At 37.0% G+C, this 144179-nt stretch overlaps 6 protein-coding genes, 1 long non-coding RNA gene and 2 pseudogenes across 9 annotated transcripts; 2 read left to right on the forward strand and 7 right to left on the reverse strand.

Annotated features, from left to right (window-relative positions):
* Positions 1 to 741: 741 nt before the first annotated feature.
* Positions 742 to 3651, reverse strand: LOC128216668 (uncharacterized). Its single transcript, XR_008258109.1, has 3 exons — positions 3632 to 3651; positions 2771 to 2882; positions 742 to 818 (listed from the first exon to the last, which is right to left on the reverse strand). It is a non-coding gene; the product is annotated as an uncharacterized LOC128216668 (long non-coding RNA).
* Positions 3652 to 12443: 8792 nt separating this feature from the next.
* LOC128218389 (uncharacterized) lies at positions 12444 to 28114 on the reverse strand. Of its 2 annotated transcripts, XM_052926048.1 has the most exons (8): positions 27993 to 28114; positions 23306 to 23346; positions 22402 to 22502; positions 21306 to 21420; positions 15851 to 15950; positions 15209 to 15286; positions 13807 to 13960; positions 12445 to 13083 (listed from the first exon to the last, which is right to left on the reverse strand). In XM_052926048.1, exons 2-8 carry the CDS (start codon positions 23310 to 23312, stop codon positions 12943 to 12945), a joined length of 696 nt encoding a protein of 231 aa, XP_052782008.1. In that variant the 5' UTR covers positions 23313 to 23346; positions 27993 to 28114; the 3' UTR covers positions 12445 to 12942. The 2 variants fall into 2 exon arrangements, with proteins under 2 accessions (XP_052782009.1, XP_052782008.1); XM_052926049.1 differs by lacking the exon at positions 27993 to 28114 and having other exon boundaries at positions 12444 to 13083; positions 23306 to 23489.
* A 9270-nt stretch (positions 28115 to 37384) lies between these two features.
* Positions 37385 to 42302, reverse strand: LOC128216244 (uncharacterized). Its single transcript, XM_052922814.1, has 4 exons — positions 41723 to 42302; positions 39107 to 39206; positions 38544 to 38613; positions 37385 to 37504 (listed from the first exon to the last, which is right to left on the reverse strand). Exons 1-4 carry the CDS (start codon positions 42300 to 42302, stop codon positions 37385 to 37387), a joined length of 870 nt encoding a protein of 289 aa, XP_052778774.1.
* Positions 42303 to 44428: 2126 nt separating this feature from the next.
* LOC128217751 (threonine synthase-like 1) lies at positions 44429 to 66061 on the reverse strand. Its single transcript, XM_052925115.1, has 12 exons — positions 65801 to 66061; positions 60973 to 61113; positions 57602 to 57740; positions 55521 to 55582; positions 53333 to 53925; positions 51211 to 51281; positions 49105 to 49218; positions 48501 to 48606; positions 48019 to 48184; positions 47459 to 47710; positions 47149 to 47239; positions 44429 to 45236 (listed from the first exon to the last, which is right to left on the reverse strand). The coding sequence occupies exons 1-12, from the start codon at positions 65951 to 65953 to the stop codon at positions 44908 to 44910; spliced, it is 2217 nt and encodes a 738-aa protein (XP_052781075.1). The 5' UTR covers positions 65954 to 66061; the 3' UTR covers positions 44429 to 44907.
* Positions 66062 to 66117: 56 nt separating this feature from the next.
* Positions 66118 to 71567, forward strand: LOC128217839 (WD repeat-containing protein WRAP73-like). The gene is made up of 5 exons (XM_052925246.1): positions 66118 to 66236; positions 67007 to 67127; positions 67713 to 67885; positions 69016 to 69159; positions 69603 to 71567. Exons 2-5 carry the CDS (start codon positions 67008 to 67010, stop codon positions 70525 to 70527), a joined length of 1362 nt encoding a protein of 453 aa, XP_052781206.1. The 5' UTR covers positions 66118 to 66236; position 67007; the 3' UTR covers positions 70528 to 71567.
* Positions 71568 to 73420: 1853 nt separating this feature from the next.
* Positions 73421 to 78091, forward strand: LOC128218205 (E3 SUMO-protein ligase NSE2-like). Its single transcript, XM_052925804.1, has 5 exons — positions 73421 to 73601; positions 74078 to 74175; positions 74711 to 74846; positions 76088 to 76265; positions 77201 to 78091. The coding sequence occupies exons 1-5, from the start codon at positions 73481 to 73483 to the stop codon at positions 77304 to 77306; spliced, it is 639 nt and encodes a 212-aa protein (XP_052781764.1). The 5' UTR covers positions 73421 to 73480; the 3' UTR covers positions 77307 to 78091.
* Positions 78092 to 82849: 4758 nt separating this feature from the next.
* Positions 82850 to 86729, reverse strand: LOC128218470 (uncharacterized; annotated as a pseudogene).
* A 13828-nt stretch (positions 86730 to 100557) lies between these two features.
* Positions 100558 to 103901, reverse strand: LOC128215824 (uncharacterized; annotated as a pseudogene).
* Positions 103902 to 133416: 29515 nt separating this feature from the next.
* LOC128218218 (tripartite motif-containing protein 66-like) lies at positions 133417 to 137817 on the reverse strand. Of its 2 annotated transcripts, none has more exons than XM_052925828.1 (2): positions 137452 to 137817; positions 133417 to 134830 (listed from the first exon to the last, which is right to left on the reverse strand). In XM_052925828.1, exon 2 carries the CDS (start codon positions 134122 to 134124, stop codon positions 133450 to 133452), a length of 675 nt encoding a protein of 224 aa, XP_052781788.1. In that variant the 5' UTR covers positions 134125 to 134830; positions 137452 to 137817; the 3' UTR covers positions 133417 to 133449. The 2 variants fall into 2 exon arrangements, with proteins under 2 accessions (XP_052781788.1, XP_052781787.1); XM_052925827.1 differs by having other exon boundaries at positions 134153 to 134830.
* Between the last annotated feature and the right edge of the window lie 6362 nt (positions 137818 to 144179).

The raw sequence follows: 144179 nt of genomic DNA on the forward strand, positions 1-144179 counted from the left end.
GAAACAACAACTCCTATTTTCGTGCATGCATTATCATTTTCACACAATGTCCGGACATCTTGTCAGTGGAGTGCCGATCCATTTATTCTCAGACGTGCACAAGTCGTCCATGGTTGTTGTCAAATGCCTTAGCCAATAATAAGTCAACAGTTTTCGCTGTACTCGTGCCCTAAGGATACGCCAGAAATACATGTACCAGACTAAGGATTCCACTATCAAACCCGCATTTTATATTGATTTTGTAGAACAGATTACGTCAAGAATATATTATAAGGCCTAAAAGAAATTTGTTCGTATAGGGTAGCATTCCCAAAATTACTAGGAAGGGAAGGTGGGAATCTCTTTTTTTTCCAAATATACCTATATTTAAGTTCATTTTTTTGCGAATGTGCTATTTCTTGCAAATGACACTCATATATTGTTGGTGTTATGGAGCTTTTTTCTATCAAAAATGTATAACAGTTTATATTTAAAAACAAGTGTTATGGTGGGAATACCGGTTTTTTTTTTGTGGTTTTTTTTAAATACTAGGGTCGGCGGCTTTTATTAGGTAGGGTCGGGTTACCCGAAACATTTTGTTTGGCCTAATGCAAAGTTTAATACTTATACATGTATCTAAATTTTCTTGAATACAGGTTTTCAGCCAACACTGAAAATGTTTGGGTACCGGACAGTGGACTTATCCAATATTTCCCTTTGACAAACAGACAACGACATTGTTTTCGTATATTTTGTTTATTTGTAGCCGTATCGTAGAGCATGCTCCAACATGCACTTTATTACAGGTAACTTATTTCATTTCCAAGCCGCACCTGTTCCTGAAAATACAGTATCAAAGGCTATACAGACATTGAAAGCAAAAACTCATGGTACATGTATGGTTGTTATACAAAGCTCTTCCTCCATATAAGTGGTCAACCAAGTTGACAGTTTACATTGCCTCAATTAAACGTAGTTGGAACAACTGACAAAATTAACATTGTAAAACCCGGAACCAAAGCTTTTGATTTTACGATAAACACTTGTAAATGTGCCTTCTCTCACTATTTTTGCAGTGAAGCCAATATACCACCGTCCAAATTGCTTCAGCAAGTCCTCGTGTTTGTTTGATAAACTGATAGCCAAGGCTCCTCCTGTGTTATGTTCAGCTTTACCATGCATCAGAGGAAGAGGACAGGGTGGTGGGGGTGGGGGGGGATGGAGGTGTTTATCGATCCAATTGGAAAAAGTACACACATTATCAAGCATCCTACGTTATTTTTTTATTTGAAAGGGTCCATCGTCTCAATACCAAAGGACAAGACAGCCGCCACTTAATGCAGTTGTCGAAATGAACACAAGTGTGCAAGCACAGCACAAGCAAAATGTTTTCTGGGTTTGTTCAAAATCTGTAAAGCAGAGTTCATTAAAAGCATGATGCCAAGCGTGAGTGTAAGAATTCGGGCTGGTTCATCCAAAACTCAAATTTCGATGATTTTAATAATGAGCCGCGATATTTAATACACGTCTGAATCCCTGATCACAAACACAGTGATTTGATGGGAAAAAACTTTGGTGTCATTTGACCTGTACAAAATTAAGTAACATTTAACCTAAAAAAAAAATTCTTCAGATTTATCAAAGGGGTCAGTCCTACCAACTATCTAGCATAAAATAACTATGAATTACTGCAGTTTAACAATGTCAGAAATCTCGAATAGGCAGGAGTTAATTCCCATCAAATCACTGTGATCACAAAAGCGCCGCGGAGCAACCGGCAACGCTCGTCTTTTTTTTCCTTCTCTGTTGAACTAATGAATATTAAAGCTAGAGTTATTGGCTTTGCTGTGCATGCACATATTGATTCTGAATCTGACAGCATGTGTACTTAGTTGTATTTTAATATCTTGTATGCTTTTTAGCTATGCCCAAAGATATATAATAGACTTGTGCACGAAAAAGACATCGACTGCGACACCAAAATATTGACAAAAACCTGGACTGTGTACCAGCTTCCACAAGAACCCTGAGGTCGGACACACCATCCACACCGCATACACGTTGGGAAAAGGACTAGCACTATACCATTCGGAACTCCTCGGCCATTTTCCATCGAAAATAACCTCGGATGTATGCCGGTACATTATTGGAAGTAGTTCGACTTTTTGGATAATAGTGTTAATTAATTGTAGTGTTTTAACGTGTATTTTGTATATCTACTTTTAAATTGATTGCCAGTGAAGTGTATTATTACATTAATAATTAAGATTCCCATGAGTAAAGGCATTTAATTTAAAGTTGCACTCTCACAGATTGAACGTTTTGACAACTTTTTAATTTTTGGTCTTGGAACAAACCAATTTTTGCGGAAATCCATGGAAACCAGTGATATAAAACTGCTGACAAAAAAATAGATCGCACATTCTTATATTTAAGTTAAAAAAATGATGTTTTATGCATCTTTCTTAAACCGTTAATAACGGTTTAGGCCATAAAACTTTAATTTTCGAACGGAAATATGAAAATGTACGATCTGATTTTTATCAGCAATCTTATATCATTAATTTGCAGACATTTACACAAAAATTTGCTCTTTCCAAGACAAAAAATAAAAAAGTTGTAAAAATGGTAAATCTGTGAGAGTGCAGCTTTAACTGCTAAATTGAAATTATCTACCTGCAGCGTAGTTCAATGTAAAAAATTCTGACATTGTTTACCGTCGATATACATCCGAGGTTGTTTTCGATGGAAAATGGCCGAGGAGTTCCGAATAGCATTTGACGACACCTACCCCCCTGCTGAAGTCGATATCCCCCATGGATCCATACCGACGTTGTCGACCAGCAAGCCTCTCATGATCGAGCTTGTGTAGGTAATATATGTCACCACATGACTCTAAAATACTGAAAAATGAAACAATAAATGATATTTTTGCCGAACATGTAACAGTGTGTGTATACCACGTGATAAATTACGTCATATATGCTACGTCGGAAGGCAATATTTTGCTTTAAATAAAGACTTTAATCAAAGATGTCTTTTGTTTTACTACACCATTTTAAATTAAACGAAGGGCAGTCTATGTCGCTTAAAGAGCCCCGCCTACGTTTTATTACCGAAGTTTGATAAGGTGATTAGTTTCATCAAACACTTCGACAAACCTGTTTCCAAAATATTGTTCTGACAGTGCTCCATCAGACGGCCGTGTTGTGAAAAGGTTTCTCGAAGTGTCTGAAGAACTTAAACTTTCGATCAAACTCTGGTAAAAGACTAAATGCGGGGCTCCGTAAGAGGCGTAGAATGCGCTATGTTTCATCTAAAATGGTGGAGAAATAGTGAAGTTATTTCCGTTTTTCGTCTTCATTCAAAGGAAAATATTGCCTTCCGACGTAGCATTTATGACGCAGTTTAACACGTGGTATCCTGTGTAAGCATATATACGAAATCTATAAACAAATGGTGGTGGTGGTGGTGGAATTGTTATTATCATTATTATCATTATTATTATTATTATTATTTTATTATTATTATTATTATTATTATTATTATTATTACTACTATTATTGTTGTTGTTGTTGTTGTTGTTGTTGTTTTAGTGAAATCACAGCAACAGTTAAAATTTGTTTAATTTCAGTGAAAAAAAAACACCTACTAGGGCGACTGGGCGGCATTTTCATCCACTTTTACTTCCAGACATGGTCGACACAGGGCTGGCACGACGGACTGCTGTCCACCGCCAAACTGCGCATGCATGAGGGAACCAGATCTAAAATAGATGGGAACCAAGCTGAGAAAAAAATCTGAGTCGTATGAAAATGTACTCGTAAATCTATTGATTGGTAATTTAAAGCATAAATACTTTGAATTCACGTTTAATTAAGTATTTTTTTCATTGGTGATGTCATATACATCCATAACTGAAAGTAAGAAAAAAGACAAGTTCCAGTAAAATGATTTCCTATGTTCAAACAGACATGAGTTCAGACTCAACATGCTCAAGTCAAGACTCAAAACTAAAAATCTTCATTTATTGTAACTTTCCTTGAAGGAAATCACCGATGGTAAACTTTGCTGAATATATTACCATTTGAATGTTTAACTATTATTGACACATGTTTATGTTAAACAAATAGATTAAAGGTGATTGTTTGGTCCTTCGTGATTTTATGGGTTTGAATCTAGACTCAGACTTGAGACTGTTCGTTATCATGGGCTCTGGACACAACAGAGAACGATGCTTGCGACCACGAGCCCCGATAGAATAACCAGCACAAAGATCGTCAGAATGATAGGCAAGTTCTCGACGTCCTCTGCAGGGCCGGGTCTTTGCCCCAGTATCACGAAGATACTCAAGTCAAAACTCAATCTCAATCTCAACTCTTTTTATCAAATTACAGAATCATATGATTCAAAGTTTTAAATGTTTTACCCTTTTTAAAATCGCATTCTCTCATTCATTATGTTGATAAAAAAATTGGTCAATATTTTATAGAAAAAAAATTAAAAGCAAAATTTGTACTTGAGTCCTATTTATTATTTTTGAGTTTTACTCAAGTACATTTTGTAATGTAGAAATAATGGTTTAAGAATAGAGAGCAATAATGTTAATCAACATAATGCATGTGAAAATGTACTTTCAAAAACAGTAAAACATTAGTAATTTTTAATAATGTCATATTGTAATGTGGAAATGAGTTGAGATTGAGATTGAGACTTGACTTATGTATTTTCGTGATATTGGGGCCAGGAGTTGACGTAAGAGAGGGCGTAACTAAGGGAAACAACCAATTGACATTCGCCCCTGCCTCAGAACCAAGATTTAAACTAATGTTGTCGTTAGTTTTTTTTATATACTTTGTAGACTTGGAACTATTGCTAGTCTGAAATGGTGCATTTTGGGAGTGGTTTATTACTTTTTTCTCCTATATTGAAATAAGAAGTAAACATGGGCGAGTTAAGGGGGGGGAGGGGGTAGCCGGATACGCGCCGCCCGCTGAAACCGCTAGTGCTCTGTCATCCGTACATAAAATTAGAGGAAATATTTAAAACTTTATACCTGCAGACCTGAATGCAACAGAGAACGATACTGACAACCATGAGCGCCACGAGGATGAGCAGCACGACGATCGCGAGGATAAACGGCACATGCTCCACGGTCTGAGACATACTGAAACAGGTAAACAACCATCATGAAGCAGTAGCAGCAACCTCAACGACAGCAACAACAACATACCACGAGGGCTATCGGAATTAGTAGCAGTGTGGTCGCAACATTTGATAGATGGCACGTTCTTCACTTTCCCGTCCTAAAACATGAAAATGAGCAGCAGCAGCAGCATCAGTGGCAGGAACAACAACAACAACAACAAAAACATCCACAACAAAAGAACAACAATGGCATACAGCAACAATGGTAACGGCAACAGCAACATCATCATCAGCAGCAGCAACAACAGAAGCAACAGCAGCAATAACATCAGCATCATCATCAGCAGCAGCAGCAACAACAGAAGCAACAGCAGCAATAACATCAGCATCATCATCAGCAGCAGCAGCAACAACAGAAGCAACAGCAGCAATAACATCAGCATCATCATCAGCAGCAGCAGCAACAACAGAAGCAACAGCAGCAATAACATCAGTATCATCATCATCAGCAGCAGCAACAACAGAAGCAACAGCAGCAATAACATCAGCATCATCATCAGCAGCAGCAGCAACAACAGAAGCAACAGCAGCAATAACATCAGTATCATCATCATCAGCAGCAGCAACAACAGAAGCAACAGCAGCAATAACATCAGCATCATCATCAGCAGCAGCAGCAACAACAGAAGCAACAGCAGCAATAACATCAGTATCATCATCATCATCATCAGCAACAGCAACAACAGAAGCAACAGCAGCAATAACATCAGCAGCATCATCATCAGCAGCAACAACAGAAGCAACATCAGCATCATCATCAGCAGCAACAACAGAAGCAACAGCAGCAATAACATCAGCATCATCAGCAGCAGCAACAACAGAAGCAACAGCAGCAATAACATCAGCATCATCAGTAGCAGCAACAACAGAAGCAACAGCAGCAATAACATCAGCATCATCAGCAGCAGCAACAACAGAAGCAACAGCAGCAATAACATCAGCATCATCAGCAGCAGCAACAACAGAAGCAACAGCAGCAATAACATCAGCATCATCATCAGCAGCAGCAGCAACAACAGAAGCAACAGCAGCAATAACATCAGCATCATCATCAGCAGCAACAACAGAAGCAACAGCAGCAATAACATCAGCATCATCAGCAGCAGCAACAACAGAAGCAACAGCAGCAATAACATCAGCATCATCATCAGCAGCAACAGCAACAACAGAAGCAACAGCAGCAATAACATCAGCATCATCATCAGCAGCAACAACAGAAGCAACAGCAGCATCAGCATCATCAGCAGCAGCAACAACAGAAGCAACAGCAGCAATAACATCAGCATCATCAGCAGCAGCAACAACAGAAGCAACAGCAGCAATAACATCAGCATCATCAGCAGCAGCAACAACAGAAGCAACAGCAGCAATAACATCAGCATCATCAGCAGCAGCAACAACAGAAGCAACAGCAGCAATAACATCAGCATCATCATCAGCAGCAGCAGCAACAACAGAAGCAACAGAAGCAACAGCAGCAATAACAATACCGGCAGCAAAAATAACATAATAGCATGTACTTTTAACATAGGCTTCAATTTCATTAATCAACTTTTTAGGAAGGACAAGATCTTTGTTTTGCTTCTTCATTTACTTCAATTGATGCATTTTAAATAGGTCTACACGTGGTGCATGAATTTCCTTCGCTGCCCAAATGACATGAAATAAGATTCGGAGACATTTAAAAAACACATACTGTATCAAAGAGACACTATAGTAGCATTTAATTAGAATTGTATATCAACATCAATCATATGTATGTCATAAATTAATAAATAAAGTAATTACCTGAACCAAGGAACTTTCTTCCAATGGGAAAACCAAATATGCGATGACGTAATGTTATTGACGTCATATGTGGAGGTATGATTTATTCATTATACCCGCAACCGGCAACACTGTAACTTGGGGCTTAAACCGCATACCGCATGTAATCCATTTTTACTTGTAAGCAGGCTTGGGCTCATGCAAAGACCTGGCACCAATATCACGAAAATACTTTTAAAAGTCAAATCACAATCGAGTGATTCTCAGTCTCAACTCATTTTTTCTTGGGGCCAGCCGGTATCAATATCACGAAAATACTTAAGTTTTTTCTCATACTCAAGTTCAGCTCATTTTTCCCCATTTTCAAAATAACTCACGTATATTCTCTTAAAAAATATGCATTATGTTGACATATCCGTAATACGTTAATTAATATTTCTAGAGCACAAAATGTAATTGACTCAAAAGTAATAAATTATATTGTATTATAAGCACATTTTTTGTTGTAGAAATGTTTTTCCATAAACATAACTTTGAGAGAATGGACTTTAAAAGGTAAACATATACACTTAATTATTTAAAGCTGCACTCTCACAGATTTACCGTTTTGACAACTTTTTTTGTGTCTTTTTTTGTCTTGGATTTAACCAATTTGTGCGTGAATTCATATCAACCAAGGAGTGAGATAAGACTGCTGACAAAAGTTCAGATTGCAGATTTTCATATTTCCATTCGAAAATTAATGTTAAATGGCTAAAAGCGTTACTATATCAGTTTAAAAAAATGCATAAAACATCCTTTTTTTAAACTTAAATATGAAAATCTGCGATCTGTTGTTTTTTTTGTCAACAGTCTTATATCACTAGTTTCTATGCATTTTCGCATAAAGTTGTTAAAACGTTCAATCTGTGAGAGTGCAGCTTTAAATCGTTGTATGCAATTCTGTGGTACAATGAGTTGAGATTGACTCAAGTTTTTTTGTGATATTGTGGCAATGTGTTTATCACTTGAGCACAGTCATTCGATTTCACTTTGTAATGTTTAAGTTACGATTTTTTAGAAAACAACCCACATCTTCAGCCAATGAACTTGCAGATTTGCAATCATTAAGTACTTTTAACTCTTAATCATAACGAATTTCAACTTTCGCGGGTGTTTAAGTCCGCCCACTGCCACTCATCCGATACCCTGCGTCAGATTTTTCGTTGACAATGTGTCGGCCAATGAGGTAGTATTGTGACCTGAAGTAATTTCTTAATGATTAAGAAGGGCTCGTTCCCTACGCTCATTCCACCCATTCTTAATCATTAAGAATTTGCTTCATGACATCTAACTATTACATACGTATGAATTATATGACCGTGTTACGATTGGCTCGCGTATAGTGATTCTTGTTTTAGTCTCTTATAATACTTTTAGAATTGCCACGAACATTTATGAACTAATTCATGATTATTTATGTATCTATATTGTATAATGTATGTGCATGAACGAGGCTCTAATAAACTTTGAAACTGTCACAGTTGTAGCTAGCTTGTGTCCTCCTTTAGAATATTTTAATTAACCACATTTAACCATTCAAAGATTATACTAAATATTTAAGGAAGGCCATCCATCAATAGTAAGCGCATTTTAGATATTAACATCGAGATTATTTCCACGTTTAATTTATATTGATATAATTGATATCATTTTTGCATGGATTTGATTTTTGAATTACACGATTTTGACGCCACTGTTAAATGATATAATATATTAAAGGGAGTTATAGCACAAATTGTTTCTTTAATAACATAAGGCCTTTGTCAAAAAATTCTCTTGGTGAAGACTATTTACAATGAACATAATGTTGCTTTAAAGCTGCACTTTCATAGATTGATCGTTTTGACAACTTTTTTTTCAGTTTTTGTCTTTGAATGCGCCAGATTTTGCCTAAATGTCTGGAAACCAGTCATTTAAGACTGCTGACAAAAGAGCAGATCGCAATTTATCATATTTAAGTTCGAAAATTGATGTCTTATGGCTATAAGCGTTTCTAACGCTTTAAGAAAAATTAGGTTTTCGGCAGTTTTACCAAATATTAGAAATTTGTTCTATTGTGAGTTATCTAATAGGACTGAATTGAAGGTATTGATCATATACCTGGATGGCAAAAAATCAGCCGATTCTGAGACAACTTTTTTAAAAAGTGTCAAAAACTTACAATCTGTGAGAGTACAGCTTTAATGTGAAACCCTACCAGTAGCATTTTTTTGTATTAAATTAATATTAATTATTCATGGTATTATATAAAGAAGACTACTACTTTACCTTAAGAATGCATGATTTAAGGTAAACCATCCATCATTAATACTGTTAATGGATGGTTTACCTTAAATCATGCATTCTTAAGGTAAAATAGTAGTTTTCTTTATATAATATCATGATTACACGGAAAACTCAGCGAAACCTTAGCAGCAAATAAGCTCCATGGCTTTCATTGGCTTTTCTAGTTTATTACACACTGAAGTCGAGTTACCAACTATAGTTATACGGGGTGAAAGTCGAGTTACCAACTATAGTTATACGGGGTGAAAGTCGAGTTACCAACTATAGTTATACGGGATGAAAGTCGAGTTACCAACTATAGTTATACGGGGTGAAAGTCGAGTTACCAACTATAGTTATACGGGGTGAAAGTCGAGTTACCAACTATAGTTATACGGGGTGAAAGTCGAGTTACCAACTATAGTTATACGGGGTGAAAGTCGAGTTACCAACTATAGTTATACGGGGTGAAAGTCGAGTTATTAACTATAGTGTTACGGGGTGAAAGTCGAGTTACCAACTATAGTTATACGGGGTGAAAGTCGAGTTACCAACTATAGTTATACGGGGTGAAAGTCGAGTTACCAACAATAGTTATACGGGGTGAAAGTCGAGTTACTAACTATAGTTATACGGGGTGAAAGTCGAGTTACCAACTATAGTTATACGGGGTGAAAGTCGAGTTACCAACAATAGTTATACGGGGTGAAAGTCGAGTTACCAACTATAGTTATACGGGGTGAAAGTCGAGTTACCAACTATAGTTATACGGGGTGAAAGTCGAGTTATTAACTATAGTTTTACGGGGTGAAAGTCGAGTTACCAACTATAGTTATACGGGGTGAAAGTCGAGTTATTAACTATAGTTTTACGGGGTGAAAGTCGAGTTACCAACTATAGTTATACGGGGTGAAAGTCGAGTTACCAACTATAGTTATACGGGGTGAAAGTCGAGTTATTAACTATAGTTATACGGGGTGAAAGTCGAGTTACCAACTATAGTTATACGGGTTACCAACTATAGTTATACGGGGTGAAAGTCGAGTTACCAACAATAGTTATACGGGGTGAAAGTCAAGTTACTAACTATAGTTATACGGGGTGAAAGTCGAGTTACTAACTATAGTTATACGGGGTGAAAGTCGAGTTACCAACTATAGTTATACGGGGTGAAAGTCGAGTTACCAACTATAGTTATACGGGGTGAAAGTCGAGTTACCAACTATAGTTATACGGGGTGAAAGTCGAGTTATTAACTATAGTTTTACGGGGTGAAAGTCGAGTTACCAACTATAGTTATACGGGGTGAAAGTCGAGTTATTAACTATAGTTTTACGGGGTGAAAGTCGAGTTACCAACTATAGTTATACGGGGTGAAAGTCGAGTTACCAACTATAGTTTTACGGGGTGAAAGTCGAGTTACCAACTATAGTTTTACGGGGTGAAAGTCGAGTTACCAACTATAGTTATACGGGGTGAAAGTCGAGTTACCAACTATAGTTATACGGGGTGAAAGTCGAGTTACCAACAATAGTTATACGGGGTGAAAGTCAAGTTACTAACTATAGTTATACGGGGTGAAAGTCGAGTTACTAACTATAGTTATACGGGGTGAAAGTCGAGTTACTAACTATAGTTTTACGGGGTGAAAGTCGAGTTACCAACTATAGTTTTACGGGGTGAAAGTCGAGTTACTAACTATAGTTATACGGGGTGAAAGTCGAGTTACTAACTATAGTTATACGGGGTGAAAGTCGAGTTACTAACTATAGTTATACGGGGTGAAAGTCGAGTTACCAACTATAGTTATACGGGGTGAAAGTCGAGTTACCAACTATAGTTATACGAGGTGAAAGTCGAGTTACCAACTATAGTTATACGGGGTGAAAGTCGAGTTACCAACTATAGTTATACGGGGTGAAAGTCGAGTTACCAACTATAGTTATACGGGGTGAAAGTCGAGTTACCAACTATAGTTATACGGGGTGAAAGTCGAGTTACCAACTATAGTTATACGGGGTGAAAGTCGAGTTACCAACTATAGTTATACGGGGTGAAAGTCGAGTTACCAACTATAGATATACGGGGTGAAAGTGTTATTGTGGTATTGGTGTCCGCCTCTCATCCAAGAGTTCCTGGGTTCGATCCCCATAAGGGGACCTTTCTCATAGCCTCTCAAAAAGGACACAGTACTGGTTTCTGCCCAGGAAACGGACTCGAGAGTGCTTCTATACGCTAACAGTTTCCCTCACACTCGAGCTCAAATTAATTAGTATATACTAACTAAAGTTTCTAGTTTTTAGTTCAGAAACGCGTCTAGTATTTTAAATCAGTAAACTATCCTGCTCTACATGTTTCCATCAGATACTAATATATATGTTCAAATACTTAAAAAGTTATATTCAAAAAATAAGTAGGTGCTCTGTGAAGTTTGATTGAATTCCCGTTATCAGGTACACTATCATGGCAGCAATATCAAGTTTTGTTCGACATTAGCCTCAAAATGTTACATTGCCCTTTGACATCCTGACCTCAAAATCGATGTTCATTACCCACCTGTCTACCAAGTTTTAGGTTAATGGGCCGAAGTATTCTGCAGTTGTCGACAAAAAAAACATATTTAAGTTTAAGGTCACCACGACGTTGACATTACATAACCAACCAGCTTACCAAGTTTGACGTTCCTGGACCGAAGCGTTCTTCAATCATTAATCGTTTTTTTTTTCAGCTCAAGGTCACCGATACTTTGACCTCTGACCTAAATATTTCAAAATCAAAAGGGGTCATCTACTGAAAATGTACAACCTGCCTACCAAGTTTGACGTTCATGAGCCGAAGTTATTTTCAGTTATTGACCGGAAACCGCAGAGACGGATTTACTTATTGACAGTTTGTCTGATTAACAGACGGTCCGATAACTATATGCCGCCCTTCGGTGGAATAAAAATGTTCAGTTAAGGGTATTAAATTGAAGTCAAGTTTTTCTGTGGCCCTATCGGTGGAGAATTTGTTATTAAACAGGTACTAATTTTGATGCTAATTATTTCATGTATGTGTAAAGTAAATACTCCATAAAAACTAGATAAAACCTCGTCCTACTACATATATGGTATTTACACATTAGGTTCATTTATGTGAATGGGCTTCAGTTAAGTAAAATATCACATTCATTGTTGTTGAAAGCAAAACATCACATACATAGTTTTAAGCAAAATATCACATGCATCATTGTTTATTGTTTAAAGCAAAATATCACATTCACGATTTTTAAAAGCAAAATATCACGTTAATGATTGTTTTTAGCAAAATATCACATGCATGATTGTTTAAAGCAAAATATCACATTCATGATTGCTCAAATATCACATTTATGTTATGTACTACCTAAAAAAGTTCCAGACTATTGTTGATATTTAAAAAGGAATTTTAGTGCGGTTCTTAGCATAGCACCCCATTTAACATTTGTTGAAGTTAAAGTTCTTAGTTGATTATGCTTAAGGCGGTCCTGACGGTCTACGATCGTATTTCGTGCTGATGTTGATTACCCTAATGGTTTGTGTGTGATTTTCAGGCTAGCCCCTCCCCGACAGGCCTGTCGCAGTTCGTTTAAAAAGTTAAGTGAATGTTGTTTGATCAAAAGTTCATGTCGTTGTCGTACGACGGCCCAAGATGGTTTCCATCCTATTTCGTGCTGGTGTTGATATTTCTGACCGGATTTGCATGCGGTTTCCATGCTTGTACCTCCTTTGCAGGCACACCACGCTTCTCGTACATAACATCGCTCACTGCGTTAACAAACGTCTGGCGTGGAGAAGAATGCGTCTGAAAAACAAGACATTAAGAGTTCGGGCGTGAACAAAGTAATACCGAAAATGAATATTTTCGAGTAAAAGTGACCTCAAGATACTTTTACTGCTGCTTGTAAATTAAAGGGAACATTTAAGTAGTTCATGCATTGAATGATCTTGGCTTTAAGTCCACCCAAGTCCGCCTGACTATCGACTTCCCATATGAAACGAAACCGACTGCAGTTATCACCGATATGCATGTATAGCTGGACGTATCAAAATGTACAAAAACTAATGAGGTGGACTCATACCCCACCCACCCACACCCCACCCCCAAAAAATAAATAATAAAAAACATAACATTGGTTTTACATTGGCGGACCAGTATCTAAGCTTTAATATAAGCCCATACGGGCGAATATCTTTGAAGTTCCGAACAGTTTCTATTTGAAAACGCTTTTGGGGCGATACAAATTAACAAATCGTTGCAAACGTAAAATATTTGACGATGTGTTCACATTGTTAAATATAAGCAAGTACAGCTGAAACAATTCTCATTTATCTTGTTAGAAACTTCCAGAGAAGTAGCAATCAATTCATTCATAAAAAGATAACTCTCAATGGAACAAATCTCAATTGTTTAATTCCCCCCCCCCCACACACACACACCCAACCACACACACGTGTGATACCAAGAAGAATTAATTGAAAGAGACACATTTAGACTTTGCATGTTTAACCATTCCATAATAGGTACCTCGGAGGTTACGTCCACGGCGACTTTACTGGAGTGTTTGCCCTTGTGCGGATAGTAACACCGGTAACCATAATCATCGACATGGTACCGCCGGCCGTCCTCGTCATACTCGAAACGACGGGGAAACGTATTGCAGCGCCGCTGTGGCTGGTAGCTGTTATATAAGAGGAGAACATGCGTATTTGGAGTATAAAATAATTATGTCATGTGAAACATATCATTAGAATAGCATTTGAAACAAGTATAGTGTATGTGGAGCATATGATAAGAAGTGTATGTGAAACAAGTGATCAGTTGTGTATGTGAACCATTTGATAAGAAGTGTATGTGAAACAAGTGATCAGTTGTGTATGTGAACCATTTGATAAGAAGTGTATGTGAAACAAGTGATCAGTTGTGTATGTGGAGCATATGATAAGAAGTGTATGTGAAACAAGTGATCAGTTGTGTATGTGAACCATTTGATAAGAAGTGTATGTGAAACAAGTGATCAGTTGTGTATGTGAACCATTTGATAAGAAGTGTATGTGAAACAAGTGATCAGTTGTGTATGTGAACCATTTGAAAAGAAGTGTATGTGAAACAAGTGATCAGTTGTGTATGTGAACCATTTGATAAGAAGTGTATGTGAAACAAGTGATCAGTTGTGTATGTGAACCATTTGATAAGAAGTGTATGTGGAACAAGTGATCAGTTGTGTATGTGAACCATTTGATAAGAAGTGTATGTGAAACAAGTGATCAGTTGTGTATGTGAACCATTTGATAAGAAGTGTATGTGAAACAAGTGATCAGTTGTGTATGTGAACCATATGATAAGTAGTGTATGTGAAACATTTCATAATACTGTATAAAAAACATACGGTAAGTAGTGTACAAAACATATGATAATATAATATGATAAGAAGTGTATGCGAAACATATGATAAGAAGCGTAAGTGAAACATATGATAAGAAGTATATGTGAAACATATGATAAGAAGTATATGTGAAACATTTGATAAGTAGTGTATGTGAACATATGATATGTAGTGTATGTGAAACACATTATAAGTAGTGTTAGTGAAACATATGATAAGAATTGTATGTGAAACACATTGTAAGTAGTGTAAGTGAAAAATATTATATGTAGTGTATGTGAAACATATTATAAGAAGTATATGTGAAACATATGATAAGAATTGTATGTGAACACACATTATAAGAAGTGTATGTGAAGTAGTGAGATTCAAATTAATGTCTGAAACATAACGCTTGATGAACGAAGTCTACCTTGCGTCCCACCTTTTTCAGTTTTCAGCAACCGACTATCTGATATGGGGATGTCAAATCATTAAACGTCAAACTTTTTCTACCTTAACCTAGTTAATGTAAAAATGTACGGGCTCTACCAAGCATCTCACCTTTTCCGGCGACTGCAACAACAACACGGCGATCCCGAGGGTTCCATCTCTCCGAACATTGCGCCCTTCCCGTAACAACTAAAACATTGTAAAATAGTCATTGGTTTAATGATTGTATTAACGGCAACAAAACTACATACACACGCTTAAACACGCCCAACACCCGCACGTGCATGCGCATGTACACGCGCACTCGTGGTTGTTGGTTAAAGGCCACGAGGGCAATGTTCGAATTAGCTTGTCTTTATTTTATAAACACTGGTACCAAAGGTTTCTTTAAAAGAAACGAACTCGAGCATGATTTCAGATGTCTTTACATTGGTCAGAAAATGAGTATGCTGATGTGTAAAGTGTGGAACATCTACATTACCGAATTGCCAATTAGAACAACTACAATATTAAATAGCCAATCGGAACACCTCGGCCATTATCAAACAAATATATCTACCCCGAAACTTGTCGGAGATGGCCGAGTGGTCACGATTGCCGAATAGAGAGCGGAAATTGAATTCTATAAAACAATTACAGACCCAATGCACAACAGACGTCTTAGTTACGCCTCCTCTAACGTCATCTCCTTGAACCGCCCTTGCTACACTTTGCGGCAAAGATTTAAAATAAGTCTCTAACTAAAATACTGACCCCATGCACTGTAGACACCATACAAGGATACACGTGAGCAGCAGCAGCATCACCAGTCCGCACACCCCGGCGAACATGTAGAACAACCAGTTGGGAATGTCTGAAGAAAAAGTACAATACACCCGCTAATTTGTCGTGAATGGAAAACCAGCATCCTCGGCACCCCAGCGTATTCGTAACCTATATTGGATATGAATACGCTGGGGTGCCGAGGATGAAAATCAGCGGCCGTATTCATAAAATTTCTTAAGTCATTTCCTAACTTAAGTCGATTTCTTAAAATGTTCATAGTCAAATAAAAGTAATGTAAACTTTTTTTAACATTTAAGTGTGTTTTTTTTTAATAAGGTCAATGGAAAATTCTTTAGTTTCCTCTCCATAAGACTAAAGAGATACTAAAATTAGGAAGTGACTCAAGTTCCTTAAGAAGTTTAATGGATACTGCCCAAGGTTTTGTGAAAAGTATCAGTATTTCTTGTGAAATCAATTTAGCTTCTGTTGTAGATTTGGTTTGAAGTATTTCCAGGTCAAAAAAAGAATTTGGATAATATTCTATATTTCTAAAGGAAATCCGCCTTGATCCACGCCACGCTTAATCGCTTCATTCTCATTCATCAGGGGTTCGATAATGATATTTAAACTTTGGTACGCATAGCATCATCACTCTGTTGAACGAGAATGAATCGCCTAGACTTGGATTTTTGCGACCTAACAGGCATAAAGATATGAATTTGCTCCCTCGCTTGCTAAAAACTGGTCCAAGACAGTCGGCACATTTTAATGAATCTTATATATATATATATATATATATTACTACTAAAAACGGCTCGCTCTCTTCGCTCTTCTTAATTATTTAGATATATCTATAACTGAATCATTGCTTGTGCGTAACATTTACTGAGCATTGTAAATAACATATTTATCCACTTATTTATGACTCCTATGCAAGTTTCCATCACAGGAATTTGACTCAGTGTTTGGTCATAAATGATATATTAAAGTCATTATATGACAAAATACTGACAAAAAACAATTTCGGACAAAGACCTGGTCACTAATACTATATATTACGCATATAATGACTTTAATATATCATTTATGACCAAACACTGAGTCAAATTCCTGTGGTTTCCATAATGGAAGTAAATAAATGGTTCCATTTCAAATCTTCTATTAAATCGAGGTATATTACGGAATTTTGAATACCATTCAGAAAAAGCATATTACGAATTTCCAAATAACCGAGTGACGTACGTTCACCAAATATTTATAATCGAAATATTTGATATGGCCTTTGTTTTTGGCCTTTTGTTTCATTAATATTGAAGTCAATTTAAAAACACTAACGATACACAATACAGCTTTTTGGTAACGTGGTTTGGTAGTGGTTTTAAACAAAATCATCATTTTCATCATCATCATCATCATCATCATCATCATCATCATCATCATCATCATCTCATCATCATCATCATCATCATCATCATCATCATCATCATCATCATCATCATCATCTTATCATCATCATCATTCATCATCATCATCATCATCATCATCATCATCATCTCATCATCATCATCATCATCATCATCATCATCATCATCATCATCATCATCATCATCATCATCATCGTAATCATCATCATCATCATCATCATCATCATCATCATCATCATCATCATCATCATCATCATCATCATCATCGTCACCTTGGTTTGACGTAATTGTGGTTGTGGTGATTATGTCTATGGTGGCGCTACTGAGAGTGCTGGTGGTGGTGGTGGTGGTGGTGGTGCTGCTGCTGATGTAGATGATGATTATGTTGCTGAGAACGAAGCTGATGCTGAATGGTGTTGTTGTTGTAGTAAATGTGGTTTTATTACATCAACCGCTTGTCATGACTATTGTTTTTTTTAAATAGCGTGTTAAGTAACTTATCAACCGAGTGTTACTGATGAAATATCAAAATTCGCTGAGTGCAACGAGTTGCGGTATTCATTATCATAATTCATGCCGAGTTTTGGCATCGTCGGCAACCCCGGTACTTGATTCCGTTTACAATTCTGTACTCAATGGAGCAAACACTCGGAACTCCTCGGCCATTTTCTATCAAAAACAACCTCTGATGTATGCCAGTACATTAGTAGAAGTAGTTCGTAAAATTTGAAATAATAGTATTAATGAATTGTAGTGTTTTAAAGTACATTTTGTATTACTGAGTAAAGCTGCACTCTCACAGATTGAACGTTTTGACTGCTTTTTATTTATTTTTGTCTTTGAACGAACCAATCCATGCGAAAATGCATGCAAACCAGTCATATAAGACTGCTGACAAAAAAACAGATCGCAATTTTTCATGTTCAAAAATTGATGTTTTATGCTTTTTTTAAACCGATAGTAACGCCTTTAGCCATAAAACATATTTTTTTTGAACGGAAATATGAAAATCTGAGAACTCATATTTTGTCAACATTATAATATTATTCGTTTGCAGATACGAGTATTTACGCAAAAATTTGCTCGATCCAAGACAAAAAAATAAAAAAAGTTGTCAAAGCGGTAAATCTGTGAGAGTGCAGCTTTAAATTGACTGTCAGTGAAGTGTACTATTGCATAAATTATCTAAATTCACAAGAGTAAATGTCATTAAGTTTAACTGCTAAGTTGAAATTACTACGCGATCTACTTAATCGTAGCGTAGTTAAATGTTAAGATTTCTGACATTGTAAACCGTTCATATACATTCGAGGTTGTTTTGATGGAAAATGGCCGAGTTGTTTCGAATGTAGAGCAAAGCGGGGTATCCGATGTTTAGTTTTAGTAACCTCTAACAAACTGCGTCGCTACCAAAATACGGCGTTACAGAGATCAATATGGGTCAGATTTCAGGTCTCGCCTGTTTTACATTTACATTACAATGTATACAGGGGCGTTCCTGGATCATTTTCATTTGTACGCCAATATAATTGAGTGGGCCGTGAAAATGTGACGGTCATTGTGGGTGTTCTCCAAATGTAATATGGAGTGAGAGCAGGACCGTCATCCCCTCCCGTGTATTTTTTTAGAATACAATAATGATATAACCGTTTTCAGCATTATGAATGTCAACATGTAGCATAAATTTCAATAAATTTTGAGCAGTAAAATGTTCGCAAATTCAACTCATAAGACTTTTTTTTTTATTCCGTATGCTTTAGAGATTCATGCACTTTCATAACTTTTCTATATAACTTCAAACATTCATCACTGATTTGTACGCCCGAGCGTCCTGGCGTATGGCTAGGTACGCCCCTGTAAGTATATGAATGCCAATAGGATGAAATCACACTTAACTATCCTACTTATAAATCAAATCGGTCTTCTTATTTTAAACAGTAATAAAAACACGCGGTCTACTTCAGGTGTCAGAATTAGAACAATTAGAACAATATGTCACCTGTTGACATATTAAAGGGACTAGACACCAGATAATACATTTGCAAGAAAAAAACAACAGAAACTTGTCAAAAACTTACAGAAAATTGATATCGTTGTGTTACGCGTTGAACCTTATGTACTTATGTATCACATCGCTTACGACACATGTGTATTTTTCAATACGAAATTTACTGGGTTTGCCTACCACGTAAATACACATGTACCAGTAAATTTAAAAAATAGCCTCGGTATATGCATCTGTACTAATCACGTGACTTCCACATGCTTAGTATACACACTATAAACTGGGAAACCATTTTGCGCTATTTTTAAAAGGGTAAACTCAGATGAAACAGAGACAAATTTTCATTTTGATTATAACGTAAAGGAATCGGCCCCATACTGGCTGGTATTGACATTTATAGGCTTGTTTTGATGAAATACTGTGTTTGCCGGTTTTGGGATCTCTGGTGTCTAGTCCCCTTAAATCAATGTTTCAGCCTTTACCTGTATATATGCTCTGTTACAAATCAGGGCCCTTTTACACTAAATTAAAAAAACAACAACAACACATCAGTGGTCATGGAAGTGCGGACAAGTGTAATAGCTGTATCTTCACTTTTTAAAGAATAATCCCAAAAGTTACTTTCATCACAAGATATATGCAAACACCCGAAAATACGGGTCTTTAAAATGCAAAAGTATTAGTGTTCACTCTTATATCTCCGCCAACAGGATTGCTGGACGGATTCCAATTAAATCGTTTAGAGAACGTCCGACGAAAACGATCGTAAAAAGTCCGTTTAGTCATTATTTTGTATTATTGTGTAGATAGTACAGCGAATTGTGCATTCTTGTCGACTATAATATAGACATTTTGCGCGAAATATTCAGTTTTTTTTTAGTTTTTAGTTTTTTTTTGTGTCCATATCAATCAACAACAACAAACTATTACATACTGGCACATGTTTGCTGCACTAAGAACGTAATCGGTTTGGGAACAGTGGTTGCGGCATTTGTTTGACACGTTTACCTCTTCAATGATCGCCGTTATGAGAGCAGTATCGTGAAGGTGCACACAGTTGGTGGTGTGTAAGATAATTTATACTCGCACTCGAGCCTTGCCCATAAGGTGAGTGCTCCGATAAGATTGTTAGTCATTTTATGTTTTTGGAGCATAGTGCACAGACAGAATGTAACCCTGGTTAAAGCTACCCTGGTTCTTTAACGTGCACTAGTGTAAAGCACAGTTACTCGGGACCCCCATTTAACGTCCCACGATTGATATTTGTTTAGTGTTGCGGGGGGGGGGGCGAACCTGCGATCCTTAGATTGCCAGTCAAGCGTGTAACCACTAGACCACGGATCCGCCACACGCTTGAAATGACATTGCCGCTTTAATCAGAAACAGCGACAGTTTTAATGCCATTTTACACAGACTACTGCCGTTGGTGTAAGTACATCACATTGTTTTATAGTTGATAAGTTGATAGTTATGATTGTTTTGTCAGGATAAGCACAACAAAAATAAGTTCCATTTGAACAGTGCAACACACATTTGAACTTGACCCTGTTATGGTATCTTTTATTCATCAATCAAATGCTAAATCACATATTAGGCAGAGCCCCAACTTGCAAATATGTCAAAAATTAGCATTTGTACTGCACTCTCCTGCTATTCTAACAATTTTTGTTAAGGAGGAATGTCTGCCATTTATAATAAGTCAACAAAGACAATTTTAAAGTATAAGAAAATGAATTATCATAAAATAGACAAATTAATACTTCTAAACTACAAAACCTCCTAATGAGATGGATTTTCTATGCAAGAGAGTCTTTTTTTAATTTGGCGGCCATCTTGGCGGCCATCTTGGATTTTGGCCTTACGCAAGAGATATTTTTTGGCCGACAACACTTTTCGTAAATGGTAGACATCCTCCTACATAATCAGTAACACAGATTTTGTATAGCAGGCCGGACACTTTTTTCTGAGAAACTGGTGCCTGGGGCCCTGCCTATATGTTCTGTAGACAACTTACCATCATGGTTTTCAGTGATATAGTTGTACAGGTTGTTGTAGTCTTGGAGGGTGCAGGATGGAAGAGTCGTACCCCATACGCCGTTTAAACATTCTATGTAGGATTCTCCGGACATCTGAGAAATAAATATGAAGGTCAAATAAAGGTCAAGGTTGAACAAGAGGCGTTGACCTTTTAGATATTAGTTTGCCAATGGAAAATGAAAGAAAAGAATTAGTGGGTGTGTGTATATACATGTGTTTGTGTTTTTTTTTTATATATAGCATGATATTGTGAACTGATAATTGTTTAATTCTGATTATTTAACTTGATGTTTGTATGTATGACAACTGACTATGAAATATCACATACGCGTTTTATTGCTTGTGTATACATGGGCGTATGGCCTTATGTATTTGAATTAAACTCCCCCTTACTCCTTCGACATGAATGATTTACATACATCGTGTTTGTGAATGACAAAACGTCGGGGGAAATTTACTGAAGAGCTGTAAATCTTTTTTATATGTCTGATAACATAGAAGTTTATAAAATTATCAACCACACATAAAACGAAAGTGCAGATTCCTTTGTTTTGCTTTTGTGCCCATAAGCCGGATGCTCGATGAACTAACCTAGGTCTGCTAAGTAAAAAGGATAGTAAATTAGTCAGATCAATGCACTATCCCGCTATTTTCTTTTCAGTTTTAACTTATTTATTACAAGTTATAATAACTTTATAATCAACACTCCCGTTTGCATGATGTTACGCGAGTGTGGTCTTATGTGTTGTGGGGGAAATCGGAGTACCCGGCCCCAATTTCTCGAAACCTCTTAGACTTAACGGGCTCAAATTGCTTGTTTCAAATAGCCAAAATACATGCTAAGCTTAGCTTTGAATCTGTTCTAAGGGAATTAAGAAATTTCGAGAAATTTGGACCCGCAAGAGACCTACTTGTCCGGCATGGTGACCACAAACCAAGCTCACATGCGCCCAGGCCGGTAATCGAACCCGGGTCGCCTTGACGGTGAGAAGCTTTTTAACACACATTATCCACCTGTAGTTGTTTTGTACATGCAGAGAAGACGTTATGGGTGGAACACCTTAATAACTTACCACATATCCGCTATTGCACTGGTAGACGGCGTACGATGCATTCGCATACGGCTCGGACGTAATGATGACGCCGCCTGAGATTGACGTCGGCGTACCGCACGCTAGAAACGGAGAAAACTATTATAATGTTCATACAATTATACTCATGTATAATAATAATAATTATGTTTTAATAGAACGTACTCATCTTTTTTTATGCAACAATTATATTTTACTTATTTAATTATCTATGCTTATTCAAGTTACTGAAAAACTTGACGGTCGTTGTACATATATATAATAAATAAACTAAATAATGAATGAATTAATTAATTAATGGACGAACGAACGAGCGAACGAAAGAACGAACGAATGAACGAAAGAACGATTTAATTAATTCATCGAAAGAAGGAATAGATAAACAAATGAATTTAAGTATTGATAAATGGCATTTAATTAAAATAAATACATAAAATATGAATTTGTCAATAAATAAAATAAATAAAAACAACAACACACATTCAGAATACGCGGAATATTGATAACATTTTGAATAATGAATGAATTAATGAATGAATGAACGGACGGACGAACGAACGAACGAACGAACGAACGAACGAACGAACGACGAACGAAGGAACGAACGAATTAATTAATTCATTCATTCAGTTAATTATTGAATGAATGAAAGAATTAGTTAATGAATTAATGAATTAATTAATGAGTTAATGAATTAATGAGTTAATGAATTATGGAATACTAATTAATGAATCAATGGTGTAAATATTTAAAACCAGCGAAGGAAGATATCAATGAACGAACAATCGATCAACAGTGAATGACGAAATTTAAATAGTTATAATAATTTGATTTAAATTATAATAAAAACTGATATTTAATTTTATATAAAGTTGAAATAACTTACATCCCATTTTGAGAAACCTTTTTGTCTCCTGTCAGAAATCACTGAAACACCAAAACAAATGAAGTAATATTTTAAGTTACTTATACCACTATTGATGCACTATTTCCAACATTTATATCGTAATATCCTTATCAAATCGGACGTCAACTGATCTCTTCAGCCTTATTAACAGAAGCAAAATCAATGTTAACAATAAGGGTACATATGAATCGCGTGATAATTTTAAAAATGTTTAATCAAATCTCATGCGTGCCCTTTAAAGTGGAATATTGACATTATCATTCCCACAATTGATAAACCTTGGAAAACGTTTTCAAGTGCATTTTGTGTATATTTGATTTCGCACTCATTATCTGATTAAACTGCAATTATAAAATATTAGAATCTGTTTAAATATATGTTTTATTCTTGAAATTTATGAAGACTTTTATATCAATTGGTGCTAATAGATATTGATTCAGGGACGGATCCATGAATTGACACTAGAGGGGGGCGCAAACCGAGGGCGCAACCATTTGTCATACGTACCTCCACCGAAAGAGAAGTTGATATGGTTTAAAATGTTGACAGGCAGTTTTCGGGGTACCCGCCCCCCTGATAGTTTAAACAATACAAGTCCGAAATGGTGCATTTTGAGCGTATTTTATTACCTTTTTGTTCGACATTGATACAAAAGTAACTTGGACAATTTTAGCGCGGGGGGGGGGAGCCGGTGTGTCCCCCCTAGATCCCCTAATGGATTTAATTGAAGAGTGTCATTTTCAAGTTATATTCAAATTCTCACGTGCGTACTTGTTTTTAGAAGTCATTTAAGAGGACATTTCTAAAAAAGCTCAGACTGCAATAATTTAATACATTTTTTAATCTAGTTTTTTTTCCTTGTTTTGTCCGTTCTGTTCTGTTCCCATATATTAAGGTATATTCTTTTCGTTTATGTGTGTTTTTTGTTTCGTTCTGTTTTCTGTTTTGTTTTATTGTTTTGTTCTATTGTTTTGTTCTATTGTTTTGTTCTGTTGTTTTGTTATATTGTTTTGTTCTATTGTTTTGTTCTGTTTTTTACTGCTCTGCTGCATCTGTTTTGTTTGAGTTGTTCTGTTCTGTTCCGTTTCTCTCTGTTCCGTATGTTCTGTTTCAGTGTTTAATTCCGTTCTTTACTGTTCTGTTTTATCTGTTTTCTATTGTTCTGTTCTGTTCTGCTATGTTCAGTTCTGTTCTGAGGCAATGCATGTATGGTCATTTGTGTGGTCATATGGTTATTTCAGCATTTCCAGTCAAATACGACTTTTCATCAATCGTTTTCTTCGTGTAAATATTTCTATGTAACTGTGACAACGACGAACTGTATATGTTCAAGTCAACAATCAATCTCCTGTTCTGTTCTAAACATATAGACATTCCTTTGATGGAATATGGTATAAATACGTAGAGGTGTTTGAGACTCCTAAATAGCCACATTTGTGAAATTGGGCGTCATATTCTATTCAATAGCCAATTCAGTTCAAAATTCAATTCAATTCAATTGAACTATGGTCAACTACAAATCGTACATAATATCATCCTTCGCACTGAGTGACAATATGTCAAAATGCGATGTTAATTGTACACTTATTTGTGAAAAGTTTTGACAAACGTATAAAATAAATTATGCCCATTTCTCAAAATAGAAAAATCCTACAAAAATGTTTAACTACGTTATAAGGTTTTTTTCCAAGCGCCATTTGTTAAAATATATTTTGCTTGGCCATGAGGTAATAATCATTTTTTTCTCTCAGACAGGGAGAAAAAAAACTGTATGTACTTCAGTTCCTACCAATATTTTATAAAACCACAGACATTTAATTACTGTCTATACGCAATACACATAATAAAGCACATCTTGAAACCTTGGGCGGCTAATGTTTGATTTACAATTATTAGTGCAAACTAAATCTTAATTTGGGGGAACATAAATATGAAGCGCCATAAAATATGGATAAAAGCGAAAAGGCAAAAACATCTTCGAGTATCAATTCATCATGTGAACAGTTCATTCTGTTTTAAGACAGTTAAATCTAACAGGAGCTTTGCGTGATTTTTGCACGTCTGTATAACAAGGGTATATTGTTTCCTTATTCAAGAACATATTAAAAGTTGAATTTTAGTCCTAACTAACCAAATAAAATTGAAAACTGATTCTAGACTCAAAGATAAATTTCAGTCCCACATAACCAAGTTAATTCGTTGGCTTATTCTAGAATTAAAAGTGAATTTCAGTCCCACATAACCAAGTTAAATCGTTGACTGATCCTAGAATTAAAGTAGAATTTCAGTCCCACATAACCAAGTTAAATCGTCGACTGATTTTAGAATGAAAGTAGAATTTCAGTTCAACAAAACCAAGTTAAATCGTTGACTGATCCTAGAATTAAAGTAGAATTTCAGTCCCACATAACCAAGTTAAATCGTCGACTGATTTTAGAATGAAAGTAGAATTTCAGTCCAACAAAACCAAGTAAAATCGTTGACTGATCCTAGAATTAAAGTTGAATTTCAGTCCCACATAACCAAGTTAAATCGTTGACTGATCCTAGAATTAAAGTTGAATTTCAGTCCCACATAACCAAGTTAAATCGTTGACTGATCATAGAATTAAAGTAGAATTCCAGTCCCACATAACCAAGTTAAATCGTCGACTGATTTTAGAATGAAAGTAGAATTTCAGTCCAACAAAACTAAGTTAAATCGTTGACTGATCCTATAATTAAAGTAGAATTTCAGTCCCACATAACCAAGTTAAATCATCGACTGATTTAAGAATGAAAGTAGAATTTCAGTCCAACAAAACCAAGTTAAATCGTTGACTGATCCTAGAATTAAAGTAGAATTCCAGTCCCACATAACCAAGTTAAATCGTCGACTGATTTTAGAATGAAAGTAGAATTTCAGTCCAACAAAACCAAGTTAAATCTTTGACTGATCCTAGAATTAAAGTAGAATTTCAGTCCCACATAACCAAGTTAAATCGTCGACTGATTTAGAATTTCAGTCCAACAAAACCAAGTTAAATCGTTGACTGATCCTAGAATTAAAGTAGAATTTCAGTCCAACATAACCAAGTTAAATCGTTGACTGATCCTAGAATTAAAGTAGAATTTCAATCCAACATAACCAAGTTAAATCGTTGACTGATCCTAGAATTAAAATAGAATTTCAGTCCAACATAACCAAGTTAAATCGTTGACTGATCCTAGAATTAAAGTAGAATTTCAGTCCCACAAAACCAAGTTAAATCGTTGACTGATTTTAGAATTAAAGTAGAATTTCAGACCCGCATAACCAAGTTAAATCGTTGACTGATCCTAGAATTAAAGTAGAATTTCAGTCCCACATAACCAAGTTAAATCGTTGACTGATCCTAGAATTAAAGTAGAATTTCAGTCCCGCATAACCAAGTTAAATCGTCGACTGATTTTAGAATGAAAGTAGAATTTCAGTCCAACAAAACCAAGTTAAATCGTTGACTGATCCTAGAATTAAAGTAGAATTTCAGTCCCACATAACCAAGTTAAATCGTTGACTGATCCTAGAATTAAAATAGAATTTCAGTCCAACAAAACCAAGTTAAATCGTTGACTGATCCTAGAATTAAAGTTGAATTTCAGTCCCACATAACCAAGTTAAATCGTTGACTGATTTTAGAATGAAAGTAGAATTTCAGTCCAACAAAATCAAGTTAAATCGTTGACTGATCCTAGAATAAAAGTAGAATTTCAGTCCCACATAACCAAGTTAAATCGTTGACTGATTTTAGAATTAAAGTAGAATTTCAGTCCCACATAACCAAGTTAAATCGTTGGCTTATTCTAGAATTAAAAGTGAATTGCAATCCCGCATAACCAAGTTAAATCTTTGACCGATCCTAGAATGAAAGTTGAATTTCAGCCCCTTACAACCAAGTTAAATCGTTGACTGATCCTAGAATGAAAGTTGAATTTCAGTCCCACAGAGGGACCATTAGGGAGTAGTTATTGTCTTTAGGAATTCGAAAGATTAATTGTATTTATCCCCATAAGCCTGAAATTGACGCTCTTGTTGACTGTACTTTTGATAACGGCACTGATTAATTTTTGTGCCCCATTTCTGTCGTTTTAAGTACACTTAGTACGTGTGAAGATGACGTATAAAACTGCGTTAAATGCTTGAAAGTACATACATGTATATTACACATGAAAATGGCCAGAAATTATTAATACACAAACTATAAGATAAGAGCCGATTTTGTAATCTATCTTTGTCAATTTGAGGTGAAAATATATATTATATTAATTATATATATAAATATATAACATATATTAAAAAGTACATACATGTTTATTACACATATAAAATAACTAGAAATGATAAATACACCAACCATAAGATACTAACCGATTTTGAATTTTTTTATCATCAGTACGTCTAAAAATGACGTATAAAACTGCATTAAATGCTTAAAATTACATACATGTATATTACACATGAGAAATAACCAGCAATGATAAATACACGAACTATACAATTGTTACTGATTTTGAAATAAATTTCTATCGATTTGAAGTGAAAAATTATGTTATCATTACGTATTAAAATGACGAATAATACTGCATTAAAAGCCTAAAAGTGCGTATATTACACATGGAAAATGATCGGAAATGATTAATACACTTACAGAAAGATAAGTTATCCGATTTGTCGTTCTGATTATCAAACTAAAATCTTTGATTTTAAGTGACCTGATCTGAGATTGTCAAAGTTTCATTTGAACAATTTTAGGAAGGATCAAGTTATGACATTTTGTAAAAATCTTTTCCGATTAGTTATCGCCAATAACGGAACACAGGTAATCTTTTTAATAACACCACTCAAAAAAGTCACATTTTATGAGACTAATATGTTAATTAAGTAGTTATGGAGTTATCAATCATGGTGTCGTATTACAAAAATGAACTATACTTTGAAAAGAAGATTGATTTGAATGTGTTTCATTATGGAATCAAAAAACAAACACCGCTCAACAGCGGTAAGAAGGAGGGATTGATTTAAAAAATAATCCCCCAACTAAAGCTATACTCTCACAGATTTACCATTTTTACAACTATTTTTATTTTTTTGTCTTGGAAAGAGCAAATCTTTGCGTAAATATCTGCAAACCAATGATATAAGATTGGTGACAAAAAAATCAGATCGTAGATTTTCCTAATTCCGTTCGAAAGTTAATGTTTTATGGCTAAAACTGCTACTAACGGTTTTAAAAAAAATCATCAAACATCCATTTATGAACATAAGTATAAAAATCTGCGATCTGATCTTTAAGGAGCAGTCTTTCATCACTGGTAAGCAGTTATTGACGCAAACTTTTTCTAATTCCAAGACAAAAAATGAATAAGTTGGAAAAACGGTATATATGTGAGAGTGCAGCTTCAAAAAATAATTCCCCAATTGAGTTTTGGCGTAAAAAAATAATATTGGTTCCGTTTACAAGACCGACCTTATATTTTCCTATCGGTCCGTCACTTTATTTGCGATTCGACATGCGGATTGTAAGATCCTAAAAAATGAATTCATTTGAGTCAACATGTATAATTTTGACCATTTATTATTATTATTATTATTATTATTATTATTATTATTATTATTATTATTATTGTTACTATTATTATTATTATTATTATTATTATTATTATTATTATTATTATTATTATTATTTCTACAATAGTGATATACCCTGATATAGATTCTGGAGATTGGTACAGATTCCTGGTTCTCAAAAAATTATGCTTACCAACCCCATTTTTTTAGATGTAAGGGAAAAAAAAGAATCTATTTTGGCATCATATCAGATTTTTAGGGATTATTTGTAAAACAAACACTATTAAAGGCATAAGGTGTCCGATGTACTCTAACGGGAACTATTGATGCATGGTGACCTCTTATTATTTTGGAAATCTATGTTTATATTATACTGATAAAACATTGCAAACACTGTTCTGTCCTCGAGAGATTGATGATTCAATCATTTCACTTCCGATTTCAGCTAAAATAAAAAGCTCAAATACAAACATACTTAACTTTTCAGCGAACTGTTACTGTGAGGGGGCATTGACTTCTATGTAAATGCATTTATGTCGTTACTTGAACGTGAAAGAAGAGGGGGTATTGGATTTAGACGAATGCACATTCGGATGTCGAAGAAGTAAATACCAAACCTGGGGCAGGAACATTATTTTGTAAAAGTCCCGTGGGTCGTATATGTTTTCATGAAGAAAAATATATGATTGTAAAACCCGGCCAGTCCTTTTCAGGAAAAAGGTTTTACCATCGAGTTCGTAACTAAAATCTTTCGTCGTGAATTATCCCCTGTGTGCGTGTATTTCATGGTGGCTTATTTCTGCCCTTTCTTGTCGAAAATGCAAAAACCCGCCACATGTTTGGGCGAAAATTTGCCAAGTGGCCGGGCGAAAGTGCGACAATGAGCCAAGAAACGCCACGAAAACTTGAAACCGCCCAAAGCAATCGTAACAACTCGGCCATCTCCGGCAAGCTTCAATATATCTTGATACTAGCCGAGGAGTTCCGATTGCGCCAAAAGAAGCAACCACATAATAAATATCACAGGCGCATAAAATAAACTCTACCATTAATCATAGACTTTAAAGGGACTAGACACCAGATGGCCCAAAAATCGGCAAATACAGTTTTTCCTAAAAAAAGCCTAGAAATCCAAATACGACCTAGTATGAGGCTGATGATACGCCACTCTCTCTCACTGTCTCCGCTGATTTTACCTGTTTAAAATAGCGCGTAATGTTTTCACAGTTTATAGTGAGTATATATTTAGCACGTGAAAGTCACCTTATAAGTACAGATACATATACCGACGCTACTGATATTTACGTGGTAGACAACCCAGTAAAATTCAATTTGGAAAAAATACTGCGAAAGTTATATGTATCGTAAGCGATGTGATAATTCAGTAAGCAAGATTCAATTCGTTGTACAGAACGATATTATTTTTTGCAAGTTTTTGACATTTTTTTTTCTTTCTTGCAAGTGCATCATGTGGCGTTGAGTCCCTTTAAAGCTAAATTCCATGTGTTTTATATATGTCTTAAGATTAGTTGTATTTGTACTGTTATCTTTGCACTTATAACTATTTAGCACAGTGATCAAACCACTGTATTCTTTTAAAGTACCCTTGCCTAACATTTGCCTAAACGTTTCTCTATGGAGAGTAGGGAGTGAACACTCTCACAGGTATCTATAGGCACGATGAAAGCTGTTGTTGTTGTGTTTTTTGTCTATCACTATATATAGAAATTGAATAATGATTCATGCATTTATTCATCTATTTATTATTTATTTGTATGTGTATGCGTATTGTGTATGTTGTGTAACGTGACGATGAGCTGTTTATATGCTTAAGTCAAAATAAATTTTCTGTTCTGTTCTGTTCTGTGCTAAAAAGTACCAAAAAATGTTAAAAAGCGATACTTTGGCGTTGTGGAATTTGTGGCCTCGTACGTGTGAATTGAAAACCCCAATTATAAAGGCTAATATGATTTTTATTGGCACACAAATCATATACCTATTTTGTTTTAATCATTACTGTCAAATGAGTTTAGCATAAAAATGCAGAAAAATGAATACGTTTCTTTAGTTCGTGTATCAGATATTGTGCCAGTTATGGTAATCAGTAATTTAAGATTTAATTTATGCATTGAAAAAAGTGTAAAACTGCAAATTAATGCAATTTATTTGCATACATGCGCAATATGAATTAAATGCTCGACATTATTTGATACCAATTTTGAACTAAATTTGTACAAGCTATTTAACGAAACGAGGCGATAAATGTAGATATTTGCTATACCAAATGTAACCCCATAGTTGAGATAATAATTTGATTTGACGAATTACAACAAATTACCTCATATCAATATATATTTTCTCCCCTTATTTGATTCCTTAATGAAGACAGCTTAACTATATCAATGATTGATAGTTTTTAAACAGGGGTTACCCTTTGTATGTTTTTTTGAAAAGTTCACGAGTTAATTGATTAATACGTCTGAATCGGTTATTTGGTCCTATTCGATTCCGAACTCTGAAGCGTTTTCTTCTTCTATTATAATAATTTAAATGGAATCGAAAAACAATGATTCAGCCGAAATCATTGTAATAAACGTTATTTGTGGCTTGAAACGTTAGCGGAATCGGAAATGTATACTTAAGTGTTCAGTGATCGAAATGATATTTTGTCCGATGGACTGGCATCATTTTTGTCGAGTCCGCATGGGGAGAGCGAGACATAGTTGTGACAATGGCAATAATATGTACGTACGTGCGTTCGTGCGACTGTGCGTCAGTGAGGTAGTGCGGAAAAGGGTCCGTCCTGACTGAATCTTGTCCTGGTTGTATCTTGACTATGCATGATATGATTTCCAGGAAATTTGACATGAATGTTAATCAAGATAAGGCGCCGTGTCGCTTACAAGTCCGAGGTCTAAAACTAAAAGGTCAAGGTAACATTTAGAGGTCATACATTGAAATGATCCTTGTCCTGGCTTTATCTTGATCATGGATTTTCAAAAAATACTTGCCATGAAGGTTCACCATAATGAGTTGTTTTTGATTCAAGCAAAAGTCCAAGGTTTGTATCTCTAAGGTCAAGGTCACCCATATAGGTCAAAGTTTACCTCACACTGAGGTAGTTAATGGTCGAGGTGGTGTAGTTGTTATGGTTGAGGTGGTGTATCGGTTGGTGTGGTTTTTAATGTTGAACTGGTGTATTAGTTGGTGTGGTTTTTAATGTTGATGGGGTGTATCGGTTGGTGTGGTTTTTAATGTTGAACTGGTGTATTAGTTGGTGTGGTTTTTAATGTTGATGGGGTGTATTGGTTGGTGTGGTTTTTATTGTTGAGGTGGTGTATTGGTTGGTTTAGTTGTTATGGGTGAGGTGGTGAATTGGGTGTTGTAGTTGTTATTGTTGAGGTGGTGTATTGGTTGGTTTAGTTGTTATGGGTGAGGTGGTTTATTGGTTGGTTTAGTTGTTATGGGTGAGGTGGTGTATTGGTTGGTTTAGTTGTTATGGGTGAGGTGGTGTATTGGTTGGTTTAGTTGTTATGGGTGAGGTGGTGTATTGGTTGGTTTAGTTGTTATGGTTGAGGTGGTGTATTGGTTGGTTTAGTTGTTATGGGTGAGGTGGTGTATTGGTTGGTTTAGTTGTTATGGGTGAGGTGGTGTATTGGTTGGTTTAGTTGTTATGGGTGAGGTGGTGAATTGGGTGTTGTAGTTGTTATTGTTGAGGTGGTTTATTGGTTGGTTTAGTTGTTATGGGTGAGGTGGTGTATTGGTTGGTTTAGTTGTTATGGGTGAGGTGGTGTATTGGTTGGTTCAGTTGTTATGGGTGAGGTGGTGTATTGGGTGTTGTAGTTGTTATTGTTGAGGTGGTTTATTGGTTGGTTTAGTTGTTATTGTTGAGGTGGTGTATTGGTTGGTTCAGTTGTTATGGGTGAGGTGGTGTATTGGGTGTTGTAGTTGTTATTGTTGAGGTGGTTTATTGGTTGGTGTGGATGTTATGATTAAGATGGTGTAGTGGTTACTATTCTGAAGAGGTGTAGTTGTTATTGTTAAGGTGGTGAAGAGGTTAATGTTTCGAGGTGGTATAGTAGATAAGGTTTTGTCGTGGTGTAGTGGTTTAGATAGCGATCGAGGGACCATCCGAACAGTTGCAGGTAGAAGCCCTTCCAGGAACACATTTTTAGTCACACTTGAAATGGTATTATTAGCAAAGCTGATAAATACTTAATGATCATCTCTTGGTATATTCAGATGTCATAATATGTTTGTAAATATATTAATAGCAATGTTGGTAAGTGGTCAAGATTATATTTTATCTACTGGCCCAGCTATAGTTTAAATCTACCGATTCACCTGATTAAAGTCAAAAACGTTTGACTGTTGATTTACCAGGCGACATGTCGAGCCCGCCGAAACAGCCTTTGACACAGACATATTTCAACCTTTGACCACTAAGGCTGACCGTGACATTTGAAGGACAGACATTGGTATAGTGCGAAACACGCAACCTAATCACGGTGAACCTTCATGACATTTTTTTTTTTTAAATCCTTTAATGTATGGTCAAGATACAGCACAGAAGAGGTTCAGTCCGGACGAACGGACTAACTTAGTTAGCCAAGCACGCAAGCGGGAGAACTTCAAACAAAGGACGTGTAGATCTACTGCAGTGGGAGAACTTCAACCAAAGGACGTGTAGATCTACTGCAGCGGAAGAACTTCAAACAAAGGACGTGTAGATCTACTGCAGCGGAAAGAACTTCAAACAAAGGACGTGTAGATCTACTGCAGCGGGAGAACTTCAAACAAAGGACGTGTAGATCTACTGCAGCGGGAGAACTTCAAACAAAGGACGTGTAGATCTACTGCAGCGGGAGAACTTCAAACAAAGGACGTGTAGATCTACTGCAGTGGGAGAACTTCAAACAAAGGACGTGTAGATCTACTGCAGTGGGAGAACTTCAAACAAAGGACGTGTAGATCTACTGCAGTGGGAGAACTTCAAACAAAGGACGTGTAGATCTACTGCAGCGGGAGAACTTCAAACAAAGGACGTGTAGATTTACTGCAGCGGGAGAACTTCAAACAAAGGACGTGAAGATCTACTGCAGCGGGAGAACTTCAAACAAAGGACGTGTAGATCTACTGCAGCGGGAGAACTTCAAACAAAGGACGTGAAGATCTACTGCAGCGGGAGAACTTTAAACAAAGGACGTGAAGATCTACTGCAGCGGGAGAACTTTAAACAAAACACGTGAAGATCTACTGCAGCGGGAGAACTTTAAACAAAACACGTGAAGATCTACTGCAGCGGGAGAACTTTAAACAAAGGACGTGAAGATCTACTGCAGCGGGAGAACTTTAAACAAAGGACGTGAAGATCTACTGCAGCGGGAGAACTTTAAACAAAGGACGTGAAGATCTACTGCAGCGGGAGAACTTTAAACAAAGGACGTGAAGATCTACTGCAGCGGGAGAACTTTAAACAAAGGACGTGTGGATCTACTGCAGCGGGAGAACTTTAAACAAAGGACGTGTGGATCTACTGGAGCGGGAGAACATTAAGCAAAGGACGTGTTGATCTACTGCAGCGGGAGAACTTTAAGCAAAGGACGTGTAGATCTACTGCAGCGGGAGAACTTTAAACAAAGGACGTGTTGATCTACTGCAACAAGAACAAATACCTAAACAAATTCCAAATGTTTGGATAATCAAAAACATAATAATTTAGACCTTTTTCCTAAATAAATTGCATTTCATATTATACAAAATTAAGCTCATTATACCATGAAAATAAGGTGTTATATGCTGTTGCTACACAAGTCTTAATATTTATAAAACAAGCGCATGAATATTTATCCGTTCAAAATGAAATTCACCGAGGAAAATCATGATCATTAATTTTCTCCCGCAACAAACTAAACCCATTTAAGCACGTTTATCAGTTACCGAAGTTAAAGCTGCACCCTCACAAATAACAGTATCGACTTTTATCTTTATATTTTTGTATCAGATTCAGCTGATCTTGGCATCAATGCATCAATTCAGCTTTATAAGATAACTCACTAAAGGACAGATCTCAATTATTTGGAAAATGCCGAAAAACTCATTATTTTCTTAAAGCGTAGGTAACCCTTCTGCCAAACGACATCAATTTTCAAACGTTCATATGAATAAAAACTGCGGTCTGATGTTTTGTCAGCAGACTTATATCACTGGTTTCAAGACATTAACGCAAAAATTGGTTTATTTCAAGACAAAAAATAAAAAGTGGTCAAAACGTTCAATCTGTGAGAGTGCAGCTTTAATAAAAGAAAACAATAACACTTGAAGGGGATAGACTGTTTTATGGAAAAAAATACAGCATTAACAAATACAATAAGGAAGTTCATTAAATGGAATTAAATTATTTCTACCCGAAACGGAAAGGTTAATGGCTAAACATATGAAATATCGAGATCAGGTACTCTGTATATAATTGAAATCAGTGGTCAACATTTTATTTTCGTCCAATGAGAAGGCAATATTTCTCACGTTTTTCAATACATTTATTTTAGTATTTCATCGGTCAGTCGTTATTGATTTATATGAGGTAAAGCGATAAATATCAGCAGTGGCTTGGACAACAGTTGTTAGTTTACACAATAAAATGTCGACCACTAAAACTACAACACAAGATAAATGAATATGCGATTGTGTCGTACATGATATCACCCTTTAACCAACCATTATTATGCCCCCCTTCGAAGAAGAAGGGTATATTGCTTTGCACAGGCATGTCGGTATGTCGGTCGGTCGGTCCGTCGGTAGACCAAAGCTTGTCCGAGTGATAACTCAACAATTCCTGGACGTATGGTCATCAAACTTCACATGAAGGTTGGGCCTGACCAGTAGATGACCCCTATTGATTTTGGGGGTCATCGGGTCAAAGGTCAAGGTCACAGTGACCTTTAATGGTAAAATAATTTTAAAGCTTGTCCGAGTGATAACTCAACAATGCCTGCACCCATGGCCCTCAAACTTGACATGGAGGTTGGGCCTGACCAGTAGATGACCCCTATTGTTTTGGGGGGTCATCAGGCCAAAGGTCAAAGTCACAGTGACCTTGAATGGTAAAAGGTCGTCCGAGTGATAACTTGACAATGCCTGCACCCATGGCCCTCAAACTTGACTTGGAGGTTGGGCCTGACCAGTAGCTGACCCCTGTTGTTTTTGGGGCTCATCGGGTCAAAGGTCAAGTTCACAGTGACCTTGAATGGTAAAAGGTTGTCCGAGTGATAATTCAACAATGCCGGCACCCATGGCCCTCATAATTGAATTGGAGGTTGGGCCTGACCAGTAGATGACCCCTATTGTTTTTGGGGGTCATCGGGCCAAAGGTCAAGGTCACAGTGACCTTGAATGGTAAAAGGTTGTCCGAGTCATAATTCGACAATGCCTGCACCCATGGCCCTCATAATTGAATTGGAGGTTGGGCCTTACCAGTAGAAGACCCCTATTGTCACAGTGACCTTGAAAGCGAACTCGACAATTCCTGGACCTATGGTCATCAAACTTGAAATGAAGGTTGGGCCTGCCCAGTAGATGACCCCTATCGACTTTGGGGGTCATGAGGCCAAGGTCAATGTCACAGTAACCTTTAACGCAAAAAAGTTAACAAATCTTCTCCCACTGATATCTCAACAATGCCTGAACCTATGATCATTAAACTTGACATGGATGTTAAGCCTGACCAGTAGATCACCCTTATTGATTTTAGGATTCATAGAGCCAAAGGTCAAGGTCACAGTGATCTTGAATGGTAAAAGGTTGTCCGAGTGATAACTCAACAATGCCTGAACCCATGGCCTTCAAACTTGACTTTGAGTTGCATCTGACTTGTAGATGATCCCTTTTGATTGAATGGGTCATTGGGTCAAAGGTCAAGGTCATAGTGACCTTGAACGAAAAAACTTGTCTCTGTGATAACTTGACAATGCCTGCATCCATGGCCCTCGAACTTGACATTTAGGTTTCTGGTGACCAGCTGATGACTCTGGATTTTGAGTTCATAGAGTCAAAGGTCATGGTCATAACACACTCTATCCTCACACTTTAATGGTCATAATTTTAAAACTGCCTTAACGGCAACAAATCAGCTGTCAGCTGTCATTTCGGTCCATGCATATTTCATTCAATTGTCCATATAATCCTGACAACATGGCGCTCAGGGGGGGCATAATGTTTGACAAACATCTCTTGTTAAGTGTTGTTTCTCAAAGGTTTTAGCTTGAATAAAGTTCAAACTGAACAAAAATATTCATATTTCCACAAAATCAGACTAAAAAAGACTTTTTTGTCTTGAAATAAAAATCACATTTACACATGAAATTACATAATTAATAATTGTTTAATTCTTTAGAAAGGTGATTATCAAATTGTTTGATAAATGAAAGTAAGCTCAAATCTGCCGGAAGTAGCTTTATGCTCGTGTTCCGGAAGTCACTGTGTGCTCGTGTTAATAGTGCGCACTTGGTTTGAGTGTGGCATCCACTTGTCTTTTGGTTTCACCGCTTTTTTCCGGTGTGTTTCCGGGGGCCGCGAGGACACGGGCGTCGGCGACTGCAAGTTAAAATGAATGATATCCGATCCATTCGCACGAATGCCAACAAAATACGCGAAGAAAAGAAAAGAAGTAGAACTTCAACATAAACGCTTAGTGAATACTATTTAAAAATGAAAAAGAACGGAATGAAATGTGTATTTTTTTACTGAGTCATACTGAAACATACAAGATAAGAAGAAATTTCGTCTTTCTCCAATTATGAAGAGCAAAACGCATTTACATTTAGTAACTACTTACTAGTATTAACTGTCTGAAATCCGAGTACACATTTACTTGTTTTCTGTTATTCTATACAGTTTGGGACCCTAAGTCACATTGCATAAACAGCTCCCATTAACCTTGTTTGGACTTGCATATTCGTACATTGCCCGACCTTTACCTTGGATTCTCATGTCCCATGTTTACCTCATTTTGATAACCATGTCCCATATTTGGTATAATATCCCATATTTACCATGTTTGGAACCTTATATCCCATATTTACCATGTTTGGAATATAATATCCCTTATATCCCATTTTTACCATGTTCGGAATCGAAATATAATATCCCATATTTGCCATGTTCGGAATCGGAATAAGATAACCAATATCTACCATGTTCGGAATATAATATCCCATATTTACCATGTTCGGAATCGGATTATAATATCCCATATCTACCATGTTCGGAATAGAATAACCCATATTTACTATGTTTGGAATATAAAAAAAACATATTTGCCATGTTCGGAGTCGAAATATAATAACCCATATTTACCCTGTTCGGAATCGAAATATAATAACCCATATTTACCATGTTCGGAATCGGAATATAATATCCCATATTTACCATGTTTGAAATATAAAATCCCATATTCACCAGGTATGGAGTTCCACATCGCATATTTACCTGGTTTTAAATATCATATTCATACCATGTTTGGACTTTGATATCGGATCTTGACCACATTTGGAGTCTCGTAATCCATATTTACCATGTTTGGACAATTCTATACCATTTTGCCCGTGTTTGGATTATCATTTCCTATACTTACCTCATAGTCATCAACGATGAATGATTCAGGCGTGTCCTGACGTCTCTGGCAACAAGGTCGCTTAAAACATCTGAAAATGTGCATTTTTATAACAAACATTTAGCAAAAATCCACATCGATTGGAAAATACTTTCAATAAAGTCTTGAAACATTATGGCATTACTATATTTGATTTTAAGGACATGTTACATAGGCGGATTCAGGATCCAGGAATTTATGTCATGATGTCACATAGGGGCATAATATTTTTACATTCGCCCCTTCCTCAGAACCGAAATTTAAATAGTTGAAAAAATTAAAATGTTGGGTGGGGGATTGGGGTTACTCCCCCCAAAATAAATCTTAACATTTTCTAGTCCAAAATGGTGCATTTTAAACGTATTTTGGTATTTTTTTTCTCCAATTTTGACATAAAAAAGTAAACTAAGATGATTTTAGGGGGTGCGCGTGCCGGGTGCGCCCCCCCCGTCCTGGATCCGCTGGATCCAATTTCACCTTGGAATTTATTGAAGTTTGATGTATAATGCTTTAAATCTAGATAAGCAACCGTCACACGGAAATACCCGAATGTTTTCGCGCAGAAGGCAAAAATGCAGGTCAGTAGTAGTAAACCCAGGAGACCAAATACGACACACAGCGCCACCATCAGCCAGAACGGCATAGCTGAAACAGACACAATAACCTCTATTAATTGCAATTTAATTCATTGGATCAGGAAGCTGTTAAGTTTATTTTGTTGTTTGAAAAAGTGAGGTTAAAATGGAGTATATGGATGGATTTTAAAAGAACAACCTTCCCCTTCTTGACACCTCCCCCCGCCTATTTTTCCCTGTCTGATATGAAAAATATTGTCAAATTATTTAAAACCTTTATAAAGCATGACACTAGATTTTTTATGAATATTTTGACACCTTCTAAACATAATATGATTCACAACACCGCTCCCTCCTCAACCCTCCTCCCCCTCATCCCCTCCAAAAAAATAAATAAAATAAATAAAAAATAAATAGTATACATATATTTCACTGTATTATCAGAAGTTCACCATTATGTTATTCATATAGTCACATCCCATTAGCTGGCCCCAATATCACGAAAATACTTAAGTCAAATCTCAAACTCAGTCTCAACCCATTTTATCGCATAGCATCCAAATTTATAAAAAAATCATATATAATTTTATATGTTTTTTTTTACAGTTTTATAAGCGCATTCAATCATAGAATATGCTGATAAAAGCCTTTGGTCGAATTCCAAGGGAAATATATTCTAAAGCCAAAAATGTATTTGAGTACAATTCTGTATTCTTTATGAAATACTTAGTATTTTTTTCTCTAGAAAAAGCTTTCTTTGAAATATTGACAAAATGTTTTGATCAACACATTCTATGAGAAAATACGTTTTCAAAAAGTTCAAAACAAACAAGATTTTGAAGAATATTATGCTTTTATATGGTAAAATGAGTTGAGACTGAGTTTACGAATTGACTTAAGTATTATCGTGATATTGGGGCCGGGTTTCATAACACTTCATGTCTAGTTGATATAATTCCTACACTTATGTAAGTGAATAGTTTCATTCATCGATCACCAATAACAATGTCCGTTTATATAGTACTCAAATTTTATAGTACTCAAATTTTATACTACTCAAATTTTATAGTACTCAAATTATATAGTACTCAAATTATATAGTACTCAAATTTTATAGTACTCAAATTATATAGTACTCAAATTTTATAGTACTCAAATTATATAGTACTCAAATTTTATAGTACTCAAATTATATAGTACTCAAATTTTATAGTACTCAAAAATATATAGTACTCAAATTTTATAGTACTCAAATTTAATAGTACTCAAATTTTATAGTACTCAAATTATATAGTACTCAAATTATATAGTACTCAAATTTTAAAGTACTCAAATTATATAGTACTCAAATTTTATAGTACTCAAATTATATAGTACTCAAATTATATAGTACTCAAATTTTATACTACTCAAACTTTGATAAGAATCGCCCGTTTTTGTTTCGTTTTAATTAAGTAAGTTTGTATATAGCTTTTTAGGTTAAACAATCATTATTAAACCAATTGCTACTAGTTGAGGTTTATTTTGTTACGGTTGAATATTGAAAATAGTATCAAAAAGACAAAAGAATTAACGTCAACAATCATAAACACATCCAAATACAATGCTTAAAAAGAAGTATTTTCAAGTGGTAAATACAATTTGGTGATTTTCTGGTATTTTGTTTTGTAACTCAGTAAATATTTCTATTGAATGGGCAATTGGGCATTGTATCAGTATTGATAGGCTAAACTATTAGCCTTTACAAATGTTGTTTTTTATTAATAGCTACGTGGTCACAAACAAAAAAACCCAGTTAAAATAAGCGCCAAAATATGTTTTTAACTTTACACAAATCATATGCAGTTTTGCTTTGATAATTAATTTCAAATGAGTTAAACACAATTCATGTACTGCATTAAAGATAATTGTTGTATTAACATATATATGCCCATTGCAATGGAAAATGAATATTGCGTGACTTTATAGCATGATTGCTTAAAAACAATGGTCACAATGGAGCGTAATCGAATAAAGTATCATAAACTAAAAGATTCCCGGTCAAGGCACATGTGAATTTGGTTAGTGGTCACCAAGGCGGACAAGTGGGTTTTCTCCGGGTACTCCGGTTTCCTCCACACTACACACTCTCGCGCAACATCGTGCCAACGAGAGTGACTTAGTCATCACAACTTTCTTCACAATCGTTGTAAAATGATACATTTTTAAACTAAACCAGTGTGTGTATACCACGTGATAAATTGTGTCATAAATCCTATGTCGGAAGGCAATATTTTGCTTCGAATGAAGACTTTAAACAAAGATAACTTTTTTATTTCTTCACCATTTTAAATGAAACGTATCGCAGTCTACGCCGCTTACGGAGCCATGCCTTTTGACATTTACCAGAATTTGATTGAGTGTTTAGTTTCTTAAAACACTTCGACAAACCTTTTCACAATACGACCGGCTGACGGAGCATTGTCAAAACATTATTTTGGAAACAGGTTTGTCGAAGTGTTTGATGATCATCTCATCAAACTCCGGTAATACAACGAAGGCGGGACTTTTTATTTTAAGCAAAACTGAAAGAAAAAACGAGCGTACCTTGAATAGGCTGGTTTATAGTCACTTTTGTATCAACCTTCGGCTTATTATCAATGGGAACGCATTGGGTCCCGTTGGTGTTCCAAGTTCCATTTGTCGAGCAGAGTACCTGTGCAGGGCCGCTCATAGAAAACCCACTGAAGCACGTGTAAACGACGCTACTTATATTCGCAAAGTAAGGGCCCTTAGAGATCACTGCGCCTCCGATTATGGTATGCGGCTCAGGGCACAATATTTGCATCGGTGCTGTCAAAATGCTGTAGCTAGCGACGGTGGTGCCGTTGCCAGCAACGGTGCTGTCATTGCCAGTAACGGTGGTGCCGTTGATATCAACAGTCGATAGTGATTCTGTTGATAACGTCGACTCGGTTGTCACCGCTGCAGTTTGCGATGTTGTCGATGTTTGTACTTCTGTCGTCTCAAATGTTGTGGCAGTGGTAACCGTTGTTGTACCTGGAATGTCTGTCGTTGATGTTACAGGTGTTGATGTTGTAGTAGTTGTTGTTGATGTCGCTGCTGCTACGACTAGGATCAAAGCCTTCACTAACAAGATCATCATCGCACGTACTGTGTTTTTCATCCTTAGTGTTTATGTGAATGTCTCTTTTGAAGGAAAACAATAACGATTATGTAATGTGGGAGTTTTATATGTATTTTTTTGCTTCAAGTTATTACAGTTAAATATAAATGGTTTTAGAATAAACGTCGTTAGGTAAATTTTAAAACCCTATACAATATACAGAATAAGTTTTATTACATAAAAAAGCGCATTGGTTTTTCAACGTTCCCTTTAACCAATGGTCCTCACTTTTTTGTCAAAATTTTGAACACAGTTCTTCAGTAAGACCTTAATAAATGGAAATGAAATGAATAGTAGTGGTCAGCGTTAAGGAATCTATGAATGAAAAAAAAAAACGTATTAAATTCCTTTGTCGAAGCAAGTAGCGTTTTTAGTGGAATTTTAACATCCAAACGAACCCTGTCAGCTCTAAAAACTCGAGCGCGTGTCAACACCCGAAGTTCAAGTGAGCAATTATGCTTCTGATTATTAGATATAAAAACTCACTAGGCTCCTCTCTAAATATTCGGATATCATTGTTTTTGCGCAATAATTAATAACACTTGATATTTCAACGACACACGATTTCAAGATACTTAACTTGAATGACGAACTAATCTTGAAAATTTATGGGAGTATTAACTTGATGACTTTGTTTTAATATACGACATGATTTTCATTAGAAGTCGCTCCTTTCGTAACAAATATTTGTTTCAAGTTTTTTTTTAAAACACAAAAATGCACCTCAAAAAAACTAGCAAAGATTAATGGTTTAAACGAATTTTTTATTTAAAGATCAATTAAAAAAAAGTAATAATCCCTATGATTGACAGATATAACGCTCCTTTAAAATACAGATCAAAGAAGATATACTTATAACTTATGCACAATATTTTAAAACACGTTTTTATTCTGTTTAACAAAACACAGACACCTTATTTCCGTAGACTGTATATAAAATCAACATTTCACAAAGTTATATACCATTCCAAAATAATAATAATAAAAAAAATCCTTAAAAAAAACCCTAAATATAAAAACACTTCCCAAATAATATTAAATTTTCTCACACCTAACATAACAAATTCAAGCGAACTCGGTCGTTCGGAATTCGGCCTTTTAACCCAAAAGCGCAGAAATCTCGTTTTAACCATGGATGTGGTTATCAAATATGTAGATGTCATAACATTAAGAATCCCCCGTACAATAGCATTCCGTGTTTGTATGCATTTGTTATCATTCTGTTAATAAAATCACAGAATATATTTTAATAATCACGAATCACCGAATCATCTACTTATCACCGCTTTAACAATACTTAGGAAAGGTGTTCGCGTCTTTTGACCCAAATCTCAAAAATAATTACAAATAATTTTCCCTCTTTCAGTTCTAATTCTCTTACCAAAACATTGATAACAACACGAATCCTGTGTTCTGTTCTTATTTATTAAAGCTGCACTCTCACAGGTTGAACGTTTTGACAACTTTTTTGTCTTGGAATAAGCCAATTTTTGTGAAAATCCATGAAAACCAGTTAAATAAGAGTGCTGATAAAAAAAAATAGATTGCAGATATTTATATTCAAGTTCAAAAATTGATGTTTTATGCTATTTTCTTAAACCGTTAGTAACGGTTTAGGCCATAAAACATTAATTTTCGAACGGAAATATGCAAATCTACGATTTGATTTTTTGTCAGCAATCTTATATCATTGGTTTGCAGATATTTACAGATATTAAACTATTTACGCAAATATTTCCTCTTTTCAAGACAAACAATAAAAAAGTTGTAAAAATGGTAAATCTGTGAGAGTGCAGCTTTAATAAGCTAAGACTATAGACATCGTTTTAGTCAAGTACCTTTTTGTTATCATGTTTAACTGATTTAGTTTAGCAAACAAAAAATAACATTGGCCTTAAATTATATACAAACCACACACACGCAATGTTACATGTATTTGCAAAATGTCACCAGGACTTTAACGAATTAAATCCCCACGTAATGCCTCAAGGTTGTTCGTAACTTGTGAAATATTGCCATCTCATTGGACAAAATAAAATGGTGACCACTTAACAGTGTTTGTGGATAGTTTACACAATATAATGTAAACCACTAAAAATAAAGGTTGTTAGTATCAAACCATTTATTTTCATAAGTACATACTAACAGTGTCATGGTCCCCGACTTATAGTAAGCGCGTTCGAATCCCGCTGTCCTTTAATAACAACCAGGGGCGGTTTTAGGATTTAGCGTTAAAGGGGGCGCACTTAGCACAACTAGAAAAGTACGCCCCCCTTTCTGATAAATACGAAAAATACATAGTTTTAATGGGTTTAATAGGGCTTGAAGAGGTTTCCGATGAAACATTTTGTCATTTAGATATGAAAAAAGACTTTCAGGGGCATTACTTTCGTATCATTTTTCTAATATTGACGAAAATAAAGATTTTTTTATATTTTAGAGGGGCGTGCGCCAGGTACGCCTCCGTGTATATCCATTATGACAACATCATTATTAACATCACCTGATGGGCCTTCAAATAAAAAAACACAAAACAAAACAACTTACAGGTTTGCTAAAATATTATTTGGCAGTGTTTTTCAACAATGATTGCAAATCCTCTAAACTATCCAATCACCTTCGACATTTTATGAACTTCGTTCACCATACTTGCAAAGCTATTGTCACAAGCGGTTTTGCCCTTTCCAGCTCCACTAGAAAGCGTTTGTAAAAGCGTCTGATGAATTCCTGGTTTTGGCGCCAAATTTCCAAGCGTCTGGATCATGTCGATCGGTGTTTCCGGTTTTGAGCTTCCGGTTTGGAAATCCAGGAATTGAAGCATATCATGAGCAAATTTGGCTGGATGGGCTGTAGAGACGATCAACATAGGTCTGTCTCCTTGGTAACGGTCTGCTACCGTCTTTGCAACAGCGGTATGGGGGTCCAATAGATACCCTGCAATAAGTGTATTGTTTGGTAAAAAAGGAAAACCAATGTATTCTTTTTTGTATTATTTAGGGTTTAGGCACCAGACAATAGACACCACGGCCAACCCAGGTCTGGTCGTATACCGGGGATAGTCGGTGAAATGGGCGGTGTTTTACCTGCCAGCTTGCCCCAAAGTACCGAGTGAATGCGGTGGTTTTGACTTCGCGCCAAAAATAGCGGGGAATGGGCCTTACCTAGGGTCCCTAGGGTGCGGAGGCATTTGGCGAGGATTTAACCAGCAGTTTGCCCCCACAAGTCGGGGATTTTAACCGGGATTGGCTGGACCGAAAGTCAAAGTCCGCTATTCCCCAGACCTGAGTGCGTGGTTACAATTGACTGGTGCATTATATTATAGATTGATATCGCAATGTCTTTTGTTTGCTGGGGAATTTGCATGGCAAAAAAATTTGCTCTCGTGAAAATTTTGAAATTGCCGAACAAAGAAAAATAAAAGTAGGTTTTATTGATCATTGTAATCATAAAAGGGAATTTGTTTTAAAAAGTAAACACTAGCATAAGCTTTAGCAGTAGAGAGTTTTATTAATTTTATAACTTCCTTGTTGCCACAGAAGGTGTACAAATAATTTTTTGTTTAAATAAAACAAATAATAAAAACAGTATATGACTTTTTGTGTTTTTTGCTGAAGTCCAAGGCAAATGTGTACAGAGGCTTATGGCCGAAGCGCACTAAAAATCCGGATATTTCATTAAGCAAACTGCAAGTATACAGCAGGTGGAAAAAGTTAATGCTGCTAATCCATATTCAGACTGGTCCGACCTTGTTCTTAAAACGAGGTGAATTTATGAAAGGAATAATGAACTCTAACACAAACTTATGTCTTAATTCTCGACCTTGTTATCTCTGTGTTTTTTTTTACCCGAGATGACCCATGTTCAAACTGGTCATAAATATCATATTGGAAAATGTTCTGACCGAGTTTCACGAAAGTTTGATAACAGTATTGAATTGATGAACGCTTTTATTTCTTGGTTTGACCTAGTGACCTAATTGTTTACCGGAGATGACCCATATTCACACTTGTTCTAAATATCATGCAAAGAATTATTCATTCTGAATTTCTTCAAGATTTGATGAACACTGACAAATTTGTGAAAGGATTAAGAAATTTAATACAAAGTTTTGCCTCAATACGAGTATTTGAAGTATAGACTTAGTTTTTGACCAGCGATGACCCATATTCACAATGGTCTTAAATATCATTCTGGCAAATATTCTAACCAAGCATACAATCGCCAATCTATACAGTAACCCACAATGTTTCGATACAAAATCCGGCTAATAAAATTAATCAAATTTTACGCTCACTCCGCTTATTCTTAATCATTTAGATATTACGTTATTTCACCTAACTATAATATATACGAACTGCTTCAAAGTACCATGGGTTTCACTTTGTTTGCCTAATATTATATATATATGAATAAATGAAATTATAAACTTTTTACTTAATGCGGCATATTATAGGTTGATGCCATACTAATCAAAAGAAAATTATTTTAATGCATTACTATGTTCAAATTATTTGAATTTAATTATAAAAAATGAGGTGTATACAGAAAAAATATACGTGATTTTTTGCGCGTTTTGAACTGGCGAATTTGTGAGGACATGTACCTATTAATTGAAAAAAAAAAACACATTCATAACGACTAAATAATTTTTATCTGTTCGTAAATTATGTTTTTTTTTCATCATTAAAGTCAAACTAGTTAAACTCAGTAATGCATTAAAATGTTAATTTAAAATTGAAAAAGAAAATATCAACTTACTTTGTTCCCTTTTTAAATGACAGCCGCAACATGGCATACTTGTAATTGACAAATTTGTCAGAAAAGAGCAACATGAAAATATATTTACCAGACGATTTCAATGTTTCACAAATGGCTTCCTGGCACTCGATTTCGGAGCTCCATCCGGCATGGAATGTATGCTGTAGCGTTGACATGACCTATAAGAATCAAGTGGGATACTAGCTTAATAAACAACATGTCATAATTTTTATGAAAAACAACAAACAATATTCAGTCATTTCACTTAAAGAAAGACCGTTTTTAAAGGTGGGGTTTCAAATCAAACTCACATTATTTTTTAACATTTTAAACAGTGTTTAAAAACCAGAGAGCTATTAATAAATCTGTATAAAAATATCAAACATTTCAAAATTCACCTCTTTGGGAACTTCGAAATATTTCTCATCTCTCAGGCGCTCAAAGGCGTCTTTTAGCATTGGTCCATTTCTCCCGGTCACGTGATAGATTAAACGCTCCAGATTGGACGAGACTAGAATATCGATGGCGGGAGATGTCGTCTGCTGCATTTGCCTGGTTTTGATGTCATAGCAACCGGACGACAGGAAATCGGTAATAACGTTGTTCGAATTTGACGCGCATATAAGTCGTTTGAAAGGGATTCCCATTTCCTAAACAAAAAAAACAAAGCAAATTTAAAAAAAGAAACGTTCACGTACAAAAACAAAGTAGTTTTCAACTTTTCATAGCAACAACATATTCCGAGTTATATTTAAATTACAAGCAGTTTTTCACATTGACCAATTGTCTTGTCAGTTGCCGATCGAACATTTCGTTGACAAATGAAAGGAATATATTTCGTAAATGAATAAAAAGACATGTTTGCATCATCCAATCATTTAAATGAAGAAAAAAACGCCAAACGACCTCAACAAGTTACCTTGGCGACTGGTGAACTGGCAACAATACATAATTATACCTTCGCATAATACGCTGCGAGAATGTTGCCGAAGTTTCCGGTTGGGACACAAAGGTCAATTTCGTCTCCAAGGGCAACGACCTTTTGTTTTACAAGGTCAAGGTATGAGGACACGTGATAAACAACTTGCGGTAGCAGACGACCCCAGCTGATGGAATTGGCGGCACTGTAAAACGATTGAATATGAAGACACAATTATAGTATGTACATCATCATCATCATCATCATCATCATCATCATCATCATCTTTATCATCATCATCAGCAGCAGCAGCAGCAGCAACCGCAGCAGCATCAGCAGCATCATCATCATCATTCCCACCACCAACACATCACCACCCCTACCACCACCATCATCACCATCATCATCATCATCATCATCATCATCATCATGACACCATCATCATCATCATCATCATCATCATCATCATCATCATCATCATCATCATCATCATCATCATCACCACCATGATCAAAACTCACCTCAACTTGATGTTGCGATTTTCAAGCAGATCAGATGCTAGCGATGAATCTTGAAATATTTGCTTCACCGCAGTTTGGCACATGTCGAAGTCAGCACCGCGTACGCCTAAAACGAAGAGAGGCGATTTGAGTTTGAGCTATCTAAACGGGTCATTTCATGTAAACTTGTAGATGAAACTGGATTTATTTTAGAGTTGGAATTTTTTAAAAGCCCTGTTCGAAATTCAGCTAGTTAATGTGCATTTTATTGATATGTAACAAAGGCAGCCATAATGACCTCCCTGATTCAAAACAGTGTCATATTTTCCATTTAGTATATTGTAAACTCTGATAAGCCTTAATCTGATCATATTGCATGTTACTGATTCCGTCACGTGGTTTTGTTTATATAGGATATATTAAGCACTGCCACGTGTCTTGTCACTCTTATAAGCAACCATCTGGTCATATTCATGATTCAGGTGCCATCACGTGGGTTTGTTTATATAGAATATATTTTCCACTGACACGTGCCATGTTCTATTGATAGGCAACATTTAGCTACGTTTGTTGCTGCTGCTGCCGTCACGTGGGTATTTATTTTGTACATGTATGGACTATTTACCGATTACACGTGTAGTGTCACTCTGATAAGCCACCATCTGGTCACGCTGTATGCTGCTAATACCGTCACGTGGGTAAAATACTAACACGCCAGGGCCGCCTTTTGAAGCATTAGCTGAAAAAATAAAACCTTGTTAGTCTTAAAATCTTATCTTATCGTAAGTAATAGCAAGTGCACCAACAACCCGAATAATTGAAATCCAATAAACGCGCTGCATCTTGTTTACTCTCGCCATCGGGTCAGACTAATTTTGCGGGCACTAAAATTGGTGGATGGGTGACGTAACTGCACTCACCATCTGGTCAGATTAATTTGGCGAGCACTAAGACTGGTGGGTGAGTGACATAACTGCCCTCGCCATCGGGTCAAACTAATTTGGCGAGCACTAAGACTGGTTGGTGAGTGACGTAACTGTCCTCGCCATCGGATCAGACTAATTTGGTGAGCACCAAGAATGGTGGGTAGGTGACGTAACTGCCCTCGCCATCGGGGCAAATTAATATGGCGGGCATCAAGACTGGTGGGTAAGTGACGTAACTGCCCCCGCCATCGGGTCTGACTTATTTAGTGAACACCAAGGATGGTGGTTAGACGTAACTGCCCTCGCCATCAGGTCAGACTTATTTGGTGAGCACCAAGAATGGTGGGTAGGTGATGTAACTGTCCTCGCCATCAGGTCAGACTAATTAGGCGAACACCAATAATGGTGGGTGCATGGGTTACTTAACTGCCCTCGCCATCGAATCAAACTAATTTGGCGAGCATCAAGAATGGTGGGTAAGTGACGTAACTGCCCTCGCCATCGGGTCAAACTAATTTGGCGAGCACCAAGAATGGTGGGTGGGTGACGTAACTGCCTTCGCCATCGGGTCAAAATAATTTGACGAGCACCAAGAATAGTGGGTAGGTGACGTTACTGCCCTCGCCATCGGGTCAAACTCATTTGGCGAGTACTAATCTTAGTGGGAAGGTGACGTAACTGCCCTCGCCATCGGGTCAAACTCATTTGGCGAGCTCCAAGAATTGTAGGCAGGTGACGTTACTGCCCTCGCCATCGTGTCAAGCTCATTTGGCAAGCACCAAGAATTGTAGGTAGGTGACGTATCTGTCCTCGCCATCGGGTCAAACTAATTTGGAGAGCACCAAGAATTGTGGGTGGGTGACGTAACTGTCCTCATCATCGGGTCAGACTAAATTGGCGAGCACCAAGAATGGTGGTAAGGTAACGTAACTGCCCTCGCCATCGGGTCAAACTAATTCGGCGAGCACCAAAAATTGTGGGTGGGTGACGTAACTGTACTCGCCATCGAGTCAGACTAATTTGGTAGCACCAAGAATGATGGGTGAGTGCCGTTACTGCCCTCGCCAGCGGGTCAGACTAATATGGTGAGCACCAAGACTGGTGGGTGGGTGACGTAACTGCCCTCGCCATCGGGTCAGACTTATTTGGCAAGCACCAAGACTGGTGGGTGGGTGACGTAACTGCCCTCGCCATCGGGTCAGACTTATTTAGCGAGCACCAAGACTGGTGGGTGAGTGACGTAACTGCCCTCGCCATCGGGTCAGACTTATTTGGCGAGCACCAAGAATGGTGGGTGGGTGACGTAACTGCCTTTGCCATCGAGTCAGACCAATTTGGCGAGCACCAAGAATGGTGGGTGGGTAGTTGACGTTACTGCCCTCGCCATCGAGTCAGATTAATTTGGCGAGCACCAAGATTGGTTAGTGGGTGACGTCACTGTTTTGTACCATTTTGTAAAGGACAACGTTCAATAACTAGCGTGCGGTATAAGCGAATAACGTTTTAATTAATCAACATGGAAGTAACTGAACGGTTAAGCTTAATCTACCATGTACCGTCCTGGTATGGGAGTTAATATATAGGCGAAAAATTAAGGCACGTGGTACAATGTCAGGTTTTCAGCTCGGCTGAAATAAGCAAATTTTTACACTTAAAATCTATAGAACACGTTAAAATGCAGCGCCACCGAAACCGAACTTATTCGACATAGGATGTTATTGATTTTTTTTAAGTATTTAGAGAAAATGTAAACTGTTATATATTCAACAGTTCATAAGATACACTGTACTTCAATCTACCGTTACCATTTGCACGTGTAAATCCGTCTAGAACAGCACCGCCCGTGTCACCAGACGTAGCAACCAGAATCAAATACCTGAAACAGAGGTTTCAATTATATATAACCTTCAACAGCTATTTAATTTGGGATCAACTACATATCGTACGAGAGGGTAGCGTGGTCTCGAGGAAGAGGTGTCCGCCTCTCAACCAAGGAGCAGCTGGTTCGATACCCATCTGGGCCCATATTCACTAAATATTTGAAACTCAGAATAAGAGATGCGAATTATTAAATTACATAAATTATCTGTTATGTTTTTTTGGCATAACATTTATAAATAAGTGTCGAACATGGTATTTGCAACATATATGGCCAGTTTTACCATATTTGCTCTTTAAAACAATTGTAAAATAAAATGGCCATTTTCAGTTTTTAGTCTCGGACTCAACTCGTTGGTGAAAACAGACCAGCACTCTATAAATATCTAGGCTGTCCGATTAGCGCAGTGGTTGGCGCACTCACATCTCACCAAGGCGATCCGGTTTCGATTCCCCGCCTGTGCGCATGTGAGTTGGGTTTCTGGTCACCAAGCCGGACAAGTGGATTAAACCCTCCAGGGAGTCCGGTTTCCCCCTCAACACAAGACCACACATTCGCGTAAAACCGTGCCAACGAGAATGATTGATTTAACATTTTAATAACTTGTTTCACAATCGTTGTAAAATAAATAAGTTTAAACAAAGTCTCCATAGCTTGTTTCTACCAGGAAAACGTAAGTTTGATTGATTGTGACAAAAACTTAAAGAATCGAGCTGAAGGAGTTTAGTCAGAGAATAATCTGATAGAGAAATGTACTAAGTACGAACGTCAGAAAAGTCCAAATGTCCATGATTTGAAAACCACCTAGTATGTGCCTTGGGCCTAAACAAATCTTTCGGTTCAGATAACCTTACCCTACCTACGAAGTAGGCGCTGACCCTACCGTTTGTTTAGTCAGTTGGTGATTTTTTTATATTTTGAAATGTGTGTTTTAAAATGCAGTTTAAAACCTTTAAAGCTTTATACGGAAGAGTAATTTACCACAATTCTTCAATGATGCCAATGACATTCTTTCATAAAGTCTAATAAAAAATAAAATAAGAAAAACCTACCTATCCTATCTGTTTTCATTTCTTTTTAAATGATTTAAACCCGAGCGAAACCATTTGTTTTTGGCCTTGGCTAAAAATATGGCACTCGAAATATTTGACCCCCTCAATGACAGGTTTTCTACTGGCCTGAACGTGTCATGAACGGAATTTACGGACGAAATAGAGAAAAAATCGCAAGAAAAGTAGGGCATACCCTGCATAGTTTTACTTTTGACACAAAACTAGTCATTAAGATGAAAGGTTGGTTTAATACGTTTAGTTTTAACAAAATCCCGCGTGTTTTCCGACAATACCCCGCGTGTTTTTCGCGATTTTTAAGATACAGGCCATGTACAGGGGACTTCAACATGTCAAGTTTGCCACAAAGATAACAGCGAAATTACGCCTATCAACGGCTACATTAAATATGCAATATAAACCTCTATATTCACCCAAGATAATAAATGTAATTCACATTTCATATGAAATTTGTATTATATTAGCACAAAAAAGCACGGAGTCTTGAAAGAATGATGCAGATCCCAACAGCTGCCCCTGGCTTACTTTAAATAGTTCCCTAATTGTCAATTAAATAAACCTAGTGGATTTTTAGCTTTATAATATATTGAAATATCGTCGACAAATCATGATTAATAGTTGTTTTGTGACAGCTCATACAATGTTGTATTTTTTTTATTTTCAGGGTCAAGACTGATTTTACCCAACTGAGGCCACAGGCAACTATTTAAATTAAGCCAGGGGCAGCTGTTTGGATCTACATCACACTTTCAAGTCTCTGTGCTAAAAGGCACGATGGTAGGCCTAGGGCTGTTTTGAGAAATAAAAATCATAAGGAGAGGTAGTATTGGAAAGATAAAAAAGCCGCAATGCAATTAATCAATCTCATATCAAAAGTGTCTATCTCTGACGTTCAAAGTCTTTCCTAATTTACAACTGGCAGAATAACATTTAAGACTTCGCACTGAAAGACGAATTGATATGATAAGTCATACATACTTCTCTTTTCTGTTCTGCTTTTCCAAAGCATTTAAAAACATTCTGGGCATCAACTGAAGCGCAAAGTCTTTGAACGACGCCGTAGGTCCGTGGAATAGTTCTTGAATGTACTGTCCCCTATTTCCGGAAAGCGTGCGCACCGGACACACGTCTGGGTGCTTAAATGCATTTCCGGTATAGGATGACGTCACTAGATGACGTAATAGTCTTGGGTCCATTTCATTACTTGAGATCCACATTTCAAGAATTCTTACAGCACGTTCTGTGTAATTTAAATCAACCAATCGCTCTTGCTGACCGGTGGTCAATTTTGGAATGCTTGCACGTGGAACAATCAAACCACCGTCACGTGCAAGACCTCGAAGTATGACGTCATCAAAATTTTCGCTCGCCATCGATTCGCCCCTTGTTGATTCATACCCCGCTGTCGAACTTCTTTCCATATGTGACATTATTTTATCAGCAACACTCTCTGGTGATTCGTTCCGTTCACAAATGATTCGTGTATCGTACCACTTCTCGTAAAACTGTTGACGAAACTTGAGGATTTCTTCCATTGAAGTTCCATCATTTTGTCCGACAATACGGTTGACCTTGAAGGAAAAAAGAACGTTTAACCAACGTTACTACATGTCAGGTAAAGTTTTGTCTTAAATGTTCAACAAGAGCGCCACGGCGCAAACTTCAACGCTCGTCTGTTGCACAGCGGTATTTGGACTGCAGTTTTGGCCAGTCGAGCTATCCCTAAATTGTGTATTGTTGTGCATCATATAGTAAAAGAACATATTTTTTTTTAAATTCTTAGACCAAGAGATCAACCTAGGGACCAAATCGCTCAAATCGGATAGTTGGGATGGCTCGACTGGCCAAAACTGCAGTCCATATACCAGGTTACTATGCTCTGTTGTTGTTTTAATTCGATAATAAGGAGCATAACTCTATAATTATTTCGGTCATCGGTTAAGTCAGAGTTATGGACCTTGCTATACATGTTCACATTGTCTTTGGCAACATATGTACCAAGTTTCATATGAATGTATTGAACGACGACACCAATTAAGGTTATAGCAATACGTAGTCTTTTTTTAATTTCAAAAAACGGACGAGCAAAATATCCAAATTAATGTAGATGTCTGCAGCAATGATATTAATAGTGTTTTACTTCTAAACCTCTGTGAAGCCAAGGGAGGTAAACGGTGATAATTCGTCCGTTTTAACACACTTTTATTGACATCCTTCAAAACCAAAAGATCCTAAAAGATTTACAGTGATCAACTATCGTCGCATAGAAATACCGTGTTTAATTTAAAAGAAAGGTGCAGCAAACACGGTATTTCTATGCGACGATAAAGGTGCAGCAAACACGGTATTTCTATGCGACGATAGTTGATCACTGTAAATCTTTTATCTTTCTTAAGAATCATCATTTTGATTATGTATTCATTCTTTTCGGTAAAATTAAAACAATTGTATTAATTGTGGTACATCCTTTTTGGGAGCAAGAGTTCATGTTTAAAGAAGGGCATCACTAACAAATGCTAACAGTCGTCTGTTTGTCGAAAATGGTCAATATAAATATCTCAGCTATAAATTGAGACAGAGTTATGCCCCTTACATCCATAAGGTTACACTGTACTGTTATCCATGTTTAGGCATATCTGGAATAGTTTTTAAGTTATGGTAAAAGGTTATGTTTTCCATGAGATTGCCGTCCACGACGATGACGTCAATACCACTGACACTGCATGTATGACCATTTAGCGAAAACATTTGATCATTTTTTTATGAAGAAATGTAAAATACGTCACAAACTCTGTGTATCTTTTAGTGATGGAGGTGTGCGTTGTTGACAAAATAGAAATGGTCAGTTTTGCGTCATTTTCATACATTTTACCATTTGTTGCCATTATTCCGAGCTCGTAAATCGACCTTAAATTGATCAAATAATCAATGTACCAAACTGTTTCGGTTTAAATTTAACTACGTAACGTATTAAACACTTAGGAAACACACGTTTGACGTCATACGTCCTAGGCGTTAAAGAGTATACGATATTCATTTAATCATTTGTTGTCAAAAATCCGAGCTCGTTATTGCTCGATCGTTTCAACTAATTAAGAAACCTACATACAACACAATTTCGATGTAGAATTCAGGTCATTTAAACACTATTAAAACAGTTTCTGACCTTCATACGTTCTAGTCGTTCGAGAATATCCGGCATGTGGACGTCAAGAAAGTACAGGTGACCTACAATGAGAAACGAAACAACTAAATTTATAATTTCTTACAAATACACACATGGAAGCGCTTTCATATACACATCTTTAGCAAGCAGTGCTCAAGCTAAACCTTAACAGCAGGATGGGGCACCCTGCTGCCCCTTTCTAGTAGCCTACTGCCTTTTTATTTCACCTTTCTGTGTCTTTTGTTTGACAGAGAAATAAGTATACAAACAATAAATATACATACTTTTGACACTAACGGATATTTGTTGAATTCAGTGTAAGATCGTATTTTATTTCACGAGTGGACACAGAAAAAATATGTTCACGTACATGTGTAAGTAAAAGCAGTTACAACGCATACAAAATAAGAATTGAACATTGGCCCTTGCAAGCGCACCATTAAGGCTTATTCAATGCATACCAAACTTGCCATTTCTGGCCTCGCACCCTGCCCTTTTCAAATCCTGGCTGTAGCACTAACAAGTAATGTCAACATGACACCATACCTTGAATTTATCCATAACTTGTGTGCTCGGTATGTATGTTTCGCGAAACATCCGCATATATTATTTTTAATTTACAATACGCTACTCTCAACCTCGAACAAGATTACTCGTCCAACAAGGGGGGGGGGGGGGGGGGTGAGGGGCATAACTAAATAAATATAAAACAACAACAACAGCAGATGTATGCGCCTGGCTTTATATGCGAATATTGTCAACATGGCAACATGTGTAACACGTTATATATGGATAGTTACACTCTCACAGATTTACCGTTTTGACAATTTTTTTGCGAAACTATCGTAACTAATGCCTTTAGCCATAAAACATTAATTTTCGAACGGAAATATGAAAATCTTCGATCTGATTTATTGTCGGCAGTCTTATATCACTGGTTTGCATATATTTACGCAGAAATTGCTCATTCCAAGACAAAAAAATAAAAAGGTTGTCAAACCGGTAAATCTGTGAGAGTGCAGCTTTAAAAGGTTTCCGAGTTATGGCCAAAGGTTAAGTTTTTGCACGATAAAAACGCCGACAAAAACGCCAACAATGACGCCGACAAAAACGCCAACAAAAACGCCGACAATGACGCCGACAACGACGCCAATAATGACACCGACAAAAACGCCAACAATGACGCCAAAAAAACGCCAACAATGACGCCGACAACGACGCCGACAAAAACGCCGACAACGACGCCGACAAAAACGCCGACAATGACGCCGACAAAAACGCCAACAATGACGCCGACAAAAACGCCAACAATGACGCCAACAATGATGCCGACAAAAACGCCGACACAAACGCCGATAACGACGCCGACAACGACACCGACAGCGTCGCCGACTTTGACAATACATCGACTTTATTTGTTTGTCAAACAGGCGAACTAAAAAATATAAAGCCCTTTAAAGCAGACACCAACGATCGTCTGCTTGTCTCAGTTGACACAAACAACAATCGGAACACCTCGGCCAGTATCCAACAGAATTGACTCTCGTCCTTTAGTCAAGGTTTTGCACGATGCCAAACATATAGAGGATAATTGTTGATGTTGTTTTCCAGTGAAAGATTGTAATATGTTTCACCTAGTGAGCACAAAAATATACAACCACGAGCCTTGAGTAAAATATTCACTTTTGGTGTTCACAAAGTGAAATATAATTATATCTTACACTGAAACAAACATGTTTGTTTTTTACTTTTTATAATATGCCTCAATTTGGATTAAAAGTCATTCAATTACACTTTTTCAAAAAACGCGCCAATTTGTATGAGGACATAATGTCATTTCGGAAATGACGTCGTTGTAATTGTGTACCAGCCTTGTGCGCGCTAACGTTTGATTTGGAACTGAGAGCGGGATAAAATTACAAAACAGTGAAAAATATCAATTTGATATTTTCACTGTTTCAAACAGTGAAATATCAATTTTATTTCACTGATAAATCTCTATCAACCACCGTAAGGCATATAATAAAACACCGAAGACACAAAGAATGCTATGAAATAAAGAATGACATAGAAACGCATACCCGATTTGGCGATATTTGACATTCCTCCATCGTGCATTGGGTTAGATCCGGTCAGAGATACAACGGATCCATAGACGCTCAAGGCTGCCAGGGCGTCCCCTTCCGCAGACACAAAACCGTCAGAACCAACCTCGTCTAGCTTAAATGGTAAATAGGGGCGCTCACAAAAAAATCAATTCATATTATAATTTTAAACGAAAGTTACAAGACTGTACCCCCCCCCCCCCACACACACACACACACCCCTGCGTACAGAATACTTGTGAATTTGCTATGATACTCGACGTATAACCGAATATTGGCTTTTTCCAAAGTTTCATCGTAGATCTACCGGCCCGAATTTCTAGAATATTCTTAAGCTTAACAGGCTTAAGTAGCTTATTTCAATTAGCCAAATTACTACCTTAAGTTGAACTTTGATAAAATGGAACATGATTTATTGTGATTAACATAAAGACAATTCCTATCTAAAGAATACAAACTTAAAAAAAAGTAAATATAACGCAAATTATTGAAAAACAAAAATAGTGAGCTTAGCTTAATCCTGTTATAAGGGACTGAAGAAGTTTCGAGTAATTGGGGCCCGAATATTGCCAAAGCTTCTGCGTACCGCATACCACCCTCTTGCGTACCGATTACGCCTTTAAACCAACTTGAAAACCGCATACCGAACTAGGGTGGCCTGTCAGCCTCAGCTATTTTACGTTGTTGGGTAAAAGGTTTTCTACAACCGTAACAATTGAACAAGACTTGCCACGGAATGCCACCAATCGTCTTTCGTTCTTGTTGTTTTTCAATCGAAATGGGGCATAGCTGGACCGTTTTAAGAGTTAGCTTTTGAATACTTGGTACATATGTACGAATAGTACTTGGAAACATACGTACTTAATTTCATTTGAAAACATTAAACGTTTTTTAAGTTATGGTTAAATATATAACGACCACAAGCCATAAATGCTTCTCTTTTTTAAAATAAAAGCAGACGAGATAAAAACTTAAAAGGCAACCATGGGCCTTTTGTTTAGAACTATGTTAAAGTTTAAACCATTGTTGACGTCATTATTGTCATTCTTGTTAACTTTCAAATCTTTACTGCTGTGGAAGTTTAATCGATACTTTTGTAATCTGTAGTATTTCTTTCAATATTTGAGGCAATAGATTCAGCTGTACTTTTTTAATATATTAGCACATCATAATATTTAAGCACTTTTGAACGTATATTGCTTTATGAAAAGAGTGCTATATAAATGAGGTATAATAATAATTAAAAAAAAATCATTAAATATTTCACGTTTAAAAGTTAGCAACGATGTCATTGATCACGTTGTTTTCTTTAGCAATATTCTGAACACTCGGCGCGATTTTCACCTTGTTAACTTATGCAATGTTCTGAACACTCGGCGCGATTATCACCTTGTTAACTTAAGCAATGTTCTGAACACTCGGCGCGATTTTCACCTTGTTAACTTAAGCAATGTTCTGAACACTCGGCGCGATTTTCACGTTGTTAACTTAAGCAATGTTCTGAACACTCGGCGCGATTTTCACGTTGTTAACTTAAGCAATGTTCTGAACACTCGGTGCGATTTTCACGTTGTTAACTTAAGCAATGTTCTGAACACTCGGCCCGATTTTCACGTTGTTAACTTATGCAATGTTCTGAACACTCGGCCCGATTTTCACGTTGTTAACTTATGCAATGTTCTGAACACTCGGCCCGATTTTCACGTTGTTAACTTATGCAATGTTCTGAACACTCGGCCCGATTTTCACGTTGTTAACTTATGCAATGTTCTGAACACTCGGCGCGATTTTCACGTTGTTAACTTATGCAATGTTCCGAACACTCGGCGCGATTTTCACGTTGTTAACTTATGCAATGTTCCGAACACTCGGCGCGATTTTCACGTTGTTAACTTATGCAATGTTCTGAACACTCGGCCCGATTTTCACGTTGTTAACTTATGCAATGTTCCGAACACTCGGCCCGATTTTCACCTTGTTAACTTATGCAATGTTCCGAACACTCGGCGCGATTTTCACCTTGTTAATTTATGCAATGTTCCGAACACTCGGCGCGATTTTCACCTTGTTAACTTAAGCAATGTTCCGAACACTCGGCGCGATTTTCACCTTGTTAACTTAAGCAATGTTCCGAACACTCGGCGCGATTTTCACCTTGTTAACTTATGCAATGTTCCGAACACTCGGAGCGATTTTCACCTTGTTAATTTATGCAATGTTCTGAACACTCGGCGCGATTTTCACCTTGTTAACTTATGCAATGTTCTGACCACTCGGCGCGATTTTCATGTTGTTAACTTATGCAATGTTCTGAACACTCGGCGCGATTTTCACCTTGTTAACTTATGCAATGTTCCGAACACTCGGCGCGATTTTCACCTTGTTAACTTATGCAATGTTCCGAACACTCGGCGCGATTTTCACGTTGTCTACTTATGCAATGTTCCGAACACTCGGCGCGATTCCCACGTTGTCTACTTATGCAATGTTCCGAACACTCGGCGCGATTCCCACGTTGTCTACTTAAGCAATGTTCCGAACACTCGGTGCGATTTTCATGTTGTTAACTTAAGCAATGTTCTGAACACTCGGCGCGATTTTCACCTTGTTAACTTATGCAATGTTCTGAACACTCGGCGCGATTTTCACCTTGTTAACTTATGCAATGTTCCGAACACTCGGCGCGATTTTCATGTTGTTAACTTAAGCAATGTTCTGAACACTCGGCGCGATTTTCACCTTGTTAACTTATGCAATGTTCCGAACACTCGGCGCGATTTTCATGTTGTTAACTTAAGCAATGTTCTGAACACTCGGCGCGATTTTCACCTTGTTAACTTATGCAATGTTCTGAACACTCGGCGCGATTTTCATGTTGTTAACTTAAGCAATGTTCTGAACACTCGGCGCGATTTTCACCTTGTTAACTTATGCAATGTTCTGACCACTCGGCGCGATTCCCACGTTGTTTACTTAAGCAATGTTCTGAACATTCGGCCCGATTATAACGTCGGTAACTTAAGCAATGTTCCGAACACTCGGCCCGATTTTAACGTCGTTAACTTAAGCAATGTTCCGAACACTCGGTCCGATTTTCACGTTGTAAAATTAATCAATGTTCTGAACACTCGACCCGATTTATATTCTTTAACACCCGTATTCATAAGGGAAACGAAGTCCTCAAAATGTCTGCAATTATGGGTTCGATATCGCATTCCTACGCATAGGTGACAGTCTACAAGAGGAGGATGTTCATTCATTCAGGTCAGTGTGATATCAAGGCTAACAATAGTTTTATGATAGCTGAATAAGAGTTTTCACCAAAGAAACATCCACAAAACATTTACCTTCTGTGCCACTGTCATTCCCCAGTACGGCTCCAAATGGTGGTCGTCCACGTCTATGACCGGAAGTGCCAGCCGCCCGGCCAAGATGCGACCCACCGTCGTTTTCCCGCATCCGGGACTGCCCATTAGAACCACATTGCGCTGGAACGAACATAGAGCCAGTGTCAATTAAGCGTCAAAAAGCTGAGCAATCAATTTTTTAGGTTTTGTTTAATGTTTTAAACAATCACCGCTTTTACGTAAACTGCTTAAAGGCCTAGTTTAAGCATTCTGTAAGTGACCCCCCCCCCCCCAAACAACAACAAACAAACAACAACAACAACAACAACAACAACAACAACAAACAAACAATCCTTAAAGTAAACTAGGCCTTAAAGACGTGACATGCGCACATGAAAATGTAAATGTACGCGTCTTACTTTACACGTAACTCATAAACCATTTGTTTACAGTAACATAGTTGCTTTAAAGCTTGTCATCCCGTCCTTATATTGGTACAGAATTGTTGTAGAGGCCAAGGTTATGGACTGGTCTAGGGTTAGGGTGCATGCGTACCTTGGGACAATCTTGGGCCCCTCGGAATAATATTTCTAAATAGTAATTTAAATGAGACATTTTGGTTTTTATAGGAATATTTTATCCAACATTACGACATTAACAGTGATATAAAGAGTACACATAGTTTTGTCATTCGGAGCTCCTCGGCTATTTTTATCGAAAACAACCTTTGTTTTCGATAAAAAAAATGGCCGAGGAGTTCCGAATGATACTTTTGTTTGTAGAGCAAAGACGGGTACCCAGGTACCTTCGGGCCGGGTACGTTTTGGTGGGTACCCGACACCCTGACTAATATAGCAATGCATTATACAGTATGCTTGTTGCATACCGGACGTGTGTTTCCGGTCATGTGACCGGTGCTGGAAAAACTCATCTTACACCCCCCCCCCCCCCATGTAAGATGAGTCACGCGCAACAACGCGCCACTTGTTATTTCTTTTATTGTATGGTTTATGAAAAGTATATTATGCAATGTCAATAAAGCGGAATCAAAAAATAAGTATACAATACTTTTAATTAGAATGCTAAATAAATAATCGTAAAAGCGCGATTTTTACAGGATCTATTTGACGTCGATAGTGATTTAAAATTACTGCGCTTTATGACGTCAGTACACAACGTCGCACGCGCTTTTTGGTGAAATGAACAAAGGTGCGTTTTCTACGTCAATTTTTCCACAAATTCATAAATTTAGGTATGCAAGAAAAAATATCAATCATGTTTTTCCGGTCCGGATCGAAAAATCCGACCATCGGGCACGCTGCGTGACCGGTAACTCGGCAAGCCTCGTTACCGGCTTACGCGCGTGCCCACGGGTCGGATTTATTCTATTCGTACCGGAAACACATGATACTAGATACTTATATTCTGCTCAATGTGTTTTTATAATAGATGAAGTTTTCCCACACAGGTGTGAACTGACATGCATAGACGGCATTTCGCCTTTTCAAAGAACATAAAAAACTTCTGTACTTCCCAAACTGTATTTATTTTTGTTCCCGACGACATAGGATCTAATATTCATGGTGCTTTATAAAAGGGAAGAAACTGGCTCAATCGTAACAACTCGGCCATCTCCGGCAAGTTTCTAGATAGACTGTTGGATACTGGCCGAGGTGTTCCGTTTGGAAACTGGCTAATTTTATGTCGTGTTTAATCTACGGCGTTAAAAGTTTTATACCGGTAACCCCGATTACAAAATTTCTACCGCTCCATGCCCTATTTGCTTGGCACTTTTTTAAAGTCAAATCAATTATATTAAACAATATATATTTGTAAAAAACACATGCCTAATGGCAGCGTTAAATGTATGTGGGTTATTTAAGATTATGACTAACATCCCTTCCAAGTTTGAGGATGGTAGGTATAGTTATTCATAAAACTTCTTAAGTCATTTCGATCCTAACTTAAGTCACTCTCCTAATTGTAGTATCACTTTAGTTATATGAAATAAAAAATAAAGAATTCCCAAAATACATTATTTTCATTGGCCTTATTGAAAAATACTTAGATTATCATTTTTGTTAAAAACGCATATACATTTCGTTTTATCTGATAATGAAAATTTTAAGAAACCGACTAAAGGAAATGACTTAAGTGATTTATGAATACGGCCCCTGTTCTTAAAGGGGCTGTACTCCGTATGGTAAAACAGCGGGAAAAAAAGAAAATTGTTGAAAAGTGCAATAAATTTATTATCGATGTGTACAATGCATTGGAACTTTCTAAGAAGTGTCACATAGTTTACAATTAATTTCGTATTTTTTCATAAAAAAATATTTCTAGGTGTGTCTACCTAGAAGAATTCATTCCTAATGCGGGATTGGCTAGTCGATGTTATCACGTGATATGATCATGTAAGTAATATCGCTTAAAAATTTCAACTGATTAGAGTAAGCCTTCGTAGCACAGTGGATACAGCACTGGACTGCAATTTTGACGAAAATGGTTCGAACCCGGTCTCCGACTCGATTTTGTTTTTACATTTTGGTATGTTTTTTTTACACTTAAGACATTAAAACATTTTATTAAATAAGTGTCCTGACATTCGTTACAGAAAACAACAATTTTTTTTTGGTGCCAATCTGCTGTACAGTCCCTTTAACCACTATTAGGAGTTGATCAGTTGCAGTTATCAGTAAAACGTGTATGCGTCCTTCAGACAGCAGTGAAATAGTTAAGTTGATAATACAAAACTAAGAACATAGAAAATGCAAGTTATACAGATAAACAGATGTACGTGGTACCCAAATATGATTATAAATAAAATAGAAATTTGTTTAATTTCTTGCAAGCTTAAAACAATACATTTAGTGTTAATCATTGTATATCTGTTTAAAGCTGCGCACTCATCGATTGAAAGATGCATGGAAACCAGTGAAATAAGATTGCTGACATAAAAAATCAGATCGCAGATTTTCATATTAAGGCTTAAAAAAATGATGTTTTGTGCATTTTTCCTAAATCTTTTGTAACGCTCTAAGCCACAAAACATTAATTTTCTAACGGAAATATGCAAATCTGCAATCTGATCTTTTGTCAGGAGTCTTATTGCACTGATTTGCAGATATTTACGCAAAAAAATGGCTCATTGCAAGACAAAAAAAAAATTACGCAAAAAATGGCTCATTCCAAGACAAAAAAAAGTTGTCAAAACGTAAATCTTTGATAGTGCAGTTTTAATATGTCGATAATGTTCGGACGTACATGAAGTTGATAGTTGAGGATTCCAATTATCTTGTTGGTACATGTAGCTGGTAATTCGAATATTCAACTACCTGCTCGTTGCCAGTTGGGGATACGAATAATCAACTACATAGTTGATATAAAGGTACTCGACCATTTTCAGTTGGTTATTTGGGGATTTAGATTTTGTCTTATTTATGGCTGAAAGTGACAGTGTACACATGTGAAGAATTACACACCAAAAGCATTTTTATGCATGTGGACAGATGTATCTTCCAGTGTTTTTTTTATACATTTTGCACGCATAAAAATACATTTAGCGAGTTATTTCTTCACATGTGTACATTTTTACCACTGAAAAGGACAAAAAACAAACCCGAATCCCCAGGAAGGTAGATGGAAATTCCCGCATAACCAACTGGCAATGTTCGAATAATCAACTGGAGAATGTACGAAACCATGAAACCTCAATAAAGCAGTGTTTGTAACAAAGACATATACATATATGTGTACATGGGTAAAATGACGAAAAAGCGTAATATTGTATTATATCAACACCTCTTGACAAGAGAATGCGTTATAATCTGAATGACCAACCACCAACTGGTAGGTCACTGAGTTGTATTTTCGCGATTCACCAACTCGTATTTTTCGATATCTAACTGGCGAATGTAGAAAAATACTCAGCTAGACAGTGTTTCTCACGAAGATACATCTGTGCTGGGACTACTCCCAGATCTGTGTGCATGCATAAAACACATTTGGTGTGTGATTTCTTCACATGTGTTCCTTTCAACCATAAAATAAGACATCTGAATTCCATAATTATAATCAACTGGAAATGGTCGAGAATTCGATTCCTTAACTGGCAACTAGCAGGTAGCTTAATTTTAGCTGAAATAACCAACTACCATGCACATGCAACTACCTCCCAACTTTAGCGTCGTTTGTTTAATCAGTGTGTGTATACCACGTGATAAATAACGTCATAAATGCTACGTCGGAGGGCAACAGTTTGCTTCGAATAATGACTTAAAACAATGATAACTTTTCTTTTTCTTTACTATTTTAAATGAAACAAAGGGCAGTATATGTCGCTTAAAGAGTCACGCCTTCGTTTCATATGATTACCGAGGTTTTATGAGATGATTATAGTTTCATCAAAACACTTCCTCATCAAAAGATAGCCATGACTGTGGTTAATTTGATAACCTTCACATTCGATCTGTTGATCTAAAACTCAACAATAGGGGTCAACAAAAGGGATCTGCAGGCCATGACCAGCCTTCCCACCAAGTTTAAGAACTGTATGCAAAACAGTAGTTTTTTAATTTGACAACGTGACCGCGACCGTGAGTATTGACCTTGTTTGAGGACAAAATCACAGGTGTTATCACGTAACCAATCCGACAAGGTTTTGTCTACCGACCAACCGGCAACTGACCGACCGACGGGGCGACAGACATGTGCAGAGCAATATAGCATACCCGCTTCTGTATTCAAAGGGGACAGAATTAGTATAATGCAGCCTTGATGTACATGCATGTTTTGTATTCTGTATCAAAATAACAAATAAAATGCTTACCTCGGTTTTTGAAGTTGCTGTTGATAATTCTCTGTCAAAGTAGGACCGGATATTATGCATACAGTTTCCATTCTTTCCTGCTTGGTTAGGTGAGAAATACAGCAATTTCGTTTTTAGTGGCAAAATGCATGTCCCAAACCTGTGACAAAACATGGCTTAAAAATGATCTTGACAGATAAGCATCACCAGTGCTGCTTAACACAAGCTCAAATGAGCTGACACAGATTTGATAACGTGTATGCTATGTCAACAAGCATGTATATTTTTTTCTTGTTTCTTATTTTATTCGTTGGGTTAAAAAGTTGACAGGTATGCAAGGGAGACTACTCTAAATTAGAATATTTTTGGAGGAAAACTTGAACGTTATAGTTTTGTTTATTGTTGAAATTGTTGCTAACAAGCTGTATGTTTTGAAAACCTGATGAACAACTAAAAGGTGAATAAAATTTGCCTTCTTAAAATTACCAAACCGTGGCATATTCCTTGAAATTCAAATAAAAAGTCAGTTAGATATTTATTTCAAATTATTCATGTTTACACATGTTTGAAGACAGCTATTAATTGTGTTTAACAGTATTATACTTGTTTAAATATGCATTTTTAGTGTCATTGTATATAACTAGCTTTAAAGTTAATGATATAATTTATGAAAGAAATGCAAACGAAATAAGATGAATAAAAAAGTCAACCTGGAAGGAAAAGTGCACCCTGTGTGGGTTTGAACGAACAACCTCTGGAGCACTAGCATGGTGATCTAGGTCTAATCAACAGTGCTAACCAGGTTGCTTGGTCTTACTCAAACGCACACACACTACTCTCGTCCCCTATCAACCCTTTAGGCTGACCCAGGAACTAATGCCATGTACATTTGACACAAGTAAAGTGCACCTGGGAGGCAAAGTGCACCTGGTGTGGGGCTGAAGTCCATGACTGCTTGAAAACTAGCAGAGTGTTCTTACCAACTGAGCTACCCAGGCAGATGGTCCCACAAACACTTCAATAATATCATCCTATTTCCTTGGATGAATCATGTTTAGATTGACTGACAATTAAATTTTAATATTGCTTGCAACATATAATTTGATAAAGAAGATGAAAATGTGCATGATTTTATTCAGTTGCTCTCATTGTAAAAGGATATTTTCAACTCATTCTTCAGAAAATGCATCATTGGTTTTATAAATTCTGTATTGTAACTTTTTCCAGGATGAATTTTTCCGAACTATTTCGGCAGTCGAACCAAATATGCAAGTTTTCCCCAGATGGGAAGTACTTGGCGTCAGTTGTAGAGTTCAGATTGGTCGTCCGAGATGTTGACACATTCCAGGTACTAAGTTATTTAGTAGATATAATTTTGATTAACACTATGCCTCACAGTAATTATGATTTAAACATGACATATGCATTCATAGTTTGTTGTGACTACAAACAGAATGGCTCTGCCCATCAGGTGACACATTCAGTAGGTCAAAGTTACTTTCAATGATAGTTATTGTCCTTTATATGTTAAACACATATGGTACTTAAAATTGACAATTTTAACAATAATAAAAGAGCCATTTCTGGTTGGCAATTTTCATTATTAAAATTTATATTTTAAAAATCTGTGAAAGGACGTACACTCACTCATATTGAATAATCAAATCAGTCAAAACCGCTTAAACAATTCAAGTTTGTTGGCCATGAACTGTCAAATCCTTATCAACAATTCCTTTATTTAAAATTGAATTCTCCGCAAACTCTCAGATCAAACTACATGTAAGTAAATATAATATACATGTAAGTAAATATATTTTGAGAAACTTTATACAGGAGATACTAATTATATTGCCTAGTGCATATATACAAAAGTAGCATGTACATTAAAGCTTCATTGACTTATTTAAATTTACCTAAACTTTTCCTATTTCAGATTCAGAACCTGTTTAGCTGTATGGACACCATACAGCATATCGAGTGGTCGGCCGACTCCCAGTTCATCCTGTGTGGATTGTACAAGCGCGGCCTGGTGCAGGTCTGGTCGCTGGAACAGCCGGAGTGGAAGTGCAAGATTGACGAGGGATCAGCAGGATTGTGTGGTGTCAGGTAAAACATTGGATAATGTGGCAGTTAGTCTTTAATATTGAAAGTCGGAGGAAAGCTATTATGAAACTCTTGTTAAATATTCAGTTTCTCAGCTTTTGGTGAAGATCAAAACAGTGTTCTTTTACCAGATTTGTTTGGGAATTGATCTTATTTTTTCATTAAATTGCTTACACATTGGGCCTTTTGTTTAGAAATTTGTTAACATTAACAACTTGATTAATGACATTGTTGTTAACTTTTAAATGTAAACTATTTGATTATGTACAAATATACATGTATTTAAATGAAGCAAATACAGCTGAACAAGTTTTATGTATATATTTAAAATATAGTTAGAAGCACTGCAGATCACAAATGTATTTATTAAACTTTTACAACCTTTCAGATTTGAAAGTTAAAAACAATGGTGTTAACAACTTTGTTAAATTGAACCAAGTTGTTAACTTTAATGACCAATCAGCCTTTGTTTGTCTCATAAGTCTATGTCATTTCTTGCCCCATTTTTTTGCTTGTACCCGACTACTGTATGTTGGTCGTCATACATGACATGATATATTCTGCTGTTAAAGCTGCACTCTCACAGATTTACTGTTTTTACAACTTTTTTTTATTTTTGTCTTGGAATGAGCAAATTTTTACGTAAATACCGGTAAACCAATGATATAATATTGCTGACAAAAAATCAGATTGTAGATTTTCCGTTCGAAAATAATGTTTTATGGCTTCTAAGAAAAATGCATCATTTTTTTTACTTCAATATAAAAATCTGCAATCTGATTTTTTGACAGGTTTTAGATGCTGTCTCAATTTTACAAATTGAAGCTGCACTCTCACAGTTTAATCGTTTTGCCAACATTTTTTTTTTGTTTTGTATTTTTGCGTAAATATCTGAAAACCAGTGATATAGGACTGCTTACAAAATATCAGATCACAGTTTTACATTCGAAAAATCATTATTCATGGCTTAAAGCATTACTAACAACAGTCTTAAATCACTGGTTTCAATGCATTTTCATATAAACTAGCTCATGCGAAGACAAAAAAGAGCTGCAAGACGTTCAACCCGCGAGAGAGCAGCTTTAAGGCATCTAGCTATGAATTATATTACAATTTAATGTTTTATAAACCAGATGGAGCCCAGACAGCCGACACGTTCTAACAACTGCAGATTTCCACCTGCGGATCACAGTCTGGTCCCTTGTTACCAAATCTGTATCCTACATCCGATACCCAAAACAATGCCAGAATAACATTGACTTCTCGGCAGATGGCAAGTAAGAATCTGTTTGGTATTGAATGAGTGTGATTATGGTCAGAGGCATATTTTGCTATATTAAAGAGTAATGTAAATTGATTGGTTTTGAATATACTGATTCAGACTGTATCAGTCACTGATATTTTATTGTTGGATATATACATGTCATTTAGTATATATGCTAAATGGTACGACATGAACAAAAATATTCTTAAAAAATGGAAACTTTTACACCTGTGTTTCCATTTCCTAAGTTAAATATATATTCATATATAATTATTAATTAATTCATAATTTCTGCTTTAGTACTGGTGTTAAATTCAGTTGGATTGGTATGTTTTGGTGTAACTAATTTGTATGCAGAAAACAAAATCATGTATTCGTATGAATCAATTTTTATAATGGAGAACATATTTACATGCACTGTTTTTCAAACGTTAAAATCTGTATCTTTTTTTTCAGGTATATGGCTTTGGCTGAAAGGAGGGACTGTCAAGACTTCATCAGCATTTTTGCCAGCAGTTCCTGGGAACTTCTCAAACACTTTGAGAGCAGCACCGAAGACCTGGCTGGTTTGAGATGGTCCCCAGACAGCTCAGTTCTATGCGTTTGGGACAACCCCTTGAATTACCTGGTCATGTTGTATTCTCTCGATGGTCGATGCCTTTCAAAGTTCAGTGCGTACGACTATGCCCTGGGAATCAAAACCTTGACATGGTCCCCCACAAGTCAGTTTTTGGCGCTAGGAAGTTACGATGAAAAATTGAGACTTCTGAATCACGTCACATGGAAAACAATCACCTCTTTTTCCCATCCAGAAACTGTTGATGAAAACTCTGGAGTAGTTTACAAGGAAGTTGAGACCAGAACTCCAAAGCCAGTAAAAAGTAATCTTACAGATATTCCAACAGCTGCCCTTTTCTCTCCCCAGAGCAAATATGAGGTTCAGTCTGGCCCTGTGAAAATCCCAATTGTGAAACCAGATACAAATAAGGCGAACCCTAAGAGGGGCATCGGCCTGGCAGCGTTTAGTTCAGATTGCAAGTACATGTTCTCAAGAAATGACAATATGCCTCACACTCTATGGATCTGGGATATTCAGAAGCTTTCCGCATGCGCTATCATAATCCAAAATGCTCCAATCAAGCATGTGGAGTGGGACCCCACAAGGACGAGGCTGGCTCTATGTACAGGTGTGAATAAACTTTACATGTGGTCCCCCGCGGGTAGCTTATGCGTCGAGGTCCCTGTTGAGGGCACCTTTCAGGTACATTCCCTGAAATGGCATCCAGATGGCGGATCCTTGCTTTTGCTGGGAAAAGACATGATGTGTATTTGTTACTTGAATGATGTGAATACACAAGATGGTGATGAAACTGTTGAATGAATGATAGAATCTATGATATATATATGTATATCCTGTGCTTGAGATTAGATATGAGGAAAATGAAATTCTGTTAAATTACAGTAATAAAGAAAGAAATAGGTGAAATTATTGTAATGAGAAATGTACATTCATAGTGATTGGGAATCAGATATGTGAAATTAAAGCAATGAGGTAAAGGTTATTTGTAATTAGAGTGATGAAGAAAATGACAGGTGCAAATTAGAGTAATGAAGAAAATGTTACGTGAAATTATAGCAAATAGGAAAAGGTTATGAGGAATTTTAGTAATGAGGAAAATGATGTAAAATTAGAGTAATGAGCAAAACATTATGTGATATGAGAGTCATGAGGATATAGTTTTGTGAAATTATAGCAATTAGAAAAAAGGTTATGAGGAATTTGAATAATGAGGAAAACGATGTGAAATTAGAATACAAAATGAGGAAATAGTTATGTGAGTTATAGCAATGAGGAAAAATGATGTAAAATCAGAGTAATGAGTGATGATGATGTGAAATTATAAATACGAGGATAAGGAAAGTGTTTGCTACATGTATGTGTAAAGACAGGACTTCCTTTGTGTTGTAACTGATGCTGGTTCCAGTTGATATAAATTGTAACCAAGATATTTTAAAGGAAGCTTAATAATTAAAAGCTGAGCTGAGTAAAGATGTAAAATTGATTTGAAATGGATTTCCAATACAGAATGCATTCATATATACACTGGTTCATGAAAAGGGACATATTTTGATTCCACAATTATTACATTAATTTACAGAACTGCAAAACTGTGTTTGTTTATATTATACACTTGCTAGACTGTTATATACATGTTATTTGGTGCCTCAAAAAGACAAAACAAATCCTTAAAGTTTGACTGTGATACAATATTGAACATTTAACATTTTCATAATACTAAAAACATGTAATATTCTGTATTGTATGCTATTATTGTAGACTATTGTATTTATAAGTAAGAATACAAGTGCTGTTTATATTGTAGACATCTGAAAATGTACAAATAGCAATTAAAATATTGAGTCTAGTGCTATTATCTCCAATAAACAAAAATGTATAAACTTAGTTTAGTTCTACATAAATTGGGCAGGATTGGTCTACTGGTTTAGTTGTCAGCTTTTCTTCGAATATGTTTGTTCAATTCCCACATGGGTGAGAGTGGTCAAGTGGTTTAGTAGTCAGCCTCTCACGAACGAGATTGTGGGTTTAAACCCCACCAGGGGAGAGTGGTCAAGTGGTTTCTGCCTCTCACCCAAGATGTTGTTGGTTCAATCCCCACCAGAGTAAAAGTGGTCTAGTAGTATATGTGTCCACATCTCGCCAAGGAGGTTGTGGATTTAATCCTCACCAGGTTGAGAGTGGTCAAGTGTTAAAGGTGTCCGCCTATCACCCAAGATGTTGTTGGTTCAATCCCCACTAGAGTGAAAGTGGTCTAGTAGTATATGTGTCCACCTCTCGCCAAGGAGGTTGTGGATTTAATCCTCACCAGGTTGAGAGTGGTCAAGTGTTAAAGGTGTCCACATATTGCCCCAAAAATGTATATGTGTCCACCTCTCACCCAAGATTGTGTGGGTTTAATCCCCACCAGGTTAAGAGTGGTCAAGTGGTAAAGGTGCCCGCTATCACCCAAGAGGTTGTGGGTGTAATCCTCACCAGGTTGAGAGTGGTCAAGTGGTAAAGGTGTCCGCCTATCACACAAGAGGTTGTGGGTTTAATCCTCGCCATGTTGAGAGTGGTCAAGTGGTAAAGGTGTCCGCCTTTCGCCCAAGAGGTTGTGGGTGAAATCCCAACAAGGGTGAGAGTGGTCAAGAGGAATTGGTGTCTGTCCCTCACCTAAGTAGATGTGAGTTCTATCCACACCAGGTTGAGAGTGGTCATGAGGAATTGGTGTCTGTCCCTCACCAAAGTAGATGTGAGTTCTATCCGCACCAGGTTGAGAGTGGTCAAGTGGTAAAGGTGTCCGCCTTTCGCCCAAGAGGTTGTGGGTGAAATCCCAACCAGGGTGAGAGTGGTCAAGAGTAATTGGTGTCTGTCCCTCACCTTAGTAGATGTGAGTTCTATCCGCACAAGGTTGAGAGTGAGCTAGTGGTCAGGGTGTCAGCATCTCGCTCAAAAGGTTCGATCTCGGATCTTCTCAGTTCTGGTTTTGACAAATGACACAGGTTTGAGTGTGATTCTACAGCCCATCAGTTGTTGTTAAAATAGAGCTATAAGAAATGAGTGTTTCCTAAATAATTAAACAAAACAGTTGTGACAATAGTGAATGTAGAGAACCCCTTATTTTGCTCTTGAAAACTGGGAACCCTGTAAAAATTGCATCATACATTTCGGAATTTATATTGCTGCACACTATTTTTCTCTTGAAAACTGGAAACCCTGTAAAAACTGCATCATACATTTCGGAATTTATATTGCTGCACACAAGGGCAGATCCTGGATTCGACGTTAGAGAGGAGTGATTTAGGGGCATTACCGTTAGACTTGCACCCATCCCTTATAACCAAAAATGTATTGGTCTAAAGTGTTGGCAGGGGGCTATGGGGGTTCTCTTGGCGTATTTCATTACTTTTTTTACCTTTATTGAAATATAAAGTAAACTTGGACGATTTTAGGGGGGAGGAGTCGTGCTGGTCTCCCCCACCCTAAATCCGCCTGTGTCACAAATCATTTAGTTCATTATGTATAACGTGTACTATGTTGTGTTTTATCAACATCATTTGCGCCTCCTGTGTCGAACGTGATGTAGTAAATTCTTCCAAGTCAACAACTAGGTATAACCGTTTTGAGCCATGCCGTTTTGACAAAATCTAAACACTTATTAGGGTGTAATATTCAAAATCGTTTTACTTAAGTTACTTCCCTTGTTTATAAAACTTCCACTGATTCACCGAATCCGGGAAAAACAAATTTACTTGTGTCGGTATTTACCGAAAAAATGTCAGAATTTAACCTTGTTGATGACGCAGTAAAGTCTCTCAACTCGATTGAAGAGTACTTTAAGGTTGGAATGGACATGACAACTGAAGTTGCTCTCGATTTCCTGGAAAATGGACAAGGTTATTTTAACAACAATGTAACAAACATTTCGGCTTTGCTCACGATTTTTAGCTTATCTTAGAATTTAAGATGATTTGTCCATTCGATATTTTGGACATGTAAGCTGTAATCGAGTTTAGCAAACTCTTAAGTTTTGATGTCTTAACATGAAATCTCGAACCCTTGGGCAGGTGAATATGTCTCAAGCCATCATCATTTTAATCACCTCTTTAAATCAATTTCATTTAAAATAGGACCCTAAGAACTAATGTGTACAAGGCATCAGAAATGCTAATTGTAAAGAAATATGAGCAAGTCCATCCCTTCTGGCATTCTCAATGGACCTTTCAAAATCCTGCTGTTGAGAATAACTCAAGTCCTGCTGTTTATGTATGCCTCTATACGCCAGGTACAAAAAGGTCTAAAATTGCAAAGCTTGGCTGTTAATTGCAATTCAAAAAATATTAAACAAATGTGTTATTTAATTTTATTATAGGTGAAGAAAAGGAGTTTCGAAACATGGCCACAAAACTTATTCAACTTGATAACGACATCCAAAACATTAAAAAGGCAATTGAAGAAGTGAAACATGCTGTAAGTATATGTTGATATGTTTATTTCATGATGCAAGTCAGCTATTAGACTAAGGATTCTCAATAAGTTTTGATTGAACCGTCTCAAATAGTAAAGTAAACGACCAGCTCCTACTTATTCTACTGAAAATTCATTTAGTTTTCCGAATTTGAACCGGCCCTATTGCCATTTGAACTGTCCATTTTGGCCGGCAGCCGGTTCTTATTGAGAACACTGGGCTATTAGATACTGACCAGTAAAGGTAACATTCTTTTTTTTTTTAAATATGTAGGGATTTCAAGCTATTTTGAAAATATGACCCCACTTAAGATGTGAAACAATAATTGTAATTGTGATGTTTTTCTGTTGGGAACATATAGACTAGATCTCTTAGGGAACAGCATCAAATGCAATATTAACCCTGAACCTGATTGTTTTTTTTTTTTAAATTGAAAAGTATTAAGTTACTGAACTAGGTTTGTTAATATAAACCTACTTCAATATTTCTGGATTTGAGAAAGATTTATGTGCTTTATTAAACTTTACCACCATCTAGGAATTAGATGACGGGGAATGCATGGAAGATGTCCTGCATGCCAAACTGGCAGTGATGAAATCCAATGAACCAGATTTTCAACAACATGAGAAACTGCAAGAACTGAATGAGCGAATGTTCCGGGCTCTTCATCCTGGTATAAAGATGTTTTCTTTAAGACTAATGTTAAAATGCCCTTAAATGTTGCCAGTCTTCAAAATTATTTATTTTTAAACCAAATGGTTTACATATATGCATTACTATGAAAAAAATAAGACTGTTGAGATTGAATTTTAAGAAAAATATTTTCTTAAGAGTCAACAATACATTGTTTAAAATTAATATACTGGTAGTTCCATTCCTGTTAATGTTTTCTTCAGGTTATTATAATCATATGACTTTGTATAAGACATGCAGCTGGGTATAAGCATGATCATTCATGAGTTACAATTTTTGGGACTCTATGGGTTTTAAAAAATTGTTTTTTTTTGCTTACCACAATGTACAATGTATGTACAAGTGTTTATTCTGGTATTCCTTGCATAGAAGTCATACGTTTGTGCATTTTAACTGCGTTTAGAAGTCTCAGTCTTACCCGCCCTGAGTAAAACAGCTCACTTGCAACGACTGGCCATTTCAGAATATTTCCATTGATACTCAATCAAAAATATGGTGTTTAAATGGGCACGAAGAGATTTTTTTATGAGGATATTATTTCAATAAAATTGTAAAATCTTAAAATGACAATTTTTGTTAAGAACTATTTTATGTTGATCTCAGATTACTGAATTGTGACTTCGGTAAACAACTACCCATGGGCTATTAAGTATAATGTATAAAAAACACACTTGTCAAATTTGACCTTAAGCTGCACTCTCCCAGACTGAGCGTTTTGATAACTGTTTTATATTTTGTCTTTGAAGGAGCAAATTAATGCTAAAATGTAAGAAAACCAGTGATAAAAGACTGCTGGCAAATTAGATAGCTAATTTTCATATTTAAGTTAAAGAAATAATGTTTGATGCATTTTTCTTAAACCGTAAGTAACGCCTTTAGCCATAAAAAAAAAATTTCAACGGAAAAATCGACAATCTGATCTTTTGTCTGCAGTCTTATATCACTTGTTTGCAGATATTTAGCAGAAAATGGCTCATTCCAAGACAAAAAAGTTGTCAAAACGGTAAGTGTGTGAGATTGCAGCTTTAAACATAGAGTTTAAGTAAGGTATGCAAGAAAATGGAACATTCACATTTATGTGGGGATATTTATCTTGTTTCTTAAATGTGACAATACTTGTTAACGATTCATTATGCTATGTCATGTGATACATATATCTTCTATTATTAATTTTATCTTAAAGATATTCTAGTATTCATATATTATTTTTTTTGTCTCCAGATGAGACCATGCTGGGGACTTGTGAAGATGATGATATCGAAATGACCCAGGAAATCAACACCAAATGTCCATACACAGGCATGGACATGGTCCACCCAGTACGCAACAAACTGTGTGGTCACAACTATGAGCGAGAGGGGATCATGCAGTACATCAAGCAGCGAAAGAAAAAGGCCAAGTGAGTTACATGAACCTTTCTTTGGGCATCCATTGATATTAATTTTGTCAGTGGCCCAAATTTGCTATGAAAGCGCTCGGACCACATTTTTAAATTTTTTTTGCAATTATTAAATGGTATGCTTCATTATTCCATGTGAATTCATCATCCATTCCTTACCGACCAACCCACCAAAAATGTTCATGCAGTTAATAAGGGAAAAAATGGTTTTATTGTAGTTTCAAAGTAAAATTTCATTTAACAGGATGAATACATTCTGAAAATGCTCTGACTATACATGTTTTCAACATCTGCAATAATAAATATGCTTGATTGGGACCTTTAAAAATCCTGCTGTTAGGACTTACATGCCGCCCCAAATCCTGCTGTTAGGACTTACATGTTGCCCCAAATCCTGCTGTTAGGACTTACATGTTGCCCCAAATCCTGCTGTTAGGACTTACATGTTGCCCCAAATACTGCTGTTAGGACTTACATGTTGCCCCAAATCCTGCTGTTAGGACTTACATGTTGCCCCAAATCCTGCTGATAGGACTTACATGTTGCCCCAAATCCTGCTGTTATGACTTACATGTTGCCCCAAATCCTGCTGTTATGACTTACATGTTGCCCCAAATCCTGCTGTTAGGACTTACATGTTGCCCCAAATCCTGCTGTTTATATGAAGACCACATGCAATTTAAATGGGAAAAATGATTTATTGTAATTAAAAATGAACATTTTATTTTTGATGAATAATTTTGTCCAGACGATCATTGTAATTTTGTGCAAAAGATATTATAAAAATACTGTAAAATTTAATTTAAATTAGACAACTATAAAAAATAATTAATTTACATAAGCAAACTAAAAAACACCCAGTGTATCTGGTTTAACCATAGCACAATGAAACATATTAGTACCATAATAGCAATTTCATCACTGTTTTATTTCAGGTGCCCTTTAAGTGGATGTGGAAACGAGAAACCAGTTGAAGAATCGGACCTGGTTGAGAATAAAGAACTGAAAAGATACATAGAGAAAAACAAGAAATCAAAATGAGGATTTTATTGTCAGATTCTTGATATCCAGTAATGCAATGTCACTACATACATGTTTATTTTTTGTGGTTTGTGTTTAAATCATGAATTATGAACATATCCCAACATCACACAGTATTTTTCTTATTAAGAGTGCAATCTCTCATTAAGATTATGTTGATACCAAAAAAAAGTCAATATTCGTAAGAGAAATAATTATTGTGCAGAAATTGGTCTTTGAGTCTGATTTATTCATATTCAGTATATTACTTAAGATCATTGTCTTTGTCAATGACCAGTTTGAAGAAAAATAGAGAGTTGAGATTTAGAAATGACTAGAGCATTATTGTTTTGTTTTTTGCCAAAACCTAAACTCTTAAAAGTAAAAAATGTGTAAATTGAAATGATCTTTAAAACAGAATGCTCAAAACTTATATTACCTGTACATTTTTATCATGGCATAGTTTGAAGAAATTTTATAGTTGAAATAGAGAAATGACTTAAGTATTTTTGTGTGTTTATTGCCAGATCTTAAACACTTAAAAGTCAAAATTGTGAAAATTGAAATGAACTGTAATACGGATTGTTCAGATCTTAAGATAAACTTAAGTGCTGTTATAAAGTTTATTTGTCAAAGAAGTCATAAGTACAAATATGTATTTTTTGTAATAAATGTTTTGTCTAAATTGTTTCTGATGGTTTTAATACTCTTGGAATGTTCAGAACTTCAGTGCTGTCATAAAGTTTATTTCTCAAAGTCATAAGCAAAAAGATGTGCTACTAATTTGTAATAAGTGTTATGTTTCATTCGTTTCTGTTGGTTTTAATTCGCCCGTTTATAAAACAGGACGTACAAGTAATACAGTTTAACATTGGCGTACAGCGGTATCCAGTATCCTGTCCGCTCAATCAATATAGAAGTCTATGTCCAATCGACTCCAAATTTAGTTAGAATGTGAATTGGCGCATTATCTCGGACAAGTTTGACACCCACCCTTAGCTCTAGTCACTCGAAAATAACGCCCTTTAATTGCACCATTTAACGTAAATCCTAAACAAGTCTTATCCGATCAATGAGTTTATGTTCGCTCTCTAAATGTGGCCTAATGTACAACCACTTGATCACCAATCTTGGTGTCCTAAAACTAGAACGGGCGTATATTGTGACATTTTGGCGTTCCTATTTTTATTGTCGAGATCATGTGTGGTGAGCGAAGCAAGTTATCACAATGGCAGTTCCGTGTATGTGCTTGTGACAGTTTCATGGTGTGACATCTGACAATAAACGGTGCTAAAGTAAGCAATGACAGGTGTGACATCCGACAATAAACAATGCTAAGGTAAGCAATGACAGGTGTGACATCCGATAATAAACAGTGTTAAGGTAAGCAATGACGGGTGTGACATCCGACAATAAACAGTGCTAAAGTAAGCAATGAAAGGTGTGACATCCGACAATAAACAGTGCTTAAGGTAAGCAATGACGGGTATGACATCCGACAATAAACAGTGCTAAAGTAAGCAATGACAGGTGTGACATCCGACAATAAACAGTGTTAAGGTAAGCAATGAATGGTGTGACATCCGACAATAAACGGTGCTAAAGTAAGCAATGACAGGTGTGACATCCGACAATAAACAGTGCTAAAGTAAGCAATGACAGGTGTGACATCCGACAATAAACAGTGCTAAGGTAAGTAATACTAGGTGTGTCATCCAACAATAGACAGTATTACGGTAAGCAATGACAGGTGTGACATCCGACAATAAACAGTGCTAAGGTTAGCAACAACGGGTGTGACATACGACAAAAGATAGTGCTTATGTAAACAATAGCAGGTGTGACATCCGACAATAAACAGTGCTAAGGTTAGCAATAACGGGTGTGACATACGACAAAAGATAGTACTTATGTAAACAATAGCAGGTGTGACATCCGACAATAAACATTGCTAAGGTAAGCAATGACAGGTGTGACATCCGACAATAAACAGTGCTTAAGTAAGCAATGACAGGTGTGACATCCGACAATAAACAGTGCTTAGGTAAGCAATGACAGGCGTGAATTCCGACAATAAACAGTGCTTAGGTAGGCAATACCAGGTGTGAAATCCGATAATAAACAGTGCTTAAGTAAGCAATGACAGGTGTGACATCCGACAATAAACAGTGCTTAGTTAAGCAATGACGGGCGTGACATCGGGCAATAAACAGTGCTTAATTAAACAATGACAGGTGTGACATCCGACAATAAACAGTGCTTAAATAAGCAATGACAGGCGTGACATCCGACAATAAACAGTGCTTAGGTAGGCAATACCAGGTGTGACATCCGACAATAAACAGTGCTAAGGTAAGCAATGACAGATGTGACATCCGACATTAAACAGTGCAAAGGTAAGCAATGACAGGTGTGACATCCGACAATAAACAGTGCAAAGGTAAGCAATTACAGGTGTGACATCCGACATTAAACAGTGCTTAGGTAGGCAATACCAGGTGTGACATCCGACAATAAACAGTGCTTAGGTAGGCAATACCAGGTGTGACATCCGACAATAAACAGTGCTTAAGTAAGCAATGACAGGTGTGACATCCGACAATAAACAGTGCAAAGGTAAGCAATTACAGGTGTGACATCCGACATTAAACAGTGCTTAAGTAAGCAATGACAGGTGTGACATCCGACAATAAACAATGCTAAGGTAAGCAATGACGGGTGTGAGATCCGACAATAAACAGTGCTAAGGTAAGCGATGACAGGTTTGTCATCGGACAATAAACAGTGCCTTTAAAAGTAAGCAATGACAGACGTGACATCCGACAATTAACAGTGCTGCGGTTAGCAGTACCAGGTGTTACATTCGACAGTGGAAAGTGCTAATGTTATCAATACCATGTGTGATATCCGACAAAAAATTAGCAATACTAGGTGTGCCATCCAACAAAAGACAATGTGAGGGTAAGTAATACTAGGTGTGAAAGGGAAGGGGTTTTAACTAAGAACTTTTTACGAAATTATGTATACGCTTAAATTGATAGGAAAATATTTTGTAAAATATTGATATTTAAGAAGAGCAGAGCGAGCGAAGAAAAATATCTGTTCCAACTGACTTGGAGATTAAGTTATAGTTAGATGACACGAAGTCAAATCTTAATACTGAAGAATGGGCGGATTGGGAACAAAGAACGATCCATTCCTAATCATTTAGATTGCATTTCAGGTCATGTAACTGTCTTAGGTCTTTAGTCTGGCACATGGTGTAGGTATCGGATGAGCTGCAGAAAGCGGCCTCTAAACACCTGCGAATGGTAAAATTCTTAAAGATTAACCCTAGTAATGAATTATCGCCTATCTGCAATTTCATTGGCTGAAAATATAGGTTGTATTCTTAAACAATTCTTTTCAGCAGGCGCGGGACCATATTATGACGTCATGTCTATATAGATATTAAGATTCTTAACGATTAAGCGTAATACTTATCAAATGCCGTTTGGCGATTGGCTGAAAATGAAGGTTATCAGCTAATTTGGCTATTTAGTATTTAATACAACAAGTTACAACAGTTTCATTTCCACTTAATCCTCTTACCTGTGAAGCAATTCCAAGGCCACGGTTTTAAACAGGAATGCGGATTAAAATGACTTCATTGTTAAAAATTACCGCAATATTAAATCAATTAAAAAATATAGTGATATTTGTGACGTTTCTATAGATTTAAGATAATTGAAGTAAGGACTTAGGGCCGGGGCCTATCTTATAAACGCAAGAAAACAGTCGAAACAGCTGTCCCAAATCTTGTTAGAAAATCAGCAGATCTAAGATTTATTCATGAACCATGAAGAGCACACTGCGGGAAAATGGTTGAATATACGGACCCCGTACAACGTGTCTGGGATGGGAGAATGGAGCTCGCACAACGTGTATGGGATTGGAGAAATGACCCCATGCACGCACTTGTCTGGGACGGGAGAACGGATCCCAAACATGCAACGTGTCTGGAAGGGGAGAACGGACCCCGTACATGCAACGTGTACGGGATGAGGGAACGGACCCCGTACATGCAACGTGTACGGGATGAGGGAACGGACCCCGTACATGCAACGTGTACGGGATGAGGGAACGGACCCCGTACATGCAACGTGTACGGGATGAGGGAACGGAACTCGTATATGCAACGTGTACGGGATGGGAGAACGGAACCCATACAAGGTCTACGGGATGGATATAGTGATGGGAATACTAACCCCGTACACGCAACGTGTCTGGAAGGGGAGAATGGACCCCGTATATGCAACGTGTCTAGAATGGGAGAATGGATCCTATACATGCAACGTGTCTGGGATGGAAGAACGGGACATGTATATGCAACGTGAACGGGGTGAGGGAACGGATCCCGTACATGGAACGTGTACGAGATGAGGGAACGGACCCCGTACATGCAAAGTATACAAGATGGGAGAACTGACCCCGTACATGCAACGTGAACGGGATTGAAGAACGGGCCTCGTACATGCAACGTGTCTGGAAGGAGAGAATGGACCCTATACATGCAACGTGTCTGGGATAGGAGAACGGGCCAAGTACATGCAACGTGTACGGAATGAGGTGACGGACCCGGTACAACGTGTACGGGATGCGAGAACGGACCCTGTACAACTCGTTCGGGATGCGAGAACGGACCGCGTGCAACGTGGACGGGATGCGAGGAAGGACCGCGTACAACGTGTACGGGATGAGAGAACGGACTGCGTGCAACGTGTACGGGATGCGAGTGCGGACCGCGTACAACTTCTATTGACGACATACCATTATTATTATTAGTTGTTTGTTAACATTACACAGGATACTTATTTGTATGCCTGACTTTAAAAATCGTAAAATAGTCCCCATAGGTTTTCATTTAGCCCAGCAGATGTCTATATTGGCGACATAACTGTAGGTGTATTGCCTTTAAAATGCATTTCTAAAGAGATCGAGTGTTGCAACACTTACTATTGAATCATAATACTCATGTTTAGTTTTAAAGGGATTTTGGTGCGATATTATTTTTCATTAATGCAGCATTATGTTTAACTCATTTGACTTTATTGATTAAAAGACAAGTTTTGTGTACATATTACTAGCGATACTTTGGCGCATTTTAAGGGTCACGTAGCTATAAATTTAAAAAAAAAACGGCAACATATTTTATAAGGGGTAATATTATTTTAACTGGACACGTTTTTTATTTGATCATATAGTCAAATGTGATTAGCATAATTCTTTATTAAATACAACAAATGGTTTGGCATCAACCTGTATAGTGCGCCTTTAGTAAAAAAAGAACATTTCATCAAGTTTTTTGGTTTTCACTTAATAACATATCTGCTTGATTCTACCACCTATGACGACGACCCTTGCATGAACGGTTGATCTGGGTGTCCAGTGAAAACAGTACACATATAACTGACTCTCTACTAGAAGTAGTAAAACTATTCAAGCGTCTTAATGGCACATGGACAAAACGGCTGATATGATATGTTTTTATTTCCACATTAAAGAGAGAATAATTCATCCGTATACATACACACTCATTACAGATATATAGCATATGTGAATAACATCTTAAAATTAACAGGGATATAGTTGAATAACATACGCACGATAAACTTTGTAGCAAAAAGCAAGCGTAATACGTAACATATTAATGTTTATGTATGTTTAAGCAAATATGATTCTTGTATTATGTTGAACAGTTTTCATCCGTGTTTATACTTACACGAAAAAAACAGTTTTATTAACTATTTCTTTGTCAATTTTCATTGGATCTATTATTTATCGTACATGGATGACGAGGAGCGTGTCTTTATATCCACCGACAACCAGAGAGGAAGTACGGCTGCTGGTGCACAAAGCTTTAAGTCCGTACACTCCGTCTTGTTTTCTTGCCAGTGTAGCCAACTTCGTCTTCCCGTTCTTGTCAACCTGCAGCACTGTTTGGGAGTAATAGCAACAGACAAACACGTGTCCGGAAGTTGTCGCGTGTACTCCGTAAGGTCCCCTCAAGTCAGGATCAGTGAATGTGGCCATCTTGTTGCCGAGGTTGTCCAGGGTGATAAGTTGATTGTTTGAGTAGTTTGTGATGTAGATAGTCTTCCCGTCGTTACTGATGGCAATTCTCCTCACCGTGTTACTATCGGACTTGTCCTCGTACAGTTTCTTTACAAGCTGTCCCGTCATCGTATAGACGTACAGCGCGGTGCCTGATGAAATGTAAAGGCTGTTCCCGTGATGAGCTGCGCCGTTACAGTTATGGGTGAAACTTAATATTCGCTTAGTCTCAAATGTCCCTTTCATAATGTTAATGAAATGAAGTTCATGTCTATTAAAATAGTTGTCAACACAAACGGCAACCTCGTTTCCGCCTATGTGGCACACTTCAAATGGACACTCGGGGATATCACAGTGGTAAACAACCTTGTTATCATGATCTAGGAGAACAACTTTCTTGTTGTTGTAGTCTGTGATAACAATCTCTCCACCAGGCAGTTCACATATCCCTTCAATAGCACATGAAACTTTGTCTGAACTCATCTTTACGTTGTACTCCTTGTAGCCTTCGGTAGCGAATACATGATCTCGGAGGAATAGCGATGCACGTGGTTGTTTATAAAAAAAACATTCGATTCATTGAACTCTCCAAAATTCTTCATCGAGGACAAACTATCTTCTATTCCATTATGTTTACTGAAAGTTACATTGTATTTAACAACATTTGACATGTTTTGCAGTATTTCGTTTGCTTGTTTGATTATTTCTTCACATTTTCTGAACTCAATATATAGGGGTGGTTCGCCTGATGAGTCTTTACTTTGTATGTCATCTATGATGCTCTTTAATTCATCGTGCATCTGTGTGCATGATTCCATATCTTTCTTAATGGACAGTTCCTGATCAGCCACCAGACGGTCTAATTCTTGAACGGTTGTTTTCTCTATCTTGTCAAGAATGCCGTTGATCTTTTTACGGATTGCTTTGATTTCATCCACAATGGCTGTTCGAGTCTTCCTCAGTGTGGCACTCTTTTTCGTTCTGTCGTTTTTCATATCTTCTATCTGCTTCCTAAGAACAGCTACCCGTTGAGGTAGTTGGCAAAACTCAGGAGCGTTGAGGATGCCCTTTGCAACGTCTGGAATGTGCTGTATTGATGCACAGTGCCTGCAATGGAAGACGGATAAACATGTTTTTATGAAGAGGCATGTTTATAACATTCTTCTAAAATCACATAAATTGAAATACTTATATGTTGTCGCCGTATTCGTCGTCGGCGTCGTCTTCCAGAACATGTTGACATTGCTTTAAAACATCGATGTTCCATTTTTGAAGCGTAAATAATACACAGATAATAAGATAATATCAAGCTTATCATATATTGAAATGATACCCATTAGGGTCTTACAACATTAAAACATTATTTTCTGTAACGAACAGACACGCACTCTCACACTGACATATAGACCCAGAGAGACACACACACTGACATACACACACAAAAGCACACCCACAGACAAACACACACAGAGATATACACTCAGACAGACACAGACACGTACACACACATACAGACACACACAGAAACACACATATGACAGAAACACACAAAGAGACACACACACAGAGTCACATACACTGAAAGACACACAGATAGACACACACACACACACAGATAGACACACACAGAGACACACACACTGACAGACACATAGAGTGACAAACACAAAGTCAGATACACACAGAGACACATACACAGACAGACATACACAGACAGACATACACAAGGACACACACACGCACGCACGCACGAACGCACGCACACACGCGCACACGCGCACACGCGCACACGCACACACGCACACACACACACACACAGACAGAGATACACATATAGACAGACACACACAGAGACACACACACTGACAGACAAACACAGACACACACACACAAACACAGATAGAAATACACAGTGAGACACGCACACAGACAAACACACACACACACACATACATATACACTGACTGACACACACAGAGACACACACACTGACAAACACACGCACACACGCACACACACACACACGCACACACACACACTGACACACACAGAGACACACACACTGACAAACACACACGCACACACACACACACACACACACACACACACACACACACACACACACACACACTAAGTGACACGTACACTGACAGACACACACACTTACAGACACACAAAGAGAGACACACTCAGACAGACATACAATGAGACAAGCACCCACACTCAGACACACACACTCTGACAGAAACACACAGAGACACTCCCAAAGACAGACACTAACTGGCAGACACACACACTGCCAGACACAGAGACACACACAAAGACAAACAACACACAAACAAACACACACAGAGACACACACACTGACAGACATACACACATACACACATGGACACATGGACACATACACACAGAGACACAAACATACTGACAGAAAAACACAGAGACACAGACGCACACACGCACGCACACACGCACACACACACACACACACACACACACACTGACAGACACACACACACAGATAGAGAGAGAGACACACACACACAGACACACACACACACACTGACAGACAGACACACACGCTGACAGACGGACACAAACAGACAGACTAACACTAGCACAGACAGACAAACACACACAGACAGTCACACACAGAGACACTCACAGGCAGATAGACATACAGACACACACACACACGCGCGCGCACACACACACACACACACACACACATAGACACACTCACAGACACACAGACAGACAGAAAGACAAACACAGACTGACGAACAGACAGACAGACAGACAGATTGTTTGTTGATATATATCTATTCAACGAGTGCAAAAAATGTGCTAGTTAGCGAGTTTTTAGTGAACGATAAAAATAGGACATAGTTTTATATTACACATGTAAAATACAATTTCTATGAATGTATTAAGTTATAAAACAGATACAATGTAAAGCATGCATTAAAATACCTTTTGACGGATTTAAATACAGTGGCTATTCAAAATGTACCTATGATCCAGGGCAACGCACACATGACAACACAGCTGGTCATGGTCACCACAGACCAGCCTGAGCGCCTCTCCGGGGTGCCTCTCACATCTCTCAAGGACATTCACGACCCCTGGTACAGCGGCCAATTTCTTCACGTCCTTTCGGTCGAACACTGTGTGTCTCTTGTATAGCTTGTTGTGAACTGGGACACAGTTATCGCAGTAATACTTTGTGCACTGATTACAAAAATGTTGAGCTTCCGTGTTCAGTCCATCTTCGTCGCAAGCTGAACAGGCGAAATCATGGATGAAATCACAACCCCTCTAAATGGATGATTCAAAATATGATGCCATATTCCTGTAACATATAGGGCTAAAACTTATGAACGTCCTCTCCCTGGCCTTCCCCTCCAACAATGAAGTTAGATAAACATCTTATCTCCCGCCTACGTAATATGCCAGGTGACTGGATTCTATTGATAAGCATTTAAAAGCTAGATTGATATTTTATATGTAAAAGTATCATATCATTTGTTAAAATACATAAATACTCTACAACTATAATACACCTATTTTTTTCTGATTAAAGCAATTAAAGTCCAACAAAAATAACACCTGTGTTTCCTATTACATGAAGAAACAAATGGGATCGGTAGGTCGTATCCTTTTTCACCTTGTCATAGGAAACATTTACCCTAGCAAATTTTTATCATTACAATATATAATTATTGAATAAATGTTCAGTTAAACAGTACTATTTCTGCACATACTTATTATTCTGTTACCCAATGCATTCTTGTTAAAATCCAATTTACACAGCCAATTGTGCACGGACATTTTGCTTGCTTTTACTTTCAGTTTCACTTTCATGTTATATTTTTTTGCAGAAGTAACATAAACGCCAATATTGTTCATTTATAATAAATGGCGTAGCAATCAAATTATTATATTATATAATTTAACTGACAAAAAAATACGTCAGTTAAATCAAATTAAAACTACGTAGAATTATTGTTTTTATATTTTAACACATACTTCGGTCATTTTCCATCGAAAACATCCTTGGATGCAAACTTCACATATTGTTATTTTTTCCCTTGCAGTACAGTAATCACTGCCATTATTCAAATCACATGACCATGGATATATAACTTAATACATACGGAACGGGTTCTACAAAAACACCATACTGGAAGTCAGATTACATGCCGGTTGTTGCGTACATGTTACGATATTTTCCGTTCATCTCCTGCTATAAGTTTATGAGTTTTTGTTCCGATTTTACTTATTATAAGTATGTTTTACATTGACACTTCATTTAATTTCATATAAAGTTTAAGTAATAGATCATCATGTACTTCATCATTTAATTTAATAATGAGATTTTATCTTCAGCTAGCTATTTATAACTTAAATCATGTTTATTTCATTTTGCTGTAAATAATTCAATGAGACATGTGCCTATTTTCGGAATAAAATATGGCAAAATTAGATGGCCTGTTTTGAATAAATTTTGTCATTTAAATGTTTTATAATTATCAACATATTGGTTCATTAAAATTGTCCAGCTCTGTATTTTAACTGATTAAATAACCAAATAAAGTTACGACATTTGTATTAATATACATGTTTAACAAACCAGATTTGTGCGGGTTTTACCGTTTACTTAATAAATGACTGGATCGACTTATGCAAGGTATCTGTCATCTGACGATATCTTCACCATTTTAATATTCATCTGTATTGTTAAGTAAGCGTGTGGTTTCCCTCTGGACCATCCATAATGTTTTACGATAGGTTTTCAAATTTAAAAGTTGCTAGTGTTCCTGAGATGTGAATTTACTTTGTTGATAATTTGAAAGAGTAAGATATCAGTTTACTTTAGAGTTTTGCTTTATTTTAAGATCTCAGTCGTTGTTCACGCCTAACCTCCCTGCCTTTAACCTGTGTCGAAGCTGAGTGATCATGTGAACGCTCGTGCGCTTACCACCGCTCGTAAAATATGAGTTCGGTTAAAGATTGTAATTTATCTTTCATTTCAAAGGTCAATTGAATAATTGAAAGGCTATAAAATTATACCAAGACGAGAGAAGAAAATACATTTTAAGTAAGTAGAATATATAGCTGAAATCCAGCTTTACTCGCTCAAGTAGGCAGATATTTATACTGCTTGTCAGGGGCTATCATGGCGTAGGAGATTGCCGCGTGTTCGTGTACATTAATAGCAGTAATTGGTAAAATTTAATATTCTTGTATGAATTGTTTGTAGTGTTTAATGTGTATTTTGTATGGCTGAGATAATTGATTGCCATGAGTCAGATCCAAAATTATATATGCTTGTAACTTTGGGTGTTCATTGTTCTTGACCTGTGTTTATTAAAAGCTATATACTAACATTAAAGAAAAAACAACCTTTCAGCACATAAATTTTTACATTGTTTCCCTTTACTAAAAATAGAATCAGCTGTCGAGTTACCGGGTACACAGGTCTATTTTCTTTGGCCTAATGTATTGATTCACTGTATTTGCAAATGCTAATGTTCTATTTATATTGCTTGGAACTGCCCTGTACGCCTTGTCAGTGTCGTACCCGAAACAATTTAAATGATACGCTCGTGTTCTTGAGTAATCCGTCTGTAACGGGTTAAGAAAAATGTGCCCTTCTAACATGGTCATACCAAGCCATTTGCACCAGTCTGCTCACAAACCCCAATACCTGTATAGGTAAAGGTACCATACCATACCCCCCTTCCAAGCCTGGATAGAAAACCATATAGAGATGGTTTCGATGATATAGGGATGGCGGGGGGGGGGGGGGGGGTCAGCTTATCAACGAGTGGTCGATAGAAGATCGTATGGTCAAGGGCTCCAATGGAATACCTATTCGAGTGTTACAAATAAAATTAAAAGTTCAAAGCTGCAATATCACAGATTGAAAATGAAGACGTTATTTTAGTGTTTTGTTTTGTCTCAGAATCAGCCGATTTGTTATCAATGTCTTTAATTCAGTCCTATAAGATATCTTACAATATAACATATCTTAAATGTTTGGAAAACTGCCGAAACTTTCTTTTTAGCCAATACACATCAATCTTCAAACGTAAATATGACAAACAACGGTCTGGTCTTCGACAGCACTCTAGTGTCACTGGTTTGGAAATAAATACTTAAAAATTGGCTCGTCCCAAGACAAAAAAGTTGCAAATCGGTTGACCTGTGAGAGTGCAGCTTTAACACACATAATCGAACAAATTGTGGAAACTATCCAATAAAGATCTTATAGTTTCGAAATAGATAGCATAACTAATCAGAAATATCGATTTGACAAATCAATTGTACGATACTTGCGTTGATAAGATAAACCTTTAAGAACATGTTCAGCCACTGTTCCCTGTTTGGTGCCCCATTAAGAATACGTTCAGCCACTGTTCCCTGTTTGGCGCCCCATTAAGAACACGTTCAGCCACTGTTACCCGGCAGGCGCTCCATGAAGAACACGTTTAGCCAAGGTCTCCCGTTAGGCGCTCCATTAAGTACATATCCTGCTATGGTTCCCCGTTGGGCTCCGCATTGACAACATGTTCAGTCAGGGTCCCCCGTTGGGCGCCCAATTAGGTACAAGTTCAGCCACGGCCCCCCGGTTGGCACCCTATAACGTGCACGTCCAGTCATGGCTCCCCGTTGGGCGCCGCATTAAGAACATGTTTAGCCACTGACCCCGGTTTGGTGCCCCATTAAGTACACGTTCAGCCATGATTCCCCGTTGGGCGCCGCATTAAGAAGGCGTTCAGCCAATGTCCCCTGTTTGGCGCCCCATTAAGTACATGTCAAGCCATGGTTCTCGTTGGGCGCTCCATTAAGAACACGTTCAGCCATGGTCCCCAATTTGGCGCCCCATTAAGGACTTGTCAAGCCATGGTTCCCCGTTGGGCGCCGCATTAAGAACGTGTTCAGCCAATGTCCCCCGTTTGGCGCCCCATTAAGTACATGTCCAGCCACGGCCCCCCGTTGGGCGGCAAATTAATTACACGTTCAGCCATTGTCCCATGTTTGGCGCCCCATTAAGTACACGTCCAGCAATTGTTCCCCGTTGGGAGCCCCATTAGGTACACGTCCAGCCAATGTCCCCCGTTTGGCGCTGAATGTGACAGGATGGAAATATGTGCAAATATACTGGGGCTCAGTACTGTAAAACGTCGACACACGTGAGGGGCTTTCTTAAGATCGATCTTCGAATGTTATCTAGGGTGGACATTACTATGTTCAAGAATTCCAGTGAAATCAGTATTCGCGGCATGTGTATACACCTCCTTAACCATCGCTTCGAGATTGATCACTTGTGGTAATTTCAAGTTAACTTAAACATACCATATACTTTTAAAGACAACTGTCTTTTCTTAAAGAATCTTGAAGTCCCTTGCAATCGTCTAAGAAAATCCTCCCTTGGACTAATCTACCAGCTGAGTACCAATATCGGCCGATACAACAATCCTTGTTCTGTCATTATGGTTTCGAATTGGAGACCTTACAGGGCTGGACTACTACTTTAAGGCTTGAGACGGTGTTACCTAAAAGCTTTATGTGAACTACTCTAAGGCTTAGGACGTGCTACATCAAAGCTGTATTTGAACTACTAAAATAATTGAGACGGTGCAACATTTAAGTTGATGTGAACTACTGTAATGCTGTAGACTGTGCTACATTAAAGATATATGTAAATAATTTAAAGGCTATAGAATAAGCTACATATCAGCTTGATGTTAATAACCTAATGCTTTTTGACGATTTTACATCAAAACTTTATGCGAATATCCTTGAAGGTTTTGGACTGTACCAGGCGTTATGTAAGCTACTTAAAGCTTGAGACGGATACATTAAAGCTTTATGTGAACTACATAAAGGCTTAAAACGATGCTACGTTAAAGCGTTATCCTCCGTACAAAAGAACATCCGATATTATTAGCGTACCCTTATATGCCGAAAGATATTTGTTCGATCACCAATCCATGTATATCACGTCTACTTGGCTTTGATTGCATCATTCAGCCGTTTCACACAGGGACTCAACTAAAACAAACCGTTCATTATACCTAGTTACAAGAAAGACCATTGATGCAAAACATCAAAGGGCGCCGTTTAATAGTTTATGCACTTGTTATATGTTGAAAAACAAGGACTGTCAAGGCCAACAAGCATATTATGGTGTATTGAACCGCATCTATGAAATTCTCAAAATGTTTGTAGTTTTCTGCATGACAACATAGGCAAAAGCATTGAAATTGAAGATTTTCAACCTGAATATTTCATTAGGGGTGGGGTACATTAATAAACACGACAGAATTAGGGTGCTTGTGCACTTTAAGTTTTGTCATTGCCACATACCCATATACCAAGTTTTATTTCAATACCATAAGTAGTTTTAAAGTAATGCTCTGGTCAAGAAAAAGCGGCAAATGGCAATAATTATGTAATTAGCTTAAAAACAGCTATAGTCATTGTGCACTGCACTTCCTCTCGTTTTGCTAAATACCATTGAATGATGTTTAATGAAATTCCAAAAAAGTAGTTTTCTAGTTATGCTAGGACAGGAAAAGATACAAAGGGAATAACTCTTGCAATACGCTGAAATAGAGTTATTGTTCATGTACACTGCAGTTCTAATCATATAGGGGAGGGGGCAACGTCACCATGCTGGAATGACAACTTGTAGGGAAGAATAAGTTACCTCATTCATCATGAAGAAGTGATATGAAATAACAATTCAACAATTTGTGTAGTACTTTAATAAACATTATCATTTCGTCCAAAAGTTGCAAACATAAATAGAACATAATTATTGAACTGTAAAGTTGCAAACATAAATAGAACATAATTATTGAACTGTTATATAAAAAGTGAACATTGTTTACTAGATGAAATGCATTTATAACATAACATGCCTTGTTTTTAGCTGTTTAATAATACTAATGTTAACTTCTTCATTTACATAGTAAAGAAGAGTAGAAAATGGATGTTTTAGTTGATATTAACACAAAAACAGCATGTGTCTTATTGGACAATGGCATTTTTTTTTCAAATATGATAAAAAAAAACGCATTCAAACTGAATATGTATCAGACTATGTATGAAGGAAATAATACTGTTTCTATTTTTCACAAAGGTTTTGAAATACAACAATGCACATATAAGCATAAATAGGCCAAATATGCAAAAAAATAATAATAGTAAACAATGTGTGAAAGTGATACTGAACACTTAAAATAATTTCTTTGTGCATTAAATGAATATATACCAGAAAAGCAATACTAAATCAAGTCCAAAATGTATAATAACATGAAGAACACCCCTTTATGAATATCTTCATAACAAATCAGAGTACATGTAAACAATAATCATTTATATCATTTATAGCATTAGTATCAAATGTGTCCAGTTTAAAGTGTGTTTTCATTTGCATTAAATTACATTGTAATATATACCAGAAAAGCAATTATAAAAATCCTTAAATGTATAAGAAACTGAAGACAATAAAGAATAACACCCATTTATGAATATCTCCAAAACAAATCAGAGGTCACCTATATATATAACAATAATCATTCGTATAATTAGTATCAAATGTGTCTAGTTTTGTGTGTCTGTTCATTATCTTTAAATGAGCATCTTTAAAGTGAAACTCTTATTTGAAATCAATACATATAATTGTATATATAACACACATCAAATTGAGTGAAAAAACAATAGCTACTTACTAAATAATGCATTTACTGAAATATCGTTTACTGATAACAAGCTTGTCACCCTGTTTATAATAGCAGAATGCATGACAAATATTAAATGATCAATTGGTGATTGCTAAAAGATTTACTGTGGTCTACTATAGTATCACAAGGCAGAAATACCATTTTTTAAGTTCATTCTTATTAGCAAATTGAACTCCTTCATTAGAAACATTGTTGTCGACATATATCAACCCATTTTGAAAAATGAAAACAATAATATTAATTATCATACGTCTTATTGGGGAGTAAGAGTGCATCTTTAAAAATAGTGTGTGTGTTTTTTCACTTAAATATGTAACAATTCAATTTGACAAATGAGAAAAATAGAAGTAGTAATTGTACATAAAACAAAACATCAACACAAATTGACAAAGCTCAATATAACAGGAAATCTATATTATGAAAACACAAATCCTTAAAGGCCATAATTATTTGAACTGAATTAAGGTATAAGTAAAACACACTTTTATAAAGCTTTTACGGACAACATAGTTATTGTCATGGTACACTATGGGACTTTTATCCAAATTTTGAAGATTTTTTACTGTTAATTAAAAATATTTTGTCTTTATTTGATTTTTTTTCACATTATCAGAGATTATGAAATAAACACAACAGTTTCTGGTAAATTAACTTCAGTTAACAGAAAAATTACGTTCAACCGAACATATTATTGATACACATGGAAAAAAATCATTTTGATTGATCTTGTGAGTCTTCGGAACAGAGCAGTATTTCGATGTTTGAAAATATATAGCAGTTTTATAAATTCATAAAAAATAGTTAATAATAAGACAACCTGCTGAAATCATTTAAATATTTTCTATGATGTCTAATGAACAATTCAAAAGACAATTTATGATAGTTTACCGTTCAGTTTTGAAGAAAATATACATAATGTCATGTAACTATACATTTTTATAACTAATAAAATGCTTAAAAGTCAAACTTTTTCTTGTAAAAAGCTCAATTGGACTTATTCATAAAATGTAATCATTCAAATAAATGAATTTTACTTATGATACTAACTCAGAATTCAGATTTAAAAACAATGAATGTACTTTTAAATTAAAATATGTAAAGAAACAAGAACACTAAGTAGGCGGCAATGCCCCTCCAAAAATGTCGGAGTGAAAGTTCTCAATTAATGTCTTTTTAATATTATAACATGTAAACAGTCTCTGTTGGTAATCGATGTCTATTTGTTTTATTTAGTCAATGGTATTCTAACATTTAGAATTTTTCACAATAATTCTTCACTCTTCAACATCTGAAGTTTGGTTTGTTCCCATGCGTTTGTACTTGTAGTGTCTGCACAGATGAAAATTACTCAATGCTGAGTCAATGCTGATTTAACAGGTCTTTACCCTTCTAGAATGTTTAGTGCTGTAAAAGAAAAAAAAGTACTTTCTAACTAATTTGTATAGATAATAGTACTGCCATACATATACAAAATAAAATATAAACAGTTTAATATTTCTCAACATTATTTAAAAACAACAAAATAAACAGCTACATACATACATGTATATAATATAAAGAAAATTACTAAATTTATCAATAAAATTCATCATCACCACCACCATCACCACCACCACAACCACTGGATTATTGAAAACAGTGAGTTTATAAAACAACAAACACCAACTCAAATATGTTTTATATGAAATACTCACATCATCTCTATCAGATGTGGATAGACATGGATGTCAAATCTGTCTCAATGATCCAACAAAGTATTTAATGCAGGCTGGAATTCTTCATATAATAGTAATATTCAGTCCTTTTCCTGCCTGAAAGAAATTAGACTTCTGATTATCAACCAACAGAAACTACAACCGTAAAATACAAATGCACATGTATTAATTATACATTCTGCACTAATATCCGTTTTAGCCAAGAGTAAGGGTTGGTAGGCACAAATGTGTAGATGTTGTGCATATAATTGATAATGATTCACAACAGTATGGCGTTCAACGAGACCTACACCAAGCAAATGAATGTCGCTTGTGTCCAAGCTGTTGTGGCTTCCAGCCCGAAACCATGTACATCTTTTAATACAGGTTTATTTTGAAAATATGCAGTTTGTAAACAAATAATGGGTATTTTTAAGCCTAATATTTTTCTAAGATAAAACAATCAAATAAAAGATTACATACTCATATCATATACATAAATGATGTACATAAGTACATTTAAAAATATGTAACATGTACATAATGCACCAGTCAATTGTAACCACGGCCCTCCAGGTCTGGGGATATGCCGGGGAAATGGGCGGTGTTTTTAACTTTCAGGTGGCCTCGCAGTGCCGGGTGAATACGGTGGTTTTGTCTTTGAGCCAGATATAGCAGGGAATATGCGTAACCTAGGCTCCCTGGAGTACGGGGCATATGGCGAGGATTTGACCATCAGTTCGTCCCCGCAGAACGAGGATTTTACCCGGGGTTGGCTGGACAAAAAGTCAAAGTCCCAGCTATTCCTCGGACCTGGTGGGGCTTTGGTTACAATTGACTGGTGCATTATAAGTAGATGTAAAGTATGTAACATGTATATTTATAGTACATGTAGAACTATTAAAACGCTGTCTTAACGTTTAGCAAATAAAAATGATTTAAGAATTCCAAAGAAATTAAAAAAACAAACATTTTTGAACACATAAACTTACACAACTACTCAAGGATACTTACATGAATAGCCCTTTGATACGAATATCCCAATTCCATGCTGATTGTTGACATTAGTTTTTTCGACAGAAAATCTTCTCTTACGCGTATAATTCACTTATAATCCATGTTTTACTGTAATGACTCAAATTGTTAGATGTATCGTAATCAACTGTCAGTGTGCACTTTTAGTGTTTACTTATTTTAAACGTATATTCATGACAAAACCGAGTTTCCAACTATTAATCGACGATGTAGAAATTCCATTATTGACCTATGAATAGCGGGGAAATACCTTCTGGTTCTAAAAATAGCAACATCCGGATATGTGTAGTGTTCTAAAAATAAAACAACTCGGGGGCAATCGTAATACAATTTTACTAATGTCACCTTCAACACATTAAAAAACAAAGTTAGGTGAACATTTAATCCAATATCGATTAAATTAAAGAAAACAGCTTACCTCATTGATTATTAATGCAGTAAACATAACAAAACAACATAAAACATAATTATTCCCATTCACATAATTACCGGTCCACACATTTTACATTTCATTCGGAACTCCTCCGAATATTTACATTTCCGGCACATGATATTACAGTTAACCAATCGGAAAACGTAAACGAAACGGGAACAGTTATTTAACTTATTTGTCGTTCTTCAAATATAATGTTTTGAAGATAAATTGAAGACAATCTATTCAACCACAAATAGCATTTTTAACACCCATGCAATCGCCATCCATTTGCATTTTTTAATCATAATAAAATAACAGTAAAACCCAACTGTCAATCAACTTAAAAACCGCTCCTACCACTAACTAAAATAAATTCCCATTACATAGTAGGCGCGCTCTTTAGAGCGGCGCCAATAAAGAGCTCGCGGAATACCTTCTCGAAAGTCGTAGAAGAAAAGGGAAATTGACAAGGTGAACGCAGAAGTCATCGGATATATTCTAGAGTTATAGACTGGTTACGGGTAGCATAGTCTGGTATCGTAAACAGGACTTTGCGCCGCGATAACGCTGGTTACATTAAACTGTAACCAGAATTATAAAGAACTCGCGCATAGAACTCATGTTGGTAAAATGAAGCATTTACTGTCATATTATTTTGTTATATATTTTTACAAAAGAACTATAATTGATTGAATTTCTATTGTCGACTTACCTTTGTTTATAGTTTGCTTAACATTCAACATAACAATTTATTTGTATGCCTGACCATATGAGGTCCCTGAATGATTGTTTAAGAGCAGCAGAAGTTTGTATTGGTCACACACTAACTGGGCGTGTAGGCCTTTAAAGTGCCCAAGTAAGGATCGAGAGTTGCGACATTTACTTTTGAATCGCTATCATCATTAATTGATATGAATAATATTGAAAAATACGTGATAGAAATATGCAGCCAATTGTATTTAACTAGTTCAATCTTTGGGTTGGTAAAACGGAAACTCAACATGTGTATCGATAAATTACTTCATATTCAACCATATCATTTAATCAATGTGCAGACAACCAAATGACAACCTGTGGACATCTTATCAGATTTGTTTACATTTGGCTGATTATTGCTTTCAAGCAAATATTAAAGTGTTAAGACTAACATTTTAAACTTTAAACAAATAGTTTTATGGACAGTACGTACATTAAATTACATTAATTTATGTGAAACGCAAAACAAATCAAAATCATGTTACATTTGATTGAAAATCCGGCTATTAAATGCATTAAATGTCAAAACTAAAAAATGGCAGGGATTATGATTGCATGCATGTATTCGGTCAGTTCTATGTTGGCAGTGCATGCATGCGGTCAGTTCCGTGTTGGCAGTAAATGTATAAGGTCAGTTCCGAATTGGCAGTGAATGAATGTGGGCAGTTCCGAGTTGGCAGTACATTTCTGCAGTGAGTTTCAAGTTGGCAGTTCATGCATGTGGTCAGTTCTGAGTTGGCAGTACATGTATGCGGTCAGTTCCATGTTGGCAGTACATGCATGCGGTCAGTTCCATGTTGGCAGTACATGGCTGCGGTCAGTTCCATGTTGGCAGTACATGTATGCGGTCAGATTCATGTTGGCAGAACATGTATGTGGTCAGTTCCATGTTGGCGGTACATGTAAGTGGTCAGTTCCCTGTTGGCGGTACATGCATGCGGTCAGTTCCATGATGGCAGTACATGTTTGCGGTCAGTTCCATGTTGGCAGTACATGCATGCGGTCAGGGTCATGTTGGCAATGTAAGTATGCTGTCAGTTTCGAGTTGGCAGTACAGGTATGCGGTCAGTTCTTTGTAAGCAGTACATGTATGCGTTAAGGTACATGCTGGCAGTACATGTATTCGGTCAGCTCCATGTTGGCAGTACATGTATGCGGTCAGCTCCATGTTGGCAGTACATGCATATGGTCAGCTCTATATTGGCAGTGCATGTGTGCGGTTTGTTCCATATTGGCAATAAATGTATGCGGTCGGTTCCATGTTGGCGGTACATGTATGATGTCAGTTCCATGTTGGCGGTAAATTTATGCGGTCATTTTCTTATAAGCGATGTATGTATGCGGTATGTTCTATATTGGCAATACATGTATGCGGTCAGTTCAATGTTTGCGGCACATGTATGCTTGATTTGCATGTTACCTGAGTCAAAAATACAAATAAAGCAAGACTCTGTATTGTGACTGTACTAATTGAATATCTAACTTGTGATATTCTAGCAATGTAAACCGTTCAGTAAGTCTTGCGTGTGCACTTGATTTGTTGAACAAATAGATTATTAATCATGACAGATTAATACATATTTGTTCATAATGTGCCAAAATAAAAAATGATGTTTATCTATCCTTAACACGTGTGTTGGACCATGATCAACATTATAATAAAGCAATATGTGTATGCACTTTAAATATTCTTTCCGGTGGGTTTTAGAGATTGTTCAGTAAAAATAGATTTCATTGCTTGAAACAGTGAAGGTATCAACTTATATTTTTCTCAGATTTGAAATTTTAGCCCGCTCTCATTTCTAAATCAAACGTCAGCGCGCACAGGGCTGAAACACAGTTTCAACGACGCCATTTCCGAAATGACGTTACGTGCGCTTATAAGTTGGTGCGTTTTTTTCTTCTAAAAATGTAATCGGATGACTTCTAATTTTAGGCATATAATGAAATAAAAAATGTTCGTTTCAATGTAAGATAGTATTGTTCACTCTAAATGTGAGAGAGAGAGAGAGAGAGAGAGTATCCTTGTATGGCAGTTCGAACCCCTGACATTCAACGTGATGGAAAAACGGACCCTGTGCACGCATCGTGTACGGAATGGATATACGGACCCCGTATTCGCTTATGCGGGATGGATTAACGGACTCCGTACATTCATTGTATATGGGGTGGATATATGGAAACCGTACACGCAACGTGCTCGGGATGACAGCACGGGACCCGTATAAACAACGTGTATGGGGTGGATAAACGGACCCCGAACACGCAACATGCCCGGGATGGGAGTAAGGAACCCGTACACACAGCGTGTATTGGGTAGATAAACGACGTGCACGGGATTGGTAAACGGACCCCGAACACGCAACATGCCCGGGATGAAAGCACGGAACCCGTATAAACAACGTGTATGGGGTGGATAAACGGACCCCGAACCCGCAACATGTATGGGGTAGATAAATGGACCCTGAACACGCAACGTGTATGGGGTAGATAAATGGACCCCGAGCCCGCAACATGTATGGGGTAGATAAATAGACCCTGAACACGCAACGTGTTTGGGGTAGATAAATAGACCCTGAACACGCAACGTGTATGGGGTAGATAAACGGACCCTCAGCACGCAACATGCTCTAGGTGGATAAACGGGCCCCGTACATGCGACGTTTACGGGATTGATAAACGGACCTTGCACATGCAACTTGTACGGGATGGATATACGGAACCCGTACATGCAACGTGAACTGGATGCGTATACCTACCCCATACACGTACAACGTGTACGGGATGGGGATATACGGATTCCGTACAGGCAACGTGGCAATATTCGTCAGCACTATTGACTGGACTTTAAAAATCGTGAAAAAATCGCTTTAGGATTTCATTTAGCCCAGCAGATGTCTGTATTGGCGACATAACTGTATTGCCTTTAAAATGCCTTTGTAAAGAGATCGAGTGTTGCAACACTTACTATTGAATCATAATAATCTTGTTTAGTTTTAAAGGGGCACACTATAGGTTGGTGCGATATCATTTTTTTATTAATGCAGCATTATGTTTAACTCATTTGACTGGTTAATGAATAAAAGACATGTGTGTACATATTACTAGCGATATTTTGGCGCTTTTTAAGGGCCACGTAGCTATAAATAAAAACAAAACAAAACATATTTTATAAGGGGTAATAATAATTGAACTTTGATACGTTTTTTTATTTGATCATTTTGTCAAATGAGATTAACATAATCCTTCATTTAATATAAAAAATGTTTTTGCATCAACCACTATGTGCGCCTTTAATAAAAAAAGCATATATCAAGTTTTTTTTCACTTAATAACATCTCAGCTGGATTCTTCCATCTATGACGACGACCCTTCCATGAACGGTTGATCTGGGTGTCCAGTGAAAATAGTAAACATATAACTGACTCTCTTGTAGAAGTAGTAAAAATATTCAAGCTTCTTAAAGGCACATGGACAAAACGGCCCGTATAATATGTATTTATTTCCACATTAAAGAGAGAATAATTCATTCGTATACATACACACTCATACCAGATATATAACATATGTGAATAACATTTTAAAATCAACAGTGATATAGTTGAATAACATGCGCACGATAAACTTTATAACTTTGTAGCAAAAAGCAAGCGTAATACGTAACGTATAAATGTATATGTATGTTTAACCAAATATGATTCTCGTATTATATTGAACAATTTTCATCCATATTAATACTTACACGAAAAAGGTTAACACAGTTAACACGGTTCTATTAATTATCTTTTTTGTCACTTGTAAGTGGAGCTTTTTTTTTTTATCGTACATTGATTACGAGAAGTGTGTCTTTATATCCTACAACGAGAGAGGAAGTACGGCTGCTGAAGTATAAAGCAGTTAGTTCGTACAATCCATCTTGTTTCTTTGCCAGTGTGGCCAACTTCGTTATTCCGTCCTTGTCAACCTGCAGAACTGTGTTGGAGTTATAGTAGCAGACGAAAACGTGTCCAGCAATTGTCGCGTGTACTCCGTAAGGTCTCCTCAGGTCAGGATCAATAAATGTGGCCAGGTTGTTGCCAAGGTTGTCCAGGGTGATAAGTTGATTGTTTGAGTTGTTTGTAATGTAGATAGTCTTCCCGTCGTTACTGATGGCAATTCTCACCACCGTGTAATCACCGATCTTGTCCTCGTACAGCTTCTTGACTAGCTCCCCTTCCATTGTATAGACGTACAGCGCGGTGCCTGATGAAATGTAAAAAATGTTTCCGTGATGAGCTGCGCCGTAACATCTATGGGTGAATTTTAATTCTCGCGTAGTCACAAATGTCCCTTTTGTAATGTTAATGAAATGAAGTTCATGTCTTTCATCATTTTCTTTGTTGTTGTTAACGCAGACGGCAACCTCATTCCCGCCAATGTGGCACACGTCATATGGATACTCGGGGACATCACAGTGGTCGACAACCCTGTACTCCTGGTCCAGGAGTTTCACTTTACTGTTGTTGGCGTCTGTAATAACAATCTCTCCACCAGGTAGCTCACATACCCCTTCAATATAACATGAAACTTTGTCTGAACTAATGTTTACGTTGAACTCCTTGTAACCTTCGGTAGCGAATACATGATCTCGGGGGAAAAGCGATGTACGTGGTTGTGCACCAAAAACATTCGATTCATTTAACTCTCCGAAATTCTTCATCGAGGACAAATTATCTCCAATTCCATTATGTTTACGAAAAGTTATATTGTATTTAACAACACTTGACATGTTTTGCAGTATTTCGTTTGTTTGTTTGATTATTTCTTCACATTTTCTGAACCCAATATATAGGGGTGGTTCGCATGATGAGTCTTTGCTTTGTATGTCATCCATAATGCTCTTTAATTCATCGTGCATCTGTGTGCAGGATTCCATATCTTTCTTAATGGACAGTTCCTGATCAGCCACCAGACGGTCTAATTCTTGAACGGTTGTTGTTTCCATCTTGTCAAGAATGCCGTTGATCTTTTCCCGGATTGCATTGATTTCAGCAACAATGGCTGTTCGAGTCTTCCTCAGTGAGGCACTATTTTTCTTTCTGTCGTTTTTCATATCTTCTATCTGCTTCCTAAGAACAGCTACCCGTTGAGGTAGTTGACGAAACTCCGGATATTTGCGGATGCCCTTTGCAACGTCTGGAATGTGCTGTATTGATGAACAGTGTCTGCAATGAAAGAAGGAAAAAACATGTTTATGTTGAAGACGATTGTTTATAACATTCTTCTAAAATCGAATCAATCTAAATACTTATATTTTGTCGTCGTCTTCGTCGTCGTCTTTGTCGTCGTCGTCTTCTTCTTCTTCGTCGTCGTCATCTTTTAGAGTTTGCTTACATCGATGTTCCATGTATTAAGCGTAAATGATACAAATTAAGATAATATCAAGCTGATCATAGATTTAAATGATGCCCATTAGGGTCTTAAAACTTTAATGCATTAATTTCTGTAACACACACACACACACACACACTGACACGCACGCACGCACGCACGCACGCACGCACGCACGCGCGCGCGCGCACGCACGCACGCACAAACGCACACACAGAGACATACGAGACACACACAGAGACATACGAGACACACACACACACTCACACACACACACGCACACACGCACACACGCACACACACACTGACAGACACACGCAGACAGACAAACACTGACAGACAAACACAGAGACACACATATACTGACGGACACACTGACGGACACACATTGACAGAGACACACTGACAGACACACACACACATAGACACACACTGACAGACACACACTGACATACGCACGCACGCACGCACGCACGCACGCACGCACGCACGCACGCATACACACACACACACACACACACACACGCACACACGCACACACGCACACACGCACAGACACACACTGACACGCAAAGACTGACAGACAAACACAGAGACACTGAAGGACACACACTGACGGACACACACTGACGGACACACACAAACACAGACACTGATACACAAACACACACGCGTACGCGTACGCACGCACGCACGCACACACACATACAAAGACATACACAGATACAGAATGACACACGGTCAGACATACACACAGGCAGTCAAACATACGCACAAGCAGACATACATACATAAAGACAGACATACACAAAGACACACAAACAGACAGAAAGAAAGACCGAGAGACAGACAGAGAGACACACAGACAAACAAACAGGCAAACAGACAGACAGACAGAAAGACAGGCAGATAGACATGCATACAGACAGACTTACAGACATACATATACAAAGACACACAAACAGACTGAAAGACAGACAGACAGACATACAGACAGACATATACAAAGACACACAAACAGACAGAAAGACAGACAGACAGACCGAGAAACCGGTAACAGTGTTAAGCATGCTTAAAATAGTTTTCGATCAATTTCTATACTGTGATTGTGTTATTTTAACGTCTTTGAAACATACCTATGATCCACGGCAACGCACACATGGCAACACAGCTGGTCATGGTCACCACAGACCAGCTTTAGCGCCTGCCTCTCCGGGGTGCCTCTCACATCTCTCAAGGACGTCCAACATCCCTGGTGCTGCTGCCCATTTCTTCACATCCTTTCGGTCGAGCACTGTGTGTCTCTTGAATAGCTTGTTGTGAACTGGTACACAGTTATCGCAGTAATATTTCGTGCACTGCTGACAGAAATGTTGAGCTTCCGTGTTCAATCCATCTTCTTCACAAGCGGAACAGGCGAACTCATGGATGAAATCACAGCCCCTCTGAATTGAGGATGCAAAATTTAATGCCATAGTCGTGTAACATATAGGGTTAAAAGTTACAAACGTCTTCTCACTGGCCTTCACTTCCAACAAGGAAGTTCGATAAACAGCTTATCTCCAACCTACGTAATAGATCAGGTGACTGGATTTTATTGATAAGCATTTAAAAGCTAGATTGATATTTTATATGTAAAAGTTTCATAATGATTGAAATACTTTTGTTAAAATACATGAATACTCTACAACTATAATACATCTGAATTCTTTCTGATTAGACTTAAAAAAAACACATTTGGTTCGGGTTACCCGACCATACCTACGGAATAGGCGCCGACCCTACCGTATTTATAGTCAGTTTGAAAAAAAGATATGAAAAACTAAAAAATAAAATTAAAAAAATATATGTATATTTTTTAATTTGCTTTTCACTTTGTAGTTAAAAACCTTAAATGCTTATTCAGAAGATATCTTTAACACCAGTATCCAATGATGATAATGACATTCTTAAAAAAGCCTAATAAAAAAGCCTACCTACCCTACCTATTTTTTAAAAGGATGTAACCCTAACCAAACAATTTTTTAGGCCTTAAAGCAATTAAACTGCCATTAAGGCCAACAAAAATAACACATGTGTTTCTTTTTACATGCAGTAATAAATGGGATTGGTAGGACGTATCCTTTTTCACCTTGTCATAAGAAACATTTCCCCAAGCAAATTTCTATCAATAGAATATATAATCATTGAATGAATGTTGAGTTAAACATTTCTGTTCCTGCAAATACTTATTATTCTGTAATCCAATGCATCCTTGTCAAATTCAAGTTGCACCGGCATTTGTGCACGGACATTTTGCTTGCTTTTACTTTCAGTTTCACGTTCATGTTATATATTTCTTTCCAGAAGAAACAAAAACATTTATCGTTCCGATTGCCAATATTCTAACTATGTTCTTTTCTAATAAGTGGCGTAGCAATCAAACTGTTATATAATAGAACTTAACTGTACACGGAAAAAAACGTTAGTTTATCTTCTATTTATTTCTTATTTTTAGCGAGAAATAATATACAATTAAAATCAAAACGGAACTACGTAAATTATTGTTTTTATATTTTAACACATTCGGTACACAATTTTCCATCGAAAACAACCCTGGATGCAAACTTCTCAAATTGTTACTTCCCTTGCAGTACAGCTATCACTGCCACCATTCAATTCACATGACCATGGATATATAACTTGATACATACTTGTATGTTTTACTTTGATACTTCATTTAGTTCCATATAAAGTTAAACTAATACTTCATAATTTTATCATTGAGATTTTATTTTCAGCTAGCTATTTATAACTTAAATCATGTTCATTTCATTTTGCTGTAAATAATACAATGGGACATGCACCTATTTTCGGCATAAAATATGGCAGAGTTAACATTTGGTGGCTTGTTTTGAGTTAAGTGTCATTTAAATGTTCTATAATTATCAACCTATTGGTTCATTAAAATTGTCTATCTCTGTACTTTAACTGATTTAATAACCAAATGAGTTACGACATTTATATTAATATACATGTTTAGCAATCCAAATGTGTGCGTGTTTTACCGTTTATTTAATATTTAAGCCGACGAAGACATTTTAAACTTTAATGACAGATATTTGGATGGAGAACTCCAGATTATGTTTTCAGAGTTAGACAAAGAAATTACATTAGAAGAAATAGATAAATCTATTAAACAATTACGAAAAATACTAGCGGCGGTGTAGATTTATGTTTTAATGAGATGTTTTTATATGGTGAAAAGTATTTAAGACATTATTTTCATGCTTTATTTAATTCGTGTTTAAAACGAGGACATTTCCCAGAAATCTGGTCTGAGGGTATTATTGTCCCGATACTCAAAAATGGTGATGAAAATGATCCGAGCAATTATAGAGGAATAACATTACTTAGTACATTAGGAAAATTATTCACACGAATTCTAAATAACAGGTTAAATGAATGGGTAGAAAAATACTCAGTTTATGTAGAAGCTCAAGCAGGTTTCAGTAAAGGCATGAGCACAGTGGACAATATATTCATACTGCACTGTTTAATTAGTAATTGTTTAAGTAACAACGACAGGCTGTTCTGCACATTTGTTGATTTCCAAAAGGCTTTTGATTTTGTGGTAAGAGATGTGTTATTGTTTAAATTACTTAAATAAGGGGTGAGGGGTATCATACTGAATGTAATCAAATCTATATATAAGAATGTTAAGTCAAAAGTCAAAATGTGCGATAACCTAAGTTATTCTTTCACTTGTGATTTAGGGGTACGTCAAGGTGAAAGCCTTTCACCCTTTTTATTTAGTATGTATCTTAATGACATAGAAGAGACATTTATTATACAAGGAGTGCAAGGTATCGAACTAGGAGATTTGAAATTATTTGTGTTATTGTGCGCAGACGATTGTGATAGATGGAAGCTGTCTGTAAATATTAAAAAACTAAAGTTATGGTTTTTCAAAAAGGCGGTAGACTACCACAAAATTTGTCTTTCAAATATAAGAATGAAGAAATAGAAATTGTAAGTAAATTCAAATACCTTGGGATTTTATTCACCACAGGAGGTTCATTCAATGAAACTGATAAAATGCTAGGAGGCCAAGCACTAAAGGCTATTTTTTAAAATGAATAAAAACTGGATTTCAGGTTAAGCGCACTCATTTAGCATTTTGCAAAAGGTTGCTTGGCGTTAAAATATCAACGCAAAATGACTTTATTTATGGTGAAACAGGAAGATTAAATCTAATAAATGGAAGATATTATACTATTATTAAGTATTGTTTAAAACTGTGTATGTGGGGAGATAACAAATACATTAAATACGCGTATAATATGTTAAAAAATCACTTGATGTAAATCCTAACAAAATAAATTGGGCTTCGAAAGTGCAAGTATTACTTTCCCAGTTAGGGTTTTACGAAGCTTGGTTAAATCAAGGAGTAGGGAGTACTAAATTATTTTTACTGCTAGTTAAACAAAGATTGCAAGACAATTTCGTCCAAAATCTAAATGCAAATATACATGAATCATCTAGGTCAATGTTTTACAGAACCATTTTCAGTTTTAAGTTTAGCGAGTACCTCAACCTAGTAAACATACCAAAATTCAGAAAAGCTCTATCTAGATTACGCTTGTCGTCACACAGGTTAGCTGTGGCGTAGACCAGAAAGTTTACCATATCACGAACGCAAATGTATGAAATGCGGCGTATTGGAAGATGAATTTCATTTTGTTCTGCAATGCGATAGTTATAAAGATATCAGAAAAAATATATAAAAAAACTACTTTTGGCGTAATCCAAGTTTCGTCAAGTTTATGCAATTGATAAATAGTGAAAGTTCAGTCAAATTAAAAAAAATCTTGCCACATTTACTTTTAAGGCTTTTGAAATAAGACGCCATTTAGTATATGACTGACGTGCTTTTACTTAATATGAATTTAATCGAACACATGTTGTCTCTCCCGACATGAAATTTTTCCTTCAAGTATATAAGTTTCATATTGCTATTTTGAATATATTATGTAAACTTACTATGCCAGATGGCATCTTGATTTGTTTGCATAATAAAGTCTTCTTCTTTAATAAATGACTGTATCAATTTAGGCAAGGTATTTTTCCTCTGACGATATCTTCAAGATTTTTTTAATCATCTGTTTTGTTAAAGTGACACTCCTATTCAAAATCAATTCGAAAACATGTATAACAAACATAAATATTAAGTGATAACTTTTAAACTTCTTACTAAATAATGCATTTATGGAAAATATCAATTACTGATAACAAAATTGTAACCGTGTGCTGAAAACGCAAACATTAAAAGAATGGTGAATGCTAAAAGATTTACTGTGATATAGAATAGTCTCATTACGTATACATACCGTGTTTTATGCACATTTCTTTCAAATTACACTTGGAATCCTTCATAAGAACCATTGTTTTCGACATTTATTCATCCTTTTTGTATAGATTAAAACAATATTATTAACTGAGGTTAATCTTATGTGGGAATAAGAGTGCACCTTAAAGTCAGTGTGTGGTATCCCTCTGGACCTACATAATGTCTTACGACAGGTTTTAAAATTTAAAGGTTGTTATTGTTCCTGAGATGTGAATTAACTTTGTTGATAATTTGAAAGAGTAAGATATCATTTTACATTAGAGTTTTGCTTTATTTTAAGATACTGTATCGTTGGTAATCGGTTTTCGACAATCAGCAAGATTAATTCAGACTGACAGTTTGAAGTTTACACTTTATATAGGTGTGATAGAGACAGAGCAGCATTGATTTGTATTGGTCACACACTAACTGGGCATGTATGCCTTTAAAGTTCATCTTGTACGGATGCGACACTTCCTTTTGAATCATTATCATCATTAATTAATATTAATAATATTGAAAAATATGTGATAGAAATATGCAGCCAATTGTATTACACTGGTTCAATACCTGGTTTGGACAACGATATCTTAACATGTTTATTGATAAATGAATTCATATCTAACCAAACCATTTAAATATGCAAACAACGAAATGGTAACGTGTGGACATCTCATCACATTTGTATACAATTGGCTGGTAATTAATTTCATGCGAAGATTAAAGTGTTAAAACTAACATTTTAAACTCACCAATAGTTTTAAGGACAGTACGTACATAACACCATTAAATAATATTAGTTGATGAGAAACGCAAAACAAAAACTTGTAACATTTTATTAAAAAGGTTGTGGTCAGTTCCATGTTGGCAGTCCATGTATGCGGTCTGTTCCGTGTTGGCAGTACATGTATGTGGTCGGTTCCGAGTTGTCATTTCACGAATGCCGACAGTTCCGAGTTGGCATTAAATGCATGTGGTCAGTTCCGAGTTGGCAGTACATGAATGCAGTGAGTTTCATGTTGGTAGTAACATGTATATGTATGCGGTCGATTCCGAGTTGGCAATGAATATATGCGGCCTGTTCCATGTTGGCAATACTTCTATGCGGTTAGTTCCATGTTTGCAGTACTTCTATGCGGTCTGTTCCATGTTGGCAGTACTTCTTTGCGGCCAGTTCCATGTTGGCAGTACATGCATGCGGCCTGTTCCATGTTGGCAGTACTTATATGCGGTCAGTTCCATGTTGGCAGTACTTCTATGCGGTCAGTTCTATGTTGGCAGTACATGTATGCAGTCAGTTCCGAGTTGGCAGTACATATATGCAGTCAGTTGGATGGATTGATGATTTTATTTTTGTAAATTGATGCCATTTCAAACAAAACAAACCCCCATGTTTTTATTTAGACGCGATAATGATGCACAAGTTTTACAAGATTTCATTTGATTCATATCTGCCAATCGGACTGAAAAACAGTACTTGCCATTTTATAGCTAAAAAGAACGTGTTTGGTATCAAAATTCTTAAAATGTTCTCAATCTCTATATTAAAATTGAATAAAACATGTGGTTTTAAATGAAATCAAAAAAAAGTACAAAACATGAATTTTAAGTTGAAATGTGTCGGAAACTAAAGAGAGTGGTAAGCCCCTCCCCTATTCGATCCGGCAGACCTTTCTTTTTTGAATCTTCTCTCTGATTGACTGAGGGCAATATTCTGGCATATTGCGATTTAATTAGGTAGTCACGCCCACGAAGTTATACGTTCGAGGCATATCCTGTCCCCTTTTATGGCCCTTGTGACACCCTAGGCACAATAAAATCACATCTTGTGTATATTGTGTACATCCTAAATATACAAATTTGAGTTAAATTTCATATCTTTAATTGTTAAAGAAATATCAAGAAATTATCAATATCTTTTCGCAAACAATACAAATTGAATGTTTAGCAGTAAAATAAACATATTCATTTTTGTCATAAAAAAGGAAACCAAAATTAATGAGCTTCCGTTTAAACGTGAGATGGCAATGCAGTATACACCAGAGCCCCGAAATTAAACTTTGTTGAATCCGGTTAAATCAAAATACTTCTACATGTTATTTCCAATTTAGTTCAACTAAAAACAAAAGGTTAATGAACATAAAGACTTACAAACAAATAGTTACTGATTATAAGAGAATGATTTTCTATTTCATAATATGTTTTTGCAAGCAGTTGAAAATTCGACGTATACAGAATTCATGTTTTACGATCATTTTATTTCTTTGTATTAAGCCGATACAAGAAAATTAATATACTCTATCTAAAATGATGTTTTCTATCCCAATAATATATGTAATCGCATGGATTGTGTACAAATTTAGGGTGTTAACTCTATGATTCTACGATGATACAGAACAGAACAGAAATTTTATTCGACTTAAGCATAAAAAGCTCATCGTCACAACAATATGTATAGAAACAATGCATGGCATGTGACAAATATAACAGAAGTTCTATTAATAAATCAATCCTAAGTTTGATATAGATATTGTGAGAGTGTGTATAACAATAACAAGAATGTCATCGATATTAAGGTATAATATGAAAAGGTAATGATTTCGGTGTTATAAAAATCTATATGAATTTCTCTCTATATATAAATACTTCTCAACGTTGATTAATACAGCCGCAAGGTTCAAGCTGCGTGATACATACAACTTTGTGGCTACTGTTTAAGGATATGAATATTACAAAAAACAAAAACAAAAAAAACAAAAACAACAACAACAATAACAGCAAAATGAAAAACACGCACACCAAAGGAAAAAGAATATGTACATCTCGTATGTCCTAAGGATCTACAGATTTATGTTTAAACACTACCGTTTATGATACAATCAAAATACCAAAGAAACATAGCAAAAATTTATACTATATTAAGGAATCACGTAATACAGCTGACTAAAGATCATCCACACTAACAACACATCATTCAAAGAAAATATATAATTGTACAATTAAATTCAATTAAATGTCCGTCATTGTCAGAATCTGTGAATAGAAAGGTGTTTAAACATAATTACATGTATGTATAATAACTTTCAAATAAAACATTCAATTTGTTTGTTTATTTGCTATAAACATGTAATTTGTTTCTCAGCAATATGTATTGTATAATATAAAATAGATAATTGATGCACTTAATTTGTTATATACCATTATTACAGTTTGTTGTAAAAATATCAATCATCTTTTAATACATTAATCTATTAATTGGTTTGTTGATATCATTGTTCTGTTCATTAAAGTTAATTATTAAATAACACCTGCACACCATTGAATATTTTTTGTTTGTTTTTCTTTTATTTGCTTTAAAGTATTTCTCAAAAAGTATCATTTTTTCAATTGTTATTGAATATTTTCTAAAAACATTCTGTATCACATTGTTTTGATTGAGTGTTTTGGGTATACTATTTGTGTCCGGATGTTACAATATCCAATGTTTTTTTCATGTGAAAATGTCAAGTAACGTTGTGTATTTCAATTACTGCATGACACTTGAGACTCGTAAGGGTTACTCAGATTAGGAGGGGCCTAACATAACCCCAAAACAACGAATGTCTATTAGTGTCAGACGTCAACACCTTCTATCAACACACACCATCCTCTCTATAAAACCTAAATATTTTCTAACTCAAAACAACTATGATCTGGAATTTCTAGGTTAAAATTGCATTTTGCATTTCAAAGCTAACTTGTAATATTTTTACGTTTCGGTTTGTGAATCAAAACCATGGCCGCATTCAAGAGAAATCACAACAAGTAAGGTTTATTTTATGCTGATATAAGATATGATTTAGAAATCGTTCTGATATATTTTATCAAATTTATTGTCTATATGTTGACCGAAGATCTCTGCCAAAAGTTTGCAACCAGATTGGAACATATTATCAGTTTGAAACGGTTGAGTTATATTTATTAATTATAAATTATTATTAAAACCTCGTTAATTATTCATATAATGTATCACATCGTTTAATTAATTCATCCAAAATAACATTATACAAAAATAGTACAAAATATCATCATTTCGAGCTAGTGTAATATTTAGCCCATGACAGTGTTGGATTCGAAACTATGACTCTTCGGGAATGTTTGAAATAGACTAAAAGCTACTAAGATTTGAATTTCTGAAAAAATATGATTATTTAGCTATTTAGTTAATGGCTGCGAACCTCTGTTTTCACACGATTTTATTTCCTATCTATTTTATTTAAAATTAAAATTAAATTATGAAATAACATGCGTTTCTCTATAATTTTGAAAAGAGATTCAATTTGGTTTGTCTGTCGGGGCGGCAATTCTGGGTTTTGCACATTAATGTCTCCTGAAGACATTCATAAAAATAAAAGAAAATGCATGTTTTGTTTGAATTCTAGCTAAATATCTTAATCTCAAATTCTGAAATAGCATGAATTTTCTTTAATCTTGTAAAGAGAATGAATTTGGTTTGTCTGCCAGGGACTGCAATGCCGGGTTTTGCAGACATAAGTGTCTTGAAGATATAAAAGAAAACCCAAAGAAATAGCCTGATTTGTTTGAATTCTTGCTAAATAATACAAATGTATATTCAATCTTTAATATATTTTGAAATAGCATACATTTTTCTATAATTTTGAAAAAAATATTCAATTTTGTCTTCTTGGGACGGCAATGCTGGGTTTTGCAGACATAAGAGTTTAGAAGACATAAAAATAAAATAATGCATAATTTGTTTGAAATATAGCTAAATATTATACCCAGTATTTATGCAAACATTTGTCTATAATGCATACCTTTCTCTATAATTTTGAAAAGAGATTCAATCTGATTTGTCTGCCGGGCGGCAAAACTGGGTTTTGTAGATACATATGTCTTGAAGACATTTATAAAGATAAAAAAATGCATGATTAGTTTGAATTCTAGCTAAATATTATACATTTTCTTTAATTCTAACACGACAAGTAAATAGCCTATATACACATAGTAGAAAACTAAAGTCAGGTTATTGTGCAATATACCACGGGCGTGCAATTGCGATGACGTCAATCCTTTTTGATCCAGGCGCGTAAAAAAGTAGTTACCATTATTCTAACATTGTTCTTTAAAGATATATCGTGTTAGAATCGAAATAACAAGTTCCGAATTGTGATTTATCGTAGAATAACCCGACGTTTTCGTTCTTATGCATAAGAACTCATACCTCATTGTTATTCTACGATAAACCACGCTTCGGAACGAATTATTTCTTAAATTCTAAAAGGCATGATTTTTTCTTTAACTTCGACAAATGATTAAAGACACATGTAGGAAGACTTTCTCAAAAAACAAAAGAAAACGCACAATTCCAGCTAAATTTAAATGTTTATTAATTCAGAAGTTTGGTATAGTTGTCTTTGATTTGCACTGTATTGTAATGTAAGAATTTGAACGGATCAGTTTTTCAAATTTCACCAAACTCGAATTCAGGCAAAAGTCAGTGATATTCGAACACACGCTTATTGTGAAACCAAGTCAAAATAGGTAATAGTAGATATTGAACACGCTTCAAAAAGGAGAATCACTAACATTATGGTACTTAATGACCTATAAATCACCAAATATCACAGAAAATGATCATGTGTCTTCTAAGAGAGATTTTTCATCTGCCAGGTCAACACTAAGGACTATGTTCTTGATTTACCGCTCAAATATGAGTATGAATATGAGTAATGAGGTTTGTTTATATTTCTACAAATGCAAAAACCTCCTTGAAATTGCTACAAAAATGTCAAGCATAGGTCTACAATGACATAAAAACAGAAACTGACTTAAAGAGAACATGATAATGCCACTAAAACTGGGGAAACATTGGGTAGTCTTTCTTCCCGCCAATGTCTGATATCTATTTAGTACTTTTTAACCTATATAGAAAATCTTGATAGAAATCATACACCTATTTTTGTGAGAGTTCTATCGCACACCCCGTATATCCGTTTTTTTCAACGTACGGGATGTAAAAATAATTATGTAAAAACTTATTTGGGGAAATAAGCATCCTTTTTCTTTGGGCGGCCTCACTACCGAATTACTGAATTTAATCTTGTAACTCTAAGCGGTCACTTCTTGGGGTTTTGGTGTTATAAATCCTTATATCTGTGTTTCTTCTTAAGACTTATTTTAATAATATTTTACACCGCCTGTGTGTTTGTTAAAAACGACTGCGCACGTGATCAATTAAAAACTGTGCATGCAACTGTAAGTTTTCTAACATGACTGAAGTGATACATGCTCATAACGTCTTTTCAACTAATTCGTGCGCAATATTATAGCGCTGGTGAATTAGTAGTAATTCATGCATGTTCATTTATTATAAAGAACAAAATACATAAATAAATATTTTTGATTTTAACTAACGTTTCCACTGTAAAAGGTTTTCTTCACTGGGTGCTCGTCCAGATATATCTCCATACTGTAGAGTACAGAACAATGATAGATAACATAATACAATTTGTAGACATTGTTTTACAGCCTCCAGAGGGCGACCATTTAAGATTCGCCGGATCTCAGAGCGAGGTCTTAGTTTTCCAGAAACACTGGTTAAGTAAACTGCATCCGGTTTCATATAAATGTGTGATTAATCCGAATTACATGCAAACAATACATTTGAAATTTTGTTTGTCTGCTAGTGGCGTCAATTTCCATTTGCTTAGAAACCAAATAAATGATTATTTTTAACATGGACAAACATTTACAATGAAAGATTATTCCAATGCGAAGTCTTAGTATTTCAACAGCCAGATTAGAGTTATTCACCTTTATCAGTATGTTATTCCCAGTTTTACTTGCATAATTAGTAACGATCAATCGATTACCAAACTTACACAATGATTATGAACAGAATCCATAGGACAAATTCGGAAAAATAAACAGATCATAGATTATGCCCTTTTTAGCACTAAACATCTAAATATATGCTGGGCGTAATTACTATAATAATAATAATTGAAAAATGTTTATGGAATGTGGTCAGTAATTCAGTCAAAAATGTGCTTCCATGGTATAGTCGAAAGAAGTTCGTAATAAATAGATCCTTATTTTCCCATTGTTTGCGTAAATTCATGTTGAACGTTTTCACTGCTACAATACATCCGGCATGAAATGAGATAGTATCCATGAGACACTTTGTATGACAAATTCTGCAAATCGAAACCGGAAGTAGGTGTTTACTGCTCGGACAAAAGCAATTATGCGCCATATTTAGGGAAGCAGACCATAACTGACTGGCATTTCACTAGGCACAATTCAACCCCACTTGTCTTTCTCTTTTTTTTTCAATACTATTATGAAAGAACGGAAAATAGGTGTAGGAAAAGGTGATGTTCTAGAATAAATAATGAATAAATATGAATTACAGAGGAACAATAAAAATGCGCAAACATGACGTCAGCACCCGTTTCTCTATTGTGAGATCGGAATACATTTCACTGGTGAAGACTATAATTTATATTTTCACTCGTGGCACTATATTTCACTCGACTAATTTCGATCTTACACTAAATGAAACAAATAGAGCATCATATTTTTAGAAGATTATGTATATAATTAAAACTGTAGGTCTTTAGGTTCCGACGCACATTTTATTTAAGAAATAATTTATAGCAAAACTATTCAATGCTTACTGGTGAAATACTGTGTCTTACCAGTAAGATGTGGTCCTTATCACTCAAAGTTATCACTGTTGATCTACTTGTACAGTGTGCATGAATTCTAAACGATTAAATGATCTGGTGCATAGCTTGATTCAAATTCAATTATTAGAATTAATTAGAATTCCATATCATTATACAGAAAGAAATTAGATGAAATGGAACGAATATGCACGACATAGGCTTAGCATCTTATCATTGTATTCAGCTCGTTTAATAAATTCAGTTGGAAATGACACTCATGTAATATTTTCTATTTACAAGTCTGTGTTTGAATGCATATTAACAATATCATATCTATTCTTCGCCAAACTGTATACAATGCTTATCGGCAGAACCTCTAAACCAACAGTTACTAGTATGCATTATCAATGTTGTGTACACAGAAGTGTTCCTTCACTAGTTTTTACCCTTTCTTTTCAGGAAACACATGTGTGTCTCTTGCGGTGAAGTACGGGGTAAGTTTCATACCCATGTTGTATCTTGTAGGGGAGTGCGTAAGGAAAGTGCGAGTGATCTGTTGAGTGAGGAGAATGCGAGGATTGATTCGTTACGACAGACAAGCTTTAGTGTGAAAGAACTTAAGTCCGAATACGGTAGGGACTGGCCGCGTTTTGCCTACTCGTATGTTAAAATAGGCGTCCCAGTAAGAGTTGACAATAAGAAGGCTGTGTCTTCAATTGAAGATTTAATGTCTTATGTAGAAAGGAACAACCTAGGAAAATTTAATCGTACGGTTCAAGGTGTTCTTAACTTTCAGTGGAACGCTGAATCATTTGCTCAAGAAGTGTCAAATGAAACGCTAGGTAGCAGCGAGACATTGCTTTCACCATGTGTGAATCGTGAGCAAAATATTCAGTAGCAAGTGTCCGGCATAGAATTGAATGAAACTGCAAACGTGCTTTCCAGCGGTTAGGTCATTGAGCAAGGTCAAGGGAATGATCAGTACGTGTCCGGTGAGTATCAGAATTTCGGTTCTCCGGAAAGTATGCAAAATTAAACGTCGCAAAGTGCATCCGTTTCTAGTTTCTCAACAGCAAGTGTCTGCTAACGATTTAAATGTTTCAAATGTGAACGCGCACGAGTATTCCGATAGTCAGGACTATGTATTAACTGCTAGACCCCTTGACATGGGAAACAAGCTTGAAACGTCCGTTGATATAGGTGAACTTATAGATCATACGGTAACTGATAACAAAACAGAGCTTGACTCACCAACTCAAAAACGAAAACGCGTCATAAAATCATCTCCAGAATCCGACACATCACCTAGGTCATTGGTTCGAATGTCAGATGCGTCTCCTCCTTTGGTCACACGGTCAAAGTCTGGCAGAATTAAACAAACACAAGTTATAAAGACAGAAAATGACGGTTTCTTGATCGGGGACGATGATTTTATTGAACTCTCATATAAACCAGAGAAAAAAGTAGGACTTAAGGCACGTATTGAAAAAATGAAGACAAAGCGAGCTAAGAAAATGAACTCAAGTACATCTGATTCTGACACCAGTATATCGGATTCAGAAAGTCAATCTAAGAACAATTCACCCACTGGGGCTTTAACTAAAAAAACAACGTGATATTCAGCAAAAAATGAAAGAAGTAGGTTTGCAAATTTCAAACACCACAATTTCATACGCATTAATTTCAAATGAGCATTTGAAAAGGTACTCTTTAACGCTGAAAACTAGGTCCTATTCAGATAAACATCAATATGCGTGTCTGAAGAATATGCTGAGAACCATGCAATTTGTTTCGAATGATAAAAAACAATTATGATCCGCGCAATCTGTTTGATACGAAGCGAAGACATGACTTTTATGATGCGCTTAAGAGTGGTACCCCTTAAGAGTGTATGTGTAGCTTCTGAGACAGTAAACAAGTATTGTTTCGCTCTCACGTCTGTATTCAAGGACGAGAGTACAAACATTCAAAATCCGCCCAAATTAAGGGACGTGTTTCAATAATCACATAAGACGTGTATTGATGAGACTAAAGGTTTGAAAAGTAGATATGCGTCTTCATTAAAAGAAAGAAGACGGGAATCTGAAAACTCTCCTGTCGACTATACAAAGACTTTAGCTGAGAACGCGTCTAATCATGAATACTTAAAAAAAGAAAGCCGAAAAAAATCTTAACGAAACTTCAGACTTTCCAGACGCTACAGATCTCAGAACTGTAAACATGTTTTTCTATTCGCATTTTCTGCAGTCCGGTCAGCGACCGTCCGCGTTCGAAAACATGGCATTAGACGAGATTAAGAAATGAGATAAAAGAAACCAAAAAATAAATAAATTTAGGCTCTAATCCGCTAAGTCGCTACTTAGCCACGGACGAACATAAAACCGGCACAACATTCATAGCGAGAGTGCCTTTTAAAAAAAATGATGGCACATGTCAACTCCTTCTTCTTTACAAAAAGAGCAAAATACTATTGTTTCTCAACTCTAAAGGAAAGCGTATTCGATCCGCGTCGAGCGATTTTCGTGACATTTGTGAGCAAGAAAACTTGCCTCACCATTCTTCTACGGCAATAAGACACGCGTTGGAAACATACAGTAAAAATAAATTTACAGATCGTCTACAGGGTTGTATTGCAGGGGTATTAAGTCATTCTTTAAAAACCGCAAACAAGGTATACGTTGACGACCGGAGAAGTGAATTCTATGACGGCATTCGTGCTCTCGATTCAATGTACGAAGTCACTGGGAAGTCTGGTGGAAAAACTAATGTCTGTAAACAGTTCTCTAAGCCATCAGATACTGTAAGTTCTACCACCGAACAAACACCAGGCACATCTTACCTAATCCCAGCAGGCTACGAAGGTTTATTGCCGGGCAACACAACTAGCTCACAATCTCCTTCACTGTCTGTCTCGTCTGCGGGTTCGGATACAATTCATGGTACTTTGGTTGAAAACAGAAATTAATTCATAAAAATATTTTGGCCTGATATTCAAGCAGACACGGAAACGCCAAGTGCTGACGAGTACTTGTTAAGAAACTTGTTAAGAAAAATCCACAATTCAGACTAGGCACAACGGTTAATGACAGAAAAAAATTCAAAATGCGTTTCTAGGATTAGTTATTAAAAAAAAGAGCTGTCGAAATAGTTGGTCGAGAAAAAATAACTGATGTCAACTCTAAGTTCGAGGCATTACTTAAAGAAAGAAATTGGTTTTCTAAAAACAGCTTGTCCGAATGTATAAAATTGTATGAGGAAAATAGTCCAAAAGAAACGGAATCAGCGAAAAGACTGAAAACGCCTTATTACGGACAAAACCATTTTGCCCTCTATTGAAAAACTAGAATGGCCCGCAATTTCCCAATGTAAAACGGAGTTTAAAGGTACTGGCATCTAATCAATCGCTGATATAGAGGCGGGAACAGTTATTTGTAATTATCACGGAGAACTTCTGCCATTCAAAGAAGGCCATTTAAGATATTTAGAAAATACGTCTGACCAAAATGTGTACATGTTTAAATTTGATTTTTGCGGTAATATGTATTATATTGATGCAAATGAGGATAAATGTAAATGCCACCCTGGCAAGACTCTGAAAAGTCGGCTCATCAACCATCCGAAATCTAATCCAAGCATAAAGCCAGTTGTATATCATTTAGAAGATGAATATCCTATCATATTATTTATTTACATCAAGCACATAAAACGCAAGGAATTATATTTCAACTACGGTTGCAAAAATGACAGTATGTCGGCAAAGTTAGACTGGATGTCAGTGTAAAAGTAAAAGAATTACAAGATGCCTGCACCCGGTACTCAAACCTTTTTGAATCAGCTTGCGTTTAAAAATGCCCCTAGCCAGCCCAGCATATCCCCAAACGGATATAAAATTATAGTGTTATAACACATTGTATTCGTGAGTTGAAGTCGCTGCATGCACTTTGCAGGATTTCGTTAAAATAAATATAAGGGTATTTGTATTCGTGAGCTGCATGCACTTTGCAGGATTTCTTTAAATTAAATATAAGGGTAATTGTATTCGTTAGTTGAAGTCACTGCATGCACATTGCAGGATTTCATAAAATAAATATAAGGGTAATTGTATTCGTTAGTTGAAGTCGCTGCATGCACTTTGCAGGATTCCATTAAAATAAATACAAGGGTCATTGTATTCATTAGTTGAAGTCGCTGCATGCACTTTGCATGATTCCATTAAAATAAATACAAGGGTCATTGTATTCGTCAGTTGAAGTCGCTGCATGCACTTTGCAGGATTCCATTAAAATAAATATAAGGGTCATTGTATTCGTCAGGTGAAGTCGCTGCATGCACTTTGCAGGATCTCGTTAAAATAAATATAAGGGTCATTGTATTTGTTAGTTGAAGTCGCTGCATGCACTTTGCAGGATTTCATTAAAATAAATATAAGGGTAATTGTATTCGTGAGTTGAAGTCGCTGCATGCACTTTGCATGATTTCATTAAAATAAATATAAGGGTCATTGTATTCGTGAGTTGAAGTCGCTGCATGCACTTTGCAGGATTTCGTTAAAATAAATATAAGTGTAATTGTATTCGTGAGTTGAAGTCGCTGCATGCACTTTGCAGGATTTCGTTAAAATAAATATAAGGGTAATTGTATTCGTTAGTTGAAGTCGCTGCATGCACTTTGCAGAATTTCAATACAATAAATATAAGGGTAATTGTATTCGTGAGTTGAAGTCGCTGCATGCACTTTGCAGGATTTCGTTAAAATAAATATAAGGGTAATTGTATTCGTGAGTTGAAGTCGCTGCATGCACTTTGCAGGATTTCGTTAAAATAAATATAAGGGTAATTGTATTCGTTAGTTGAAGTCGCTGCATGCACTTTGCAGGATTTCGTTAAAATAAATATAAGGATAATTGTATTGGTTAGTTGAAGTCGCTGCATGCACTTTGCAGGATTTCGTTAAAATAAATATAAGGGTATTTGTATTCGTGAGTTGAAGTCGCTGCATGCACTTTGCAGGATTTCGTTAAAATAAATATAAGGGTATTTGTATTCGTTAGTTGAAGTCGCTGCATGCACTTTGCAGGATTTCGTTAAAATAAATATAAGGGTAATTGTATTCGTGAGTTGAAGTCGATGTATGCACTTTGCAGGATTTCAATAAAATAAATATAAGGGTAATTGTAATCGTGAGTTGAAGTCGCTGCATGCACTTTGCAGGATTTCATTAGAATAAATATAAGGGTAATTGTATTCGTAAGTTGAAGTTGCTGGATGCATATTGCAGGATTTCGTTAAAATTAATATAAGGGTAATTGTATTCGTTAGTTGAAGTCGCTGCATGCACTTTGCAGGATTTCGTTAAAATAAATATAAGGGTAATTGTATTCGTGAGTTGAAGTCGCTGCATGCACTTTGCAGGATTTCATTAAAATAAATATAAGGGTAATTGTATTTCGTTAAAATAAATATAAGGGTATTTGTATTCGTGAGCTGCATGCACTTTGCAGGATTTCTTTAAATTAAATATAAGGATATATAAATTACTGCATACATTTGCAGATCAATGGCACACAAAGATATTGTTTTACAAACTAGACCTCGTACTAATTATATGAAAGCATCGTTTACATATTACAGCAGAATTGTTTGGAATAATATACCTTTGGAAATACGAGAATCAAAAAACTTTAATACGTATAAAATAAAGGTCAAACAGTACCTCATAGGAAACTTGTGATTATACAAATTGTGATGTTTTATTCATAATTATATTTAACTGAGAGTATCTGTCTAATATTGATTCAACATCATCATCATGTCATCATATGCATCATTATCGTCAGCATCAACAGCATACTTATAATCATCATCATCATCGTCATCGTTGTTAGCATCGTCTTCATGTTTGTCTTATGATTATTTGCCATATTTTCATTCTGTTTCAGAGGGCCATATCGAAAATAAGATTCTGTAGTTTTGTACATGATCTTAATATGTCACCTTCTTAAAACAAAGATATTATTATTATTATTATTATTATTATATTCGTGAGTTGAAGTCGCTGGATGCATATTGCAGGATTTCATTAAAATAAATATAAGGGTAATTGTATTCGTGAGTTGAAGTCGCTGCATGCACTTTGCAGGATTTCTTTAAAATAAATATAAGGGTAATTGTATTCGTGAGTTGAAGTCGCTGCATGCACTTTGCAGGATTTCATTAAAATAAATATAAGGGTAATTGTATTCGTGAGTTGAAGTCGCTGCATGCACTTTGCAGGATTTCATTAAAATAAATATAAGTGTAATTGTATTCGTGAGTTGAAGTCGCTGCATGCACTTTGCAGGATTTCTTTAAAATAAATATAAGGGTAATTGTATTCGTGAGTTGAAGTCGCTGCATGCACTTTGCAGGATTTCATTAAAATAAATATAAGAGTAATTGTATTCGTGAGTTGAAGTCGCTGCATGCACTTTGCAGGATTTCACTAAAATAAATATAAGAGTAATTGTATTCGTGAGTTGAAGTCGCTGCATGCACTTTGCAGGATTTCTTTAAAATAAATATAAGGGTAATTGTATTCGTGAGTTGAAGTCGCTGCATGCATTTTGCAGGATTTCTTTAAAATAAATATAAGGGTAATTGTATTCGTGAGTTGAAGTCGCTGCATGCACTTTGCAGGATTCCATTAAAATAAATATAAGGTTAATTGTATTCGTGAGTTGAAGTCGCTGCATGCACTTTGCAGGATTTCATTAAAATAAATATAAGGGTAATTGTATTCGTGAGTTGAAGTCGCTGCATGCACTTTGCAGGATTTCATTAAAATAAATATAAGGGTAATTGTATTCGTGAGTTGAAGTCGCTGCATGCACTTTGCAGGATTTCATTAAAATAAATATAATGGTAATTGTATTCGTGAGTTGAAGTCGCTGCATGCACTTTGCAGGATTTCATTAAAATAAATATAAGGGTAATTGTATTCGTGAGTTGAAGTCGCTGCATGCACTTTGCAGGATTTCATTAAAATAAATATAAGGGTAATTGTATTCGTGAGTTGAAGTCGCTGCATGCACTTTGCAGGATTTCATTAAAATAAATATAAGGGTATTTGTATTCGTAAGTTGAAGTTGCTGGATGCATATTGCAGGATTTCATTAAAATAAATATAAATGTAATTGTTTTCGTGAATGGAAGTCGCTGGATTTCTTCAAAATACATCAAAATGCATAACCTGTTCAGATATTGAATCCATCTTGTATGTATGTGAGTATGAGAGAGATGAACATGGGTTGAAACTTATGACGTGGTTGTGGTTTTGATTCTATTCTTATCAAAAGGGTTGCATAAATTGTCAATATTTAGATCGAATTGTAGCAGGAATTTAAAGAAAACACAGCTTATAGTTACATTCAGTTCTTTTTGGTTGTTTTTGATTGGTTACAAATGGTTTTTGGCACTAACCATCTAAATTCAAAATTATGGCCGAAAAGGGTTTGCCTCCTCGTGGCTCGGCTGGGAACAAAACACACAAAGTGCAGACTGTCAAAAACAGCAAACAAGCTGGGGATCATTTTCTTGTATAGCTGACAAAAATAAACTTTATCACTTAAAAAAATGCAATGATCCTAAGCTTGGCTAATATTATTACACTGTGTGTGTGTTTTGGCTAAATAACCCGTTGCAGATTTCTATTTCTCTAAAAACATGAACACATTTTATAGTTATATAAATCATAAATTGATTGAAACAATGACGCCACGTGCCCCTCCGTACATTATTTCATCACGAGCGGGCACACAGGAAGAACCACCGACGTTCCATAAGCCAGCTGGATGGCTTACTCACATGAAGAATTCTTCGCCACGCTTGAACCCAGTTTAAAGAATCTAACCACTCGGTCACGGAGCTCCCTCAAATGTTAATGTAGACCTACAGGTCTCTTCATTACCAATTCATTCCACCTTATATGTCATTTAAAACAATACAAAAAATGTGTGATCAAGGAATACATGCGTATTCTTTAAACAGAATGACCACTTATATACATGATTTTGCATGACGTGCATTGTCGACATATTTCTCAGGTTTTGAATAAAGTCATAATTTAAAACTGAGTTAGATCAAGACGGTCTACACATTTCTGAATGCATTAAATGTGTTTTGTATCAGTTTTGTATATCACAGCTTCTATCGATTCTATGAATTATTGCACAAAACAAAAAATCTGGTAAAATAGAAAATATAGCATTTCATATGCTCTAAATAGCTTCCTGCTAATAGTCCTAAAGTCTTTGTAACTTACTGATTTAGGAGCTTTGGTTCGAATCCCTACTATACTGATATTTTTGTGAAGCAGTAGTTACAATAGTAGGAATAGTTATACATGTGTCATTTGAGTAATCAAAACCTGCATAGTATAGTTGAATAAGTAGCACCTGCAAAACGTGCGCTGACCCACGTTTGACTCCAGCTATGTGTATTGGAGCATGAATTTGTTTTGTGCGTGTACCAGAATCATGAAATAAATACATCATTGACTTTAACTTAACAATTCAAAGAAACATCTTCTCCTAAACTTCTTAATCAATTTTGTGAAATCTTTACGGTAATGATGCTCCAGTCATTGTTTAATTATCATTTACCATATTTGTATACATACTTGCAGTTACAATTCCACCTTAAAACGGTTTCTTAGTATTGTAGAAACCCTTTGGCTCGATATCCCAGGGACCGGCCAAACTACTTTGAGCCTCGCAAATATCGAGCCAAGCGGGAATGTTTACTAAGAGTAAAACAAAAGCGGTCCTTAACATCCAGTTCGTGCCAACAAGAAAATCGAGCCAAGCGATATCGAGCCAACAGGTTTCGACTATATACTGTTGTAGAATATTTTTACTTAATTATGTTAATGATAGTTCAGCGTTGTCATGACGTCATATTTGGCTTTCGCTGAACGTTAAAAAATCGGCTTGATTCGCAAAGGAAATTTGCTTTTTTATATTTTTCTATGATACCAGGTCCCAATATCAGGAAAATACTGAAGTCAAATCTCAAATTCATTCTCAATTCATTTAACCATATACATGTACTTAATTCCATTCGTATGATCTTTGATTCTTGTAGTTTCATTATTTAACATTTTGAAAATCAGCGTGACTAAGCCAAATGCCGCGTATAATGGGATTTTTATTTTTTACTTGTTTTGACTTCTGCAAATCAGAAATTACTTATGGTGATGATTACAAGATGGTTTTATTAGTAACATATTGTGATAGGCTGTGATTGACAGTACTTTTACGTTTTAGCTGCGATTGACAGTACATGCATATGTTAAGCTGCTTTCTGAACTTGACTTCACTCAAATTTTCAATAAGAATCTGCTCTTGATAGGTTTAAGCCTATACATTCATAAAAATGTATAATTTCAACATGACATCATATCTTAAACTGTTACACGTGTGCAAAACAATTTTTAAAAAACTTAGTCTAAATTAAGTTGAATTAACTATCTTGGCTTGAAAGAACATACACCAAGCAGCTATTGGCAGAATTTTGTAAATCCAAGCCTGAGGTCATTACATGTTTAATGCTTGTCGGCACAGGGGATATTTTCTGTCATATTTAAATAAATATTAACAATACAGCTTCAACATGAATATTATCATCATTTTGTGGACATATAAAAATAAATGGATGTTTTTCTGTGATGTTTAAGCCTTAAAACGTGAACAAGCCTTTAACTACTCTAACATTAAGATGTTCTTGCAATAATGTGTTTGTCTAATGATAAGTGTTTATTTTTACTATTTATCAAATAAAATAACCATAAATAATTTATTTGTTCATATATTTTATACAGTGTGCACGGATCATGAATGCATTGTTCCATACAAAACATATGACCTTGCAATTTCTCAATTTTGAAATGCCTGTATTTATAGTTGAACAATGTATAGTTAATAAATAATTGAATACAACTTGGAAAAGTTGAATTTATCTGTTGGTACACATGGACACTTTTAGGTATGATGTATATGAACAAACTATTTTACATGTACCTCAGTATTTCAAGACCATTTCGAATGAATAATTAAGGAGAAACAGATCCTAATCAAAATGATATTGTATCTTTCATGTGTTTCCGGTACACACACTTGCCCGAGGGTCGGATTATTTCTAAAAAACATGATTGATATTTTTTTTTCTTGCATATCTAAAATTATTGACGTAGAAAACGCACTTTTGAACAGTTCACCGAAAAGGGCGTGCGACGTTGTTTACTGACGTTGTAAAGCGCAGTAATTTTAAATCACTGGTGACGTCAAATAGTTCCTCTAAAATGAGAGAAGTCTAGTGGAATAGCCTTACACCTTCAAACTAAAGCAAGTATGTGCCTTGCCTGAAGTTCCATCTCGCCTATCTCGAGCTCCTAGTTTCCGATTTTCTCCCTTGGACTAGTCTACCAGCTGGGAACCAATATCTACGGAATGCCGTTAAGGCCATCGCATATGAATGTGTTAATCTGAAACTCGACACTTGATGTACGATGATGAAAACGAGAAATCACGAAACTACCATAACGAAAACGCGGCAATACGATTGTAATAATACGACAGTACGATGGTGATAATGCGATCTACTATCGTTTTTTCACCATCGTATTGTCGCATTTCAAAATCGTAATATCGTTATTTCGCGCTTTTGTTATCGTAGTATCGTACTGTAGTGTTTTCATCATCGTACTGTCGTGTGTTCATCATCGTAATATTGCGTTATCAAAATCGTACTGTCGCGTTTCTATCATCGAACCGTCGTGTTTTCATCAACGTATTGTCGTGTTTCATCATCGTGCTATCACCTTCCGGTGCACATGCGTATAGAAAAATATGCCCTCAATGTGACAAAAGGTCGGTTTCAGGGGTCCGTGTATTAAGTCCTTGAATCATGTCTTCATTTAAAGACTTTATCACGTATTTATATTAATCTGAAATACTGTTTATTTAAAAGATTTAAGAACGATTTACATAAAACAGATTGAATTATGAATTGCTTTTATATTACAAAACCCACCAGTCAAAACAGTATTTCCGAACAGTTTTCAAAATGCAATACCTATCATCGTCATCGTCGTCGTCGTCACCGTCGCCGTCACCATCACCATCATCATCGTCATCGTCGTCGTCGTCACCGTCACCGTCGCCATCATCATCATCATCATCATCATCATCGTCATCGTCGTCGTCGTCGTCGTCGTCGTCGTCGTCACCATCACCATCACCATCATCATCATCATCATCATCATCATCGTCATCGTCGTCGTCGTCACCGTCACCGTCGCCATCATCATCATCATCATCATCATCATCATTATAATCATCATCATCGTCAATGTCATAGTCGTCGTCGTTATGATCATCATGATCATGACCATGATCATGACCATCATCATCATCATCATCATCATCATCATCATCGTTGTCATCGTTTACTCTTTGTTATTTCTATTATTTCTCTTGTACAAAGTATTGAATCGTTGTTTATGAATCATATCAATACACGTAACTCAAATCAACAAGTCACATCATTCCAATATTATTTCAATATCATAATATTTTTTAATTATGAAATAAAGTGTGGCAATTCATAAGGAGTATTAAAGAATACAACAACAAAAGCTGGAACCCTTCAGTAAATGTTGATATTTGCTCAAATATCGTCTTTGAAGACCACAATTTCGTAACGCAATTTCGGCTGTGGTGTTGCGTGATTTGTTGATTGACATTATCACTTGATGTCATCAATGTATCCCTAAGAGGTCAACATATCCTCATCATTTGTTAAAGTCCCGGTGGCAGTGAGGACTAAGCAACTGTATTTATTAATTCTTGGCTTAACCGTCATGGATTCGAACCCCACTAAAGCCAAACTACTTTTATATGCTATAACTGTATTTTAGACTTCAATTTCGATATCATAGAGTAACATAATGCTAAATTTAGTGTTTTCAGATCCATAACCAGGAAAATTAATTGTTGGTCCAAAAACATGAGCGAGTCACTTTAAAGTGGCAATCAGTAAAAAAATGTCCTAGTCAGAGCGTTTGTAGAGTAAACAGAAATATACAGAAATATACCTGAAGCACATGAAATGAGTCTTATCTTGCATGTAAATTGCTTAATTGACGATAAAATATACAGTCGAACTCCGTTGGCTCGAACTCGTCTGGCTCGAATTCCTCGTTGGCTCGACCTAGATATTACGGACCGATTCTTTATACTGAAGGTAAACAATCCCGCTTATCCCGAATTTTCTTAGGCTCGAGGTATTTTCGCCGGTCCCTTGGAGTTCGAGCCAACGGGTTCGACTGTACTGTATAGGAAATGTATTTATTGGTGCCTGACGTTAATGTTAAATGTCGATGTCTGTCGGCCACCATACAAAATTGGTATATTTTAAGTATTTGCTGGCTGATTTCTAATACGTTCAAAAAAATAAACAACCAACAACAAATCATACATTAAGTTATGTACAGTTTGTATATTTGCTTTTTATCAATTAAAATGGATGTTAACGCCATATTTTGCAATCTTTGAAGGGCCTAATAAATCATTTGAATTATTTTCGGTAAAAACAACAACAACAAAAATTGGACACAACCCTTTCAAGTGATATCAATATAATATGACGTCACCAGGCAACTGTAATTCACATCTGTTTGGGTCGAATATCTTATTAAAGTTGTCTTATAAACCAGAAGAGAAAAACTGAATAGTCGAAAACCGTTGGCTCGAAATCCCAGGGGTCGGACGAAATTCTTAGATCATCGCAAATATCGAGCCAAGCGCGCATCCTTACAAAGAGTAAAACAAAATCGGTTCTCAGCGTCCAGTTCGAGCAAACGAGGAAATCGAGCCAAGCGATATCGAGCCAACGGGTTTCGACTGTATGATTTATAGATATTTCCTACGAATGGTATGAACCTTAAATACATACCAAGAAGAGCAAGTTTTGCCGTTTTAACATGATGTCGATTATAGGACAAATACCATTTTTTTAGCGGATCCAAGGGGAGTGGACCCTCCGCCCCACCCGCATAAAATCGTCAAAGTTAACTTTATATTTAAATATAGGAGGTAAAGAGTAAAGAAATACGTCAGAAATGCTCCATTTCGGACTAGAACTTGTGAACATTTTCTAGGGGGCTGGCCTCCCAACCCCTTCAGCACTTTAAACCAAATTAATTTTGGTTCTAAGGAAGGGGCGCAAGTCAAACGGTTACGCCCCTTCAACACTTTTAACCAAATTATTGTTGGTTCTAAGGGAGAGGCGCAAGTCAAACGGTTACGAAACATCCAATCCTGGATTCACCCCAGCTTTCCACTTAAAGAAATGTCTGACGCTTTTCATTACTCAAAATATTTGCAGACTCTAATGAGTTTTATAATATTTAATTTTGTATCAAAGAATGGAAATTGTTACAATGCTTGACAATTTTTCACCTGCGTTGCGGAGGTTAATGGAGACCGCATAGAAACTGTATAATTGTTATATGTTGTAATTTTATTTTACAAAAACATATTTGTCGAGCAATATAATAATCCTATATTTTGATATGGTATATACGACCTTGCATACTTTGAATGTTTCTTTCAATAATAAAATATGTTTAAACCATATGACGAGCGTGATTTAATGCCTTTTACACTGGTGTAGATTTGAACTAAACCATATGAGTATTACACTCAAATGAAAATGACTTACCCGGTATGTACTTTCGCGCCAAACACTAAGACTGTTATTGTTATTCTTTGCTTTACTAAATCATGAATTGCTTAGTAATGCAAACTTAGATAACATATTCGTTAATGTTGTTGTGAATGTCTCGACATTAACCAGCACGCATGTGCAGAACGCTGAATAACTGACCAAATAAAATAAATGACTCAATGAATATAAATTCGCCGTTGTTTTTTAGACAGATACTTTCTAGGTTATTGAAATGGGCTCCGTACGGCGATCCCGTTCAAGGACACATGAGCGTAAACTCTAAGGTATAGTATAAAACGGGTTTAACTTTTGTATACAGACTTTGTATACAAGTATTTCTTTTTACTTGCTTAAGTATTATTTTATTTTTTAAATAAATCACTATTACTGGTCCCTGATCATAATCATGAGGACCAATAATTGTGACTCGACATTCTTTAGGTTGAAAACAACATTCATTTGCAAAGAAATACCCCATCGGTCAGGGGTGTGGTCTTTCACAACAGATAAAATGTTACGGGATGGGTGCCCCGATATGGGATATACTGGGTAAAGGAAACCATATCCGGTGAAAGGTCGTAACCGAATATGGTTTTCTGCGCCCCATATATCCCAAATAGTTTAAACACATCTATTTTTCAACGATTGAGAAACAAGTTATTACAACATTGTATTAATCACTCTCGTTGGCCCGATTTTACGCAAGAGTCTGGTCTTGTGTTGTCGGGGAAACCGGAGAACCCGGAGGAAACCCACTTGTCCGGCTTGGTGACCACGAACCAAACTCACATGCACCGGAGCCGGGAATCGAACCTTGGACGCCTAAGTGAGAAGCGAGTGCGTTAACCACTGCGCTAACCGGACAACCTGATGACCACGAACCAAACTCACATGCGCCTGTCATATATTCCATATCGGGCCACCTTCTAGCCCCGTAACGTATATATCACGTCGACAACCCGTTTACATGTTTCATTTATTCATCGGAATCAGAAAATAAACGCCATTAAATATTGGGTCATCGCGTGACCATTCTTCGACCAATGGCGTTACGTTATTTATGTTCGCGGCGTGATATGATCTAATAATGTGCACTTCCATGAGGAAGTGATAGATTTTATTAAGTAAAAATTAGTTAAATTATTAACAAAAATACCTTGATCCGACTAGTCATTTGTAGGGTTTGTATGTAAGAGGTAGTCTCCATAGTAATCCATTTGATTTTACAACCATGTGCTACTTTTGCGTGTGTATGTAAGCTTATTTATACTCGCACTCGCGCAAGGCACACTCAATATACGTAGCGATATCAAAAACAATTATCGAAGACTGATTGAGTGTATATCTGAACAATTTAGGAAGTAACTCAAAAAGTGTCTGTTGAATCCAATATTAATTAATTTCTAGATATTCATACAGATGTTTTTAAATGGGGCGAAGGAGGGGGGGGGGGGGATGTGTACATTTTTTATTTTTTTTTCTTTGATGACATTTTCATCGTTGACTATGTGTTCAAGTAAATGGGGCATACAATTCAACATGCTTCCAGGGGCGTAGCTAGCCCTCTATTCATGTGGATTTATAATTGTGCTATGGGATTCCGGGGCATGTCCCCTCGGAAAAAAGAAAACAATTGTGCAATCTGGTGCACTCTGGGCGTTCTGAGGTGCTTTATTTAGTACTTGAAAGTGGACAGTTATAGGATTATGGAATCAAGTACGCATACTGCAATATTGGCTGGGGTTTTTTTCTTATATTTTGTCAGAATCATGTGGATTCAGCCGCGTACTCGCGTATAGGCAGCTACGCGCCTGGCTACAGTTACGCCCATAATTGGTGAACGTGTGCTTCATTCCATCTTTGTTATTTATTGTATGTTTTTTCTTTCTATTTTTCAAATGCGCATGCGCGGAGCCGAAGCACGGATACATGACGCATTTTTACTTCAGCAGACAACCCGTGCACGTAAACGATTCGCTCGTTCTCGAACTCACAAACCGGTTCCGGTACGGATTAGCCTGATCAACACGACCTTGCGTGTGACGTCAATTTTGTGACGTCACAAGACGGAAAGCTTATGGTGCACTTTCAGAAAATGATGATTATTTATCCTTTATACTTTTGTTTGACCATGATCTATAATATCCTAATGCTAACTGTAAAATTATGTATGTATTATACGCTTTCCGGTGGTTTTAAGAGATTAATCAGTGAAATAAAAATGTTTAATTCACTGTTTGAAACAGTCGAAATATCAAATGGATATCTTTCACTGTTTTGAAATTTTTGCCCGCTGTCAGTTCCAAATCAAACGTCAGCGCGCACAGGGCTTGGGCATCGACGCCATTTCCGAAATGAAGTTACGTGTGCATACACATTGACGTATTTTTTTCTAAAAAAGAGTAATTAAATGACTTCTAACTCCATTGTTAGGCATTTAATAACATGAAAATTGTTTGTTTCAAGTAAGATAGCAATATACCCTGTGATCACCAAACGTAAATATTTCACTCGAGGCTGCGTCATGCGTGAATAATATATAGTTTCTGAGCTCAATCGGTGAAATATATAACCATCTTACACTGAAACAAACAGTAATCCTCTATTTCATTGATGAAACCCCCTCAACCATTTTCTCATGCATTTATGATCAACTTAAAATTGTTTATACACAATTTAATGTTTGCTCTAAATGTTCGCAAATTAAGTCAGTTTACTTTGAAATTAAACCTTTTTTTTAAATTTCAATTTTCAAATAAAAGTTTGTTTTTTACTGCGGAAAGTAGTTGAATAAATGGGAATGAACGGTCCCGTACATATTGAATATACGGGCGTGGCTGGACCCGTGCACTAAACGTGTACGGACCCCGTACACGAATACGTATACGGAGCACCACGTGTACGGACTTCTGTACATCCACACCCCAAACTTGTAAATATATGGAGTTATTAATTTCTTCAATAATTTAACACTTATGCAGAAAAACGTATTTTAACCGTTATTGTTTTGGCCAAAAATAACATATAAATATACATATGGATGTACGGAAGCCGTATCCTGGCATGCTCGGGATAGAAGAACGGACTCTATACATACAACGTGCACACGATGGATATACGGACCCCATACACGTAGCATGTACGCTATGGAAATACGGACCCCGTGCATACAACGTGTACGCTATGGAAATACGGACCCCGTGCATCAACGTGTTAGCTATGGGGAGACGGACCCCGTGCATGCTACGTGTAAGCTATGGGGAGACGGACCCCATGCATGCAACGTGTAAGCTATGGGGAGACGGACCCCGTGCATGCAACGTATAAGCTATGGGGAGACGGACCCCGTGCATGCGACGTGTAAGCTATGGAAATACGGACCCCGTGTATGCTACGTGTAAGCTATGGAAATACGGACCCCGTGCATGCAACGTGTAAGCTATGGAAATACGGACCCCGTGCATGCAACGTGTACGCTATGGAAATACGGACCCCGTGCATGCAACGTGTACGCTATGGAAATACGGACCCCGTGCATGCGACGTGTAAGCTATGGAAATACGGACCCCGTGCATGCAACGTGTACGCTATGGAAATACGGACCCCGTGCATGCAACGTGTACGCTATGGAAATACGGACACCGTGCATGCAACGTGTACGCTATGGAAATACGGACCCCGTGCATGCAACGTGTACGCTATGGAAATACGGACCCCGTGCATGTAACGTGTAAGCTATGGAAATACGGTATATGTAATTGTTTTTACTTTGAAGAAACTCTGCATAATTAATGCACCTATGTTCATCTAGGTGTGCAGTGAAAATAGTTAACACATAACTGGCTCTCTTGTAGTTGTAGTAAAAGTATTGAAGCTTTTTAAAGGCACATGGCAAAACGAGCCGTATTATATATCTTATTTCAACATTAAATAAAGAATAAATATATATATACGAGTATACATACACATACACATAGCAACATGTTAAATATACGGGAATAACATTATACAATAAAAAATCATTAAGTTGAATAACATGTGCACGATAAATATTATAACTATGTAGCTAAAAGCAAATAAAATACGTCAAATATAAAGGTATACATACGTTAAGCAAATATGATTCTTGTATTATATGCATATACATTTTCCATCCGAACTTATATTTACGAGAAAGGATCAAGTAAAAATCAGTTATAATAATTCTATTTTGCCACTTGTAATTGGATCTATTCTTTATCGTACATTAAGGACCAGGAGCGTGTCTTTCTCTCTACCGACAACCAGAGAGGAAGAACGGCTGCTGAAGAAGAAAGCTTGAGGTCTGTACACTCCGTCTTGTTCCCTTGCCAATGTGGCCAACTTCGTCTTCCCGTCCTTGTCAACCTGCAGCACTGTGTCGGACTCAAAGCAGCAGACGAACACGTGTCCAGCCGTTGTCGCGTGTACTCCGATAGGTTTCCTCAAGTCCGAGTCAGCGAATATGGCCAGCTTGTTACCGAGGTTGTCCAGGGTGATAAGTTGATCGTTTGAGTAGTTTGTGATGTAGATAGTCTTCCCGTCGTTACTGATGGCAATTTTGCTCACCGTGTAATCACCGGACTTGTCCTCGTACAGCTTTTTCACAAGCTGTCCCGTCATCGTATAGACGTACAGCGCGGTGTATGAGGAAATGTAAAGGTTGTTTCCGTGATAAGCTGCGCCGTAACAGTTATTGGTGAAACTTAATTTTCGCGTGGTCACAAGTTTCCCTTTTGTAATGTTAATGAAATGGAGTTCACGTCTAACACCAAACTTGTTAACACAAACGACAACCTCATTCCCGCCAATGTGGCACACGTCCAATGGATACTTGGGGACATCACAGTGGTCGACAACCCTGTACTCCTGGTCCAGGAGTTTCACTGTCATGTTGTGGTAATCTGAAATAACAACCTCGCCACCAGGCAGCTCACATATCCCTTAAATAGCACATGTATGTTTGTCTGAACTCATACTCACGTTGTACTCCTTGTACCCCCCTGTAGCGAATACATAATCTCGGGGGAATAGTGATATCAGTGGTTGTTTACAATAAACATTCGATTCATTTAACTCGCCAAATGTCTTCATCGAGGACAAATTATCTTCTATTCCATTATGTTTACGAAAAGTTATATCGTATTTGACAACAGTTGACATGTTTTGCAGAATTTCGGTTGCTTTTTTGATTTTTTCTTTACATTTTCTGAACCCAATATATAGGGGTGGTTCGCCTGATGAGTCCTTGCTCTGTATGTAATCCATTAAGCTTTTTAATTCCTCATGCATCTGTGTGCAGGATTCCATATCTTTCTTAATGGACAGTTCCTGATCAGCCACCAGACCGTCTAATTCTTGAACGGTCGTTTTCTCCATCTTGTCAAGAATGTCGTTGATTTTTCTACGGATTGCTTTGATTTCATCAACAAAGGCTGTTCTAGCCTTCCGCAGTGAGGAACTATTTTTCTTTCTGTCGTTTTCCATATCTTCTATCTGCTTCCTAATAAAAAGTACCCGTTTAGGTAGTTGACGAAACTCGGGATCTTTGCGGATGCCCTTTGCAACGTCTGGAATGTGCTGTATTGATGAACAGTGTCTGCAATGAAAGAAGGAAACACATGTTTGTTTTATGAAGACGGTTGTTTATAACATTCTTCTAAAATCACATCAATTTAAATACTTATATTTCGTTGTCGTCTTCGTCGTCGTCGTCTTCCAGAACCTGTTGATATTTTGCTTTAAAACATCGATGTTCCATTTTTTTACTAAATAACATATTTAGATAATATCAAGCTGATCATAGATTGAAATGATGTCCATTAGTGTCTAACAATCTTAATGCATTACTTTCTGTAATAATCAGACAGACGGACACACAGACAGACACATATACACAGACAGACACACACACTGACAGACAGACACAAATACATAGACAGACATCAACATCGACAAACGGACAGACATACACACAGACAGACACATACACACAGACACACACACAGACATACACACAGACAGACACACACACAGACACATACACACAGACAGACATACACACAGACAGACACGCACACAGACAGACACGCACACACACACACATACACACAGACAGACATACACACAGACAGACACGCACACAGACACATACACACAGACAGACACGCACACAGAGACAGACATACAGACACACATACACAAAGACACAGAAACAGACAAAAAGACAGACCGAGAGACAAACACAAAGACACACATACACACAGACACTTATACACACAGAGACAGACATACATACAGACACACATACACAAAGACACAGAAACAGACAGAAAGACAGACCGAGAGACAAACACAGAGACACACATACAAACACACAGGCAAACAGAAAGACACGCACACAGACACACACACAGACATACACACAGACAGACACGCACACAGACATAAACACAGGCAAACAGACAAACAGAAAGAAAGACAGACAGACGGCCATACAGACAGACAGACGGACGGACGGTCAGACAGACAGACATAATTATTAATTGTCGTTAACATATTAATAACAGATTCTTGATAAATCTTGATATGCATCAGAAAATAATTGATGTAGTCACAATGAAATATGGCACATTAAAAGGAAAAAATACAGACAAATCAAGACAAATAAAAGCATAGCATAATTATGTTTAAAAACCTCCAAATGATTTATAACTAAATTGAAACGTAAATGGTACATGTATAGGAATTAATAGCATAAATTACTTTATAGTTTAAATCTTAGTATTTATAATAATATTTCTCAGAAGAAAGGCTTGGTTAAAAATAACTTAGATTACTTGTTATGACGATGTTTTGCGAATTCATTCATTTAACGTCATACAGTATAAATTAAGTATACTATAAGTCGCATAGAGTTTATATTACGTATGCCATAAGTCGCATAGAGTTTATATTAAATATACCATAAGTCGCATTGAGTTTAAATTCAGTATATCATAAGTCGCATAGAGTTTATATTCAGTATACCATAAGTCGCATAGAGTTTAAATTCAGTATACCATAAGTCGCATAGAGTTTAAATTCAGTATACCATAAGTCGCATATAGTTTATATTCAGTACCACAATCGCCAAACAACAGTGGCAGTATGTGTAGTAAGGCTCATAACTCTTAGAATGTGTCGAGTTATGTCCCTTGACTATCTGTGAAATTAGAAGAGCGCTAGAACCATTCAGAACTCCTCGGCCATTTTCCATCGAAACCAACCTCGGATTTTTGTCGGTACATCAGTAGAGGTAGATAAAAAAAAACTAATTAATAGTAAAAATGAATCGTTGTGTTTAGCGTGTATTTTGAATCACTGTTCTTTAATTGATTGTCAGTGAAGCGTATTATTGCAAAGACAATTAAGATTTCCAACAGTAAAGTCATTAAGTTTAAATGCTGAATTGAAAATACTACGCAATCTACTTGCATATTACTTTAGTTCGGTCATTGTAAACCATCCATATACTTCCGAGATTGTTTTTTATGGAAAATGGCCGAGGAGTTCCGAATGTGTTGGAACAAAATTATTACGCATTATTATGTTATTTACAGCGTCATTTTATGTACGTGCACGACATATTCTTCTAGTCAAACCGCACAGCTAGTAATTTTGCCCAAATCATCGTGAGTTAAAAGAGAGTACTTAAGTGTTTCTTAATATTTCTCCATTTGAATACAGGTCTTATAATATAGGATCTGACACGAATAACGAGTATATATATCACGGTATACAAGGGCGGCTCCAGGACGTTAGATGGGGCGCTACTTAGGGGCGTTACCTTTTTAGTTGCTCATCTCCCTCAAAAGCGAAATCTATTTGTTTGGAAGTGCTGGCAGGGGGGAGAGAGTTTGGGGTATCCCCCACCCACCCCAAAAATAAAATAAAAATAAAAACAATAAAAGAAAGACAATTTTAGTTCAAATTGTGGACGTTGGGGGTATTTAAGTATTTCAAATATATTGCAATAAAAAAAAACTTGGACGATTTCAGAGGGGGTGGGTTTGCCCCCCCCCCTCTCCCCGATCCGCGACAGTGTTGACCAATAAAAATACAGTACAATTTTGTTATGATTGTATAAACCGGAGACAATGTTAAGCATGATTAAACTATTTCAATCAGTTTAAATACTGTGATTGTGTAATTGTAACTTAAATAGTCCTTGAAACATACCTATGATCCACGGCAACGCACACATGGCAACACAGCTGGTCATGGTCACCACATACCAGCTTGAGCGCCTCCCCGGGGTGCCTCTCGCATCTCTCAAGGACGTCCACCATCCCTGGTGGTGCTGCCCATTTCTTCACGTCCTTCCGGTCGAGCACTGTGTGCCTCTTGTATAGCTTATTGTGAGTTGAGACACAGTTTACGCAGTAATATTTCGTGCACTGATTACAGAAATGTTGAGCTTCCGTGTTCAGTCCATCTTCTTCGCAAAGGGAACAGGCAAAATCATGGATGAAATCACAGCCCCTCTGAATGGAGGATTTAAAATTTGATGCCATAATCCTGCCACATTTATGGTTAAATATTATTGATGTCTTCTCCCTTGCCTTAACTTCCAACCAGGAAATAAAATAAACAGCTTCTCTTTCGCCTACGTTATAGGTCACGTGATTGGTTTTTATTGATTGACCTCTTAAACGCAGACTTGTATTGAATATGTTAAAGTTTCGGTATGATTGAAATATATTTGATGAAATACATAAACACTTTATAAATGGCGTATCATTTAAACAGTTACATCATAGAACTGAACAGCGTCAACGATGTGTGTCGGTTTAACCTCTATTTTGTTCTCAATTTTTAGCGAGAATTAATATGCAATTTAAGAAAAGTACAATAACCTAGCAGTAGCCTTTGCCCCCCCCCCCCTCGCACGCCCAAATGGTAGGAACAAAATGATAAGGGTAAATAAATCGTTTTCCGGTATTAAGCTTAAGACTATGAGACTTTTTATAACCTCCACCAGCCCAAGCTCCCCAGTATTTAGATAAAGCATTAAAGGCCTTTTTCTGGCCCCCTACTTGTAGCTAACCCCCACCAACCTCCTTACACGGCAAGTCTCCCATACAGTATAGTATGAACACATGCAACCTCGACCCCAATCTCCCATACAATATAGTTCCACTCCCCTCATCTCCACTACAACTCCTCCTCTCCTCTCCTCTCCTCTCCTCTCCTCTCCTCTCCTCTCTTCTCCTCTCCTCTCTTCTCCTCTCCTCTCCACACCTCTCCGCTACTCTCTTCTCCTCTACTCCCCTCCCCTCCCCGCCTCTCCTCTCCTCTCCTCTCCTCTCCTCTCCTCTCCTCTCCTCTCCTCTCCTCTCCTCTCCTCTCCTCTCCTCTCCTCTCCTCTCCTCTCCTCTCCTCTCCTCTCTTCTCCTCTCCTCTCCTCTCCTCTCCTCTCCTCTCCTCTCCTCTCCTCTCCTCTCCTCTCCTCTCCTCTCCTCTCCTCTCCTCTCCTCTCCTCTCCACACCTCTCCTCTCCTCTCTTCTCCTCTACTCCCCTCCCCTCCCCGCCTCTCCTCTCCGCTCCTCTCTTCTCCTCTACTCCCCTCCCTTCCCCGCCTCTCCTCTCCTCTCCTCTCCTCTCCTCCATCTCCTCTCCTCTCCTCTCCTCTCCTCTCCTCTCCTCTCCTCTCCTCTCCTCTCCTCTCCTCTCCTCTCCTCTCCTCTCCTCTCCTCTCCTCTCCTCTCCTCTCCTCCCTCTCCTCTCCTCTCCTCTCCTCTCCTCTCCTCTCCTCTCCTCTCCCCTCACCTCCCCTCCCCTCCCCTCCTCTCCTCTCCTCTTCCCACCTCTTCCATCCTCTACACTCCCCTCCTATCTTCTCCCCTCCTCTCCTCTCACCTCCTCTCCTCTCTCCTCCTCTCCCCTCCTCTCCTCTCCCCTCCTCTCCCAGCCTCTCCCCTACTCTCCGGATCCCCTCCTTTCAGTAACAAAGCATTGTCGGCAAATGGCAATTATAATTTATAATCTATATATTGTATGGGTAGTTTGGAATGCTCATGAACAAACATAGTTTTCTTAACTGTCGCTTTTTTAATTTTGCGTGCTCAATGTTACTTTTGAATATTGCAATAACTTATATGTCTAATTTTAATAGAAATAGTGGGATCATTGATAAATAACTGAATTTTGAAATATAAAGGACACATATACTTTGTTCGGAGCGCTTTGATCTGGTGTCAAATTGGGTCAAAACTGCAAACAATTTTTATTCGTTTTAGCATTGCTTACATTTCCTGTCATTGATGGAATCCATGGATTAATATATAATCATAGAAAATAAACAATCATTAATATGTTAGCATATAGTTTGAAAATAGATTGAAAAAAAGAATAATTTTCAAAATATCTATTTTACAATTTCTTATCAAATGGCAATAAACGCGCAATAATATTTAGAACCAAAATGGCGCTGAACTTTTGGTTATCAGGGTACGCTGCATCCATTTAATAGTAAATTAAACTTGTGCATTGAATAATATAAATTTGTTTATTACGAAACGGATATTTACCTAAAGGTGAAGAACCATTATCAACATTATGCTACCGTTTTCACTGACTTTGGTATTCTAAGGAAAATACAATATTAAATCATACAATCAACAGAGCAGCATCACCAGCAACAGCAGCAACGACACAAAATATATATAGAGCAATTTTAATGACAATAACCCGGTAATGGTGAGAGCAGCTGTACAAAAAAAGGCAAATGCAATTTTCACGGTTTGGAATAATTCAGAACAAACAAGAACGAAGCATTGTTTTTAAAGGCATGCAAAATGTTACGTGACTGGTTAATTATCTTCTTATACATAATTTCACCGACCCCATATCGACGACTACCATGACGGCCGACCGGTCCGCCTCTCACCGGCCCAGGGTTTGTACGGCCTTTACGACATCTACTTCCGGGGACTTACGGGGTGGCACCCGCGACTACAGTTCCATCGGAAACAGACGGAAGCGTCGTTTATTTCGGGTTTAAAATTCTCATCACATTATTTCGAGATATTCTAATCTTATAAAAGTTTTTCTTTAAAGATGCACTCTTACTCCCAAATAAGATTTACCACAATTAGTACATTTGTTTAAACATGCCAAAAAGGATGAATGAATGTCAAAAACAATTGTTCTTATGAAGGATACCAAGTTTAAGTTGAAAGAAAGTTGCAGAAAACAAGGTATTTATACCTTATGAGACGAAAGTAGATAAAAGTAAATCTTTTTACACTCACCAATCATATAATATTTTATTTTTGCGTTTTCAGCTACTAAAAACACGGTTACAATCCTGCTATCAATAATAAATATTTTCCTCAAATGCATAACTAAGTATTTGGTAAGTAGTTAAAGGTTTATCACTCAATAATTGTGTTTTTATACATGTGTATATATGTATATATTCACTTTTAAATAAGAATGTCACTTTAAAGCTTTTAAGCAGTTGTCTCAACTTTTAAATACTTTCAATATCGAAAGGTTTAGGTGAAGAGATACTTGTTTAGTTTATACTGGTAAAGTTTAGATCGATTGTGATGAAAATTGGCATCGATTATCATCACGCTCGAGTCTGTTTCCTGGGTAGAAACCAGTACTGGTGTCCATTCTGAGAGGCCATAAGAAGGAGCCCTTATTGGGAATCGAACCCAATACCTCTTTGGTGATAGTCAGACATCTATATCATTATACCACTCTCACCTTGTTGGTGCTCGAACCACGCACTAGACCCCTCTAACCATGGTGGGGCTCGAACCACGCCAGCTCTTGGGTGAGAAGTGGATACCTAAGCCACTACACGCTTCTTACCATGGTGGGGCTCATACCAGGACGGCAATTGGGTTAGAGGTGGATACCTAAGCCACTACACCCTTTTAACCATGGTGCGGCTCGAACCACGCAGCCACTTGGTTGAGAGGTGGACACCTATACCACTAGACCCCTCTAACTATGGTGGGGCTCGAACCACGCAGCCACTTGGGTGAAAGGTGGACACCTATACCACTAGACCCCTCTAACTATGGTGAGGCTCGAACCACGCAGCCACTTGGGTGAAAGGTGGACACCTATACCACTAGACCCCTCTAACTATGGTGGGGCTCGAACCACGCAGCCACTTGGGTGAGAGGTGGACACCTATACCACTAGACCGTTCTAACCATGATGAGGCTCTAACCACGCAGCCACTTGGGTGAGAGGTGGACACCTATACCACTAGACCCCTCTTACTATGGTGGGGCTCGAACCACGCAGCCACTTGTGTGAGAGGTGAACACGTATACCACTAGACCCCTCTAACTATGGTGGGGCTCGAACCACGCATCCACTTGGGTGAGAGGTGGACACCTATACCACTAGACCCCTCTAACCATGATGAGGCTCTAACCACACAGCCACTTGGGTGAGAGTAGGTCACTTATACCGCTAGACCACTGTCATCCTGGTGGGGCTCGAACCACGCAGCCACTTGGGTGAGAGTAGGTCACTTATACCGCTAGACCACTGTCATCCTGGGTGGGCTCGAACCACGCATCCACTTGGGGGAGAGGTGGACACTTTTACCACTAGACCCCTCTAACCATGGTGGGGCTCTGACCACGAGTCTCTTGGGTGAGAGTAGGTTTCTTATACCGCTAGACCACTGTCATCCTGGTGGGGCTCTTACCACGAGTCTCTTTGGTGAGAGTAGGTTTCTTATACCGCTAGACCACTGTCATCCTGGTGGGGCTCGAACCACGCAGCCGCTTGTGTGAGAATAGGCCATTTATACCGCTAGACCACTGTCATCCTGGTGGGGCTCGAACCACGCAGCCACTTGGGTGACAGTAGGTCACTTATACCGCTAGACCACTGTCATCCTGGTGGGGCTCGAACCACGCAGCCACTTGGGTGACAGTAGGTCACTTATACCGCTAGACCACTGTCATCCTGGTGGGGCTCGAACCACGCAGCCACTTGGGTGACAGTAGGTCACTTATACCGCTAGACCACTGTCACCCTGGTGGGGTTCGAACCACGCAGCCACTTGGGTGACAGTAGGACACTTATACCGCTAGAACACTGTCATCCTGGTGGGGCTCGAACAACGCAGCCACTTGGGTGACAGTAGGTCACTTATACCGCTAGACCACTGTCACCCTGGTGGGGTTCGAACCACGCAGCCACTTGGGTGACAGTAGGTCACTTATACCGCTAGACCACTGTCACCCTGGTGGGGTTCGAACCACGCAGCCACTTGGGTGACAGTAGGACACTTATACCGCTAGACCACTGTCATCCTGGTGGGGCTCGAACAACGCAGCCTCTTGTGTGAGAATAGGTCACTTATACCGCTAGACCACTGTCACCCTGGTGGGGCTCGAACCACGCAGCCTCTTGTGTGAGAATAGGTCACTTATACCGCTAGACCACTGTCACCCTGGTGGGGCTCGAACCACGCAGCCACTTGGGTGACAGTAGGTCACTTATACCGCTAGACCACTGTCACCCTGGTGGGGTTCGAACCACGCAGCCACTTGGGTGACAGTAGGTCACTTATACCGCTAGACCACTGTCATCCTGGTGGGGCTCGAACCACGCAGCCACTTGGGTGACAGTAGGTCACTTATACCGCTAGACCACTGTCACCCTGGTGGGGTTCGAACCACGCAGCCACTTGGGTGAGAGTAGGTCACTTATACCGCTAGACCACTGTCACCCTGGTGGGGTTCGAACCACGCAGCCACTTGGGTGACAGTAGGTCACTTATACCGCTAGACCACTGTCACCCTGGTGGGGCTCGAACCACGCAGCCACTTGGGTGACAGTAAGTCACTTATACCGCTAGACCACTGTCACCCTGGTGGGGTTCGAACCACGCAGCCACTTGGGTGACAGTAGGTCACTTATACCGCTAGACCACTGTCACCCTGGTGGGGTTCGAACAACGCAGCCTCTTGTGTGACAGTAGGTCACTTATACCGCTAGACCAATGTCACCCTGTTGGGGCTGAAACCACGCAGCCACTTGGGTGACAGTAGGTCACTTATACCGCTAGACCACTGTCACCCTGGTGGGGCTCGAACCACGCAGCCACTTGTGTGACAGTAGGTCACTTATACCGCTAGACCACTGTCACCCTGGTGGGGCTCGAACCACGCAGCCACTTGTGTGACAGTAGGTCACTTATACCGCTAGACCACTGTCACCCTGGTGGGGCTCGAACCACGCAGCCACTTGTGTGACAGTAGGTCACTTATACCGCTAGACCACTGTCACCCTGGTGGGGCTCGAACCACGCAGCCACTTGTGTGACAGTAGGTCACTTATACCGCTAGACCACTGTCACCCTGGTGGGGTTCGAACCACGCAGCCACTTGTGTGACAGTAGGTCACTTATACCGCTAGACCACTGTCACCCTGGTGGGGCTCGAACCACGCAGCCACTTGGGTGACAGTAGGTCACTTATACCGCTAGACCACTGTCACCCTGGTGGGGTTCGAACCACGCAGCCACTTGGGTGACAGTAGGTCACTTATACCGCTAGACCACTGTCACCCTGGTGGGGCTCGAACCACGCAGCCACTTGGGTGACAGTAGGTCACTTATACCGCTAGACCACTGTCACCCTGGTGGGGTTCGAACCACGCAGCCACTTGGGTGACAGTAGGTCACTTATACCGCTAGACCACTGTCATCCTGGTGGGGTTCGAACCACGCAGCCACTTGGGTGACAGTAGGTCACTTATACCGCTAGACCACTGTCATCCTGGTGGGGCTCGAACCACGCAGCCACTTGGGTGACAGTAGGTCACTTATACCGCTAGACCACTGTCACCCTGGTGGGGTTCGAACCACGCAGCCACTTGGGTGACAGTAGGTCACTTATACCGCTAGACCACTGTCATCCTG

Source organism: Mya arenaria, chromosome 14 (genome assembly GCF_026914265.1).
Source record: "Mya arenaria isolate MELC-2E11 chromosome 14, ASM2691426v1".
Taxonomy (NCBI): Eukaryota; Metazoa; Mollusca; class Bivalvia; order Myida; family Myidae; genus Mya; species Mya arenaria.

Excerpts from the sequence above, each read along its gene's own strand:
- LOC128217839 (XM_052925246.1), top strand. The coding sequence starts at position 67,008 with ATGAATTTTTCCGAACTATTTCGGCAGTCGAACCAAATATGCAAGTTT. Across the intron at positions 67,886-69,015 it reads GCAGGATTGTGTGGTGTCAG|ATGGAGCCCAGACAGCCGAC; the intron begins GTAAAACATTGG and ends TTTATAAACCAG. Across the intron at positions 69,160-69,602 it reads GACTTCTCGGCAGATGGCAA|GTATATGGCTTTGGCTGAAA; the intron begins GTAAGAATCTGT and ends CTTTTTTTTCAG.
- LOC128217751 (XM_052925115.1), bottom strand. The coding sequence starts at position 65,953 with ATGTTTTGTCACAGGTTTGGGACATGCATTTTGCCACTAAAAACGAAA. Across the intron at positions 57,741-60,972 it reads GAATGACAGTGGCACAGAAG|CTAGACGAGGTTGGTTCTGA; the intron begins GTAAATGTTTTG and ends TTACCATTTAAG. Across the intron at positions 47,711-48,018 it reads TCGCAGCGTATTATGCGAAG|GAAATGGGAATCCCTTTCAA; the intron begins GTATAATTATGT and ends TTTTTTGTTTAG.
- LOC128218218 (XM_052925827.1), bottom strand. The coding sequence starts at position 137,786 with ATGGCATCAAATTTTAAATCCTCCATTCAGAGGGGCTGTGATTTCATC. Across the intron at positions 134,831-137,451 it reads TGCGTTGCCGTGGATCATAG|ACACTGTTCATCAATACAGC; the intron begins GTATGTTTCAAG and ends CTTTCATTGCAG.
- LOC128216244 (XM_052922814.1), bottom strand. The coding sequence starts at position 42,302 with ATGAAAAACACAGTACGTGCGATGATGATCTTGTTAGTGAAGGCTTTG. Across the intron at positions 38,614-39,106 it reads TTCTGCGCGAAAACATTCGG|ATGTTTTAAGCGACCTTGTT; the intron begins GTATTTCCGTGT and ends GCACATTTTCAG. Across the intron at positions 37,505-38,543 it reads TCATCGTTGATGACTATGAG|TCGCCGACGCCCGTGTCCTC; the intron begins GTAAGTATAGGA and ends TTTAACTTGCAG.
- LOC128218205 (XM_052925804.1), top strand. The coding sequence starts at position 73,481 with ATGTCAGAATTTAACCTTGTTGATGACGCAGTAAAGTCTCTCAACTCG. Across the intron at positions 73,602-74,077 it reads TTTCCTGGAAAATGGACAAG|GTGAAGAAAAGGAGTTTCGA; the intron begins GTTATTTTAACA and ends ATTTTATTATAG. Across the intron at positions 76,266-77,200 it reads CAGCGAAAGAAAAAGGCCAA|GTGCCCTTTAAGTGGATGTG; the intron begins GTGAGTTACATG and ends GTTTTATTTCAG.
- LOC128218389 (XM_052926049.1), bottom strand. Across the intron at positions 15,287-15,850 it reads TGGTGTCTACAGTGCATGGG|TTGTTACGGGAAGGGCGCAA; the intron begins GTCAGTATTTTA and ends ACAATGTTTTAG. Across the intron at positions 13,084-13,806 it reads CCGTGGACGTAACCTCCGAG|ACGCATTCTTCTCCACGCCA; the intron begins GTACCTATTATG and ends CTTGTTTTTCAG.